The sequence below is a fragment of the Heterocephalus glaber genome, unplaced genomic scaffold (assembly GCF_053883595.1).
Source record: "Heterocephalus glaber isolate CG9 unplaced genomic scaffold, H.glaber_assembly_v1.0 deba00001719, whole genome shotgun sequence".
Taxonomy (NCBI): Eukaryota; Metazoa; Chordata; class Mammalia; order Rodentia; family Bathyergidae; genus Heterocephalus; species Heterocephalus glaber.
Genome location: NW_028258432.1, coordinates 5,870,955 through 6,015,133, shown reverse-complemented (window position 1 = coordinate 6,015,133; position 144,179 = coordinate 5,870,955). Strand labels below are relative to the sequence as shown.

Below are 144,179 nucleotides of genomic sequence, written 5' to 3'. Positions count from 1 at the left end.
GGGACAGACAGTCTACTGGAAGCAAAGTCACAGGGCTAAAGGTTGAATTTTGGGGTAGTCTTGAAACTATAAAAGAGAAAATTTTCTTTAAATATGCTTTTAAAAGGATAAGGAAGCCTTAATTCAAACATATTAGAATAGAGATCAAGACCATTGCAATAGGGGAGAGAGACTGAATTCAACTCCGAATAGAGCAAGAACAAGTGTGGAGTTTAGCCACCTGGCAGGAGGAATGGGAAGCTACTAAGAGAAACTTTGTCGGGAACCAAGGTGGCAGGGAAGAGGAGCTTGATTGGATACCAAGGGTGAGGGATTTTCGATAAGGTCGCTTAGCAAAGCTGGAGGTATATCTTAGTGGTAGAATCTGTGCTTAGTGTACACAAGGGCCTGGGTTCAATCTCCAGCTACAGGGACCCAGGACAAGGGCTCAAAAAAAAAAAGGCCTAGAAGAGCTGACTAAAGTTCGTTCGAGGAGCAAGTCTTTGTCCTTATGTAGCAATAGATAAGCAGAGGGAGGCATGAGGATGGTCAGGATACATGACGGGGGGCCAAATGTGAGCTGTCCCTTAGATTTGCTGTCCCCTGGCTTGGCAATTGCTGCAGAAGTGAAAGAGAGAAAGAGAGACAGAGAGAGAGAGAGAAACGGATAATGTCATGCTCCTATGATTTCAAGGACACACCCTTATGACTCAATCCTTTCAACTAGGTCCCACCTCCTAAGTTTCTATTATGCCCCAGTAGCCTATCAGATTATAAACCTATTGGTGGATTGATCCTTTGATGAAGTCAAAGTGCTCATAATCCAGTTACCTTCCAAAAGTCCCACCTCTGAACATTGCTGCACTGGAGACCAAGCCTTCGGCATGAGTCTTAGGAAAACATTCAAATCCAAACCATAGCACAGGCTGTGGGGACTCCCACCCACCTGTTATCCAGATAAGTGGACAACCACCCAGTGTGGACATGGCTGTGGCTGGGGACCTGTGTGGGGCACTCATGATGCATCCAGGAAGGAAAGAGAACTGTCCAGTACACCAACAGTTGTTTCCACCTGACAGAAAGAAGTGTCTGGTGTCAACATAAAAAAATATAAGTGAAGACAGGAGTAGGCCCAGTTTCCCATGCAGAACACCCCCCTCTGTACATGCAGAGAATGTTCTAGAAGGAAGTGAAGTAAAGCTATGCCGTTTGTGAGTCCAGGTTAAGTCAGCCAGAGTGGTGAGAATCTTATCAGTGTAGAAATTTAAAATGCTTCCTAAAGTCTACAGCCATAAGTTGTTTTTTTTTTTTTTTTTGCTTTCTTAGATTCTGAGGCTAAATTATGTTAAGGCTTTGGCTTGTGCATCAAAAGTTTCTTTGTACTAAGAATGGGCGTGCTGAGGGAAACGTGGGAGAAGAGATTTCACAAACTATTCCAGTGGTTGCCACTGTCTTTGGGCAGTTATAATGTGTAAGCACTCAGGCAGTAGGGGAATGAAAATAGTAACTGAGCAAAGGATAACCCTGAATGTGAAGTCCAATACTGTAAGAAGGAAGAAAAATGATTCTTAGCTAGGGTTAAAAGTACGTGGGGAACACATCTCTCATGTCCAGGTTTGAAGGATTCTGGAGAGCACAGAAATCAATTGTACCTCTGCATGATGCCACTTCCTGAAATAATTCCTTTGAGGGAAGTATAGTGAGCTCAGCATGTAGCAGCCTTTGGTTTTGGCGTCAAATCAACCCTAAAATTAGCTGCTGAAGACCCTTCTTGGCCATTCAAGACAAACCCAGTGAACACTTTGGCTAACTGTCATTACAGGAAAGCAGACGGCAGACCTGCAAGTTCATTTTCCACTCCCTGGAATTAGGCTGCAATGCTGGCCCCCCCAAAGCTCACACAGCTAGATGGCTCATGTGGATGAATCATTGTTGACTCTGTTACAGTCACATGACCTCACACGTTTTCATCAGCTTTCAATTTTAAAAGCCAAACAGCGGCTGTTGTGGAGAGTGCGGGCAGTGACCTGCTTATGCCTCATTAGATGCCACAGGCAGAGCTGGGCTTTCAGTCCGCCTTTGGATGACAGGAACACCCAGGGCCAAGGGGAACACATCAGGGTGCTGGCAGGGAGTTTCAGGTCATCCTTGAGGACAGACTGTGGGCCTGACGAGGATCAAGTGGCATTGAGGATGGTTCTGTCATCTGCCAGAGAGGACACTGTGCGTGGCTCGGTGGTCCCTGCATTGCACTCTGTCCCCAGTGGGCAATGGACCAGCTTTTGTTCCTTTCTCCTTCCTTCCTCCTTTAAGTCAGTGACCATCTTTTTAGTATGTTTCTCCTCATGCTTGCTTTGGTAGAACATATAATGTGTTCTTCCTCAATTCACTGGTCTTGTTTCAGTTCTTCCTTGCTCTCTACTGGATAGAACTGCAACACGATGCCCTCTTGGTCTTCTCTAGCACCTTGTCCCTCGGTACCTGGAGACAAGTGTGGTGACTGAATAAACGTGTGAAGGAATTTATTTTGTCATTTGGGCACATATCCTCCACATTTACCCCCAATCCAGCAACCACACTTTCATGGACTGAGAATAGGGATGTATCTCACCTTTGCAAACATGTTCCTATTGATTCAGGATCAAAATCGAGAAGTGGTAAACTGAAGAAGGTTAAAGAACAGTGAATACCCAGTGATGATCTTAATGAGCTCTTTTAATGCTAAAAACGTTGCTTAGCTGGTTACTTTGAGTAAGAATGGATTCTGAATGGGACTCCTGAAGAAATAAAGACAGAGGAATGCCACATGGCAGGGACTTCAATAGGACTGAATGGAACTGAGTTGCTCCTTCTGAATGCCCAGCAATAACCAGGACAGGACTGGGTTATTCATTGTGGTAGCAGGCAGTGGCTCAGCTTCCTTCTGCTGCCTCAGTGTCCCTGTGACCCCAGCTTCAGTTCCTGGTACCAGGGTTCCATCTCCACTAGAGAATGGCTTCATTTTCCCAGCATCTCTTTGAGCCCTGCTTCTCCCTGGTATTGTTTTCTCAGACTCCTGCTGCCTCCTGGTCTCTGCTGCTTGCCCTCTCTCTCACTTTGCTTCCACTATTTCCTAACTCTTTGTATTCACCTTCAAACTCTTCAGAGGAGGATTTGATTTGTCTACCACAGGCTGAAAATTAGAATAACGTCCAAGCGTAGAGCACAGATATTTAAGGCAATTAAAACCAGTCATACTATAACCTGCTTACATGTTAACTACAACCCAGAATTTAGTAGAAAACAGAAACAGAAGTACACTCAGTAACAGTAAACTTCTGAGCCCAGAGGAAACGATCCTTTCCTTTTCCCTCCCCGTATCCTATCCCTCCTGCTCACTCCATCCGCTCTCACTTCCACCTGGGTTGACATCTCTTCACATGGCCCTGGTGGATGTGGTAGCTACTTTGTGCACTAGGAACTCTAGCACTACTCACATTGCTGCTGGCTGATTTTCACATCTATTTCTACCCTCTTCCCACTTTGGTTCCCCCCCGTATGCATCCTAAACACTGCTGTGCCTCTGCTGTTGCAACACAGCTATGTTAGTCCTTAGCTGGGTTTCCCACTTTGGCTGAGCAAATCCAGTCTCCATATGGGGAAGTAGTGGCAAAAGTCAAACCAGGTTGGCAGTGTTGCTCCTTAGAGGGCCCAGGTGCTCTGGTCTGCAAGGAGGATGAGCCCACTCCACTGATGCTGGCGAACCTGGGAGCACAGGTCTTGGTGTGGTGTCCTGCCGTGGTTCCCACCCTCTGATTCAGCCTGTTCAGGAACCCAAGGGGCATAAGGCAAGACTGAACCTCGTTAAACTGGAAATTCATCACTCATAGGTGTGGCTGCTTTTGAGTAAGGACTGAAGAGTGCTGTCAGGACTTGCCCTGGGCAGAACCCTGAAGCAGAAATAGGTGGTGTTTGTCTGTTCCTGTGGTGACAGTGTGGTAGCCACTGATAGCCAGTGCCCTGTTATTCTTTTTGGCTGATTGAGAGAGGATGGAACCAGCTCTAGAAGATGAATCATGATTAGTCTAAATCGGTCATGATAATCTTAGTCCCCTTTGCTAGAGACTGGGTTGTGGAGAAGGGCAGTGAGAATATGTGGCCACAATTTGGCCAATGAGATTTAAGGGAACGTTACTAGGAGATTTTAGGAAAAGTTTTTAGTTCTGATGAAAACAGACTCATGATGAGGATTTATGTTTTCCTTCTTGTGTTTGTGTATTACTGTGTGATGCTGTGATGTTTGGAACTGTGGTAGCTATCTTTTGACTGAGAGAAGAAAATCAAGAGAAAGCAGGAAAGTTGACCCAGAGTCCTGATACCATCAAGCTATTAGACAAATGTGAAACTTTCTTCTTTTACTTTTTATTGATTAAAAGTAATAATAATCCATCATTGTTAAGCCACTCTTAGTCAGAGATATTCTGTTATTTGTGGCCCAGAAGTTCCCTAACTTGTGTATCAGATACCAACTTTCCTTAAGACTTTCTGGGAGAGGCCCAAATTTGCGGGTTTAGTCTGGAGAAGCTTGCTCCATGCAAGACAGATAGGAAGGATGGATAGGAGAGGCTGGGAGGATTCCTTTGCTGATAACTTTAGCCAAGAAATAACACTACTTCCCAGGTACCACTATTGTCTCCATACCTGCCTCAGATGTTATCTCAATCAGCTGTACTCATTTGAATCTCTAAGGAGAATCTGGGAGAAATGAGGAGACCCTGAAGTCAGTCCTCTTGCTAGGTAGGATGAGGTATGTTCTACATGTGTGACAGTCAGATTTCTGTTACTGTAACAAATGCCTGAGATAATCCACTTATAAAAAGAAAAGGTTTATTTTGGCTCATGGTTTTAGAGGTTTCAGTCAATGGTCAGATGGCCTTGTTGCTTTGAGCCTGTGATGAGGCAGTACACCAGGATGAGAAAGAGAGGAAGAGGAGGGGCTGGGGTCCCAAGATACCCTCTAAGGTCACACCCTCAGTGACTGAACATCGCCCACTGCATCCCACCTCTTAAGGTTTGCAGCTCTTCCCAATAGTGCCTTTCTTAAGACAGAGCATTTAACACTTGTGGTTTGGGAGACATTTAAGATCCAAAGGTAGCTTAAAAGAGACTTCATTTGAGAAGACTTCAGGGAGAGACACGGGGCAGCAACAGTGTGCATGTACGTGTGGGTGCTCTGCTGGAAACTCAGATGCAGAGGACGGGGGGTGAGGCAGACGTAGGGGTGGAGCTGCCAGCTTGGGGAGGCATTGCCTACACTGAGTTTCCTGTGGGTGGGAGAACCCCAACAAGGAACAGTCTCTAAACAATGAAATGGGATTCACCACAACCCAGCAAAAAAATCAGCTTTGGACAGCGGCAGGGTTACAATGTCACAGGTGAGAAAAATCCTGTCTTTTTTCTCTGGAAGGATAGAAGTGGGGGCAGGAGTCATGGTAATTCCTCTTTTCCCTTCACCATCTTCCAACCTAAAGAAGAACCCAGAGGAGGAAGTTTTAACTTTAAAAATATTTTTTAAATTATTGCAAAAGAGTTCACATAGGCACAAAAGTAGAAAGAACAATGAACTTCATTTACTTATTCCCCACTTTCAATGATTTTTGGTATTCTGCTTTAATACTTTATCTGTTCCTCCCAAAGATTATTTTCCTGAGTATTGTAAAGCAAACCCTAGACACTCGCACTTTACTGGTGTGTACTTTAGCATGTCTCTAACGGGTATGGGATGTTTTAAAAAAATAACCACAATGCCATTATCACACCCAGAAAAATGATTACTATTCTCATAATAGCTACTGTCTAATAGGCAGTCTATGTTTGATTTTCCCCCTGTGAGTTAAAAAAGGTTTTTCCAGGGATTTAACTTGGGATACACACAGGACCCTGCATTCCGTTTCTGTCACAGGCCCCTTAACGCTTCCCTTTTCTCCTGATGGTTCTTAACAGCTACTGATAGTTACTGTGGAGCTCCACTGTTTCATCAGGGGTTATAAAAATGTGGTTTTGTAACAATATGATTCTTACTATTAATTGGCAGGATTCTTCTATTAAGAAGAATTTTTCCCCATCCACTGTTGGGTTAGGCTGAAATGCAGTCTTTACAGGAAAGGCGGAATAGGTAGTAAACACTTTCTCTTTATATATCTACTTTCAGAATAATGTGTAGATGTCCTAGCAACCTCCAGGGATACTCAGTAGGTTTGGAGTTTTTGTTTTGTTTTGTTTTGTTTGTTCTTAGGATTGTTGTGAGCCCATATGGTTTCTTTTTAATTAATTAATTAATTTTTATTTTTTATTTTTTTCCCATTAAGTTTATTGGTACATTTTTGGTATAAAATATAGTTACATTCATCATTGGGATATTGTACCTTTACATGAGTATCTTGGTTCTTATTTTTTTCCCCTTCTCTTGCCCTCCCTTCACCCCCTCCACCCTTCCCTGTTTGCAAAGACCTTGTTTCCATTTTTTTCCTCTTCTCATATTTTTTCCTTTCCCTTTTTTCCCTTCTCCTACCCATCCCAATTCCCCTGCTCTTTTAGACCTTTTCTTCCTGTTACACAATATCAGTTATACATTTTTTAAATTACGATATCACGATCTAGGAGACATTACCAGATTTTACAGAATTTAAAAGGATATAGAAAGCATATTACAAAAATCTTTTTTGAAATAAATTTGACAACTTCTAAGAAGTACCTTGGAAGACAAATTGATGAAACTAACTCTGGAGGAAATATAAAATTTGAATAGCACCTATTAAAGAAAGTATATTCCTAGTTTGAAAACCTACCTATATGACAACAGCAGGCTCATAAACATTGTAACTGATAAATTATATCAAACATTTAAAGCAGAAAAAAGAAGGAACACTTCTCCCCTCATTTTAGGAAATCAACATTGTGCTAATCCTAAAACTGGATAAAGATAATAGAAGAAAAAAGTATGAACATAGAAATTTGTTTAACAAAACAAACTCTTAGAAGTCAGATCTGTCAGTATGTAGAAAGTGGTTTTGTTATAGGGATGGCAGTGTTGGTTCAGCATTGGAAGATCCACCCCCAAAAGTCATCATTTAAACAGAGGAAAGGAAAAAGCCATATGATCCTGTCACTAGTTGGAGAAAAAGCACTGAACTAAATTCTACACCTGTTCATGGTAAAAGCTATCAGGAGCCTAGAAGTAGAACAGAAACTTCTCAACAAATTAAAGATATGTACTCCATACTTCCAGCGAGAATGCCTTATATAAATGGAGACCATACAATGCTTTCTCCTTAAGGTGGGGAACAAGGGCAGATATGCTTACTCTTTATCTGTCCATTAAACTTTGAAACCTAGGCCTCACCAAAATAGTCTGGCAATAAAATGACACAACTAGGATAGCATTGGCATGGCAGAAGCAAAATCTTTATATGTAGATGAAATGATCATCTACAGAGAAAATACTAAGAAATCTCTAGGAGCCCCTAGAACTTGTACTTGAATTTAGCAGGATTAGAAAACACAAGGTATTCAGGTCTGTGTATACTTGCTATAAATGAAGAACTGGATATTGAAATTTAAAAGTTAGGTAGGAGTACAGAGGACCCAGAAAAGCCAAAAACAAAAACAAAAACAGTGTTGGAAGACGTTTAGTACCTAATTTTAAGACTTCTTCTAAAGCTATAGTAATCAAGGCAGTGTTGGTGTAAGGAAAGACATACAGATCATTTGCATAAAACAGAGAATCTAGAAATAGAACCACACATATATGGTCCACTGAGTTTTGAAAGATTATTTAACATTAGCATTTTATAGAATATAAATTTGATTCAAGAGCTGAGGAAGAGATAGTGTCTTCAGCAAATAGCACTAGAACACCTGGTATCCGTCTATAAAAAATTAACCACAACCTTTTTTTTCCATACATGAAAATAACTTGAAGGGATCTATGACCCTAAATAAGAAAGCTTAAAAGTATAAAACTTTAAGAAGAAATTATAAGGGAAAATATTTATGAATTCAGGGTAGGCAAGAACTACCTAGGATACAAAAAACATGATGTATAAAAGAGAAAAATTGATAAATGAGATTCCATCAAAATTTAGAACTTTAAATGACATCATTAAAATGAAAAGTAGTCCTTAAACAGACCATATTTACAATGCATATAACCTATGACCAGAATATATAAAGAATTCTTAGAGCTCATTAATAGACAACCCAATTAAAATGTAGACATAAGAAGATGATAAATAGCCAGTATAGCACGAGGAATGGTGTGCAACTCTAGAATCAGAAAAATAGTAATCAGTACAATAACAAGATTGAATTATACACTCATTAGGAAGATGAAGTCAAAAGTTTTAAAAGCCTTGTCATGACTTTTTCTTTTTCTTGGATTCTCCCCCTTTGCGTTTAATTTGTCACGCCCAATGGATTCATTCTGCTGGGTTTCCTGGGGTTATGATCCTCATTGTCTTTTCCTAGGGTATTGTCTAAAATTTTTTGGAGTGCCGGTTTGGTTTTCATGAAGTTCCTGAGGTGCTCTTTGTCATGAAAGTATCTTATTTCTCCATCAATTTTGAAAGATAGTTTTGCAGGGTACATCAATCTGGGTTGGAGGTTGTTTTCCTTTAGGACTTAAAATGCATCACTCTAAGCTCTTGTTGCCTTGAGGGTTTACATTGAGAAGTCTGCTGTGATTCTGATGGGCTTTCCTTTGTATGTGATTTGTTTCTTTTCTCTCACTGCTTGTAGAATTTTGTTCTTCTGTTGGATTTCTGGAATCCTAACTAGTATATGCCTATGTGTAGATTTTTTTTGATTAAGGCTAGCTGGAGTCCTATATGCCTCATTTATCTGTATGTCAAGTTTTTTTCCCCTCCTTGGGAAGTTTTCTGCCATCACTTCTGTAAAGAGTTTTTTTTATGTCATCTGCACTCTCTCCTCTTTCTTCAGTGACTCCAATCAGTCTTATGTTATTCTTCTTTGGATTGTCTAGCAGCTGTTGGATTGATTTCTCATGTTCCCTTACAATTTTAAAGCAATTTTTCTTTTCCTCCTCACTAATTGCAATCTTATCTTCTATATGTGAAATTCTATCCTCACATTGGTTCATTCTGCTGTGCAGACTTTCGATGGAGTTTTTAATCTCTTGGAAATCTGTTTGTATCTGTTTGATGGATTCCATTTATTTCCTGTGTTGGGATTCCATCATGTTCCTCAGATCCTCTATTTTTTTTAATCTGTGTTCTCTCTAGATTTATTAATCATGTCTTGCACCATAAGCAAAATCTTTGCTGTTATCTGAGTAATTATTTCTGATTTCATTTTTCCCAGATCCTCTTTTGTTGCCAGTTCAGAGAGTCCAGGTTGTTGAGTATCAGAGTGTTCCATCTCATTTCCCTTTGGGGTTGCTGTAGGAGATCCAAAAGTCTGTTTTTGAGACTTGTTTATGTATCTTCTCATTTCCATAGGAGGGGGTGCTTCTGGCACCCACGTGGCTCACCTTCTCTGCCCTAGGAGCTTGGGATGGCAGCGGCAGAGCTTCCTTCCCGGTGCTGGGACTGGCTTACCTTCTCTGCCCTAGGAACCTGGGATGGCAGCAGGGGAGCTTCCTTCCAGGGGCTAGGACTGGCTGAGCTTCTCTGCCCTAGGAGCCTGGGATGGAGGCAGGGTGTTTCCTTTGAGCCCATATGTTTTTATATAATTTATTGCCATTAATTTTCTTTTTAAGGTGCTCAAATTGTTCCATCTTTGGTACATCAGTGCAGTTTAAGATTGGGTCCTGTGTCCTTTTGAAAATGCCCTGTGATCTGACAGTTTCTTTGCCTTCGGGTTCCAAGATGTCTTGGCTTTTCTTGTTCGTTTCTTGCCCCAAAACTGACGTGAGTTCTTTTTAGTGGTTTAGTGTTATTTAGAGACCAAATCTATATGGAGAAACCTTTCCCTTTAAATGAATTTGAAGCTTTGAATATTAAATAAAGTTTGACATTTTTAATTACAGAAATGAGACTGTACTGAAATTGATGGAAAAGCTTGTATTTTCTGAGGCTGATGAGAGTCATGGGACCTGCCCTAACTCACATGTAGCTCTAGGCAAGTAAATTACATTTGTAGCCTTAGGTTTTCTCATTCATTAATGAGAACAATAGTACCTACCCTGATGGGCTACATCAAAAATGAAGAGGGTTCGTGTACAAACATCTCCCTCCCATATGCTCACCCAGTGCAGCAGCAGGGGGGAATCACTGTCATCTCTAAGAGACCCATCCTGCTGGGGTGCCAGGAGGCATGGCAGATAGGAAATCACCCACAGCACAAGCGCTTCAAAAAGGATGGCTGGGCAGGGATACACACCATTTTGCAGTTGACCAAGGCTGGTGAGTATAGGTTGATGTATGGACACAGACACACACATGTGCACGTGCAGGCACACACACGCACACACACAGTTCCTCTGCAGCATATGGTGTGGAGGGAGAGACAGTCATAGCGAGATACACACCAGGCATTCTGATGTGTGTACTATCACTGATGGTAACCGGTAATTGCAGGAATCACATACATCAGAGCTGCTGCTATTGTCCTGAGAATTCCGGGGTTGGCAACCAGCCTTTTGGAATAATGAATACATAACATCAGGCAGGGAAAGACAAGGAAGAAACCCATGTGTGCCCTCAGTTAAAGTCTTCATTGTGATTTTGCCCACTGCTCTCTGCTGCACATGGCTGGTCAAATGACCTAAAGCCACACTGAGGAACCACAGGGCTTTGGATAACAAAATGGAGCCAATTTCCTGGCTTTTAAGGAAGGGGTCCACCAGGCAGGCATAGTGGTGATGTCAGGAATATTTTTGCATGAAGAACCACATAAAAAGGAGCATGGCCATGAGGCACAGACGTTTTTCGTTTGGCACACTGAGATCTGGGTTTTTGTTACTAAGTTGTTGCAGCAAAAGCTCACTGATACATGTGGTGTTACAGATGGTGCTTGGCACTTAGTGGTGAATAAGTAAACCACTGGTACTGTTAACCCAAAAACAAGCACAGAAGAGACTCCAGAGACTCTACCTGGGAGTGAACACTGATACCCGGAATCCTGTATCAGAGTGAACTATACACATATTTGAACAGGCAAAAGGAGACCTGTGTTTATAAAGGTAAAATGAAAAAGGGCACATGAGTTTGAGCTACTTACCCTTGGCTACAGGGACCAGTAACAAGGATGGTGTTGGTCCAGGGTTGTAGGGGCCATTGTTGGACAGATCTCCCAAGGAAGTAATTTTTGTGTAAAGCTATAGTGACCTTTGTGCAAGGCCAAGTTCTGGCCAAGTGCCTTGCAGTAGTTCTCATTATCAAAGATATGTGCATAAAAACAGGGTCCCCTCCTGCAGACTTTCTAACTTTTAGGTTATTTTAGGTTGGAGTTTGGCACAAGTGATTCTGTCTTGATTCTGACAACTTTCACATTATTTTGTAAAACAACACAAGCAACAAAAACAACAAAACAAGACATGGATGGTGAACTATGCTTTCTCTAGGCGCGGTTTTTCTTGTTTGACGTAAGTGTCCAAATTCCCTCCCTCCCTCCTTCCTTCCTCCTTTCCTTCCTTCCACCTCCCTCTAGAGAAGACAAGCCTCCTCTGTATAGATCCTCTAAAGCCCTCTGGCTGGGAGGTGGAGGAGACACCTCCGGGCAAGCGTGGGCTGGGCTGCTGAAGTCTGAGCGGGGCTGTGGCCCTCCCTCCTTCCCTCGAGCTCTCAGCTTCTCATCCCGCATGGGCATCCAGGTCCCTACGCATTTCTCTGCATGTGCCGCTCTTTCCCCCGTGGACTGCTTTCACCCTTGCCTGTGGAGGGCTGCAGAGAACAGAAGGAAGACACCTCGAGAGCTGTGGCTTTCACTTAAGCTCTGACAGCTACCTGCTGGCCAGCTCTCCGCCTGTGCTGGCACTGCAAGGCCTGTTAATTAACATTCTCCCAACTAATGGCCTGTTATTCATCTTGGTTCTTCCAAGAAACAGAACCAATAGAATGTATGTTTTTATAAAGAGAGACTTATTTTTAGAAACTAGCTCCCATGACTGTGGGGGCTGGGAAGTCCAAAATGTGCAGATTAAGCAGGCAGGCTAGAGACCTAGGGAAGAACTGATACTGAAGCTCAGGGCCGGTTGCTGGCAAGGTTCCTTCTTCCCCAGGGCACTTGAGTGTTTTCCTTTAAGGCCTTCCCCTGATTGGGTGAGACCCACCCCCATTATAGACAGTCATCTGCTTCACTCAAATGGCACCGATTTAAATGTTACTCTCAGCTAAAATATGCCTTCACAGCAACATCCAGACTCATGTTTGACTAAAAACAATGCCATCCCTTATGCAGGAGGGTTATGTTTTAAGACCCCAGTGGAAGTAAAACTGTGGCTAGTGCTGAGATTTATATATGTTTTCCTATATATACCTATGATAAAGTTTAATTTATAACAGCAATAAAGGACAATAATAATATATTGGAATAAAATTCCAGTATCACTACTCTTCCTTTGGGGTCATTGTTAAGTAAAAAGTGTTACTTGAACAGAAGCATCATGACACTGTGACAGTTAATCTAACAGAGATGGCTACTTAGTGACTAATGGGCAGGTAGCATATGTATAGCATGGCTACACTGGATGAAGGATAACCCACATCCCAAGCAGTTTGGAGCAGATGTTAAAAAATTTCATCAGCTACTTAAAATGGCATGCAGTTTAAAGTTTAAAGTTGCTTATTTCTGGGATTTCTCATTTAACATTCAGGCTGTGGTTGATTGTGGATAACTGAAACTATGGGAAATGAGAACTCAGATAAGGGGAGGAAAACTGTACCTGGGTGCTGGGCCTGGCCAGGATGAAATAGAATTAACCATCTCAAGATCTTCTTCAGAATGAGGAGACAGCCACTAGGCTAAAGGGATGTTCTCCCTAGAAAAGGTTATGGCACTGCCAGCAAGAATCCCTGGAAAAAATACCAAGCCGGTGGTTCACCTGAGCAGGAGGTGAACCTGGTGGATTTGTCAGTCACCTAAGGAAGGAGGTGGGGCTGGCCCAGGGCTGAGGAAGATGTCGAGGAGTTCACTATGACTGTGATGCTTCAGAGTTGGGGTTCGCAAAGACCTGGTCGTTGAACTTCACTCAGGGTCTTTAAAGCTGCCAGTAACCTGAACACAAGTATATGAGGATTCCTGAAGAGAGGCTATTGAAGAAGTACATGATGCTAGATGTCTTTTCCCTCTGTCTTAGAGTAGCTAGTTTGATGACAGGACTGTGAAACACTGTGATGTCATGTAGGAGGGCCATGAATTGTTTGCTGATCTTCTCACTAATAGGTGAAGAAAGTCCTCTACCCCTTGATTGTACAGTGGCCCAGTGACTTGGTTGTATGATAGAATGCAGCAGAAGTACTGCTGTGCCACTCCCTGGGAAATCTAAGAGGCCCAATGTTATGGCTCTTGGAACCCAGCTGCCACACTGTAAGGAAGTCCAAGCCATCTTGCTGGAGAGAGAGGACATGTGTGGTGGCTCTGGAATGAAACACCACAAGGAGAGAGAGAATAACCTCCCAGTGTCAAACAGAGTCACTCCAGTGGATGGTCACTCTGTTGTACAGTGCACTCAGTACACTCCGTTGTACTCCAGTGGATGGTCAGCCTGGCATGCAAAGACCTTAGGAGACCAGAGAACTATGAGAAATAAAGTGTTGTTATTGGCCACTATACTTTGTGGTGATTTGTTATTCATCAAGAGATCTTTGAAACACATACTCAGAGCCAGGAAATGTCCAATGGCCAGATTAAAGACATTTATCTAGGAAAATATTCTGCCCTCATAAGCCAAAGGGGAATAAAGATTTGATGCAAAAAAATATGATGCACTTATGTCTTGATTTGATGTAAATTGTGCATAGAATGGGAAAGAGTCTGATGATTGGAGAAACAAATTGATTTAGTGGCCCAAAAGTGTCTGGATACTGGACAGAATCTCTTCTTTGCTGTAGCTGGCTGCAGACTCCAGGCTATCAATTTTCTCATTTGGAGCTTGGAAAGCACCTCTGGAGTTGTAGTTTTCAGAGCTGCTGTTCGTCATACAAGAGACATACAGAGCTATCAGTTTGTCATACAAGAGGCAGGCAGGAGGAGTGACTTTGGTGGCAACCTGCAGAGATACCTGAAATGAGAACAGAGCCTACTGAGTTCTAAAGACCTGAGTAGTTGTAGGAAAATTGATGAAATAGTGAAAGATGAAAACAAAGATGTTCTGATTGAATTTCATGCTCCTGGTGTGATGACTTTGGGAGTCTGGAGTCCAGGTATAAAGAACTCAGGAGGCAAGTAAACCAAAGCCTGGTTTCTTACTGCTCCATGGGAAACCACAGCCAATGAAATGCCTTTCCCAGAGTAAGCCCAGGCCTTCCTTACTGGCTTCTTCCTTCCTATCAGTAAGAAGTTAAATCCAGAGTGATGAAGGGAGGTAGGAGGCAAGTAGAGCTTTCAGACACCTACAATGAGAACTACACCTGCCTGTGTTATCCAAAAATTAAAAACCCAACAAGCTCAAAACTCCCAAAGCCAAAGGAAGCTTTTTGAAAAAGGTCCTTCTAGCGAGGATGGGAAAATGTGTGGGTAATTCATGCCCTGGTGAGGATGAGCAAGTGCTTTCTTAAGAATTGAGCAGACAGCATGGGTAGAATCTAAATCTTGCTGAGTATCTTAATGGCCCTTTCTGTAGGGGTACAGGGACCAGCTGGTGTTGGTAGTTTGGGGAAAAACTGTATTGGTGCACATGTGGCATTGGAATTGACTACATTGGGACAGTATTAATAATTGGTACATCACAATTTTATTTTTGTTTTTTGTTCTTTTTTGTACTGGGGATTGAACTCAGGTCCTTGTGCTTTCGAGGCAGGTGGCGGAACCACTGAGCTAAATCCCCAGTGGTATATCATAATTTTAATGCTTTGTTCTTTAATGTGTCTTCATTTCATTTCATTTTTGGTAGTAGTACTAAACACAAATTTTACTTTTTTTCCATTAAGTTTATTGGTACATTTTAGGTATACAATACAGTTACATTCATCACTGGGATCTTGTACCTTTCTTTACATGATGTATCTTGGTTCTTATTTTTTCCCCATTCCCCTGCCCTCCCCAGAAATTTTACTTTTTATGTAATTGAGCTTATTAATCTTTTTCTTACTGAATGTTGTTTTAACAGATTTCAGTTTTTATAGTACTTTTTGCTTCACAGCAAAATTCCGCAGAAGTTACAGAGTTCCCATATACCTCATTCCACACATGCACAACCTCCCCCATTATTTATATTTCTCTCCAGAGTAGTACATTATTACAGGCAATGAATCTGCATTGAGACATCATCACCACCCAGAGTCCATAGTGTGCCCCAAGGTTCATGTGTGGTTTTGTACATTCTATGTGTTTAGAAAATATATGACAACACCTATTCTCCTTTATAATATCATACAGAATAGTTTCACTGCCCTAAAAATCCTCTGTGCTCCACCCATTCATCTTTCCCTACCCTCAGCCTCTGACCACTGCTGATCGTTTTTTATTGACTCCATAGTCTTGGTTTTTCCAGAATATCATATGGTTGGAAACAATGCAGTAATGCAGCCTGTTCACATTGGCTCCTTTCACTTAGCAATAAGCATTGAAAGTTCCTCCGTGTCTTTTTGTGCCTTGAGTGCTCATTTCTTCTTATCCTTAGAAACAGTCTGTTGTTAAACCATGCTCCTATTTATTTGCCCATTCACCTACCAAAGGGCATGTTGATTGTCTCCAGGTTTTAATAATTATGAATAAAACCTCTATAAACATTTGCATGAAGGTTTTTGTTCAGACATAATAAGCTTCCAGCCCATCAAGTAAGTGACTAAGGAATAGAATTACTGGACTGATTGTCAAATATTGGTATGATTTTGAAAGAAACCATCAAGCTATCTTCCAAAGTGGCTATACCATTTTACATTTCTGCTAGCAGAGTGAAAGTTGCTGTCACTCCCTCTCTTCACTAGTGGCTGGTGTCATCAGTGTTCTGGATGTTGGCCATTCTAATAAATATGTAGCATCTCAGTGGGGTTTTAAATTTTCCTCCCTCATGACATATGATATGGAACACTTTTTCTTATGCTTATTTACCATCTGTATGTCCTATTTGCTGGGTGTCTGTTACAGTCTTTGAGCCATTTTTAAACTGGATTGTTTTCTTTCTTTCTTTTTTACACTTAACTGTTTTAATCTGTCTCTGGGAGTAAGATGCTGAGCATATTTTTCTTATTTTTTTACTGGTACATTTTTGATATACATAATGATAACATTCATCATAGGGAATTTGTACCTGCACATGATACATCTTGCTTCTTCTTTCCCATTCCCCTTGCCTCCCTTCAACCCTGCTTCCCCTCTTTATTTACAAAAGCATTGTTTCCATTTCCTTTCTCCCTCCCTCCTTCCTTGTTCCCCTTCCCATTTGAACATTTTCTTCCCATTTCCCAACATTTATTATATATTTTAGTCCTTATTTCCACTTTCAGTTTCTCACACCAGAGAAACAATGTGGTATTTACACATGTGTGTCTATTATTTCACATAACAGTATGGTCTCAAGGTCCATCCATTTAGCTATAAATATCTGAAGTTCATCCTTCTTTATGGCTGAGTAGTACTCCATTGTATGAAAAAACACATTTTGTTTATCCATTTGTCGGTTGATGGACATTTGGGCTGTTTCCAAGAGGTAGCTATTACAAACTGTGCCACTATAAAACATGGGAGCACATTTATTGCTGTAGTATAATGCTTTTAATTCATTTGTGAAGATACCAAGAAGGGGAATAGCTGGGTTGAATAGAAACTGTAGTTTTAGTTTTCTGAGGAATCTCCACAATGACTTCCATAGTGGTTTCACCAGTCTACACTCCCACCAACAGTGGAGAAAGGTTCCTTTTCCAGCATTTGTTATTGGTTGATTTCTTGATAGCAGCCATTGTTTCTGAAGTGAGATGGAATTTCAGTGTTGTTTTCATTTGGATCTCTTGAATGACCAGCAATGTTGAACATTTTTTCATATATTTATTGCCTTTCTACTTCTTTACCTGAGAAGTATCTGTTCATTTCAGATGCCCATTTTTGGATTGGGTCTTTAAATTTGGGGGTCTAATTTTTTTGAGTTCTTTATATATTCTAGATATAGTCCTTTGTCTGAGGAACAGCTGGAAAAACACTTTTTTCCCACATTGAGGGTTGTCTCTTCACTATGTTGGTGGTTTCTTTTGCTGTGCAAAAGCTTTTTAATGAGATGAGATCCCAGTTGTTGGCTGTTATATTTCCTGTGTCATGGGGTTTCATTCATAAAGTCTTTGCCTACACCAGTGTCTTCAAGAGTGCTACCTGTTCTACCTTCCAGAAGATTTAGTGTTTCTGTTTTAATATTTAGATCTTTGATCCATTTTGATTTTAGTTTAGTTCAGGGTGAGAGACATGGGTCTAGTTTTAGTCTTTGGCATGTGGAAAGCCAGTTTTTTCAGCACCGTTTATTAAAGAGGCTATCTTTCTTCTAGTGAAGATTGTATGAACTATATCTGTGGTTATATAACAAAATCCAAAACAAACCAGAAAATGTATACAGTAAATATGCCCTCAGTATACTGTCATGGGAGAAAATTTAAAAGAGATTAGGAAGGAAACAGAGAAATAGAAGAAAAGGAAGAGATTAGAATCAAGGCTGGAGGACAAAAGAAGATTATGTGAACTTTGGGAGACTGGTGTCAAATATGAGAGGGAAAGTGAGAAAGAAGAAATAAAATCAAGAACAGAACAGAGCAACAACAAAAACTAGAAACAATGTTCACACTCATATAAAAACAAGAACAATCAAGAAAAAACAAAACAAAAACACAAATATAAATTAAAAAAGTAAAGAAAAGAAAGAGGAAAAGAAAATGTCCACTTCAGAGCATGACTCTGGTAGACAGAATGGTCAGACAGAGCCCAGATCCATGTTGATTAATTCCAGCAAACCAGCCAGTAGATTTACAGCATGGTAATGGATAATCCTAGGAACCCTTCACCTTTAGTTCCACTGATGTTTAGGCTGACTTTAATTTGACCCAATTTGTTCAGCCTGCAACACTCCATGTGCCTCCTGCCAGCTTGAACTCAGCTCCCTGCTGGCTTGAACTCAGCTCCTTGATCTCCTCCTAACTTCAATTTGATTTTGCCTCACCCTGACACTGAAAGCCACTAGATGGAGCCAGCCTGCAGCTTCTCTGAGTTCCAAACTCAGTTTGCCCCTCTTTTACATGACTACCTGCCAATTACCTTCTCCTGGGGACCTCTGAACCCAAATAACTCACCAGCTGCTGTATCCACTCTACTCCACTGGTGCATTTGTCTGTGGAGGGCTCTGGGGTCACCAGTAGTCACTGTGTGTCTGCAGGTTCAACCTGCCCCTCCAGGATCAACCCACCCCATATAGTAGTGAGTCAGGGCTCAGGGAGAAAGCACCACTTGCCACCTCCTTCTTCTGCATTGAGGTCTCTCTGGTATCCCTATGGGTTTCAATTCTCATTTCAGATCCTTGCTGGGCTCTGGGAACCCACTTCCCTTCTTCTTCTCTTCCTCACATTGCTGTATTCCAGCATCTGGACACCAAATCTCCTGGTGGTTTTCTTATTGTTGAGATTTAATGGTTCTTTGTATACTTTGGATAATAGTTCTTTATCAAATATATCTTATGCTCCTCCCCTTTGTATGTGGGTATGTGGTGCTCAGGATCACACCCAGGGCCTTGCATGTGTTAGGAAAGCATTCTACCATGGAGCTACCTCCATCCCTATCTTTTGCAAGTATTCCCTATGGCTTGTCTTTTCACTCTCTTGACAATATCTTTTACACAGTTTTTTTTTTTCATTTTAATGGCATCCAACTTAATAATTCTTTCTTTTGTGGGCCATGGATTATGCCTTTGGTATTGTATTTATTTATTTATTTTATTTAACTTTTTGGGATAGTATCTTGTTATGTAGTTCTGGCTCACTCTGAACTCACTATGTAGCCCAGTCTGGCTTTAAACACATGGTACTCCTCCTGCCTCAGCCTCCCAAGTGCTGGGATTATAGGTGTGTGCCACCACGCCCTGCTGGTATTGTATTTTTAAAGCCATCACCATACCTAAGGTCACCTAGATTTCTCCTGTCTTCTAGGATTTTCATAGTTTTTACATTTTACATTTAAATCTGTGGTTTATTATGGGTTTTTTTTCTTTTTGGTGAAAGACAGAAAGTCTTTGTTGAGATTTTTTTCCCCTTGTGGATGTCCACTTATCTCCATACCAGTTGTTGAAACAATTATCTTTATTTTGATTGTATTGCTTTTCCTCTTTTGTCAAAGATTGGTTGACTATATATTTTTATTCCTCATTAACTTTACTGGTACATTTTAGGTATAAAATACAGTTACATTCATCATTGGGATCTTGTACCATTACATGAGTATCTTGGTTCTTATTTTTTTTCCCCTTCCCTTGCCCTCCCTTCATCCCCTCCACCCTTCCCTATTTGCAAAGACTTTGTTTCCAAATTTTTCCTCTTCTCATATTTTTTCCTTTCCCTTTTTTCCCTTCCACTACCCCTCACAATTCCCCTGCTCTTTTAGACCTTTTCGTCCTGTTACACAATATCAGTTATACATTTTTTAAATTACAATATTAAGATCTAGGAGACATTACCACAGATTTTACAAAATTTAAAAGGATATAGAAAGCATATTACAAAAATCTTTTTTTGAAATAAATTTGACAACTTCTAAGAAGTAACTTAGAAGACAAATTAATGAAACTAACTCTGGAGGAAATATAAAATTTGAATAGCACCTGTTAAAGAAAGTATATTCCTAGCTTGAAAACCTACCTATATGACAACAGCAGGCTCATAAACATTTTAACTGATAAGTTATATCAAACATTTAAAGCAGAAAAAAGAAGGAACACTTCTCCCCTCATTTTAGGAAATCAACATTGTGCTAATCCTAAAACTGGATAAAGATAATAGAAGAAAAAAGTATGAACATAGATAGAAATTTGTCTAACAAAACAAACTATTGGAAGTCAGATCTGTCAGGATGTAGAAAGTGGTTTTATTATAGGGATGGCAGTGTTGGTTCAGCATTGGAAGATCCACCCCCAAAAGTCATCATTTAAACAGAGGAAAGGAAAAAGCCATATGCTCCTGTCACTACTTGGAGAAAAAGTATTGGACTAAATTCTACAGCTGTTCATGGTAAAAGCTATCAGGAGACTAGAAGTAGAACAGAACCTTCTCAACAGATCAAAGACATGTACTCCATGCTTCCAACAAAAACTCCTTCTATGAATGGAGATGATACAATGCTTTCTCCCTAAGGTGGGGAACAAGGGCATATATGCCTACTCTTCATCTGTCCATTAGACTTTGAAACATAGGTCTAAACCAAAATAGTCTGGCAATAAAATGACACAACTAGGATAGGATTGGCATGGCAGAAGCAAAATCTTTATATGTAGATGAAATGATCATCTACAGAGAAAATACTAAGAAATTTCCAGGAGCCCCTAGAACTTGTATTTGAATTTAGCAGGATTAGAAAACAAAAGGTATATATAAAAATTCAGGTCTGTGTATACTTGCTATAAATGAAGAACTGGATATTGAAATTTAAAAGTTATGTAGGAGTACAAAGGACCCAGAAAAGCCAAAAACAAAAACAAAAACAGTGTTGGAAGACGTTTAGCACCCAATTTTAAGACTTCTTCTAAAGCTACAGTAATCAAGGCAGTGTTGGTGTCAGGAAAGACATATACATATAGATCATTTGCATAAAACAGAGAATCTAGAAGTAGAACCACACATATATGGTCCACTGAGTTTTGAAAGATTATTTAACATTAGCATTTTATAGAATGTAAATTCGATTCAAGAGCCGAGGAAGAGATAGTGTCTTCAGCAAACGGCACTAGAACACCTGGTATCCGTCTATAAAAAATTAACCATAACCCTTTTTATCCATACATAAAAATAACTTGAAGGGATCTATGAACCTAAATAAGAAAGCTTAAAAGTATAAAACGTTAAGAAGAAATTATAAGGGAAAATATTTATGAATTCAGGGTAGGCAAGAACTATCTAGGATACAAAAAACATGATGTATAAAAGAAAAAAATTGATAAATGGGATTCCATCAAAATTTAGAACTTTAAATGACATCATTAAAATGAAAAGTAGTCCTTAAACAGACCATATTTACAATGCATATAACCTATGACCAGAATATATAAAGAATTCTTAGAGCTCATTAATAGACAACCCAATTAAAATGTAGACATAAGAAGATGATAAATAGCCAGTATAGCACGAGGAATGGTGTGCAACTATAGAATCAGAAAAATACTAATCAGTACAAAAACAAGATTGAATTATGCACTCATTAGGGAGATGAAGTCAAAAGTTTTAAAAGCCTTGTCATGACTTTTTCTTTTTGTTGGATTCTCCCCCTTTGCGTTTAATTTGTCACGCCCAATGGATTCATTCTGCTGGGTTTCCTGGGGTTGTGATCCTCATTGTCTTTTCCTAGGGTATTGTCTAAAATTTTTTGGAGTGCCGGTTTGGTTTTCATGAAGTTCCTGAGGTGCTCTTTGTTATGAAAGTATCTCATTTCTCCATCAATTTTGAAAGATAGTTTTGCAGGGTACACCAATCTGGGTTGGAGGCTGTTTTCCTTTAGGGCTTGAAATACATCGCTCCAAGCTCTTGTTGCCTTGAGGATTTGCATTGAGAAGTCTGCTGTGATTCTGATGGGCTTTCCTTTGTATGTGATTTGTTTCTTTTCTCTCACTGCTTGTAGAATTTTGTTCTTCTGTTGGATTTCTGGAATCCTAACTAGTATATGCCTATGTGTAGATTTTTTTTGATTAAGGCTAGCTGGAGTCCTATATGCCTCACTTATCTGTATGTCAAGTTTTTTTCCCCTCCTTGGGAAGTTTTCGGCCATCACTTCTGTAAAGAGTTTTTTTTATGTCATCTGCACTCTCTCCTCTTTCTTCAGTGACTCCAATCAGTCTTATGTTATTCTTCTTTGGATTGTCTAGCAGCTGTTGGATTGATTTCTCATGTTCCCTTACAATTTTAAAGCAATTTTTCTTTTCCTCCTCACTAATTGCAATCTTATCTTCTATATGTGAAATTCTATCCTCACATTGGTTCATTCTGCTGTGCAGACTTTCGATGGAGTTTTTAATCTCTTGGAAATCTGTTTGTATCTGTTTGATGGATTCCATTTGTTTCCTGTGTTAAGATTCCATCATGTTCCTCAGATCCTCTATTTTTTTTAATCTGTGTCCTCTCTAGATTTATTAATCATGTCTTGCACCATGAGCAAAATCTTTGCTGTTTTCTGTGTAATTATTTCTGATTTCATTTTTCCCAGATCCTCTTTTGTTGGGAGTTCAGAGAGTCCAGTTGGTTGAGTATCAGAGTGTTCCATCTCATTTCCCTTTGGGGTTGCTGTAGGTGATCTGGAAGTCTGTTTTTGAGGCTTATTTATGTGTCTTCTCATTTCCTCGGGGAGGGGGGGTGCTTCTGGCACCCACGTGGCTCACCTTCTCCTCCCTAGGAGCTTGGGATGGTAGCAGGGGAGCTTCCTTCTGGGTTCTGGGACCAGCTGAGCTTCACTGCCCTAGGACCCTGGGATGGAGGTGGGGAGCTTCCTTCTGGGTGCTGGGACCAGCTGAGCTTCTCTGTCCTAGGAGCCTGGGATGGAGGTGGGGAGCTTCCTTCCGGGTGCTCTGGTTGACTATATTTATGTGGTTCTATCTCTGAGTTCTCTTTTCTGCTTTATTGGTCTATTTATTCTTTAACAGTGGCTGTGAAAGGCCTGAGAGAGGGCAGCCCAGCCACTGCTGAGACCGAGGTCCTGGGAAAAGATGGAGACAGATTGGGGAACCTAGAGGAAGGCAAGCCCCCACCAGGGACATCTCCCTTCTTCTCCAACCTGGCCTTGTTTTATCTAGGGTGCCCTCCACAGTGCCCCTTTCCATGGGGAGAGAAGCTGTGGCAACTGGAAAGAGACTTTCCTTCACCTACCCGAAAATCCTTTAGCCTTTGTGGCCACCTCCAGTGCACTCACCTTCCTTGAGTCTCCCCTCACTACCCACAGTCAAAATGCACCTTATCTGGCTCTCTCCATGAAACAGCTCCTTCCTCTTTCTTATCCAGTACCTTCTCCCTTCCTTGGTTTCTTCTTTCACATGGCACAGTGCAACATGTTATGTCTTCCTTAGTTATTTCCCCCTTGCTTATCTTAGCCAGAATGGAAGCTCTACAGAGGCAGGCAGACTCTGTCTTTTTGTTGCTCTTCCACTCCCAGCACCAACAAGAGTGCTTTCTTTTTAATAGCTCTCAACAAGCACAGTCTGCCCTCTGTACCTGTGTGTGTTCTGCATCTATGGATTCATCTATGGATTCTGCAGATTGGAAATTATTTTTTAAAAATTGTATCTATATTGAACATGTGCAGCCTTTTTTTCTGGTCATTGTTTCAACAATATAGCAGAAAGACTACATAGTATTTGCATCATACTAGGTATTATAACTCACTTAGAAATAATGTAAGGGAGGATGTGCATAGGTTCTATGCAATTACTGTGACATTTTATAGGAGACTTTAGCATCCACTGATTTTGATACCCAAGGAGGGTCCTGGTAACAATTCCTCACAGATGCCAAAGCACAACTGTGTTGACTGAATAAATGAATGGAAGTGGCATTTTCTATTTGTCAATTGATTTAGTCTGTCTTATATGAACATTAAAAAATTATACTTGTCTCCTTTATCAGATTGCACAATTTAAGGGCAGGGACCCTGCCTTCTATGAACTATGCTCATTCATGTTCTTAAATATTCAGTAAATATTTATTGAGGGGATGTTATGCAATTGCTGGCCCTGTGTAAGACATAACGGAAACAGATTCAATTCCTCTTTGGGAATTTACAGTTCAACCCTGAATCCAGACAACTAAGTAGGGAATCAAAATGAAGTGGAAGGCTTGTTTTGCTAGGAAATTCCTGGTAAATTTACTAGGAGATTCCTATGTTAATTCCAAAAGCATAGTGCTTGACATCTAATTTTCCTGTGGAGTCTAAGAGCTCTTCATCCTGAGGTCTAATGTTGATGTCACAGTTCTACTGAAAGACTATGAGGAAATTAAATTCATGTTTGTTTTCATTTCAACCTCAACATTAAAATAGAAGTAAGAAATATTATTCTAGTGACACACTTAAACTAAGCTAATATAAATCCTAAATCAGCTTAAGCATTTAAATGACTCAGCATCTGTTGTCTGCAGAAGACTGGTATGTATTAAGTGCCGGAAAGCAATTACTTATCCCTGGTTCAACCAATGACGCTGACGTAGTAAAGTACTATGTCTCTATTTGAATTCAAACCACTTCATCTACCCAAACACAACTGTTTTTACCTCTTTTCTCCCTTGAATCTGCTCTATTGAGGGTTTCAAGCCTCCAATGAAAAGCCTCCCATCTGGACCATTGTGAAATCGAGGTAAACACCACACATAGCTTTGCATTGTTGCACAGGCTGACGCATCTCCCTGCTCCACTGTGACCCTGCCCAGCCCCCAGCAGCACATCTGTGGTTCACAATGAGCCTCATTTCATATTTGGGCTCTGCCTTAGGCCTCGTCATGGGCACTGAGTACATGACCAAAGGGCCATATACAAGGGACTGTTCAACAACAAATACACAAAAGAAAAACAGAAGAAAAGCTGTTTGTCTTTCCCTGTTCTTTCCAGTTCCTAGGATTCCTCTGTGATTTCTTTTCTGAAGATTGAACATGACCTTGTACTTGCCAGGCAGGAACGGCACCAATAAGCTACAACATCGGCCCTTCTAGGATTCCTTTTCAGGCTTTATGAAAACTTTTCATTTCCTTCCACGTTATTGTCTTCCACCTAAATGTGCAAAGCCTTCTCTGGAGAGAGGCTACAGTGTCTGTCTTGGAAGAAAATGTTCTCCCTCCATCATGTCTGCCCCTGGTGAGCTTTGACCACCTGCTCCAGATGTGGGAGAGTAGGTACAGGGAGGGAGGTGGTCCAAGACTCATCTTAGCACATTGCCGCTTGGGCACCAACAGGAGCCTTCTGAGTGGCCCAAGGGAGATTGGAGACTGACAGAGCTGTGGTTGTTAACACTTGCTGCTGAGTCAAGTGTTAATGGAGAAGACTATGGAATGGCGGGAGGGAGAAAGGGAGAGGAGGAAAATGGTGGTTCCAGGAGTCTCTCCCAGAGCACCATACAGGCAGCTCACCTACAGGCTATCTTTTGCTATCCATGGGGGTTCTGGAAGCTCCTCCTTGGAGACCATCTTCCTCTGAGTTGGCCCTTAGAGTTGGCACCTTGGAGTCCTGAGGGATTCATAAACCTCAAGAGGTTAGTCTTGAGCACATTGCATGGACAGGTACCTCATTCTGCCTCCATGTTCGTGGAATGTGCACTGAAAGGTCAACAAAAGGTGTGTGGTTGTTCAGACCAAGGTCTCACAAACAGGTACGTGTGTATAGATGCTTCTTGACTTACCATTGGTTACATCCTAATAAACCCATCATCACTTGAACATATCTATCATAGTTTGAAAATGTACTCAAGCCACCTAACCTACTGAATACCCAAGCTTAGCAGCACAGCATACATTGGAGAGTATCAGTTCCTTTGTGATCACAAGGTTGACTGGGAGCATTGTAGCTGCCACTGACCAGAATTCCTAGAAAGAATCTGACTGCATAAAGCTTGCTTCAGAAAAGATCTAAATTCCAAATTCCTTGGGGCTGAAGGTATATCTCACTGATAGAGAACTTGCCCAATATATACAAGGCCTTGGTTCCATCCTCAGCACCATAAAACAAAAACTAAATTCCAGGTACCATCCTCTTAAAATTTAAAAAATTTTAAAATATTAACTATTATTATTATCCAACTGGAGTATCTGTAAATGGCCCCTGCATTTTCTAATAATGCTTAGAAAATAAATTATAAAAGGGATGGTGGATGGCTGGGGATTTAGCTCAGTGGTTCCACCGCCTGCCTTGAAAGCACAAGGTCCGGAGTTTGATCCCTGGTACCCAAAAAAAAAAAAAAAAAAGGGAGGTAGAAACAAAGTCCTCTGAAGAGGAGAACAGATAATTCAGTAAATAAGAAAACAAATTCCAGCTGGCGATTTAGCTCAATGGTTTCACCACCTGCTGCGCGAGTGCAAGGACCCGAGTTTGATCCCAGGTACCAAAAAAAAAAAAAAAAAGTTCCAAAAAAACAAATTCCAAAGGGAAGATGTAACTTTTTTTAGTTATTTGAGAAGAAGGCAGAAATATTCCCTAAAGAGCATCTTGATTGGAAGAAAGATGGAAAGGTCAAACATAGTGATTCCTTTAGACTCTGGATTTTACAGGTTTTTTTAATGTTATGAAGATACGTGTATGTCAGAGGGAAATACTTTGGTATGGCTTAAAGGTTAATTAGTGAATTTTCCTAATTTATGGAATTCAAGACCGAATGAAAGAGACAAGACTTGATATGATTTCATCAACCGCAGCCTGTTTCAGGAGACAACTGTGTAGCAGCATTTGTTATTTATAAATGTTCTTTAAAACAAGAGAAATATGAAGATCGAATAGGACCTTCCAGGAATAAGGAAAATTGACTTGTTTATGGCCATCAATTTAGGGTTGTAAAATAGGAGTGTGATTGATTTATTTTAAAAGCATTACAATTTTACTTCATTTCAAACATTGAGTTAGGCTAAAGACAATCAGTTCCTTTCCCAAGTTTTTTAAAAATCATATGAAGATATTGCTTGCTTACATATCACAATAAAAAAGGAGACATATGTCATAAAGTCACAATTATTTATTTACTCTAGGATTATACATAGAGCTAGACCAAGAACAGCTTAAGATGATCTGACTTCATTAGCCTAATTAGGGAGCTCCAAATTCGATTTCTGCAGCTAAATTCTTGGGCCAAGCAGGGTGAGCAGCTGTTGCCCAGACCCAGGCTCAAAGGCAGAGCTGCAGCACTGTGCCCTGTGCCCTGACCCTCCCCAGTCTGGCCTCAGCACAGGACTGTGGGGAGCCCAGGGGGCCACATCCTGCAGTCCCAGCTTGTGTTGACTTATAGAGCCACTTCAAACGTTATTTCCTGGAGGGACCCCGCTGACCTTCCCTGCTATTACTTGGACATGTGTTAAGCTCTGCAGTGGGATTGGCTTCGTACTGTATGGGGTCTAGTGTGAAATAAAAATGCGAGGCCCCTTGTTCAAAGAGTATTAAGAATTTCAAACCATGACAGCAGGACATTAGCCCAGCCCACCAGTCTTTGTCGTCTGAACCATAATGACCAGCTGAACCATGGTTTTGTATATAATACACGCACAAATCAGTTATTTGTTAGATGAGGGCCTTTTAACTTATCTGGATGTATATAAATATTGTATGATATTACCTGTATAAATAGCTACTCATGAAAGGAAATGTTCTATCACCAACCAAAGAACACTGAAAGGTGGATTAGCCTAGGTTTTGAATTTTATTAAATGTCTATTTTATTTTATTTTTTTGGTACCAGGGATTGAACTTGAGTCCTTGTGCTTATGCAGCAGGCGGCAAAACGACTGTGCTAAATCCCTGGCCCTAAATGTCTTTGAGATACTCAGCCAGGAAGATATACTTAGAGTTGTGGAAACCTGTAAGTGAAGAACTATAGTTTGATAAAATACTTGAAGATCAACAAGCTCATAAACCTAATTCTATGTCAGAAATTTTGTCAAAGGACTTTCTCAGAAACAGGAAATTCTGTTACATTATTGTGTCCAATGAACAGAGACAGAATATGCAGACAAGCAAATCAGGAGTGGAATATTCACAAGCCAGCTACAAATATCAGGGTGGCATGGACTTCCAAACAAGTTAAAGGCCAGCAGAGCAGTGGTATCAACCTACTCTCTTGACAATGATCCTACTTCACCTTCTTCCCTAGCCCCTTTGCCGTGGGCTTTCTCCAAGCCCTTTGCTCACTTTCTCTCTTTCATCTCTGGTTCTTTATCATTCTCTTGGCCATTTCATGCTCTCCATTGCTTTGACTGAGATCTCTAAGGAGAAGATATCTCAGCCCCGGCCTCTGATAGTTAGGGGTCTATCTCTACATGCCTTTGGGTAACCCAACTCTCAAGTGCCAGATGCACCAGAAATTCAATTACAAACAAAAAGCAACTCCCAGCTCTCCTAGTCATTAAACCTGAGCAGCCTCCCATTCCCTCCTCTTTCCTCTCACCTTTCATGTTCAACCCAATAATGATAATGTGCCTCTATACCTGTGGAATTTCTCAACTCTAGTTTCTCTTCTTGTCCAGTGCTAAATGGATGCCTTGTCTCTAGTTTTGCCTTGTCCAATCCCTCTAAATAGAGGCAATTGTAATCTGTCTTAAGCACCAAACTTATTCAGAAACCTTCAAAATTTCCCTTCATCCAAAGAATTACCCTGTAATTTAGCATTTAGAACTTTCTCTGCATTAATCTTGATCTACTTTCAAGCTTTCCCTTCCAGAAACTACTCCTTTGTGTGACTCTTGACCTCTAGCTCACCCCCAGCAACTTTGAAGCACACTATATGCTTTCCCGGTCCTGTCATCCTCCTGTCTTGTCCTGCCCCACATGCCACTAGTGGGCCTGAAAGGTCTCCTCCCCACATATTCTCACCAACACCTTGCTCTTCTTTCAAGTGTCAGAGCAGCAGGGCCTGGTCTGTGGAAGCAACCGTAGGCCACCCCAGCCATTGGTCACTTTCTCTCATTGAAGGGGCTGAATCCCTTTGAGATGTATCTCTCAGATGGCACTCATCCTATCTGTCATTGGCAGAACTTGCCATTCTACATAAGCTACTTATAAACCTATCCCTCTCTCTCCCTCCCTCCCTCTCTTTCTTTCTTTCAAGATGGTGTCTTCTTTTGTGCCCTAGGCCAACCTCAAACTCTTGGTCTTCCTGTCTCAGTCACCTGAGTAGCTGGGATTATAGTGCCTGTTTAGAGTGTGTACCTTATTTTGCTTTACTGAGCTCAGAAAACAGCCCTGAATAAACATGGAAGGAGTTGTCACAGTGTCATGTCCAGCTCTAGAAGTGGCTCTGTCAACATTATGTTTGATGCTAACTTGCAAGGGATCATTACTAATGGTGAGGTCTGAGATCTTGGCCCATGTGCACACCACTGCTTCTGTTGCCATCATTGTACTCCAAACCACTACAAGCCCTCCCAAGCCACAAAGCCGATCGTCACATGGCAGCCAGGGGATGTTCTCCGAAGGTAAGTCAGTTCTCATGGCCTGTGGAGAACCTATAGGATCTCTGTAGAGGATGGGCTCAAAGTCATAATCTGGTTGGAAAGTAAATTAGACCTTTTCTTTGACACTGTATTTGCCTACTACCATAAGTACACTGTGTTTTAATTAGAGTGTACAAAAATTGGGATTGCTGATGAAGGAGCTAAAGTATTCCCTAAACCACCCTGCTGCTGGTACCTGGTTCCCACCTGTGGTGTGCTTATGTAGGAACAAATAGAAAGGAGGTGAAGACCATGCATACTGGGTCCTACCCTGATTCTCTCTCTCTTACTTTCTGCCTTTTCTTTTTTTGCATTGCTTGTCTCTGTACTCTCAGAAAGGGCCCTATTTGGCCCTTTTCCCCTCTTCCTCCATGGGGCTGCATGTCTAAGTGAATCTATGGCTCTTTCCTTCATGGGAATTTTTCCTTGATCTCCATAAGGACAAGAAATTCTTGCCTCCTTTCCTTGTGCTTTCTTCTTGCCTGAGAACAAAGTAGGGAGGAACAAAAATATGTGCCAGGAGTCTATCTCCAGCCTTCTGTGAGTGGAATGAGAGGACTGGAGGAGTTGTATTGGTGTAGACACAGTGCCACGTGCATCAATGACGGTAACTCAGTTCATCAGAATGGCAACAACTTCATTTTCACAGGTGCAGGAAGAACTTCACCCCAGTATACACAGAGAACCAACCTCTCATGATGATTTAGAGGAGAAATTTCTTGCACATCATTAATAAGGATTTTTTCTAATGCTTCATATTACTAGAGGGAGGAGGAAAAGGAAGCTTATTCAAGCACAACCCACCTGCAGGCTCTGTCTGCCTTGAGATCTGTGAATAGTTGGTGTGCTTCTGAGACACCCAGTGCACTAACTTATGGATGTGACTCCAAGGCATGTCTAAGAAAGCTGCTTCAGATAGAAAATTAACACTCCTTTTGCATTTTCATGAATTCAAGCTTGTCAGCTGCACACCATCTTGTTTACATCTAGGCTGATGGCTTTGAAATAGTGAGAAGTTAAGTATTTAACAGAGGTAGTAAGTTAAACCAATTTACCCAGTTGATTCCAGTAGCTCTTCTAGCCTGAGAAAAGAAGGGAATCCGTCTAAATTCTAAGCTTCATGTCAAGGTGCAACTTGCTGGAGGTAAGCTGCCAAATGCTCTTAGCATGCCAAACCAGCAGGAGTGCCCTGCATACACCCCCAGCAATACCATTCTGACTCACTGACCAGCCAGGCCTTCCCTACACTTCTAGATAGGCTTTTGGAGTGTTATGGAGGTGGTCTGACAGGAAGACAAGAAATCAGAAAGCTAGATCTATCTGCCTTTTCAAAATAGTTAAACTGCTCCGGCTTCTGGCCAGCAGGAGGGAAGAACACCCAGTGGAAGGACCATGTCTGCACTTCGGGAGGGAAGGAAACTCACATTTACTTTTTCCACACTGGCTGCTGCCCACTTCTTGACTTTTTAATTTTTCTGAATGATAATACCATTCTCCCAGGTATCTGTGCTCCAAATATTTGCATTACCTCTGAAGATTTGAGAAATAGCAATATACATACAGGACAACAAAAATCACCCAGAGACCTATTTGCAGAACTAGTTGCTGCTACTGTTTGATTAAATTTGTTTTGATGCATAATGTTTTACATGGTTGAGACTATATTGGGTATAGTTTTAAGACTGTGTCTTGCTTTTTTTGGGGGGGGGCTTAGCTCATGTTATCATAAGTATTTTCCCATGTTGCAAAAGAATTCTTCAAACAATAATATGAGGGGAAAGTGTATATTATTAGCAACTGATATAGAATTCCTTTTAGGGAAAAACTTGCCTTTTTTGAGGAGAAAAGCTCTGAAGAGAGGCATGGGCAATAATTTGTCAGTTTCTCCAGGGATAAGAGATGGCTCCAAGGTGCATAATCTCAGGCCCTCTGCAGATCCTCATAACCACAATAAACCACCCCAAATCATGAAATACTTGAGGCAAACAGAAGCTTCACTGAGGTAGCCTGCAGCAAGGCATAACCAGAAAGATAAAAGCCCTTGAAAGGAAGCTCTTGATGATCTACAAAATTAATGGGAAAGATTTGCATTTTTCATAAAGTGTGGAAGGGAGAATTAGGGCATGTTAATCAGACAACTGAGAGACCATGGGGAGGGCCCCTCAGGCTCCTCAGTTGGTATCAGGCTGATGTTCAGTCTTTTGATAGTTGCTCAGGGTTCCACTGAACACCAGTACCATTTAAATAACACTTTGAACAAGTTTGAGTTTGGATTATTTCTTTGAACTTTAGTATCGTAAGGTCACATGGCACAAGCACATTTGAAGGAATGTGCTATTCGATCACCTGATTGTCCTCAGGAACATCTGTGAATTTATAGCCCCATAGGCAGCAGTGGGTGACGACCACTTCTCTGTATAGTTGCTAGCATCCACTCCATACACCAGTCTCCATGAAGCCTTTTGTGAGCTGCCCAGTGGAAATAAGCTACTGCACAAGTCCTTCAGTGTCTCACTTTCCCCTTAAGGGTAATGATTGTGTTGTTTCACATAACTGTTGCTAGTATGGACACCTTCTCTTGGAGCTACCGAAAGTGGCTAGAGGAAGATTTATGCTTAGGCTTTCTATGTTATACTCCAGAGGGAGCAGAAGCCTATGCTTGTTGAAAAGTATGGGCAGGGCCCAGGATTCAGCTCAGTGGTTCCGTCTCCTGCCACACAAGTGCAAGGACCTGAGTTTGATCCCCAGTACCAAAAGCAAGAAGAGAAAAGTATGGGCAGGCCCTGCCACTCTGACTTTATTTATCCTGATCCAGAGTAATGAGAGGATCGAGTTCAAAGAGATGTGGTGATTGATGTAGTAGTGTACTGTTGAGCTTGTCTCCAGAGAAGGCTGGAAAGGAGTGAGCAGTGCTGAGGAAGAAGTTGCATGAAGTGGGGTGAGATTCTAGCATAGAGTGCTTAGCGGGATGACTGAGGAGGGAGTTGGCATCATCAGGAGTCAAGAGGGGCTCACTGAGAAACTCTAGATGGATCTCATTCCTTTCTCTGCCACGATTGTGGGTGTGGCACATAGGACAATACAGACAGCAGGAGTTTCTGGCACCTGTTCTTGCTTCTGGCCACAGTTTGCATGATGATCCTGAGACAGGTGTAAATGTGTGGTTTGGTTATACAGACAGGTTGGTGAATCCAACAGTTCCAACAGTTCCAACGGTTTCAGCTCTTTGGATGAGTTTTAATGTTGAGAGAGAGTTTTTCCGTAATGTGCCCCAGAGTTTTGTTCTTGTATCTCTGTGGGGAAATAATTTTACCGGCACTGGAAGAAGCAGTAGAAGGAAGAGGTTGAGTCTTGAGACAAGGCTTGGTCTGACTGAAAGCGAGAAGGGCTATGGATGTAGTGGAGTGTGGAGTTAGTGAACAGTAATGGTTCGAATATGTCCCTCCAAAAGTCATGTGTTGACAACTTAATCCTCAAATTCATATGTTGATGTTTTTAATACGATGGAGCCTTTGGGAGATAAATGGGATATTATGAGGACGTGAGAGAATGGCCCCATGATAGCATTAGTGTCTGTATTAGAAGAAAGGAACCTGAGCTTGCATGCTCATTCTATCTTACCATGCTGTGTCCTCTGCAAAGTTATGATATATCAAGAGGGCCCTCACCAGTAGCCCAGCAGAAGCCAGCACTATGCTTATAGAGTTCTCAGCCTCTGAAAGCACAAAATAAATAAACTTCTGTTCTCTATAAATTACCCAGTCCCTCGGGTATCTTGTTAGAACAACAGAAAATGAAGAAAACTAGATTAAATTTCATAAAATCACGTTTAACTTGGATCCCTTTACAAAGTTACCTAAGTTCAGGGAGAGAGGCACAAATTTCAGGTGATAAAAATTTCTATGTGATGTTATGTGGCAGGGAGGAATTCCTGTTGAGTCACTGTCCATCACTGGAAGACAGGAGTTATTGGGGTCCTTCTGTTCTGCAATAGCCCAGTCATCCCCTGGAGCATGACATTCAGTTATGGGACATGTCAGAGGAGTAGGATACTGTGGTGGTGCATTTCTTAGGGAACAGTGGAAGGAAGAAGAGACTAATGTGAGAAGCAAAAGTCTCAGAGATACTTGAGGAGAGCTAGTTTGAAATATCTGGAGAGGTGTCATTTGGAAATGCGCTGAACTCATTTTCTAGACAGGCAATATGGTGGTATCACAGTAGATGGTGTTTCCACAGATGGCCACAATCATGTTGCCCATTTCATATGCTCTTTTTGCCCATGACTTTGGCATTCTTCAGTAAAGAGGTGGGGTTTAATTGCTTCCCCTTGAATCTGTGCTGGGCCCATGACTTATTTTGAGCTGTAGTATTTGGTAGATGTGATATTATATGACTCCCAAGGTTGGGAGTCTCAACACATACACAATATCTTCCTTTGGTGATTGGAGTGCTTCTTTTGGAGGCCAAGCTGTAATAAAAAGAAGTTTGATCCTTTGGTAAGAGCCACATGGAACAGAGTCCTTGCTGAGAGAGGTTCCAGATATGTAAGTAAAGCTCTGCAGGGTCTCCAGTCATGAGAGACCTCAGCTGATTCCTTGTGGTACAGAAGATCCACACAACTGAGCCTACCAAGGTATCTGACACACAGAACTTTGAATAATATAATAGTTATGTTAAGTCACTAAGTTTTAGAGAGGCATGTAAGTAGCTCAGAATGCATAATCAAAATGGTGATTACAAAGGTAGACTGTAGAGCCAGGCAATTTGATCTTTAGCAAATAAATAAACTTCTTTGTGCCCATTTCCTGATCTGTAAAATGGGTAGGCTTAGCCTCATGTGCTTGCTGTGGGGATTAAAGAATTGTGTTATGGCTTGTGTTCAAATGTCCCCCCAAAAGCCTCAAAGTCATAGGTGGGGTTTTTTCAGAAGTGGCTGAATCTAGAGTATGTGATGCTGGGATTGATTCATGGTGCAATACTAGGCTCAAGAGCACTAGGATTAAGGGTGTGAGTGCTACTCACTCTGAGTAGTCTGGATAAGATTTAAGAGATAGAAGAGCTATGGACAGCCCTCTTACTTGCTTTGCTACCTCCTGCCCACCATGAACTGTTTCTCCTCTGCAATGCCTGTCTATCATGCCAACCTACCTTGGAGCCAGTGGATTATGGGGACATACAAACTGTCAGCTAAATAAACCTTACCCCCTTTAATTTTGGCCGTTGGGTATTTTGTCTCAGCAACAAGAAAAAAATAACTAAGACAGATGGAATGAGCATCATTTGGAACAGTAACTGACCCACAGAAACTGTGAAGTAGGATTAAGAGATAGAAGCTATAAAGATTTTTTTTTTAAATCAGCTCTGTTTTTTAAAAGTTTACAGTGAAATTGTCCAGATATTGCCTCTGAATGTGCCGAAATCCTCTTTTGTGAAAGCATTGCAGTCATAAATGGGTGGCTGCTTGTAGAATTTGGGGATTGTTGACTCAGTTTTGGGATTCTATGTTTCCATGGGGCTGAGGCTATATCTGGGGGAGCCAGCCTTTGTGTGCCCAACGCACTTCTCTCAAATTGGCTTAAGTTAGATATATAACAAAGAAGAACCCATCCAGCTAAAGCATTCTGCTTTTGAGATTACCCAACATATTTTATGTAGCCTAATGTTTTCTCATCCATCATTAATGCTCCTAAAAATCCTTATGAAGTCAGCATTACCACATCTTGAAGATAAAGGACTTGAAGAAGCTGAACCACGTGGCTTATCAATAATTTAATGGACTGCTACAGTATATTTTCACAATTCAAGGCTGGAATTCGAGGACCACACTACTCAGGCTCCCTGCTGAGCACTGTGACACAGCCAGTCCCAACCTCTGAACATGCAGGGGAAAAAATGCACAGAAACACAGACGGCCGCCCCCCCCCCCCTTTAGCTTCTGAGAACACAAAGAAGTAGCTCTGATGTGGTAGAGGCTCAAGAAGGGAGGCCCTCGACAGTTCTTCAAAAGTGTACTAAGAAAATGAGGTTGGGAAATGAAACCTTCCTGTCTATACGGTCTCATAAAGTATCCCCATACCCATTCCCAAGGGCCTTGGGAGAGAAACCCAAAGTCACTTGTAATTCAGCCCAAAGTTTCATTACCATGCCAATCTAGGACAGGGCACAAGATAAGAACAAAGAACCAAGAGGGCAGGACTTTGAGGCCAAATGGGGCGGGCCCTGCCTGCTTCCTGCGCTATTCAGTTTCTCCAGACTTGCATCAAAGACACTGATCTCAGGCCTCTAAATGAGGACAGACTGACCCAAGAAATGGGGACAGGTGGTCACTGCTACTCACTCTGAAGCCCCACATGGGGTGTTTTAATAGTGTTTCCCATCTGTCTGACCTCAGGGGTTAATCCCTTCCTAATCTGAGTGGTAATAATTGGGTAATCAGACAAGACACTCCAAAGAGCTCAGGCCATAGCTTTGCTGTTCTTTTTGGCTAGACTGTCTTTTATTAGAGCAAAGTACTGCTGACCTAGAAACTTCCTGCTCAAGCTTCAGTCTTCTGCTAAGTGAAAGCAAACACTTGTAAGAAATAAGCATGTTTAGAAAGCACAGCCCTCTTTCTTGGGGGTAATTTGAGCCACTGTTTCCCAAACATACAGGAATGAGAGCTGCTAGGAGTAGATCACATGATCTTGCTCCTTCTACAAACTGAAAGAGAGAGAGAGAGAGAGCCCCATAGTTAGCTTGAGCGAATGAGCTCACTGGAGCAAGTCTAGGAAACATCCCAGAAGAAATATATCTGCTAAAATTTCTGTTTTTTGAAAAATGTAACCTTGCTGGGGTGGATGGCAAATGAATCATAAATGAAAGCTGCACGAAGCCAGATCAGGGTCTTAACCTAAAGCCCATGAAGAAAACCCTGTAGGTGGTTAGGATCTGGGACAGAAGTAAACTGGCTATTTGGGGATTAACCCATCATGGAGGAAAACAGATTTATTTTTCCTAAAGGAGAAAAAATAACATCCAACTGGTCTAGCACCTGGGAAAGAACAAAGGCATTTTCTTAAGGAGCTGAAAGGGCTTCCCATGGACGTGTCTCCTGGTCACTGCCAAGGGCAGTCATCATGGTGCATTCATGGCACCATTCAGGACACAGCAGACACTCAGAAATGCTCACTAAACTGAAGAATGGATAAATGGAAGCCCTCCTGAGATACTCTGGAGCTGGAAATACTCATTGTCAGGCATTTAGTCTATTCTATCAGTTACTAAAAGCATTTGCTTTAACCCAAAATATTCTCCTCTAAGGAGAAAGCCAAAGGGTAGAGGAGAGCTGACAGCAGTGTATCCAAAAGGCCTGTTTACCCATTGTGCAGTATGCCCATCATTGAAAGGATGAGTATTGCAGAAAAGAAAGCTTATTCACCCAGAGAATAGGCCTCGAGTCAGCCTTCCCAAAGATAGGATGTATGAATATCTATGGACTGAGGCATGACCAAGCTTGAGCAACTGTTGCCATCATTACGTGCTCATCAGAGGGGTTAGCAAGTGACTACAAACAGATGAAGCTGGTTAAGTCAAGAAAAACAAGTAACTAAGAGCAGGTGAAGAAGTTTAGAGGGCTTATTCTGGAGCTAAGAGCGGGTGTTTCAGGCTTTCCCTAGATTTGGGTGAGAGGTAGACTTTGGAGCATGCGGGTCCTGAGAGTGAATATATTGTCTTGGGAAGAAGGAAGCCCACTGAGGAGATGGGAGGTGCCCCTCCCCAGCACAGCTGCGTGCAGGAACATGGCAGATTCTGCTAGTTGCCTGCTCTAAGCTGTTCTCTCCTTCTGTAGAACTAGGAATGTGACCAGGCACATGGTTAGAACATATTTCCCACTCTCTCTCACAGATGTGACCATGTGAGGCACACTGGTTTATACCATGTCTGAGTCAAAGCTTTTAAGAAATGGGTCTGCTTCTTTCAGCATTTCTTTCTCCTTCCACTGGCTAGACATAGATGGCAACAAGATCCCAAGGGAGACACAAAGGGGTAAAACCTGGAACCCTGAATGACTTCATGACTGCATGGAACCCATCCCTCTGACTTCACTATGTACCTAGGACTGGTAGGTGAGACCTGTGGTCTGAATGTGCCCTCCAGAAGTCCATATGTCAAAATCCTAACCTCTGAGGTAATGGTATTAAGAGGCAGGTGAGAAGGTGATTAGGTTATGAGGGTGCAGCCTTCCTGGGTGGGACTAGTGCTCTTATAAGGTAGGCCCAAGGGAGCATGTACCATGTAAAGACATTTAGAAAATGCCATCTATGAACCATAAGGCCAAACCCTCACCAGAACACAAATTCATAAGTACCTTGATCTTGGACCTTTTGAAAAATTAATTCTATTGGTACACTTTTGACATACATAATGATCACATTCATCATAGGGAGTTTGCACGTGTATATCACATATCTTAATTATTTTCTACCCATTTCCCTCCCTTTCCTTTAATCCTTGTTCCCTTCTCCCTTTACAAAACTTTGTTTATATTGTTTTTCTTCCATTCTTTTTTATTCTTTATCTCTATTCCCTCCCTTCGCTTCCCCCTCTCCCCTCCTTTGTTCCCTTTCCCAACTGAACCTTCCCTTGCCACCCAGCCGACAGTACTGTCATTGCTGTCCAATGGCCTGAAACAGGGAGTAAGAAATAGACTTCTTTTAGTCAACACATCATATCTTAGGGTCTGGCTAGCTCAATCCCAAGTTATACGCTAACTACCAACGAAGATCACCCACCTTGACTCAAAAGATCTGGGGAGATGCAGCCCCAGAAGCTAAGTCATCAGTCTCTGTTGGAGACGATGGAGATACTCAGCAGCCACTCTGCCACTTCGCACATCACAGAGAGGGAGAATCACACATTTCACTCTCTTCACAATCTCTGTTCCCTAAAAGTCAGAGCCAATTAATGGGAAGTGCATTCTGGGGCACAATGATGATTGACACTGTGTAGAAAATGGTCTGAGGATTTCATGTGACATAACATGAAAATCTGAGAGGCACAGAGGATCCGGTGTCCCAGCCTTTACACAGGGCATGCTTAGCAGTTCATTAGTTGCACAGGTGGGACAATAGTATCCCAGGAATAACTGCAGTATATATACAAGCAGGAAGACAGAGACACATTTGGGGAATGTGTTCAGAATTGTTGGAGAATAGACTAGAAGAGCAAGTGCATTTGTATGTTGTGTATAGGCTGTCAGGAACATGTAGGGGGCTAGAGGATAAGGGAATAAGTAGGCAGCAATACAGAAAAAAATGATAAGGCTCAGCTTTTAGAATTCAAAATATACTTTTGAAGCCTGTGGCAATGTCTTTGGGGGAAAAAGTTTTGTTTGCTTGTTTGCAAAATTCACAGTCATTTGAATTTCCAGAGCCAAGAACTTGACTTAAGCAATAAGTTTTAGAGAATGTATCATTGGTCTGGATGCAGTTTTATCTCCTATCCAGATGAATTAAGACCCCAAGACTTTAGGAATTGAAGAAAAGAAAGAAAAAGAAAGTGCAGAACAAGTCCCCAGAGGGCCTTGAAGACCAACTTTCCCCCTCCTTTTCACTAGTTGTTCTCAGAGTAACCATAGAGGGTCCTGGAAACGCACATCTTAAAATAAGTGTAAACTGGTCAGAACGGCCTAGGCTCCATTCTTGCTCCTTCTAAAACAGGATGTCCAGCAACACTTTAGTCCAACAAGTCCATCGCCACTGGATATAGAACACCGGGTGGAGAGGGCTTTCAGGGTCTGTCTGCTTCAGTGCTGTATATAAGACACACACACGGTGAGACTCCACCTGTCCTACGAAGTTTTGCTGAGCCTTAGGGGACTGGCTTTGTCCTAAATTCTAGGCTTCTATTGTTCTTTGCTGCCTATCTGTGAGGAATGAAGTTGCCTCATACAATTTGTTGTGTAAGTTTTCTGTCTTACCACGCACATGCACATGGACTGATACTGGCGTATGGCACTAGAGAGGTAATTAGAGTCCTTTCTGAACTGATTCCTGTGCACAGTGAACCTACTTCCCAGAGAGTGTGAGAATCTGGTCTTTAGGAAGGGGCTCTGCTTGTTGCACTCTGTGCACTCCACCAAGGTTATCTGCGAAGGTCTGGGGAGGAGACCCCCTGCTCACCATGACCTTGGAAACTCGAGAGTAGAGAGTTGCTGCTACTGTCTGGAACTCTTGTGGATGTCCCCAGGGCTATCATGGCAGGGACAGGAGAGGATCTTACGATAAAGGTCAGGGGCCTTCCCAGAGTGGCATGAGAAAATGAGAACTTTCTCCTGTCTCTTAAACAGAAGTGGAAATGGCTAGGAAAAGGGGTGAGTGATTCCACAAGGGTCTCAGGATTGTGATGCTTGCTCAGTGTCTGGGAATGGGGGACAAGGAACATAGGCAGAAAGGGCCACTTCAGCGGGCCCAGGTGATTTGTGCGCATTGCCTGTCTGCTGAGAGGGCTGGACCAAGGCCAGTGTGTGACGATGACTGCATCCAGAAGTGAAGGCAGAGTAGAGTTTCTCTGAGAAAGGTACCTGAGGGGCAGTTGCCAGGGCTCTTGATGGATGTTCCATTGTGATGCAGATGGATTCTGTGGCCCCTTCTAACCCCCATTCCTTGGCCTTGTGTCCTCATTCTCAACTGTGGCCCTCTTCAACTAGATGAAGACCCCCACTCCTAGTCCAGCTGCCCTGTGGTGCTGCTTTTATCCGCACCAGGCCTGGCATCCTTTCTGCACACTCGCTGCTCTCTGACCTCATTCTGCCTGTTCTGGCTTCACTGTATCTGCCTTAGTGGTGACAGCCGAAGAGATCCCATCCTGCTCTCCAGTTTGAGACAGAGTATCTTCTAAGAGTGACTCTAGCAAGATAGCAGAGCAGGAGCAAAGGGAGTGGCTGGGAAAAGAGAATGGTGTGATGCTGTGAGCCAAGGTGTTTCTCAGGCTACTCCGGCTTAGGTGCAGTGGGAGGAGATCAGTCCGAGCCACATACAGAGTTTCTCTTGTTTCGCCTTCTCCATAATGTGAGAACTCTGCTGTCCCTCTTACATTTCTCCCAGACAATCCTGGGGGAAGGACATCGGAGTGTCGCACTGTAGGGCAGCATCTGCTCTTCTTGGCTGATACTGTTTTCTCTCTTGTTTACTCTGGATGACAATGGTACTGTCCCACATTGCTGGCAGCCCCAGCAGGGCCATCGTGATCCTGAGATCTGCCAAGGGCCCACACCTGCTGGCACCATTGAAGCCACCAAAGCCTGAGTCCAAGGCTGGCATCTATGAATAGGACCTTATTTTAAAATACGGTCTTTGCAATTGTAACTAAGACATAAGTTAAGGTAAGATTATACCAGTGTAAGACAGGCTCTTCATCCAGTATTGCTGGTTTCCTTGTGAGAAGAGGAGTAGTGTCACAGACAGATATGAAAGGGATCATCCTATGATGATGGAGGCAGGATCATCTCAGGAATGATGTATCTTGTAGCCAAGGGATACCAAGGATTGTTGGCAGCAACCAGAAGCTAGCAGCCAGTCACGGGACTGATTCTCCCTCTTACCTGCAGAAGTAAAAGGCAATGCTGCCACCTTGATCTGGAACTGCTGGCCAACAGAGCTATGAGGCTAAATTTCTATTGTTTTAAGTGACCTAGTTTGTGATAGTTGTTAGGGCAGCTGCAGTACTGGACACACCACTGTTCTCCAAAGGCTATCAGCTGCTGCCTGGCCTGTAACCCCTTGGACCCACCAGTGTTATGCAGAAGCACTCACTTTGCTGTCATCTGCTCTTGCCTACCTAGAATCCAAGTGCAAACCCATGGGGGCTGGACCTAGGAGACAGGTGATGAACCAGAACTGCTCACTCCCAAGCTTTTGATGGCTCTAGAGCCAGTGTGGGATTCTGCCTCCTCCTGAGATGAGCTCTTTCTGCTCCACAGCCTCAAGTGTGCCCTGAGGTTAATGTGGAAAATTATGAATTGTGCTGGGGTTTTACACTACATATTATAAATTAGAAATGAATTTCTTTCCTGAATAAACCTGGACACAGAGAAGCTATAAACCCACAATGAAAGCTGATATTTGGGAAAAACCAGGAATCAAAATATGCTTAAAGAAAATATAAGAACTTTAGTCCAGCTTAGGACTCCCTGTGCTCAGATGTCTCCAGTCCCCATCCTGCCTGCCCTGGCCAGCAGCCTCGTTTTCTGGGCAAGGAGGGTACGGAAAAGCACCAGGTGCATCGCATCCTGGACTGGGCTCCCTGCGAGGAACACCCAAACATCTCCCTCCTGGCACTGCACACTTCACACTGTGGTTTCAGCTTGTGTGAGAGCAAGGACAGGCTTTGAACACTGGACAGAGTCCACAGCAGGGGGGTGATGAAGGCTGGTGACTCTGAGGCTCTGCTGATGGGCTTGACATTTGCAGGGCCTCGCTGGCATCACTGCTCTGGAGCTCACTGTGGAGGAAAATCACAGGAAGGAATGGACAGGAGCAGGGAGCTGGACACTTCAGACTGGGCCGGGGTTCAGATTGGCAGCATGGTCTTCAGATGGGCGGCACTGGTCTCAACTCAGGTATCATTTCCCAGCCTCTGATTAAACAGTATCCCTTCAAGACTCAAGGTAAATTTAGAGTGAGGCCAGGGATCTTTTTAGTGGGGAATGCTGTGATTTGGAAAGACCCACACAGTAAGCAGACACCACCACTAAGGGCTGCCCTTCACCTAGGCCCTTTCACCTAAGAGAGAAAATTCACTATGCAAGCTTAGGACAGAGACAAGTGCTCAGCGGTGAGAAGACACCCTAAACAGGAAATGACACATTGCTTAGCTCTCAAACATCCCTCTTTGGGTTTCCCTTACCTTTTTTCTTGTTTTACTGTCATCCTCCAGAGAGGCTGGTTGCCCAAAGACAAAAGCCTCCACTCAGCAACAAACATTTTCTTCTGCCCCCCCCCAAAGAGAAAAGCTCATATGTGTCTTCCAGCCAAATGTAGTTGCTGTTTACATTTGTGAAGTACTGTACTGTTTCAGAACAACTTTGGCCCCAAATATTTTCCCCAGCTGCATTCTCTATCCTTCCTACTCTCATTTTCCTTCACTCTAAATTGAAGCTGTGTGGGAGAAAGAATAGAAGATTTTATAAAAACTGGAGTGCCTCTGGCAAAATTATCTTCACTATCTTGTCTGTCTTTCAGAAAAGAGAAATTTCCATTTTGTTCCAGTGTGATCTCTGCCTCCTTTGGCCTTGACTGTGAACAGCAATCTCAGGTCTGGATGAATCTCGTTGGTGGTTCATAGCAAAGCCTTTGACTTTAGTCTTCTCCCCAACAGTCTGACTGTGATGCTAACCATCAAACCATGCTGCTCCTCACCCTCTCTTCTTACTGTCTGGTTCTTCTGGTAAGTTCCTTATTAGCTGACCTCACTCCCTTCTTTCTGGCAGTCCCAGAACGAGCACCTTAGGTGGAGGAGACAGGGTTCTGGGCCCATTGCTGGCTTCCTTCTGCCTCAGGAAAAAGGATTCCCCACAAGGCACCTTCCCTAGACTGAGGGCCACTTTGTCTCTTTCTCTTTGCCTCAGTGTGGTTGTCCCAAAGGGGTGACATCCATCCCAACAGCCTCTGCCAACTTTCTCCCAGGGGGCTCAAGGATTCTTATGTAAATTAGAGTGGTGTTTGGCCTGTCCTGGTAGGTGAGAATTCCCCACTGGGTAAGCAGGCCACCTTCCTCCAATTCTCAGGCTCAGGGATGGAGAAGTAGAGGTTTTTATAGACTAATTTGTTCTCCCCTGATCCCAGCATAAACTGACACACTTACGTAGCAACCCACAGTTTGAAACAACTGGTGTGCATGTTGTGTGTATGTGTGTGTGTGGGGGGGTCTGCTAATTGTTCTCCGAAAATTGTGAAGAAATAAATGAATTTCTCTTTATAGTTCCTCATCCCTGGTCTCTCTGTGGAGCAACTAGGACTCTGATTCATCAAGAGATCGGTTAAAATTGGGAAACGCCTCTTTGTCTCAGCTTTGTGTCCTGTTCAGGGAAGAGATGTATGTTAACATTAGGAAAGAACTGATGGGATTAGAATTCTGGGAATAAAAACCTGACCTAATCCTAAACTCCCTGACTCATTGTTTTATTAACCAGACACACACTCTCTCTCTCTCTCTCTCTCCCCATATATATCTATATATCTATATAGATATATATCATGACTATAGAAATCACAATGGCCAATGACTGTTACCAGCAAAACTCCCACTTAAACGCATGAAGATTGGGATTTCTTAGCATAATGAAAACCACACATAATAAAAATGAAGCTCAAGGCTGGGAGTGTAGCTGAGTAGTAGGGCACTTGCCTAGCATGTGCGAGGCCTGGGTTCCACCCCCAGTACCAGGAATAAAAAACAAGAAATTCACGATGAGTAGGAAAAAGACTATTTGGGTATATACAAATATTTTGTCTAATTAGTCCTTAAGAAATAATGTTAAAGAATATACAACATATAAATCCTATATTGTGTAAGTATGTTCATGCTTCTCCAAGTTTCTTCTATTTTTACCAATAAGCCCTCAGCAGGAACACGAAAACAGACGTCGAGGTATGATAGATAACACCAGCCATCTTCAAATCAGCACAGAAAAGATCCTGCAGATCGGGCTGTTCCCGAGAAAGAGATTTTCCTTTTCTTCACACCAGGTGGATCAGAGTAGCTACAGTCACCCAGGCACTCAAGGACCCCTGCCAGGCTTTTGCTGCCCAGTGGGAGAAGGAAGCTGTCAGCCTTGGGGGAGTCCAAGGTCCGGGCAGCAGCAGGGACTGCACAAAACCAGTACCCCAGTGAAAAAGGAAAAGGCTGACCCTGGGACACCAAGGCCCACCTGTGGAGTGGACCTGAGATTCCCAAGCTATGTTCCCCATCAGCTCATCTACTAGGACCAAGATGGCCTGGGCAGGCACTTCGGGGACTTCAGCCCCTGGTTGCTGGAGTCTGGGGTAAATGCCGGGGTTGCCCCAAAGGACTAGTCAGCTTCCAGCTCACAGGGCTGTGGCACTTGCATAGCTAGAAGTTGCTAATTGGTATTGCTGATCGGCTGATGGCTGATGCTTTTATGAGAAGAATCAGATCGACAATAACAAGAATGCAGCATCAAACTGAAGGTCAGCCCTGGACCGGACACTGATGAAAACAGATATGCTAAGTGCCTTCTGGGCTTAGCACCCACGTGTGGAGGACGGACAAAAAGGACTTGCAGACAGGAAGATGCAGGAAGTCCAGGATAGGTGATAGAAGGAATGAGCATTGTTGTCCTCTCTGTGGGCATTTGGTGATCCACGATTGGGCGTCCAGAAAGCGAGTGGAGAGGAGGAACCTGAAGGTGAGTGAAATGAGGGACTTCGAATTCCATGATTGCGACTTGAATTTCTGCCACTGGCAGGAGGCTGCGCTGCAGTCTTTTGCTACAAGGGGTGGGGGGGATGAAAATTAGAAAACCAAAAGCCCTGTGCAGCGCGGAGTCCGGAGGAATGGAAGTGGGTTAGGGTATTATATAAGCCCTTCGAGGGAGGGGAGATGGTCTTTGATGTGCGTTCTTTTGCAGCAGCAGAGCGCAGCGGCGAGAGCGGCTCAGGTTGATTTAGAGCGCGGATGACAGTGGCCTGGCGCGAGCCCGCGGCTGACGACAGCGCCGATCCGCTCGGTCTCCATGGAGACGGGCAGGAGCAGCGGCGGCAGCGGCGGCGGGGCTGTCAGCGCGCGCTGCTGCGATCGCGCGCCCGCGGGGGTCTGCAGGAGGAAGGAGGAGGCCGGTGCTGGGACCCTCGCGGCAGACATGGACTTGCATTGTGATGGTGCCGCGGAAACGCCGGCCGCCGAGCCGCCGCCGTCGGGGAAGATTAATAAAGCTGCTTTCAAATTATTCAAGAAGAGGAAATCGGGTGGCACCATGCCCAGCATTTTTGGGGTCAAAAACAAAGGGGATGGGAAAAGCTCGGCTCCGACGACGGGGATGGCGAGGAGCAGGACCCACGACGGGCTGGCCGAGGTGGTGGTGCTGGAGGGCGGCAGGAAGGAGGAGCCGCGCGGGGCGGGAGAGGGCGGCGGGGCTCGGCCGAACCCCGGGCCCCCCAGAGCCGCCGCGCCCGGCCTGGGCTCGCTGGCCCCCGGCTCCGTGGCCAAGTCCCACAGCTTCTTCTCCCTGCTGAAAAAGAACGGGAGGCCGGACCCCGGCAAGGGGGACCCAGCGGACGCGAGCAAGGCTGGCGGCAAACAAAAGAGGGGGCTGAAAGGCATCTTCAGCAGCCTGCGCTGGCACAAGAAGGACAAGCGCGGCGGCGCCGGCGGGGGCGAGGGGCCGAGGCCGGCGCGCGCGGCCGCTCCGGGGATCCTGGTCCTGCCCGGCTCGCTCGCCGCCAGCCTGGAGTGCGTCAAGGAGGAGCCGCCCCGCGCCCAGGACGCCCCGCGACACCCAGCAGGTGAGCTCGGAGGGGGACGGCAGGCGCCCGCTGCCGCCGATCGTGCCCCGGAGGGCGAGGCCCCGAGCCCCGGGGACGCCCACGACAGCAGCCCGCGGTCAGAGGACGCGGCGGGGCACTGGGAGCCGGGAGCTGGCGAGGCGCACGCGGTGGTGGCCGAGGACGCTTCCAGGACAGGTGACGTGGCGCGAAAGACCGTCCCCCTGGTCGACTCCGAGGGAGGCAGCGGCCGGGCGTCCGCCGTCCCCGACCCTTCCTCTGTCGATCCACCCTCAGACCCATCGGCCGATCGTATTTGTTTGATGTTTTCTGACGTGACTTCACTGAAAAGCTTTGACTCTCTTACAGGCTGCGGAGATATTATTGCAGACCCCGAGGAAGAGGCAGGTCCCAGCTGTGACAAGCAGGCCCCCGGGCCAGGCAAGCCAGTCCTGTCTAAAAAGACCCCCGGAGGCGTGGTGGCTTACCAAGGAGGAGGGGAGGAGATGGCCAGCCCGGACGGGGTGGACGACACCTATCTCCAGGAATTCTGGGACATGTTGTCCCAGACCGAGGACCACGGGCAAGGACCCCCAGAGGCGGCAGCAAAGGCGGCCATGGCCCCGGAAGCCAAGGTGGTGCCAGAGACCTCCAAAGATGCCCGGTGCGCGGAGGCGGCCAAGGACGCGTCCTCAGTCAAGCGCCGGAGGCTCAACTGGGTCCCCACCGAGCTGCAACCGAAGGAGGAGCACAAGCACTCGGAGAAGGAGCCGCAAGAAGGCGTCCCCAACAGTGATGAGGGCTACTGGGACTCCACGCCTGGCCCAGAGGACGACAGCGGGAAGAAGGCGGGCATCCCCCGGGACAGCGACAGCGGCGACGCGCTCTACGACCTCTACGCGGACCCCGACGCTAGCCCTGCCGTCCCTCCTGCCAGCGAGGAGACGGCCTGCTCGTCCCGACTGAAGCCAGTATCTCCAGGCACCATCACCTGCCCACTGCGAACACCAGGAAGTTTACTGAAGGACTCGAAGATCCCCATTAGCATCAAGCATCTCTCCAACCTCCCAGCCAGCCACCCCATTGTGCATCAGCAACCAGCCAAGAGTGAGTTGCGCAGAACAAAAATCCCAGTCTCCAAGGTGCTGGTCCGCAGGGTCAGTAACCGGGGCTTGGCTGGGACCACCCTCCGGGCAGCAGCGTTGCATGACAGTACCAAAAAGTTGTGAGGTCCCTAGGCCAAGGTGGATGGGTGGCATCTCCAGGAATACAGCTTTTCCTGGAAACCACTAAGGGAAGTTTGCTTCCCCTAAAGAAAGTGATTTAGGACCTTCCCTGCTCCTGAGCATGGGCCACGGAGTCCTTGGGCTGGGAACAGGGGCAGGATACACCAGAGAGGGGGATGCTCTACCTGGAATTCTCCTCTCAAGATAAGTTCCTGAGAATTATTTTTGAGCACTTTTTTTTCTCTTTTTATCTTTTTAAAAATCTTTTTTCTTTCTTTTTTCTTTAACGCACTGAACACTCAGAAGTCACCTTCACTTGCCTTTGCAGAAAACAAGACAACCAAACCTAAGTAAGAGTCATGCCAGGGTACTTGGCTGTGCTAGAGTCAGAGGGCCTGGAGGGATCACTGCAGACTGGAGGAGGGACCCTTCCCTTCCTTCCTTTCTTTCCTTTTTCTTTCCAGGAAAAAAAGAGACGGTTTGTTGTATCACTGTGTGGAAATCACCTACAAAGCTGAAAGAGGCAGGTAACAACCCAATAAGGGCATCGTGGGTTGGCAGAAAAGTTCCCTAATTTCAGTTGCCAGGTATGCAAATAGGTAAAGATTTACCCCTAGGAAAATGAGGGAGGATTTTAGTTTCACTATTTGAGATCCTTTGGGCAGAAATAAAAAGCCTGCAGAATAGGTTTTCTGTTTTCTGTTTTTTGTTTTTGTTTTTGAATCCCCTACCCCCACCTAGTGCAGAAATCAGGATCAGGGAATGATTTCACTAAATGCCAATAGATACAATATTTTAGCATTTATAAACTGTAACCTTCTCATGTGTAGATAATACATATTTTACAGTTTATCCCACTGTTAACATTTTATACTCTGTCAATAACCTAGAATTTAAAATCTGGTCTTATAGCTAGATATGACCATCCCCAAACCATCAAGATTCATTTATATACTGTAACCTGAAGCAATGCTGGTTTTGGTTTTGGTTTATATGAAGTCCCTAGTTCTTTAAAAAAAAAAAGTCTATTGTGTGGCTGTCCCAGAAGAATGCTTTTGCCTTGTTTTGGATAAGAGTCTGTCTCTCACCCCAAACCCTAGTTTTCAGAATCTTGGTTATAAGATTTTGAATCCAACACTTCTTCAGTGGTCCAATATGAGGAGCACATAGTGAAAAACAATAGAAAAATACAGTTTTTCCTGTCATTTGAATTTTGCTTCATGGACTTATGGGTGAGACGTGTGTTCAGAATACATTGACAAGCTTATGTATCATGAATGCACCATGCTAAGGATTTTTAAAGAAATGGTTTCAATTATATGTATCTTTCTAATATTTCAGCTGAAACTTTCATTTCAGAAAGGGTTATTACATGTCTTGCTAGTTTGAATGCCTAAAGTGAAGCAGTTCCTCGAATGCTATTAATCTCTAATGATTAAATTAATATCCTTTTTGAAATGCACTCTAGTGTATCTGATCAAAAGGCCAGAGCTCCTACGTGGAGGTAATTTGTCATAGTAGGAAGATTACACATATTCCAGTGATACCAAACATATACAAATGACATAAACACTTGGGTGTCTCTCGTTTTCAGAGAGATTACTAAATAATGAACTGTTGTTTTGTTTTTAAGCTTATTTTCTGTTTTGTAAAGGAAAGAAGGCAAGTTAAATATATGAAAACCTATTTTAAAAATATAAAGGAAATAACAAAATAAATGGGTATCAAAGGAAAACAAATTTGAGCCAGTAACATAAAGCAGGTTGTTCCTCCTTTTAAGTTTGCAATGATTCAATTAGAACAGGAGGTATAGGTTTGCTGAATTTCTTTAGGAGTCAATTTAATGGTTTTTTATTACATTGTCTCAGTTCTTTAATGTTATTTCAAAGTAACATTTTAATAGTTAATTTCCTGTCTATACAGGAGGCCCTACTGCAGACATAGCCTTAAGCATTCTGAACACACTACTAGAAATTCATTCAAGCATCTCATACGTGCTCATGTTCTCAATTGAGTACAAACTAATAAAAACCATCTACAATTGTTTAAATTTAGAAATATTTTGAAAATTGTTTCTGCCTTTGACAAAGGACTTTACATTTGATTTAATGCTGATTGTACAATTCAGACTCAAACTACAGCAAATTAGAGAGAACATAAATTTTATTTCTAGCTGTAAAACAAAGGATTCTTCTTGTGTATTTTCCTGCATGGATTACATTCTTCATTGCATGACTCCATTGCTGAGTTTTATTTGTTCATTTGTTCAACTGTGCAGCAAAGTGAAGAATACCTGAACAACTGATGATAATATTATCTTAGTAAAGGCAATATATTTCTAAAGCACTAGGAGAAATTATTTTTGATTTCAGAATTTGGGGACTTCTTTCTGCATTTATACTACTTCACGGTCTTCTCTTTGCAAGTAAGGAAAAATATTAGCACAGTTTAATGTCTCCTGTCAATTAATTCCTTGTGAAAGATTTAGAACTTGTTTTATTTCTTTTTTCTATGTTTTAATGACTCCCTATGTCTCTAAGAATTGCACCCATGCCAGTCAAATGAAGGATTCAGGCAGTACTTTAAATGGCCTCCTCCCTTAGTGGGAACTCACTGCAGTGGTGGGAGGTGTGATGGGTGGTCAACTTTTTCTAACCAGAGAAAAAGGTTGTAGTTGCTTTCGTCTTCTAAGAGCTACTTTGTCTTATTTGTGCTTATGGAGATGGCTTTCTAGAATTTTTTTGGATGTACATGCCTATTTTTATTAATGCATCCTCTAATAACCTTAGGAGGATCATATAGGCCTATATTTGCTGATGGTTTAAGGGAAGGGTTACATATGGGCACATACCACATTTCCTGATATGTACGAGCCTGAAATACTTGGTGGATTAATGCCCTTTGGTTAAAGAACTGCTCAAATCAGAGGGGGAAAAGCCAAGTCAGTTGTTGGATGGGAAGTTATTAGTTTACTACTTCTCCACAAAGACAGCCTGACTTTAATATCTGCATTGCATACAATACTACTTGAAACATCTGCTCTAGTTCTGATGACGGTTGCTGCTTTTATTCTTCTATTAGCACCAAGTGGGAGAAATTTTATTATAACATTTTAAATAATCATGAGAGGAAATAAACTTTTGTCATCTCACTTAATAAAAACAATGGAATATTGATCATTAAGGACCTTCTTTAGCTACATTTTCCACAAATTATCTGCCTATTTAAATACGAAGTGTTTAATCTATGAAAGTAATGACTTGCCAGATTTAAAGGCTTCATCCATTCATCTCAATAGTTGTCAGATATCTAAGTAAATGTGAAGATAGCCCTTTGCTGACACAATTATCAAGGAAAAAAGACTAGAGCCGGTGTTAAGGTTTCTTTGAATGGTGTAAAAGATTTTATTATTTACATCATCATCATCAGGTTAAATTTTAAGGCCACTGTTTACTGTGAGCTTTGTGTAGAGATTGACTCCTGCAATTTTTTGCCATTTTATTTTCACCATAGTTGTGTGGTGCCCTCAGACAGCAGGAATGGGACACTTGACATGGAGTTAGCATGTTTGGACCACAGTAGCATGTTGGAATGCATCCCTTGCTTGTTAGTCACTCTGAAGTTCTCTCTTGACGTATGAATACAAGGACTTGTCTTTGCCATGCTTGGTTTCTGCTGAGACATGTCCTAGGGCACCCACATTGACTCTGCTTCCCTTTCTACTGTTAAGAAATTCAAGAATTTTAAACTATTGGACTGAGGATGTAGCTCAGTGGTAGCGTGCTTGCCTAGTGTTTGTGACACCCTGGGTTCAATCCCCAGCACTGAAAAAAAAAACTACTAAGAAAAAAAGCATCTCCATTGCCTTTGCTTTTCACCAAGATGGCCAGTTAAAGAATCAAGATGGAAGAAGAAAAACTCAAATGCTTCCGTTAACCCCCTTCCCTCCTCTAGGAAGACCAAGGAATGAATGTCTTACTCAACCTTAGAAATTTTTGATTCTTTACACAAAAATATTTATAAAACAGTTTGGGATGAAAGGGCTAGTAGGGCAGGCCTGTATCTTAGGCAACCAAGATGGGAAGGCAAAAGTCATACACTGACTTCATAAAAAGAAGGAGACTGCCACTGTCAGCATAGTAAGTCGTGTGGCTCCTCCCCAGACACGGTCATTGATTTTGCACCCTTGTCTTGCTCTGAAGGCTTTGTGATGGCTGTCACGAATGGCTTCTCAGAAGCCTTACCACTGTGATAATGGCTTAAAGGAGACAGTTTGTTTCAACAATAGCCACTTATAAGGAACCTGACTATCTCCCTGCAGATAATGTTTTCAGAGGGTGATTCAGAAGACCAGTTTCATTATTATAGAAAAGAGGTCCTCCTTGAGCTGAAAATAGAAAGATTAAAATAGCTATGAAGCCTCCAGTGCTGAAATGTTTTTGACTGATGTTTACTTGAATTCAGTGCAACACATATTTATGGGACATATGCTGTATCTAATACTTAATAAAAACCCATTCAGCGTGGGGCTCACATATAGCTATGCTGTAACTGGATTTTCTCAATATTCATTAAAATCATTTTTATTTTACCTATGTTAACTTTTTTTTGGTATTTGTTGCTTATAGTTTGTGGAGTGAAACAGAGGGGGTGAATGAAGCTACACCAATTCCTCTACAGATAATAATTTAACAACAATTAAGTTTGTTGAATGCTAACTATGCGTTGGGCACTGCTAGAAGATCTACTGGTATTTATTCAGTACTCTTACCAGCCATAGGGAGGTGCGACATTATTTCCCCAGTGTGATATATTTAATTCATCCTTTGTGTTTCTTTTCTCAAACCTCCTCCTATCTCACCTCTCTGTCATCTCTGACTCTCTGTGTCTCATTCTTTTCTTAGTCTCTGGGAAAAGACTATAAATTCTCTACCATCATATGGTAAGTTAACAGCTCAGAGATGCTGCAGTCATTAGCAGTTTGCTGTCTATACGAAAAGCTAACCCATGTCCATGTAGCTGAAATTAGTTTGATGCATAAGAGGATGGTGCTCACAGACACTCACAGGGAAACTGCTGCCCTTCTAGAGTCAGTAGACTGACAGTTGACCAACTTCTTTTGGGAAGAGCTCCTCCTTCTATAGTCCTCTTTTGGGGGATTAACATGGAAAGTACCGACAGAAATCTCTTCTGTTGTCATGGTGATACATCTTCCCTGACAGGACTTCAGTCATTCCAAGCTCACTTAACTTGTTTTCCGACCTTAAGCCCAGTCTATGCTTATCCTTGGGTGTTCCATGCCTGTTGTTGATTCATTTGTTTTTGTTTTTTAAATAATAGTAAGACTATTTAGTATGAAATCTACACTCTTGATGGGTTTTTAAGTGTACAACAGTGTTGTTAGCTGCAGATGCACTGTTGTACTGCAGATGTCTAGAATTTATTCATCTTGGCATAATTAAAACTTTACCCCCATTCATCAGCAACTCCCCATTCCCCCTCCCTCAGCCCCTGAAAACCACCTCTCTATGCCTCAATGAACCATGCAGTATTTGTCCTTGTGTGGCTGGCTCATTCCACTGAACTTAATGTCCTCCAGGCTCATCCATGTGGTTGTATACTGCAGGACTGACTTCTTTTTAAAGACTGAGTAGTATTCCATTGTAGGCCACATTTCTTCAATCCATCACTCTGTGGGCAGACATATAGATTGTCTCTGTATGTTGGCTATTGTGAATAATGATACAGTGAACAAGGGAGGGGAAATATCTCTTCAAGTTCTTGACTTCAATTCCATTGGATAAATGACCAGAAGTGGGACCACTGGACAGTTTTATTTTTAATATATTTAGGATGCTGAGTCCTGATTTCTACAGCAGCTACACCATTTTACATTCCCACCAACAGTATACAAGGGCTCCAATTTCTCCACACCTTCACCAACATCTGTTACCTGTGTTGTTTGCTTATATGGCAGCCAGTTGGATTTTCCTTTGCCTTAAGATAATTCTGAACTCTAAAAATAAGCACTTCTTTCTTTGAGAAGTGGTGCATACTATATTCCATCTATGGCTATTGAATCCTGGCCTTTGTTTTCTGATTCAGTCATTAATTCAACTAACAATTACTGAACACATTCTTGATCAGCCACCATGAATGTGAGTATTTTATATTTGATTCTAATAATTAGAATAAGCTCTGTGTTTACTGCAGTAGCAGGGATGATGTTTTGTGCTTTATTTTATACTGTTATCTTTATTGTTCATAAGAACCATGTGAGCTATCTATTGGCTCCATCTTCAGAGGAAGAAAATGATACTTAGGAAGGTTAAACATTATCTCGGCCAAAGCTATCAATTTAGTAAGTAACTGGGCAGAAACCAGAAATCTCACTGTATAGCTCATGCTGTACTGCTGTGATGATAAATCTGCTTTAGCCATAAAGTTTAATTTTTGAATTACTTGTTTTAAGTAAGAAACTGATCAAAGTTCTGGACAGCAAGAGTCAAACTAGATTTTTATGTTGTTGGACACTATGAAAATTATGATAACTTTAGTTAAAAGTGAACTTTTTTTTTAAAAAAAGAAGTACTTTATGACCTTTAAATAATCTAACTTACTTACAAGTCTAAAGGTAGATCTTGGAGTCTAGCAGGATTTTTTTTCTCACTTAGGCCTGTCAAAATTTTGAGCCTCATTCATAAATTATTTTAGACCTACACACTACCTGGTCTGTATAGAGATTTCACAATCTAATAACTGTTTTGTCAGTAATATAACCAGTAATGTAATTTTGATGGTGGATTCAATAGATTGCAACTTGTGCTTTTCTGACTCTATTAAGATGCCTCAGTATTTAAAGAAAATCATTTTGAATTTGCATTGCTGTCACAACTAATGAGATTATTTTGTTGACATATAGGCTACCTACACTTGGTCAAATTTTTTTCTGAATTTTAGATCTAATTTTAATGAGAATCAGCAGAGTAATTCAATAGCAGTGTTTATTTTATTGAATTGTAAACTGGGGTGATTTTCAGAAACCATTCAATAATTAAATAGAGCAACTTTCTGTTCTATGTGAGAAGTTACATTTCTAATAACATGTAGCATTGGTTCCTATCATTTGAGATCCATTAAACTTTCTCAGGCACTTTCAGACCTGGATCACTTAATAAACTAAAGAAAAAATAGTAAAAATAGCTGGTCCAATGGCATAGGGACATAGATTAGATACACAACAAATATTTGTTAACATGTCATTGAAATGGTCTCAGGTAGCCTGAAGGAATTAGCAAAACTTCTCAAATATCTTCGTGATAACCATATATTCCTCCACAACACATTTATTTCTAAACAAAGAAGGAGAAACTCTAACAAACAACTATCTAACACTTCATTGCTTCCAAGATAAATGTAACTGAACATAAAGGATCTAATAGTGGTAGATTTATCAAGAATATCAGGGATGGTCTTGGAATTATAGGCAAAGTAAATTCCTGTCCGTTTCACTTGTCACCAGCTACCCGTCAGGCTCATTGTGAACTTCAGGTTTTGCCCAAGTTATTTATATGAAGTATCTCTGTGTAATATAAGGGATTGCAGGTTATTTGAAAATAGCAACAAAGACAACCCAAATGAAAAATTCCATTTCTATAATTAGTTTTCCTGAAAGTCAGGCATGTCATTGAGGACAAGCTTTTGGCTTATTATTTTTGTGCACAGGAGGAAAATTGTTAGTAGGTTTATAGATATTATTTTTGTAATAGAATGTTAAACCCCTGAAAAACATCAAAAATTGTCTCCTAGAATTAATTCTATGTTTTCAAAACTTGTTTCCAAAAGGATTCTAAATAGCAATAGGATCTTTTCTCCTTTCTCCACTCCAATGGTTTAATGGGATAGATGAATCAATGTTTATATTTTTAAACTGTAAATATTTTATTTTGGGTATTTTGTATATTTGTTGATATAATTCCATTTTGTGCATATGTATCATTGTGCATGTTACTGTTTTTGATAGCCACTCTTTTATTGAATGTAAGAAGCTTGGGCTAATAGCACTTTTCTTGTTTCATTTGACCATCTTAACATGAATATACAATGCTGCCATTTTAACTGTTGTGTTTAATCCAGCCAATAAATTTTGTTGCTCCTTTGCATTTAAAGTGAATTCTATTGGTTGCTCTTTCTCCGAGATTAACTTCATTTCTAGCCTTTTCAGTTTTTAGGAATTATACTAGTGATGCCAACAGTGATGTGTGGTGGGCGTGTGTATGTATTTATGTTTGCATGGCTGGTAGAAAGACCAACTAGAGGACAATATTTCTTCTCACACTTTGTAAACAAGTGAAAAATTATTGTTTGATCTGGGCAGCTGCCTTTTGTAAAGCCTATTTGTAATTCTGACTCTGATCTTTTCCCTGAGCCTTTTACTTAGAAAATCTCCAAGCCTTATAATCACTCATAAGGCTGGCTAATCTGCTGTGATTGTTAGGAAATAGCCAAATTAAGGTCACTGGAGTCTTTCTAAAGAGTTATTTTCTATTTTTTGCTTGTTGCATTTTTGGTGGTAAGTTTTCCACTTCCTCTATCTAATAGGTTTGAATCCATAGTGTTTTCAAACTTAATGTACAGAATAATGAAGTTGTGCCATTTTGTATTTGAAAATGAGAATTGAAAGTTACATAAATTGTTCTGCAGTATATACCTTGTTAAACAGGCTTACTCACACCACAGATGCTTACATTTCTCTTAAACACAAAGAGAAATTCTTGTATGTCTGCAGAACATGATGAAGAATATTTCTAAAGGGGGATCTGGTTATCTTGCAAATAATCACAGTAAATCCACATCAGTAGAGTCACAAATAGTAAGATAGAAAGCTCATAATACCTTTACCTCCTTTCTAATCCCACTCCCCTTCCTCCCATCCCCTTTTCTTCTCTTAGAATTAACATGGAAACCATTTTAAGGTAACTTAACCCAATCTCCTTTCAATAAGGCATTGAGGAAGCTAAATTTCAGAGCTACTAAGAGACTTACCCTAAAATCTTTCAAGTAATAAGATATGGCAAAAAGAGTGCAAGTGCGTAAGTCTGTTTTGTGTTGTTATAACAAATTACCTGAGTCTGAGTACTTTATGAAGAAAAGTTTATTTAGCTCACAGTTCTGGCAGTCCAAGAGCATGGTGCCAGCATCTGCTTGCCTCTGGTGAGGGCTTCACAGGGTACAGTAAGCACAAGGCAGCTATGTATGCAAGAGTGTTGAGTAGTGAATGCAGGGCATGCTCACAGAAGGTGCTAGGCTTGCTTATCATAGCCTATTCTTGTGGGAATCAACTCAGTCCCAGGGAACCTGCATTAATCTATTCTGAAGATGGCACCCCTGCTTAACTACCTTCCACTAAGTCCTACGTCTTAAAGATTCCACCAACTCAAACTGCCACACTGGGCTCAGGCCCCCACCATATGAACCTTGGGGCCATAAACCATATCTAAAATGTAATGCCAAGTTTGGGAACCAGACAGAATCTGGGGTTGAATCCTGGTTTAAGCACTCACTAACTCTGAACCAAGGCAAATTTGTTTTGTTCTGTGAGCCAGAGGTCCAAAAGATGAGGATAATGAGATTTCATTTATAGAGAAGTTATACATATGCTAATTGTATCTAATTGTGTTAACTTTCAGAAATGTAGGGACCCAAGACAGAGTACGGTTTATTTATTTATTTATTTTATATGTTGAGCTCTTTGTTATTGAGATCCATTCTATATGATTTTGGAGAAAAATCATTTCATAATTAAATTATGATTAGGATTATCTAAGGCCCAATGTCTCCTTGCCTGCAAGCCAGCTATGGGATGCAGAAACATAACTCTATTTTGCTTCTGGTCACAAGTTAAGACCTTAATGGTCTAGTGATGCTGTGATGCTCAAGGGCATCACAAAATTACATCAGCTGAAGACATCTTGGTTCTTTGAGAAGCAAGTAGTAATAATAAAAAACAAGAAAGATTTCACTTGGAGGAAGGACAGATTCCTTATTAGCTTGCTATCTTCTCCCATATTGTAAAAAGGCTTTGTTCATCTCACTATCTTCATCAACTTCAGATCCTCATCAACCTAAGGTCCTCATCAACATAGGATTGCTGCCACCCCCTGAGTTACCCGATACTCCCTCCAATTAATGTGTGTACCCAATAAATAGTGGCTAGCTTGGAGTGTCTTTGCCTTTGCCTACTCTGAGGCACTGACCTCCCAGCCCCCCATGTACTATGAAATTACACAAGTCTCTGTTGTCTTTCTTTTCTTTAGCCCTTGCCACCCACCTTTCTAGAAAGATCCCTCCAATATCTTTTGTTAAAGATATTTATAAAAATTAAAACTTCATGGACTGGGGATGAAGTATTCTTCAACAGAGAATTTGCTTAGGCATGTGCAGAGATAAACGTGGACTTCTCTGATTGGGATAGAGTTCTTTGGGTGGGTAGAGAAGAACTGTGTTTGTATAAAAGCAGGGAAACAAATGAGACAGAGAAGGTCTTACATGTGCATTGTTTTGGGACACATCTGAAATTAAAATGCTTCATATGTTTAGGAGAGAGTAGAAGGAAAAATCACAGTCTTTCTGGAAGAAATTGAGGGTAGTGATTGAATTAGTTGGGGAGCTGGCAGCTAAGTGAGCAATGGAGATCAAATCAGAACGGGACTTACTGCCTCAGACACTAAAAGATGGTTCAGAAGAGGTAGCAGAATTAAAGAGGTACCATAATTAAAGCCAGATATTTGGGTGGTTTAGTGCAGTAGAGGTGAATCATTTGTGTCTTTAATCTAGAAAAAAGTAACCATATGGACTTGAGAGAAAATAATTTAAGCAAGAAGGCAATTTCTTCTCCTATTTCAAGCAGTGAATGAGCAAGGCCTGTGCTCTGTGTGACTCTATCACCCCCTGACTGGCCTCAATTCCTGAACACAGTCCATAGAATAAGCATCCTTCTGCCTCAGGTGGGATGTAGGAGTTTCTGGAACCTAACAACACTTACACTGCATAGGACCCATACTCAAGGCAACCTCACCTAGTGCTCAGTCAGAAACACTGTCTTCTCTGACACCGATAGAGTGGATGTAGAGGCAGTGCCACCCTCCAGGGTGGACTGCTCAAGGAAATCCTAAAGGTAGACACTTTCTATCTATTAAGGTCTAGAGCCCTGGGGAAGCAACAGGGAATAAAAGAGGCATGAAAACACATTTCCTCAAGGAATAGAATCATGTCACAAATCTAAACTGAATGAACACAGCAGTTAAAAACTACCCTTGGTGTTTTCCAGCCACCGAGGCCTTGTGTTCTCAGATTCCTGCCCACTTTAGCCCACATTAAGTGCTCGTGAGCCAGCAGGGATGTCGGGTGGTAGGTGATGGATGAGGAAAGGGATTGTATGAGTCAGCTATCCATTGGTGTGACAAAATACCCGAGATAATCAATTTATAAGAAGAGAAGATTATTTTGGCTCATGGGTTTAGGAGTTTCAGGCCATTGCTTCTTGGCCTTGTTGCTTTGGGCCTGTGGTGGCACAGAACATCATGGCAGGGGTATATGGTAAAGAGGTCTGTTCACCTCACGGAAGCCAAGAAGCAAAGAGACAGGAAGAGGCTGGGGTCCCAATATTTTCTTCAAGAATATAACCCCAAATATCTAACTTTCTTTCATGAGGTCCACTTCCTGAAGGTTCCACCACCTCCTAATAGTGCCACAAGCTGGTGACCAAGCCTTTAGCACATGAAATCCAAAGATAGCAGGGATATTCTAACAAATAAGAGGAGCAAGGAAAAGAGCTAGAACCTGGGATGGCAGCCAGATCCCTCTCTCCTTGTATGTAATCCTGGGTGGTTGCAGTGAAGTATGTATTTGTTTTCCATCAGGGAGTGCCCAACTAAAGTCAGCCCCTTTGTATTTTTCTGGCTCTTGGTCTGTGTTTTGAGAAGTTGGTTTTCTCTTCATCTCATAAGAGCTATATACCCTCCATTCTGTAAGCAAAAGTGCCCTTTTAGAAGGTCATTAAGAGTCCTTGAAGTCATTCTCCATTCCTGCTATTGTCTTTGTTTCAGCTTTGTTGTTTAGAGGACAAACTGAAACTTTTTAGAGTACTCAAGGGCAGCTCTTACTAGGTGCTCAAGGGTCCACAGAGCTGATGTCATATTCTTGTTGGCATTTACCACTTGACTAAAAGGTCACGTTTATTATATGTGACAGTAGTATCAAAATCTGTATAAGTTAGGGTTTACTATAGGAACATACTTAATATTAAAAGATATATCATTATATAAAGGATTTACTAAGTGGCTTACAATGGCTGCCTGCAGAATCAGGAGTATAAAGATGTAAAATTGCTGTCTGTGCACTGGAGAACTGGAGGATCCAGTCCAAGGTCAAAGGCCTGGAGCTCACTGCAGAGTCTGATGTATGTCTCTCTCAGAAAACAATGAAAAGTCTGTATTGGAAGGCTGAAGAGTCTTCCCTGAAAGCCTGAAGAAACCAAGACAAACATCCAAAGGCAATGGCTAAGACTGGAACTCCTCAGAAGAAGAAAAAAGGAAGACTTCCTTCTCCTTTCCCTCTTTTTATTTGTCCAGGCTACAACCCTATTTGTTGGGTGCTACCCACTTCCAGAGTGGATCTCCCCTCCTCAGTTTGCAGTCTTCATGTCAATTATCCACAGACACACCTAGAGCTTTACTAATCTGCTAGGCAGTTCTCACTCGAGTCAAGCAGAAAAATCACAATTAACTATCACAATCCACCCCTTGTCAACTTCACAGCCAGACACATCTCCTTAAGCCATTCTTAATCTCTGAATTCAACAGCAAGTTTATAATTACACCTAATATGGTACAACTATCCTGCATACAAACAGAAATGTACTAACTAGGCCCTGGGTAGGTGTGGTGACAGGGTGTGAAGCATGTATAGCACAGGTTCCCCTGCCAAGGCCATTTAAAGTTCTCCATTAGCTCCTACATGCACATTTCTGCCTCTGTGTCATTTCTTAGGGAACCCCAGCCCAAGATATGACTTCCTTTTTCTAATGAAAAAGTGAGCCTTAGAGAACTTACATGTTTCTCTCCCAATACAGATGTTTGTATAGAGTTAAAAGTATCTAAACCAGATCTGGCAGTGCATGCCTACAGTCCTACTTACTCAGAAGGCTGAGATGGGAGGATCATTTGAGCCCAAGAGCAACACAGTGAGACTTTGTCTCTAAAAGAAAAATGTTTTAGAATTATTTTTTCTAGTTCTGTGAAAAAAGCTTGATAGTATTTTGATGGGGATTGCATTACATTTATATATCATTTCTGGTAATATGGCCATTTTGATGATATTAGTTCTGCTAATCTAAGAACAGGGAATGCCATTCCATTTTCTTTCCTTTTCTTTCCTTTCCTTTTTTTTTTTGGTGGGGGATACCGGGGATCTAACTTGGGTCCTTGCACTTGTGCAGCAGGCAGTGAAACCACTGAGCTAAATCCCCGGCCCTGTCATTCCATTTTCTAATGTCCTCTTTAATCTCTCTTTTGGGGAAGACAGAAGGAATAAAAAGGAGTAAGATGTGATATGATATATGTATCAACCTTCAAGCCTGAATGTAATCACTATGTATCATAAACATATACAATAAAAAACTTAGAAAAAATATTTTTCTCATACACAACACTTAAAAATGACAGACAAAATTTATTTTTATCTATTTAAATGCAAAGGTGAGTTATGAAGGAAGGGTGCCCATAAACCCCTAGATGTAACTACTATTCCTCAGAGGCCTAGAACTGTGAGATCCCTGGTCCAAGAAGAGTGAGTAGATAAATCCAAAAGCAGACGGAAGGGCTGCTCTGTAGACCTCTGCTGGTGACTGATAGGTCAGATAGGTTAAGTAGGCGCACAGTCATTAAGGAGAAGAAGATTTGAACAGTGCGTTTGGATGCATATATAGTCCTGGACCACATAATTGGAGAATCCATGTTATTTTCAAGTACAAATAAAAACAGTACATCCTAGGCCATAAGTCTTATCACACTTCTAAAAGAAATCAGTTTCATGTAGAACATCACAACTATACTACAAATAGTAATGAAAACATAATTTAAAAAACACTCTACGTATTTGGAAATTTTTCTTTTTTCTTTTTTCTTTTTGTCAACACTGGGGATCAAACCCAGGTGCTCAACATGTTATACTCTACACTGATCTGCATCTCCAGCTCTTGGAAATTTCTCTAAGTGGACCTTTCAAAAGTGGACCTTTAATGGATCAAAGAACAATCAATATGGATATTAGAAAACAACTAGAGGCACATAATTATGAAAATAGCATAGTATTATGAGTAAAAGAGAAGTTAATTGTAGCAGGAATTTGATGACTTCAAATGCTTAGATTGCAAAAGAGGAAAAGCTGAGGATTAATGGGGTCAGAATCCATTTTAATCAAATGTATTTAGTAATGAGTTAGAAAAGGAATAACAGAATAAACCCATAGAAAACGTAAGAATGAAGTTATATGAAAAAAGCAATAGGATAAAACAGTAAGCAAAGATATCCTAAAGTGGATTGACAAAGACAAAAATTAATTCTTTTGAAAAACATCTAATAATACTTATTAAGAAAAAGAAGTACAAGTATTCATATGGAGACAGGCATAATTTTGGTTATAGCAGAGATAAAAATATAATGAAAGAATGTTGAAAATTGTTATGCTGATAAATTTTGAAACATAAAACATATATATACATATATATAATCAAAGTGACTTGAGAAGAAATAGATAATCTAAATAGTCCTAACACATTTGAGACATTGAATTGGTAGTTAAGCTCTCGTACTCTCTTTAAATAAAACAAGATAAAACAAAAAAAAAAGATGGCAGAACCAGTATTTCACCAAATACCTAATGATCAGGCAATTTCTGTCTAACACAATCTCTTTAAAACAATAGAACATGGGAAACATTGTTCAATGCATCGTTTGAGGTTAGCAAGAAAAGAAAATAACAGATCCATCTCTATTATAGAATTTAATATTTCTACAAAAAACTGAAACCAATAGTCTGTAAAACTAACACTACATCATAATCAAGTTGGGCTTATTCCAAGAATGCAAATATGGCTTACCATTTTAAAAATCCAATTAATGGAATTCAACACTTTAAAAAATTGAGAAGAAGCACAAGGTATTTCAAAGTGGCAGGTTCTCATGCCAGTTATTGAAAGATACACCTAATTTTAGAGATGCAGAAGTGTGAAGGTGTGCACCTTAGAATGAATGAGATGTTGATGTATTTACTAAAACTTTTAACAGTAATCCTCTTTTTTTTCTGTATCAGGGAAGTGAAGGTTTTTGTAGAAAGAGATGTATTTACAGATACCAAATGTCCAGTTATTTGAAAGCCATTAATATTTAGTAAAGAGTGAATCAAGCAGATGCAACTATGGTCTCCAATTTAAGAAAATTGTGTATTTCTTTTTGTACAGAACTATACACTTCTCATGAAATGAACATGGAAAAAACTCACATATACATAAGGCTGTTTTACAAGCGTCTCATTTTGAGAAAAATGGCCTGTACCCTTGACATTTTCACCAGTGGTCTTCCTTCCTCCAACAGGTCTTCCAAGTTGGCAGGCAAGAATACAGTGATGATCTTTTTATCTCTCTCTGTTGGCTGCTGGCACCTTCATATTTCCCAGAAGACACCAATTTCTCATAGGTCTCTGTCTCCTATTTCTTTCCAGATGGTAATGCATTTTTTTAACAAGCTCCTTACTCTTCTTGGCCCATGGGACTACATTTCAGAAGACTTGTGTCACATCTTGATTTCTCAGTCTTGCAGACTGAGCACTGGGCCTGATATGTGACTACCCACCAGTGTGTGGCTTCCTGTTGGGTGTCAAGTAGATATCTTCTTTTCTACACCCTGTTCACCAACAAGTCTAAGTTCAACATTTCATTCAAGAGAATGATGGATCAGAAGATAGTGATATCTTTCAAATTATAGATGTTTAAATAGTAATAAAAGATTAATTTTTACTTGGCTCTTTTCAGATGGTTTATAGTGACCCCAGCCCAAGAATTAGCATCTTTTTTTGGATACTGGAATTGAACTTGGGTCCTTGCGCTTGCAGGGCAGGCAGCAGAACCACTGAGCTAAACCCCCAGCCCCGAATTTGCATCTTTTAATTAATCATTTGTTTTATATTACTATTACTACATAATCTTTCCTTCTCCCTACCATCTTTCTTCTTTTTCTTAAGACTTCTTTCATACTGACCTTTAGCCCAAAATTCTCTTCCCAACAATTCATTTATTCTCAATTGGGGGAAAATCCATATGATACTTGCTTTTTCAGGGAGAATTGTCCTGGCAGACTTATATTGGTTAAAAAAAATAAAAAGTATGATTTTTGTTTTTGCTTCCCAAGGGCCTCTGAATCCTTGAAACTCCCTGAGTGGTAGCAATGCCCATGCTGTTCACGATGGGCCCTTGGCCATAACTGAGTTCATGCTGACATAACTCAGGACAGAGCTGATTGTGCCAGAAAGACCAACCACATAATTAGAGGGTTGGGCTTTGAGCAAAGTGTTATCATCTTGACCCCTTGACTTCAAATTTCTAGGGAGGAGAAAGAAGACAGAGATCAAGTTCAACCATAAGATAAGTATTCCCCAGGATCCCATATGTTAAAGGCTGGGTCGCAAGTCTGAGGCGCTCTAGGGAGGTGGTAGAACATTTAAGATGTGGGACATAATGAGAGGAAGTTGGGTCAGTGGGGATGTGCCTTTAAAGGGTATTTTGGGACCCTGGGCCCTTCCTTTGTCTCTTTGCTTCCTGACTTCCATGAGGTGAGTTGTTCCTCCACCACACATTCCCCCATGACCTCTTGCCTCCCCATAGGTGCAAAGAAACAAGGCCAGCTGACTATGGACTGAAACCTACAAAACTGTGAGCCAAATAAACTTTTCTCTTATTAAATTGATTTACCTTAGGTATTTGTTATAGTAATGGAAAGCTGACTAAAATAAAGTATCACATGGTCAATAATTTAATCAACTGTGCTTATGTAATGAAACCCTAATAAAATATCTCAAAACTAAGGCTTCTTAGGTGAACTTTCCTTCTTTGATCACATCAATATGCTGAGGAGGTGATATACCCCAATATCCAGGACAGGACCAGGAACCTCTGTGCCTGGGATCCTCCCAGACCCATCCCTGTAGGTCTCTCTATTTGGCTCTTCTTGATTTGTGTCCTTTATGACAATTATTCTTGATCTCTAAGTTCTCTGAGTCATTCTAGTGAGTTATCAAACCTGAAGGACTCATGGGAATCCCTGAATTTGTAGCCAGTTGGTCAGAAGTGCTGGTGGCCTGTGGGCCCCTCAACCTGCAGCTGGTGTCTGCATAGAGACTTTGTGGACTCTATGCATTCTCTGGGTGGTTAGTATCAGAGATGAAACAGTATTGCAGGATACAGTGAAAAGAAAGGCTTATTTGAATCAGGTCCATTCAGGACAACAAAGACTTTTATTTTCATTATATTGTCTATAAATAAAGAATCAAAAAATTGATACTTATGTTGTTATAGCTTGCATGCCCAATTACAATATCAGCTACACTTGTTTCCTACTAATTCTGTGAGATTCTGTCTCTTTGAACCTTTAAAAAATTACTTTGCTAATGTTTGTTCATGGCTTTAACTGGGTATTCCTTAGGTTGTGCTTTGGGGAAAGATCTCTTCAGCCCTTAGGGAAATGTGTAAGGAGCAGGTCTCCACAGCCAGGGTTAGAGAGGCCTTGGCTTGCCTGGGGAAGCCCAGACAACTAGCTTTGTCTCTGCCTTTTCTTGTACCACACTCCATTTCTTTTTGGCAGGTAAGTGATTGTTCTGATACACATGAGAAACACAAAGGAGAGAGTCCCCATTAGAAAATATTTCATGTCAAAAAGTCTGATTTGGGCTGGGGATTTAGCTCAGGGGTTCTGGCACCTGCCTCAAAAGCGCAAGGTCCTGAGTCTGATCCCTGATCCCTGGTACCAAAAAAAAAAAAGGGCTGGGGATTTAGCTGAGTGGTTCTGGTGCCTGCCTCCGAAGTGCAAGGTCCCGAGTTTGATCCCTGGTACCAAAAACAAAACAAAACAAAACAAAACAACAGCAACAACAAAAGTCTGATTGGGCCGGGGATTTAGCTCAGTGGTTCCTCCGCCTGCTTCACAAGTGCAAGGACCCGAGTTCGACCCCCAGTACCAAAAAAAAAAAAAAAGTCTGATTGGATTTAAAACCATTTGTCCTCATTATAAGAATTTTCTTATAAGGAAGAAAAGGAAGAGCCGTAACCTAATTTCAACTGTTATAAATGTTTGAAAGGTTTGCAAAGTGGTTTTCAATTTTTTATCACCACTTGTGTCAACACATTTTCTCCTTGACAGTTTAACTCTGTACAGAATTCAGAAAACCCAATAGGGACAAGTTACACCCAAGGACAGCAAGTCCAAGTTTCTAGTATGGTTCTCCTAGAGATGTTAATTGGAAAGTTTATAGGAACTCCAAATTAAATACTTTCTCCGATACTTTGTGTCTTTTTCTAGACATAATTATATGATGTACTATGATAAAAATGTAGTGCTGTTTACCAAGCCACATATGCAAGTCATGTGTTGCATAGCAATGTTTCAGTCAACAGTGGACCACATAAGTGACTATGGTTCCATAAGATTGTAATGGAGCTGAACAATTCCTGTCTCTTAGTGACACTGTAGCTATTATAATGTCAGAGTACCATGCATGCCTCATACATTCATGGTGATTCTGTTGTGGGCTCCTTGGGGTCCTGTGCTTTCTATCAGAAGAATAAAACAAAAGTATCTTGGTACAGGAATGAGGCTTTTTGCTTACACTCAAACACAGAGAGAAAACCATGGGGGATAGGAAACCCTGGCTGACCCAAACAAAGAAAAAGGTGTGCAGCTTTTAGGGTATCTAGAGGTAGGCGAGGCCCTGTCTCTTGATGTCTCCAGGTGTAGAGGTGGAGTTTTAGCTGTGCCTGTGCTCTTCTTTACCATGTCTCTTCATGGGACACTTGTCTCTTCATCTGAAGTTTCCACTTCAGGGTGTGATCCTTACTCTACTAATAAAACATAGGTAGCTAAAGATTACTTTAGTGATTTTTCTATGCATGCATTTGTCCCTTGTCATCTGGGAAAGTTCTTAATTGGGTTTCAAAGCAGGGATCACCTCCCTGCCTCAGTGGGTTGGATTTTAATGATCTTTTGTTTTCAGTTCTGGTTTCTCAGCATCTCCACTGACCACAGGGTCTTTGTAGGCTGAGTTGATTTCTTACCCTCCCTTATCCTGATGTGTTATCCTAATTTCATAGCCTTAGAGGCTTGTGTACCTTTTAACTTCCTGTTATGATTTGTGTCTAGATGTCCGCCCAAAGCCTCATGCAGTCATAGGTGGGGCCTTTTCAGAGTTGGCTGGATCTGGAGTGTATGAGGCTAGGATCAAGGGTATGTGATTACTAAATTAGTTCACCGATCTGTTTGGTATATTTCTGGCTAGGATTAAGGATGACCCACTATGGGTGTGAGTGTTATCCATCCTAAGAAAGAGGGTCTTGGGTCCCTTGTCCCTTGCTGCATTCTGCCTGCCATGCCACCCTGCCTTGGAGCCAGCCGACTGCAGACTGGAACCTGTACAAACTGTGAGCCAAATAAACCTTTCCTCCTTTAACTTTGGGTATCAGGTATTTTGTCTCAGCAAGACAAAAAATAACTAAGACACTCTCACTTCCATAGTATGTCTGTTAACCCCAGGAGACTGAGGCTAACATATCAGTCTCAGTTCTGGTATAAACATACCCACTGCATAGCCAGTTGTATAATTGTATACAATTATGCACAGCATGTAATACTTGATAAGTATAGTGATGACTATGTTACTGGTTCATGTGTTTATTATAGTGTACTTTTTATAATTATTTTAGAGTGTACATCTACTTATAAAAGGTTTCCTGTTAATTGTATGCCATCTTCCCCTGGAAGCAGCCTCATCCACCTCTTATTTACTGGTTTTTGGGTTGCACAGAGGCCATGACATGACCAGTGATTGACCTGGGCCATGTAGTCTTTTGTAAGCACACTTTAGGATGCTCACACAATGATGAAATCTGTGTGGTGATACACTTCTTGTCCCCATTGTTAAGTGATGCATGGCAATAGTTGACCCAATTCCCTTTACTGTATTCTGTCATGCTCTAAAGCACTTGGAAATATTATTAATATTTAAAATACTACTCTTAAACTCTGGTCTCTGAATTTGGCTTTGACATGCATGTGGTTATTCACTCTATTGATTATTACAGCCCCTTTTTAGGGTGCAGAAGTTAAAAGGTAGAAAGTACATTCTATGCTTCTTTGAAGCTCAGACTCTGGATGGGATTTAAATTCTGCCAGGTAGACCAGCTCGAGAGAGACTTTGATTAGAAACTAAGTCATCTGAAGGTAGTGAGCCTCAGGAACAGTTGACCAGGATGGAGTTACAAAGAGGACAGCAGGGTACAGGTACCCAGTTCGCTGGCTCAAAGTCTAGCAGAGGCAGATCATTTTTGTGCCAGTAGTTGGATGATGCCTTTTCATTTGGAGGCTCCCTCACTGAATATGATTTGGGATTCCTGAAAGTTCTTCCCAGCCCACTGTAATCTGAGCCATGTGTCCTCTTAGTAAACCCCTTTCTGTTCAAACTAGCTGGAGCATATTCTGCAGTTTGTCACTGAGAACCTTGACCAGTACCATGCAAAGCACATGTTTCTAGGGAAACCAACCTTGGACTTTGCCAACTTGTCGACAGGCTTTGTGATCCAAAAAAGGCTTCACATCTCTGGCTCAAAGGATGGGAAATGGAGGAAGAGCCTGAAAGGGAACAGTAAGATCTATGAGGGAGGCGCTGGCCAGGCCATTCTGAGAAGGTAAATCAGCAGAACAAGCTGTGAAAAAGGAGTGAAATGCTGGGAAGTAGGCTACTGCACTTGGCAGATTCAGGGACATGGAGTGCAGAATCCTAATTGCAGTGGGATGAGGAGAGAGTGAATGATGAGAGAGTACAATGGGTATCGAATATCACAGGCTACAAAGCAGAGGAAAGAAAAGACGATAGATTTTCTAGAAGAAAGAAAGCTGTTCCTTCTTGACTGCCTTCCTACCTTGCTTCTTTTTTCAGTGAGAGGCATCTGTAAATTCACATGATAAAGACAAAGAGGCTATGGAACAGATGTTGAGGTTAGAAGTAAGGGAGAGTCATTGAAGAAAGCAACTCAAAGAAGAGACAGGGATATAGCGTCAAGAGCAGTGGTGGCCAGCCTCTGGACAGCAGTGTGATATCTCAACAGTGGCAATGTTCACAGGGACAAGGAGGCAGTGAGAGGAGCTGGGGCTCTGGGCCTGGCTGCTCCTCTGTTCCCTGTGCCGTGGGAGGCAGGCCATCTGCAGGGTGAGCGGGAGGTTAGGGGCACAGCCCGGGCCGAGCAGAGAGGACGCTGGATGAGGCGGGCTTCTCAACAGCAGGGGCATAAAACTGCTCAGTCTACTTGGACCAAAAGAAAAGTTTTGGGGCGAGGTGGGGTGGGGTGTGTGGAACAGGGCTGGTCTAAGGAGCACCAACAATACTGTCATCAGACAGAATCCGAGGAATGTCCCAAAGCTGAGATGGAAACCAACCTCACCTTACCTGTAGGCCAGGTTTGAAGGTTCACTGACTCCCACGGAGGAAAAAGAATTTTCAGGACTAGTCAGTGAGAGGCATGGGATGGTTTTCATTAGGCAGAAATTAAAAGGTACACACTCAAAGAAACAGCGTGGTCAAGAGAGACAGAGAGAGAGAGAAAAAAATGCTTATTTCTTGGAATATAGAACATTTATCATTTATTCTTCTCTTAGGGGGTGGAAACCCTAGGCAAAGGCACCCCCTCTCAAAGGGTACCAGCCCATATTACTGGTATAAGCTTAGTCTTGTTTTGTTTCTGGATAAATAATTTAAACATTCAATTTAAACAAACATTCTTTGGATTCTTTCAACTAGTTCCTTTATCTTAGGATCAAGTTCCTGCTCTTTACTTTTTCAGTTAAGCCAATTTATGGGTGTGATTGGTCAGGAAGGGAAGGAGCCTGAATTTAACCAAGGAAATTGTGATTGTGGATCACCTTGGGTAACTTTGACTGGGTCCTGGAAATTGCAGTCTGTTTAAAAGTACAATTTTTAGTTATGATTTCTTTGTCTCCTTTCTACTTATCCTTTATTTCTTCTTTCCTACCTCAATACCAGCGGAACTTGCCATTTTTCTCCTTCCCTCTCTGTTTCTCGGGTGCCACAGCCCAGTCCCAGGAATAGATGGACTCTGCCTTTTAGAATGTAGCTCACCGGTGCCCCCTTATCTGTGATTTTTGCCTTCTGAAGTTTCAGTAACAAGGTTAATAAAGGTCCGAAATACTAAATGGAAAATTCCTGAAACAATTCAAAGTTTTAAATACTTTTTATTACAGTGTATTGTTATCATTGTGGTATGTTACTATTACAGTGGATTCGACTTATGAACTCAATTGATTCATGAGTGCTATTGTAAACTCAAGTTGGTTGTAAGTCAACACTATTTTGCCCATAAGAAATAATGGAAATACTCATAATGAGTACCAAACCTCCCAAAGTACCCCTTAAGTAAACTTTTCATAATAAAAAGGGTTGTATAATGTGTGTAATTTACCCAAAACACCAATAATTTTCCTAGTATATTCACCAAAAAGTTATAAAATGTGCTTAGTTTACCAGAAACAGTTTCATACTGTACTCACCATTCAAGTTGACATCTTTGGCTCCCAGGAAGGGGAGGATAAAATTGAAGACGGTTATTGTTTGGAAGGAGAGTCCCCTTCCATAAGAACATCAGGAATCTGACTCTCTTGTCCTTTCTCTCAGTGGGAGAGTCTGTAGTTCACTATGACCTGCTTCTGGCTCACTAGGTCTCAACCTTTTCAGAACTAAAAACTGGTCAAAGGTTGTTTGTTTTTGTCTTGTCTTTAACACTGTTCTGTCATACAGTGTGACAGTGTCATTAAGCAAGTGAATGCAACGATTGGCTTTTTCTCTGGGTGGGTCTTCTCTACAAATGTTTGTAGCTCTGTCCATTTTTTTGAGATTTCCTTTATTTCAGAAGAACTTTACTGCACTGCTTGTTGATTTTCCCTGTCCTCTTCAGAAAGCTCCTCAGCTGCCATTTTATGTTGCTCAGCCAGAAGTTCCTGGAGTTCCTCTGTAGACAGTTCTACTGAGTGTTCTTCCACCACTTTCTCAGTATCACCACTGTCTCCCTGGAAGCCTATGACCTCTACTATGGTGACAGTGTCATTCACCACAGGATCAATTGAAAACTCAGGCACCTCTACACTGCCTTCAAAATCTCTCTCCTGTATAATTTTAGGCCACACTTTCTTCCAGGCAGATCTCAGGGTCCTTAGAGAGATATCAGCCCAGGATTTCTTCACTACACAGAAGAGGATGTTTTAATGTCTCTTCCAGAAACATATAAGTGCTAAATCTGTATCTGAGACCATCTGGAAGTACTTCAGGGACAGTTGCTTGGTGTACAGCTTCTTAAAGTTAGCTATAACCTGCTGGTCCATAGGCTGCAGGAGAGGAGTTGTATTAGGTGGGAGGAACTTAACTGAGATCCATGGGAATTCCTCAGCCAATTCTTCTTCCAAATCTCATGGGTAAGAAGGAGCGTTGTCCATGATGAGGAGAGCCTTGAGTGGTAAACCTTTGTCCTCTAGCTATTTCTTAATAGGAGGACAGAAAGCCTCCCTGACCCACTCAAGAAAAAGCACTCTTGTTATCCAGGCTTTTGCATTAGATGGCCACATGATCCCTAGCCAATTTTTCCTGACTTCATGTTTCCTGAGCACTCTAGGGATCTTGGAGTGATAAACCAAGAATGGCTTAATCTTGAAGTCACCACTCACATTGGCACATAGCTATAAGGTTAGCTTATCCTTCGTGGATCTGTGGTCTGGCAATTTCTTCTCTTCCTGGGTAATGTACGTTCTCCTAGGCATTTTCTTCCAGAAAAGGGCAGTTTCATCACAGTTGAAAACTTGATGAGAGCAAGAGCCATTTCTCTGGCATTGTTTTGAAGTGGTGTATGTAATTTGAACAGCCCTTTTAACAGCACCGGCTGCTTCACCATGCCTAGTTATGTTATGAACCCCAGTTCCTGCTTCAAAATTGTGAAACCACCCCTTACTGGCATGAAATGTTATACCATTATCACTTGTTGATGGATTATCCTTTGTGAGATGTGCATTCATAACACTAGCTTTTTCACAATTTATAGACTCCAATGGACTTGCCATCTGCCATTCATTTATCCACACTAACAGTAGCTTTTCTACCTCATCTAACACTGTTGATTATGACTCACTAATTTGAGTAATACCTTTAGCAATGCTAGCTTCCTATACAAATCTTTTCTCTGTAAGATTGTTGAGATGGTAGATTTCAATATGTTGTGCATATTAGTGAGATCAGTCACACAAATGCCACTCTCATATTTCTCTACAATTTCCTTCTTGTTTTTGACTGTGATTGCTTTCTTTACCTTCTCTTCCTTCCTTAGCTTCTTTTCTAGCTTTTGGGGGGCCATTTTGATAGCAGTAATCTTAGCGATTATGTAAAGCACTGAACAAAATCACACCCACAAACATGTACATCTGGGCTCAGACTGACACACACACTTACATAATGTTTTTCTGACATCACAAGTCTTTGTTTACAACTGCACAAGTGGCCAGAATTCAGGTCATAATGCAAGACTTTTGTCGTAAGGTAAAACTAACATTCAGTTTGTAACTCAAGTTGTTCATATGTGAGGTGTGTCATAACTCAAGGGTCCACTGTATTAAAATTTATTGTAAGGTAAACTTTATTGTAGGTATGTTAGTACAAGAAAAAGCATAGTATATACAGGGTTCAGTGCTATCCACAGTCTCAGGCATCCATGGATGTCTTTGAATGTATCCCCCATGGATAAGGGAGAGCTACTACTACTGTATAGTGGGAAAGAAAGGAGGGTTTCTCCTGGAGGTCAGACCTAAATCTTGGCATTGATTGGACTAGATTGGTTTGGCTTTCAAAGTTCATCCTTAAACCAATCACCTAACCAGGGACTTGAGTTCTCTGACTGGCCAACCCCTGCGATACATGATCAGTCATTGTAGCCAGGTAAAGGGGAATTCGGAGCACTGAAGAGCCAGGCCTGGGTCACATGTTTCATCTCTCCAATCCCAGGTAGAGCCACATTCAAATCAAATTTTCTAGAAGGAAAAAGGAGATGAGGAAATTGATGTAGGGCAGACAAAGGGATAAATGTTAACTACAAGCAAGCATTGCTTCAGGACAAGGTGGATGACTGTGTTCTTAGTCAAGTGTGGGAGGTATTTAAGGTGACTGAAAGCTTAATACAGCCCTGAGTAGGTGGGAGGTAGCTAGAAGGGGAGAAGATAGTTAAATATGAATAGAAGATTGTGCGTTGGGCCCTGAAAGTAAATAGCACAAATATGTCATTGAGTCAATCAACACCATGTTGAGGCTTGTAAAGATCTAAAAAATGTTTTTAAAGCACTTAGTGGCCAACCTGGAGTGTGAAGGAAGGATGCAGAAATGTTAGCAGAAATATAATCACTTCTGGGAGAAGTTCTAGCCAGGACAAAAGGTGCCCGGATTAGCATCAGTGCAGTGGTTGTTAGGAAATTTCTGACTTCTGAAGTCACAGAGCACTTGGCAAGCTACAGCCAAGAAGCAGACATGGTCTCTAGCTTTTTATCCAGGTAAATTTCCTCCTTGGAAAAATGTGACAGCATGCTTTGGATTGATCACCAGAGACAAACATGGTGCTCTATGGGGTGCGTGTGTGTGTGTGTGTGTGCCCACACGCACGCACAGCATTGCTGTGAGGGACTGGGAATTGTGTGCTTTCTTTGATTTGATATGCTCATGTTAATCACATGTAACTGAGCCAGTAGTTAAAATAGATGGCCCGACAGTGAATTGGCATGTGATTTGCACAGAATCTGCTTTCAGTTTTAATTTTGTATTCCTCCCCTTAGGATATTCTTAATAGCACCAATAATGTTTCTTGATTCCTGATCTCTTCCTCATCCCCAGTTCTTTTCCTGTTCATTCTCTAGAGTAACCAAAATCTTCTCTACCATAAATCTAATTGAGTCAGAAGAAACTTTGAGCCTGGTGGTGAGCTGGGCCACTGGGCACTCCAGTAATCCCATGAGATATTTAAGATTATGACCCATGAATACAAAGATGGAGTTAATTCTCCATTCCAAGGATTAAAAAGCAAAAGCTTTGCTTATGTGCCTTAAGTAAAATGTGCGTGTTTCCTAACTAATATAGCAGGTTACTCCATGTTTCTTAGATATTTTACAACAGTGGTGTCCTAGGATAAGTTGTATTCATTGAAAATATAGTATCTTCCTTTCACCATTCAAATATGAAGTATCTGCCAAAGTATCGCCTGTGTATTGAAGGCTTGATCTCCAATGCTGCAGTATTCAGAGGTGGTGAGAGAGACATGATTAGATCATGAGGTGGTAACCTCATCAGTGAATTAATCCATTGATGAATTCCTAAATGAATGAGCTGTTAGGAAGTGGGGCCTAGGAAGAAGAAGTAGGTCACTGGAGGTGTGCTTTTGGAGGGTCTATGATGGTCCCAGCCTCTTTCTTTCTGTCTCTTTCTTGCTGTCTCTAATTTCTGGATGCCATTAAGTGAGCCCTTCTTCACCATTCCCTCTCATCATGTTTCTGCCTTTGAAATAACAAACCATGGACTGAAACCTCTGCAACCATGAGCCAGAATGCTTCCTTTCCTCCTTAAATTGTGTCTGTTAGGGTTTTGTCCCAGGAATGAAACAGTAACTAATAGACATCTGTTTCCATTGTGTGATTAGGAGACTAATCTTTTGGAAGAGTCTATATCTTGTTCTGACAGTCCTACTGCCCAGAGAATAAAGTTTCAATCTTAGACATGGTTTTCTAAATCCCTCAAAATTTGACCTCAAACTTCCTTTTCATTATTTTAATTTTACCTGTTTAAATATTAAATCCTTCAGTACATCAAAAAGTTCAGAGAAGAATATAATGTGGATCTGGTTCCTATAGCCATGATTAGACTGCTACTTGGTTTGCTATATTTTTTTCAAGAAAGTCTTACAGATATAGTGGAAAGTTGCTGCTCTTTTGCCTACCTGTCTGCAGTTCAGTGTCATAGCTTTCATATTCCTGTCTTTTTTGCCCTAGAGAGTATACCTACCCTGAAAGTTTATATCATTCCTATCTATGTTTATATTATTGCTCAATATAAACAAATTTAGCCTGAGAATATCTTGGCCTCAGTATAAAAATTAACTGAAAGCCTAATTCAAGAGTATAGTCTTGTAATAAATAGCCACATCTCAGTCTATCGCAGGAGCTTAGCTTTAGTTGTTTGCACACAACGAATGTTTGCACTCCCTTCAAATAAGGCAAAGTTTCTTAGTTACTTTTCTCACTGCTGAGACAAAATACCCAACATCCAAAGTTGAAGGAGAAATGGTTTATTTGGATTACAGTTCATAGCCATTTCAATCCACAGTCAGTTGGCTCCAAGGCAGGGTGGCATGGCAAAGGGGAATCACAGAGGAGAAGCAACGCACGGCAAGCATGCAGATGAGAGCACTTTAGTGCAGAGGACTGTAATATTGATTATGCCCAAAGCAGGTTGTGAAGAGTTAACCCCACAATTGGCTTGCTTATAGACGTGAGTCTGGCTGAAGCCTATGTTCTGAGGTCAGAGTAACTTGAACCCAAATTCCATTCCCACAACTAAAACCTTCAGACTAGAAGGACAATGTTCCAATTATAATCATATATTTTGTCTGTTCTATTCCTAATTCGAGAATTCTTTGTCATGTCTTTTATGAGCCTTGTTTACATTAATTTCCATAGAAACCACATGTCACCTTTACCACAATTGACTGCCAATAAAAGTCAGTGCCTGGGACTGGCCAGTGCCTTTGTCGGTTGCACTGGCATTGGTCATCCTGGCACCCTACTTTCTCTCTCAGTGTATTTTTGTCTCTGCATCGCACACTGGGCACTGGGTACTGGAACCTGACTACAGGGGTCTCTGGCACATTAGCCCTCTTACTGTCTCTTATATTTTATGAGGCTACCTGCCCTGAGGGGGGGTGTAGCGTTCAGACCATTAATCCTAGTCAGAACTATGCCAAAGCAATCACTGGATTGATTTAGTAACCACACATCCTGGATCTCCGGACCACACACTCTAGATCCAGAGACCCCTGAAAAGCCCCGTGCCCCCTTGACAGCATGAGGCATTGGGAGAACATCTAGACACAAGCCATACACAAAGGTTGAGCTACAACCAACTGGGATTTCTTTATACCCTGTTTCCTTTTTCTGTACCTCATTTCTGTTTTCTGTCCATTATTGCTTTTTGACCATGCAGCAGACTGGAGTTCTCTAAACCTGTTTTGGTTTTGAGAGCTTCTCCATTCTAGAATTGCAAATCAGAGCAATTAAAATCTGCAAAATTAGAATTGTTGTATTTTTTTTAACAGTATGTATCTCTAGACAATATATAGCATTGAGTTTTAAATTTTCATATTAATCAAATCTATGTATCACATTCCAATTTGCCCTTAATGTATTTGAGATTCGTTCATGTTAACAACATAGATCTATTTCATTTGTCTATTTTAATTTGCTGTTTCACTCCAGTGTAGGAATATATAAAAATGTATGTATCCCTTCTTCTACTGGCAAACACTTACTTTTTTCTAATATAATAGGGTTGTGGCAGATACTTTTGTGCATTCTTCTATATGCACTGCTGTGAGTTTTTCTAAGGCAGTGTTTTATCAATACTGTGTTCTGCTAATGTATTTTGAAAACAATACAAATAAGTACAGAAAATAATCAATCAAAAAAACAGATTTTACAATTACTAACTAGTCCTTGAGAATTTGCCATAAAGAGACACAATGGAGAATTTTCTCTTGTCTCACAGTTAAGAAAGGATCTTCTTCTGTACACTTTTTTTTTTCCAGTGACCCTTTAATTATGGAAGTGTGCTTTTTCTTGGGCTGCTAAGAAACTTGGCACTAAAGCTGTAGTTCAATACAGAAAGTACAGTACTGCATGGTTTGTATTTTGTGTACTAATCTCGCCCTGGCTTAATTCCTTTTTCCTTAGCTTTATCCCCTCAACTATTCTGTACGTGTATTTGTAACTGAATGCAATGGGTTTGCCCCTTGTTGAGTGCAAAGCTGATAAGCACATGCAGAAGATAAAGGAGTGAGGAAAGGTTTACTACTTGCATAGGTAAGGAGTGCACTGGAAATAATTCTCAAAGCAGCATTTACTTGAATAAAGCAAGGAAAGGGCTATTGTTGGGAATACTTATACATATTCATGCAGGAAAGACACACCATCATGTACAGAGACAGGTAGGCACATTCCTAAGAATACTAAGCTCAAAGCATACATTGCATGTTCAAAAACATGGCAGAAAGGAAAGCCTCTGGGTAGAGAATTTGATATTATAATAAGTAAAGTTTGCTCTAGATCACCTAAAAGGAGTAACTCTGTGATTTTGGCTGGTTTCTTATAAATTTCTCTGGAGGACTTTATCTGACACAAACAAACACTTTTTGAAGGAGATTTAACAGTCAGTTAAGCACAGTGGGGATGATTTACATATGTAGCATCCTTCTGACCTCTCCATACATAGGTGATTGTCCCTAATAGTACTTGTCTAGTGGCTAACATATTTGTTGTATGTGTGTACATCTTAGAACCATTTGTGGTGTGCGATGTAAATGAATCAATGAATAAACAGGTAGATGTTTACAGCCAGACTAGACAGGGTAGAATGAGCTCATTAAATAAGTTGTATGCATTACAGAAGTCTGCCTTTAATTTATGTCAGGATACATTTCTCGTTAATAAATAATGTAGCTTATAATTTCATAACTTTGACATTCTTTTCAAGGCAACTAACCTCAACCCTACATTGTCTAACCTTTAAAGATTACAGATGAGATTGTTGTGGCTCCTTGATCAGAGTGTTAATATATAAATCAAAAGGACAATTTATAAGCTTGCTAAATATTCAGTGCTAAGATGCAGGAACAAAACAGCTAATATAACTCTGACACATCTGAAAGAAATCCATTAGTCATTGGATTCTTCTCTTTGAAAAAAAAAGATTAGACTTATGAATGCCATAATCTGCCTGAAAAAAGATTATATTTAAATCATATGCAAATTATCCCCACTGTGCTGACAGTGACTAAAAGCATTTATTGTATCTCTTATGTTCAACTAATAGGAAATGTGGAGAGTAACTAGTTCTTTAATCGTATTTTAGGGTCTAAGTCATTCAATGGCCTCGAATGAATGGGACTTTTAAATCCTGTCATCATCTTTGCTGAACCTTTTGTGTTATGTTTCGGAGTCTTTTTTCCACCTCATTTTAATTATGTCTTCTGTTGTTCAGCTACTTCATTTCATTCTAAATGTCAAGTTTTTTCTTTTGTCATTATGGAAGCTACCTGTTTTCTAATGCAGAAAGTATTTTAAGTGCCTTTTTCCCCTCTGCTCTATTGTTCTGCTTAGACTCTATTTATATACACAGATTTGTTTGGCAGTTTTTAAAGACTTTGCAGGTCAAAACAGTTTCCGGCAAAAAAAAAAAAAAAAAAAGAAAGAAAGAAAAGCAAAAACCAGTTAAACCAGACATTTTTTCTCTATTGATCTAAGCACTCATGGCAATCTGACATTTTCTGGTTTTTATGAACAATGAAGTAAAATTAAATGGATATAAAAACCCTACTTAAATTATTTTCACATGGATGGATTTTCTTACTCCTTCTAATGCTGATTTCTCTAGTGTGATTCTATCTCCAAAATTTTCACAGTGCACTGGGCGTGGACAGATTTGGCCCCACTGAGTGAACAGAAAGACTCCAAATGTCATCGAGATCCCCAAGTGCTACTTAGTTTTTTCTTTATTTATTGCCCAAATAACATTATAGAAAGATTTAAAATACAAGAAAAATCATCTGCAATCCTACCATCCTGATAACTATTTTTTTTCAGAGAATTTGTCTATAAGATGCTTTATACCTGATTGCCTCCAACAACTTTTTCCCTTACTTAATTTAAAAAAGAACTATTTTCCATGAGCACATACATTTAGGAGATGGATGAAACCAAATAATCCACTCAGTCCATTTGCTCTAGTTCAGAGTTTTCAACTCCAGCACCATCTACGTTGGGATGGACCGTCTTCCATTGTGGGAGGCTACTGTGTTCACTGAAGGATGTTTAACAGCATCCTTGGCCTTTACCCACTAGATACTGGTAGCATCTCAGTTATAACAGCCTCAGATTCCTCTAGGCATAGCCAAATGTCTCCTGAAAATGGAGACTTGGCAAAATTGTCCCAGTTTGGGCACTTGTTGATGTTTTCTTATTTGAGAAAATACATTTGATGAAATTCCATAGTCCAGACATGAAGGAAGAAGGTGGCTTCAAGTGGCATGGGAACCAGCCTCTGAAGAAGACATGGTGGTCTTCTTGAATCCTCATAATGAAGCACACCTAGCTCTGTCAAAATCAGGACAAAATCATAACTCTCTTGGGGAATGTGCATTTCCCAACACTTATGTGGCTCTGGAACATAACTAAAATCCTATAAGTAAGGAAATACTTTGCATGTTTTACAAATGGGCAAACTAAAGCCCTACTAGTAAGTACCCTGTCTGCTAGTAAAAGGGGGAATTCAATATTCAAACTCTGAGCAATAGGTTGGTAAATCTTATATTCTATCTCTTGCTACTCCACAGAGTTGTTATTTGTGATCCAGGACTCAGGATGGGAGCAGGGTACAGCTGGAGAGGTAAGCTGCCTACCTGCCCATGGTGGTGGGGGAGAGATTGAGGGATGGAATTCTGTTATTCTAGGAGTCTGAGTCTTTTGTTTGATTGCTCAAAGGATGCCAAGAGTTTCACATTCAGATTCACTTTCTATCATTTCTGAAGGATCATGTTGGTCTGGGCATTCATACTAAACCACACCAAGACATGATGGAATAGAAAGATGAGTCTTCTGTGCAAAGCCCAGGAGTGGGAGGATGGAAAGGCTAAGGCCCTGGAGTCAGAAGCCCTGAAACCTGCTCCTGGCTGTATGAATTGGAAGCCCCAGAGAAGCTGGAAATGAGCAAAACCTGTCATTTCTCACTGAGATTGGCTTGTCTTTTTTCTTTCCGAGTGGACAAGGGAGAGAATTCCTGAGAGATGTTATACCAAGTTGAGTCTTCAGAGCCATACAGCTGAGTCCTGCAGGCATCTGCTAACTCCCGTGTTCTGCACTGTGGGTTATGAGGCTGAGGGTGAGGACCAGATTGCTCAGGGCATCCACTGAGATCCTTAGCTTCTGAGTTGCATGGAAGGAAAAGATGGGGTAATAACAGGCACAAAAACTCTGGAAAAAATAACTGAGATATCTAGTAGAAGATTCCATTGTTTCTATAATGTGCTGGTGCTGAGAGTTCTCCCTACTGAATACTCATGAAATTTTGCATAAAAATGTGCATTTTCTACTATTGCATCACGGAGCTGGCTCAGCCACTGGATGTTGGGGCTAGGGCTGAGGTCTGCTCAGGGTGGGCTCAGGAAGCTGGCTCTTGAGGTCCATCAAGGTTGCTATAATGACCATAAGAGCATGGTAGGGACAGAATCGCCAGGATGTTCCTATCACCAGACACTTACCAGCAACTGCCAGCTTATGAGGCAGGTGATTTATTTTGCTATTTTACAGTTCTGGAAAGTGAAGCTCAGGAAAGTGATGCAACTTTCCCAAGACTGACAAGGTAGTACGGAGCAGAGTAGAGCTTGAATCCACCTATGATGGCTGCAAGCCCAGCCTCTTACCTGCTCTATCAGACTTCCTCCTGAGGAAAGATGGCAGACTTGATAAATTTTTGTTTTCAGGTTTCTTCACTGGGCAAAGGGCAATACTCTCTGGAAGCAAAAGAATGAAAGTCTTTACAGGTGTTTGACTTCAACCAAGGACATCAGCCTCACTTTAGGTAGGGTAGGGCAGACCTGGGAGACATGGCTTCCTCCATCAGTCTGGGTCTTGTGCATTCCTTGGGATTCCTCTAGAGACCAGGCAAACACATGACTGTCCTCAGGCCTGTTATTCTTAGGAAGGTATAACTTATATTCTATAAGGAGGGCCTAGTGACAGCTGTATTAGTCCTTTCTGGTGGCATTTGGGAGCCACCACATTAGCAACCCCATCAGTATAGCCTGTCTGGTCTTGCCTTTGCTGCCAAAGTCTGCCTGTGCAAAGGGGCTTAGCCAGCAGCTAACTGGTCTCTGAAAGCTGGCAATTCACATAGAAATGTTCCTTAACTTTCAATGAGATTATGTCCCAGTAAACCCATCTCAAGTTGAAAATATCCTAAATCCAATATGCATTTAATCCACCAAACCTACCATGCATCCTATAGCTGAGCAACACAGCACACTGTAGAGCATTGGCTGTGCCCCTTGTGATTGGTTGGGATGACTGGGGGCTGTGATTAGCACTGTCCAGTGTCACAAGGGAGGATCAGAAGGCATACCCCTAGCCTGGGGAAAAATCCAAATTCATAGTTCCAAGTATGGCTTCTATGGAATGCATGTTGCTTTCCCATCATCATAAAGTAAACAAAAACAAAAACAAAAACAAAAAAAACAAAATCATAAATTAGAACATTGTAAGTCAAATTGCCATAAGTCAGGGGTGATTTGCTGTTGAATATTAACCACTGCACTCATGATGAATGCTGCCATTCTGGAAGAAACCAGAAGTCAGTTACAGCAGTCTTAACTACCATTTGAAGGTTTGAAGAAGTGTGTCAAAGAGAAGCAAAGAAAAATCAAGAACTCTTCCCAAGAGACACAAGATCTGAGTCTGAGGAGAAGCAGGAAGCTAGCCCCAAAACCAGAGCATGAACCCAGCAAGTCAGGCTCAAAAGAAGCCAAGACTGAAACCTGGTGAGCGTTCTCTGATCATCATGGATACTAAGAATGCAGCAGAGTGTAACACACCATTAGCACTTTCCCAGAGAGCTGGTCAGTGTGTAGTTAGGAAAAGGAAATACACAAAAACAATCAGTAAACACTTTTTGAACTCTGGGGAAGGAGTGAGCCTTCCTATTCATTCAAGTGCGTGTGTGTGTGTGTGTGTGTGTGCATACTGTATAGATACTAGAAAATTTCAATTTTTATGTGCTAGTGTTTTTATAGATGCTGAGAATTCAACAATGAACACTAAATAAATCATTGCTTGTACGGAGAGCACATTACATCTATGTCTACACAGTATTTCTATGTGTGAAAATTAGTATGTATGTATTTATCAAGTTGCATCCACTTAAACCCATACTGTAGCTAATAAAATATTGACAAACTGCTATTTTTTTAAAGAACACATGATGAGTGTAAAATTTGGAAAAAACATTTTCATTGGTTTTACAAATTACGTTGCAAAATGCAAAAGCATGCTGTTCTTGTAATTAGATTAGCTATCCCCTACTATTATCTTATTTATACCACTGATTGACTTAATAACCTTCTTATGAAGAAATGGTGCTGCAGGGGTGGGGATTTAGCTTAGTGGTTTTGCCACCTGCTGCACAAGCTCAAGGATTTGAGTTCAATCCCCGGTACTAAAAAAATAAAAGAAATTATGCTGCAGAAGGCAACTTTAGTCTTCAGTGCATCCAAATGATCATGATGTAGAGTGGGAGAGTTCTGAATGGCAGGCTGTATTTTGCTCATTTTTTATAGGATTTGCTGAGATTGGACTAGACTTTTGATGTAGCATGAATTGCCTCAAGGTATCTGCATTCTTTAAACAGAATAAGACGTGCAGAAATGACTCATCACTGCAGTCAAAACTTTCTTCTGGGGATTTAACCTACTTTTCTATTTCAAAACTTGGTAAGTAACCCAGTACAGTTGAAAACAAAAACTGCATATTATTTAATAATGAAACTTTCTTAATTTGTCTTTTGGTAGTGGAGATGGAACCCAGTGCTTCTTCACCCCTGTCTTGTCTCCAAGAAATAACCCGGTGGCACTTTAGTAATATATTACTATACTACGAAGTCGTCTCCAAGACTGTTTGCAAAAGCTGACTGTGCATATAATGAACCAGAACTTGATCATGTAAATATTACCAATCAAACAGAGTCTTGCTCTACCCTTCTGCATGCTATATTACACACTTGTACAGAAGTGTGGATCGGGGCCCTTCAGCTCGCTCCCTGAGGACACACATTCCTTGTTTGCTCTCAGCAAGATTTGCTGGTGTGGCAATGGTTCTTCCCTCTGTTTCTATGCCCTAAAAGCAGCATTATGTAAGTTCAGCCCTATGAACTGCTGGCAGTTTTCACAAATTGTTTACAGTGTTCTAATTTTTTACACTCCCTTTTAAAAGATCTCTGTGTATGCTAATTGCAGAAGGTAATCTTTCTGGCATCAGTAACCATGGTAATGAATCATCCTTCTCTCAGAATTAGTGCCAGCTGCACTAGTGTCTCGCTAGTAGCACCCTGGTGTTTTGCTAATGAGTGACTTTTCATTTGTGGTGGGAGGACATTTTCACTTCTTCACATCTTTGCTTATGTTTTGTTAAAGGCTTTTCCTTGAGAACAACATTTGAAAAGATTAATCCCATTTGGCAAAATCTTGATCCCAAAAGAACAGCATTCCTAGTTGTAGAGAGTACAGTGCACAGAATGAAGTCCATTGAAGGCTCTGTGGGGAGGTCCTTCTACCCTAGCCTGTCCCTCCTCCAATCCTGAGCATCCATCTTGTCTCAGTCCTGTACAGAGTGCTTTGCATCAGCATTCTCCTTTGATTACTGGAGAAAGGAGCTTAAATATTTTAAAGATTTATATTATGAATAATTTAAGAGAAATAAAGAAAGCATCTAAATTCTCTTTGAATTATGTAATGGGATCCTTGAAATATGTTAGCATTCTGCCTTCTCAGATTTAAATATTTTTGGGGGGAAGGGAAATTGTAGTGGAAGTTGAAGCCATTGTTGTTCTTTATCTCATGGCTAAGGATGAGACCAGGAGACACAGCTTCTGGGCGGGCAAGAGATAAGAGATTGCAGAAATGGATTAATGGATGCTTCTCTTATCAGCAAGCTATTTCCACCAGCAATTGGGAGAAAACCCCAAACCAGTGCTGCTTCTAGCCTGAGCAGCATTTTGAAGAAGTTATAGGAAGACTGATACCCAGAATCATCACTGAATTTTCTTCTTTTGTGATAATTTAGATATGGAATGAAATTTTTTTGTTGTTTTTTTTTTTGGTGTAGCCACACAGGTCCCTAATGGCAGCTTGCTGTATCCACAGTAAGGCTATTGCAAGATACTTTTCCTGCTGCTTTGTGTGCTCTATGTACTTCCACTTATTTTATCCTTATGGTGACTCTTTAGTTATTATTACTTTCATTCTGCAGGGGAGAAAACTGAGGCAATGGGAGGTTGAGTAACTGACCCAAGTCAGTATACCTGGGTTATATGCAGAGCCATCTTTCCAATCCAGGGGAATCTGATACAGAAGTCCTTGCTCATAGCCCTGGCACTCTTTCCTGAAGGAAAGCTGATAGGAGGGTCTGTTTTGATCTCAGTTCTGCCACTTGCTATTTGTCCCATCTGAGTTTCTTTATCTTACTGCATCTCTGTGTCCTTTCTAGTGAAATGGAAATCATCACACCTGCTTCCCAGGATGCTTGGGAGGACTGGAAGAGAGGCAGCACTTACAAGCTTTATAGAACTCCAGCATGCCATGCAAGCAGGTGTACCAAAGTTGTGGAGAGTGGTCTCCACTCTTAAATTATCATTCCTACTAAATTAGCTTGTAATTTAAAATATGCAAGAACAAGTAAGAGACATTTTAAAAAGAGTCTTGTACTGAAATTGCTATTGTTTGAAAATACCCATCTTCCTCAGAGGGATGAGCACAATCTTTCACTTAAGAAAATAAGTCATAAATTTCTTTATGAATCCATTTAAACAGCTCAGAGTAAGAATGAAAAGCAACTGGCCAGCAAAGTGAGGCCCTTGATCGACGCAAGCAATAACAAGACGAGGGGCAGTTAAGCCAATGGAATCAGGATGATATTAAAAGCAATTTCCATGCTAGGCATGGTAGCACACACCTGTAATTCCAGCACTCTGGGAGGCTGAGGCAGGAGGCTGGAAAGCTCAAGCCCAACCTGGGCAACTTAGTGACTTAGTGAGACCCTGTCTCAAAATTTACAAAGGGAGAGGGGCTGGCTATCTAGCTCACTGGTAGAGCATCTCTGGGTTCCATCCTTAGCACCAGAAAAAAAGAAAGAAATTACTACAGTATCTCCTCAACAACAAGGAATGTGTTCTAAGACCCCTAGTGGAAAGTTCTAGAAATAAACAATTCAGAAATTTGAAATTGCATGCTGTTATAAATAGTATTTTGAAATCTCATACTGTGCCACTACACCCTGTCTAGGAGGTGAATCGTCATCCCTTTGTCTAGTTTTTCCACACTGTATATGCTACCTGCCTCTTGCTTCATAACCATGTCACTTATCAGAGCCACTGTCATAGTATCACAGGGCTTGTGTTCAAGTCACTCTTATCTTGGTCAACAGCAACACAAAAGCACTAGAGTGGTGAGGCTGGCAATTGCACAGTATATTGTTATAATTGTTCTTTTTTCTTAATCTCTTACTATAGGCACTTTATTAATTTAATTTTATCAGATATATATATATATATACACACACACACACACACACACACACACATAGTATAGGTAAGGACTAGTGGTCTTAGGCATCCACTATGTAGTTCAGCCTGGCCTTGAACTCATTATGTAGCCCAGGCTGGCCTTAAACTCATGGCAATCCGCCTGCCTCAGCATCCTGAGGGCTGGAATTGCAGGCATCTGCCAGGATGCCTGGCCATTCATTTAATATTTTTGGACCATGGTTGCCTCCGGGTAACTGAAACCATGGGTAAAAAACTACAGATAAGGGACACTACTGTAGAGCATAACCACAGAAGAGGAATTTTGTCAAGGATAAAACCAGAGAGCTAAATGGTACAAAATACCAAAAAAAAAATATGTTTGAGAGAGAAAGAAAGGAGGAGATGGAAGGAGAATGGAAGACAGAGACATGATAGAATTTTACTGTTATATTTAATGCTCAACCAATATCTTAGTGTTCAAAACAATTCCTCTTTCTTCATCCTGAAAATGATAACCCGACTCTGATTTTCTTCTTGAATATTTTCCCCATAGATTAAAAAAATTGCATGAATATAAAATACACTTACACAATTTTCTCGGTCTAAAATAATCTCTTGCTTTGAATAGATATTTGTTTTTGAACTTAGCTATTTGTAGCCAAAAATGTTAAATCCTTGTCATAACTGTATTCCAGAATTGACAAGTGAAGAAGTTGGAGACCTTGGTCTTACCAGCAGTGAATCACAATGCCACCAGGTTTACTGGTGTTGTCCTGTGAGAGAGCACAAGTCTTATTTCCTTAGAAAGTTGACATTCATGTTGCAGGGAGGAGTCACAAATGCTTACCCTTCTGAGCAGCAGGGAGCAGGGCAGATGTCTCTATTGGCACCATGGAGGGTAGGGAGCCACACAGTCTTCCTGGCAACAGAACATTTTTGCACATGTCTGTAATACCACATGGGAAACTGTGAATGTCTTGGAAGGGATCCATTAATATATACTCGAAAGGACAGATGGTGAATGAAGGCGAGAGAATGCTACAGTGGAAAGGAAATGAATTAGCTTATTAAGAAATCAGCTCCTTGATATAAAGTGGCAAGTTTCCATGGACTACTACACGGGTTCACTTCACAGAAGAGAGGGATTTCCCAACAGCGTGCTCTGAAGTATGGCTTTGCCTTTAGATCATCATAATTACAGTGGTTGCACAGCTTTTTGAATAGATCCCCTACCCTCACTCCTGTGGTCAGTCCTCTGGACACTGCTTCCACACTACTCTGTGTATCTTGCTTTTACCTGAGAAGGTGTAATGTGGTATGTGTGGATCACCATCAAGCTGATTGTTTCTGGCATGTGCAGGGGTGGAGGTGACAGGGAAAGATGTCACTGTGTGATGGAAGCAGAGTGTGACTAAATCTCAGGAAGTGGTGGGCACCATGGCAAGCTGGAGAGGGTGCATGTGAGAAAGAGCGGTCTGTCATTGTTTTATATACTGGTGATTGAATCCAGGGTCTTTGCACTAATGTACAGCCCCAGCCCTATTTGTTTACTTATTTTAGTTTGAGGTAAGATCTTGCTAAGTTGCTAAGGCTGGGCTTGAACTTGTGATCATCTTAGCCTCCTGGAGTGCTATAGGCATGTGTCAACACACCTGGCTTTTTAAAAAAATATTTGTGAAAAGCAAAACACATTCTGAGCTGAACTCAATCCCTGAGTTTTTCCATTGCAGCGAAAGGTAGGAAGGCAAGGGGTCAGGGTAGACACAGCCCAGGAGACACCTGTCCCTTCCTCCTATTTCTCTTTGGGACTCTGGAATTAGGACCAAACTTTTCACGAAGAATGAAATGTGAATCCCAGCAGCGTAAGATCCCGGGAGGCACATGAGCAGGGAAGAAGAGCCTGGAGTGGGGGACCATGCTGCCTGAGTTTGAATGCTGCTTCTGGCTCTTGCTATCTGCGAGGCTGGGGGAAATCACTTTACATTAGGGCCTCAGTTTTACCATCTGTGGAATGGAGAGAATTTTTAGTAATCACCTTCTGTGTTGTTGTGAGGATTGCTGAGCTGGTAAAGCACTTGGAAGAATGCTGGGCATAGTACAGCTGTCAGCTCTTATTGGCTTTATTAAGACAGATAATTTCAAGCTATGTCTTGGCCCATTTATGTCACTCTAACAGAATACCATAGATTGGGTAAATTATAAACAATCTCAGTTTATTTGACTTATATTTCTATGGGCTGAGCAGCCTAAGAGCATGACATTCACATCTGATGAGGGCCTGGTGTTGGAGGGCATCTCACGGTGACACAGAGCCAGCTGTTATGTTGGGTCTCTTCTTATAAAGCCTTCATGGGTCTCCACCTTCCTGACCTCATCCTCATCTAATTCCAAAGACCCCTCCTGAAAATGCCATCAACATGGGAATTTGGGGCTTAAGTTTTCCGTACACAAAATCTTAGGGAGTACACTCAAGCTGTAGCAAACTGTGAGGAAAGGGAGCAGGTCCTATCTGCGCACACTGTGCTGGCTCTCCAGACAGTGCCCTGTGGCAGCATCTCACAGGCAGCACTTGTCTGCCGGTGCCCACCTCCTCTTTCTACCCACACAGTGTCCACCCTAAATTAGGTCTTCCCAGATTGAGCCCAACACTTCTGAGGCTTCTCAATGCCCAGGACTCACCAGGAGGACTTGCTGAAACACTTTTCTGCAGGTCTGGGTGGGAACCCGAGAGTCCTTTGCACAGGAAGTGAGGTAGGAGAGAAGAAATAAAAAACAGGTAGAAAGGAGACAAGGAAATCATATCTAAAATATTCTACTTTTAAGAAGACTGCAACTTCCAGAAACTGGCTGATGCATAGCAGCATCCTTTGGTTAAATTTAGACTCCCTTCCTACCAGAACTGTCACACCCAAAATTCCTTAGGAACACTAAAAGTCCATAAATTAAGCAACAGGAGCCTGATCTAAGATAAAAGAGCAGGTTGAGGGAACCCAAATAATTTCAAATCCCCCATTAAAAACCCCACTCATACCTGTAGAATGGGCTAATACCCTGGGGGTGTTGGGGGGGCTTTTCCTAGACTTTCCTACCGCTCAAGAGAAAGAGGTATAAACATTCCCAGTACCAAACTGCAATGTGCCTCATTTCTCTGAGTGCCCACACTCCTCTCTTGAGTGTGTCCTAACAACCTCTCTGCCTCTTACTAATGAGACTTGGAAATTCCTTTTCCATGTCTGGAGTCAGCAAACCTGTTACAAGAGTGTGGTTTAAGTTCCTTATTTCAGCTTTGGGGACACTCAGACCCAGCCTGGTGACAGAAGGAGCTGAAGAACATGGTGCCTCCAGATCTTCTTCCAAACCTAGTTCTGTACCCAATCTAAGTCTCTTGTCTACTTTAGCACCAAGTCCATAGGAAGCCCTTTGCTCTTCCCTGCTCACATGCATGGTAGCAAGGGAGGAGAGGTGCTCCAGCTCTGTCTCCGTGCTCAGGAAGACGCCTCCTCCCGTGGGAGTGTTCTAGCAAGTGTCTGTTATGAATAGAATTTTCAAAACTGTTTTCCAATCTCACGACTCCATAGACACTGCTAGGAGAATAATTTTTTCCAATGTAAACACACAAAACAGAACCTTCTGCTGCAGGATATTGTATTTTCCCACTGACTTGTCCGCCTTCTGAGACAATGATCTCCTGAACGCAAGGACGGCTTGTTCACGGTCAGACTCCTACCGCCCTCACTCTGTTAGATCTGCCCCCTGTGTGTAGTTAATCTTTAATAAATGCACAAATAGGAAATGGGTGCACTACCACACCGTATGCATGACTTGGCTTTTGTTCCAGGATGCCCAAGTCACATATATCCTATTAATGTAGGACGATGTCACAACTCTTTTGGCTCAAATAGAACCACCAGGGCCTCTGTAGATTGGCACCAACTAACCCGCCTGCAAGCCTCCTGGACACAAAGTAGCAGGGTGAAGTACAGTTGGCTCTACCTATCTGTGGGTTCCATATTCATGGGATTTTACCAATTGCTGACAAAAGTATTTGGGAAAAAGAATCTACTTCTGTATGTTTTATTTTTGGGGGGTCATTTAGTAAACAATACAGTATAACAACTACTTCTATAGCATTTATATTGTATTAGGTATTGTAAGTCACCTAGAGCTGATTTAAAGTATGTGAGATGTGTGTAGGTTATATACAAATATTATATGGCTTCATATAAAGGACTTGAGCATGTGTGGATTTTGGCATCTGCAGGAGTTCTGGAGCCAGGGATGACTGTATCATTACTTTAAAATATATTTTTATTTTTAATTGATGCATAGCAAGCATACATATTTATGGGTACATGTATACAATGTGCAATGATAAAATCAGGGTAGTCGGCATATTTATCATGTCAGATATATGTCATTTTTTTAACTTTACTATTAAAACAAAATAAACTCTGAATTCACATTTTAAAATGGAAGAATGGCAATAGCTTAAAGCATAGCAGTGTCGACAGTCTTTCACTGTTCCCATGTACGTCGTCCTGGTGTCAGTTATAGGGTTCAGGCACCTTTGGGTACAGGGCTTGCTTCTTGCTGATGCAGGATGTATGTGGGAACTTGCTTTAGTGATATGAGAAATTGAAACAGGAGCAACAGCACAAATCTATTGGCAAAAGCTTTAATTGAGAAGGAAAGAAGAATGGAGAAAGGACTTCAGCTCGAGGGGAAGAAAGCTGAAGGAGGCACAGCTGTGATGATCAGACTGGTCCACGAACAAAAGAAGGGAAACAGCCTTTTCAGATTCACTTGGCTGGGCTGGGGCTGATAGCTTCCCCTTGGGTCGAGAGCATGGCTCCATGTTTTAGGGGATTTCCTCCTTGCCTCCTAGTGTAAGATAAGGATCAGCAGCCATTCTCACCCTTGGGGACATCCTGGTGCCCCCATCCCCTAGCAGTCTAGCTGGCTGTCCTTGCAGCAAGAATGGGGACTAAGGGAAGGGCACATTCCACAGACTGTTAACAAGGGGAGGTAGGGAAAGTCTTCACCTTTAGTGGGTGATGTGTCCTGGATTCGGGCCCGAGTCCCCATCTCCTGCCCCATGAGTGTACCTTTTCTATTTGAATCCCACCCTGGCCCCATGCAACTCAGGAATCAGCTGTCATTTCGATGACTCTCTCCTCCTACTGTGTCCCTTATTTAGTCACTGGTTCATATTATTTCCACCTGTTCAATGGGAGGGAGGTAATTCATAAAGCACAGATGATGTGTGTGCCCTGTGCTGGGAGAAAGCAAAGTCGGGGTAAACCTCAGTCCCCAGCCAGCCCCTTGGGCAGTGCCTCTGAGAAGACCAGCCTGCAGGGGGAGCCTCTTGCCCTGAGCTGAGTGACAGCTAAGGGAGAGTGGCCCAGGAGGGACAGGGAAAGCTGGAGCAGTGAGCCAGGAACTGCAAACTCAGAAAGAAAAGCAGCCACAGCCAAACCTAGAACTAGTTCTCAGGCCCGTGTAAAGTCCTAGAAACTCTTTGCAAGGCTGTGATGTCCCAAATCTGTTGCAGACCTGTGCTACTGATAGCTCTGTGTGTATAAGTGATGATTTCCATGTTGAGACTGACAGTGCAGAACCTTGAAGAGAATCTGTCACCAGTGCAGTGCAACTGGATCCAGACTGACTGATGAACACCACAGGAAACTGGAAATGCAAGGAAGCCTGGGACTTTGGGGAAAAGTGAAGAGAAGAAAATCACTTAAAGAAGATAGTGGAAATTAGGACAAAAAGAGTGACATAGAATTCATAGAGGACTCCCTACCCAAATACTCTATACACTTGCTGAAGAATCTAGATTTAGTGGGAGGTACAAAAAGTTTTATGGGGAGTAATGGTGATTTAGGAGGAATAAAGGTAACTCTCAACTTATTAGATGTCAGATACACCAAGTTTGTGTTCCCCTAAATTGAAGATTGAATTCTAAGAAACAATGGAGGTTAAAAGTAGGAAAACTTTATTGAGAGACATAGCTCCTGAGAGAGGAGGCGGGGTGGGGGACCCGAAAGTGGGTTGCCAATGACCCTATTTCTCAAAGGAAGTTTTATAGAGGAAAATCACAGTGGATATAAAATCACAAAGTGGGTACAACATGGGTCAAAACTATGATCAACCAATAAGGTTGTAAGTATAGCCACTTAGGTAATATTGATCCAGTGGGGAAGCAGTTCACATAGCAAGTGTACATGGAAAGAACAAAGACCTTCTTTAGGAAGGGATAGATCAGGGGTGTCCTTGTTGCCCATCTGGGTGACTGTCTATCTTGACTTTATTGGACCAAATGACACTGATTATCTTATCCCTGGGGGAGATATGTAGTCCTGGTCATTCTGTCTTTTTCTTGAGGCCTAGCCTTCAACAGATGTGCCTCCAGCCACAGTTATAATGTGTTCTCATCCTTTGCATTGATTCCCTTGAAGGCCAAGCCCTGTCTGACTGCCTATAATATTTCTACCTAGCTTAGCTGTCTATAATGATGGGATCTCTGCTCACAGAACGATCTACCAGATCCACCAGTTGTATAGCATCTCCAAGTTGCAAAGTGATTTTATACAGATTGTTGTATTTACTGCCCACCCAGACCCCTAGAGGAACAGAGGGAAGGAGTTATTCTCAGTTAATTCATGAGAAACTTATCATAGCCTTTTAATGTCATGGTTATATTAGTCTTTTTCTCATCACTAAGACAAAATACATAACACCTGAAAATTAAAGGAGGGGAGGTTTATTTGGGCTCATAGTTTCAGAGGGTTTAGTCCATGGTAAACTGGTTCCCAGCATAAACATCATGGTGAAAGGGCAAGGTGGAGAAAAGCTGCTCATCTCATGGCAGGTGAAGCAGTAAGAAAGGAAGGATCCAGGGATGAGAATATACCCCACCAGCTCATTCCTCTAGTGATGCTCTTTCTATCTAGGGCCAACCCCCTAACACACCTTCAGTGGATCAATCCACTGAGGACTATAGCACCCCCATGATCCTATCACCCTCTAAAAGCCCCACCTCTGCACACAGGAGACCTTAGGGAAAGTTTTAGATCTAAACCATCACAGTGGTTCCCAGGTCATCCACATCAGAATCACATGGGAAGCTGTTCCTGAAGCTCAGGTTCCTGATCTTTGCCCTTGACCATGGAATCAGCATCTCTGGGGTGAAGCTTGGAAAGTTGTTTTTTTTTAGTGACTCTTTACTTTTTCATCTTTATTGAGACGTAACTGACAAAGTGTGTTTTCAAGGTGCTGCCTTGGTTTGTTTTCCGTTGCTACCTAGATTCCCAAGACTGGGTGATTTATAAAGAAGAAAGCCTTGGTTTAACTCATGATTCTGGAGCTTGGGAAGTCCAAGATCTTGGTGCTGGCACTGGTTGGCTCATGATGAGGCCCTCCTGCTCCATCATAACATGAAAGAGGAGTAGAATGGCAAAGAAAAACATTCAGAGGGGAGCAATTTATTGCAACCCCTTCTCCAGTCTCGAGAGATGTGCATTAACTCATCTTAAGGCCCTAATCACCTCTTAAAGGCCCCATCACTGTTACATTGGGAATCAAATTTCTACATGTGCTTTGCAGGGGACAGATGATACTCACAACAGGTGTACAACCCAATATTTTTATGTGCATTTACATGGTGAAATAATCTCCACAAAGGAATCTGCATTTTTAACACACACAAATTTGACAACTGTGCGTCCTGAGGTTAAGGAATATACCAGGATCACTCCTCACTGCTACACTTCTCGACCTCCACACATGTGGAGCCCAAACAGGAACTCCGCTCTTCTTGTCTGAAATCCTCCCCACTATACCCCTCTGCCTTTCTCTAAGTCCAGGTCCCATTTCCAACTCACCCAGACTGTAGCGTCTTGACGATGCTTATTAGGAGCTCAAATTCTATCCTCTTCTTTAGGGAACAAGATTCAGGTCATTTCTTAACTCATGTAAAAGATGAGTGTTTCCTAAGAGAAATCCACTCAGTCAGAATGGCCCGTGTGGTCTGTGTCCCTTGACACCTGAGCATGTGCTCCTCTGTCCAGCTCTCACCAGGAAGTAAAAGGACTGATCGATCACTCATGATGCTGTCCTCTTTGTAGAGGAAGCACATTAATAAAAGCCCTAACACCCATTCAGCTTCCATCTTAGTTTGTTTTCTGTTCCTATAACAGAAGACCTGAAACTAAGTAATTTCCAAAGAACAGTTTCATTTTGTCCCATAGATCTGGAGAATGGGAAGTCCAAGATCAGATGGACACATTCAGAGAGGGGCCCATGCTGCCTTAACACGTGGCAGGAAGCAAGAAAGCAAGCCTTGGCCAACTTGCTCTCAGGGTCACCAATCTGGTCCCCCAAGACAGAGAACTCACTCACAGGAGAAAGGCATTAATCCATGCATAAGGGCTCTCTCCCCATCACCCAAAGATTTCTCACCTGCCCTCCCAACACGGCTGCATTAAGGAATTGGTTCTGTGCATGTACTTTTGGGGGACACACTGAAACCGTAGCAGGTCCTAATAAGTGAGTTGGAAGGAAAGGCCAGCTCTCTGTCCTCCCCCATTGATGCCTGGCTCCCTGGTGGAAGAGCACAGGGCTCATCAGAACAGTGCCCAGGAGAACAGCTTTCTGAGGCCAGCTCAGGGTGGCTATAGGGTCAAGCATAAGGAATCTTCCATAAGCATAAGCCACCTTCTCCAGTAATAGGTTCATCTGTGTCAAAGGTAACATTTTAGGGTCCCTTTGGCCTTAGAACCTTTTTTTAAGAGTTTAACTCTAATTGCCTTTATTTAATTGAATTTCTTTTTCTTGCCACTAAAAATTTTCCAGAGCTCAGGTAAGACACATTGAGCTACTTGAAAAGCTCTAAATGTGTATCCACTTTAATGAATATAATTAAACAAGGAACTGCTTGAGTTGAGAAAGACTTGTTCTCTAACATTATTTGCTGTTATTGAAGCAGCAGAATTGTGGCAGCCCTGAGCCTCCCTCCTGTTTGCAAAACATCCAGCAACAAACAGCCCTTGTGCAAAACTAAGCTCAGGAACTCAGGCCAAGATGGCAACCACAGTGTGGACTTTCTTGTAAAGTTCTGTGTGTGTGGTGGTCCTTGTAATTTCTCCTCCCACTTCCTTCCTTTTCTTCTTTGACCTCTTTTACTTGTTCTCAACCTAAAAAGTAATGTAGTCTCCCAATTTTGCTAACAAATTCAGGACATTCGAATATTAATTAGATTACAATATGTAAAGAATGTCAATGAGATCCCCAGAGTTCCAGGCAAGTATTATATCCAGATTTCCTAAGCACTGTGCATCCTTGAATTGGTTTCTTTGCCCGGTGTTTTTCAGACATGCTCAGCTGAAACTCCAGGAGGAGGCTGGAGGTTCTGGGATGCACTGACTGTGTTCAGGGACATGCTATAGGAGAGCCATCTGATTCATCAAACCACCCAGCCCTGTTTGTAGAAAACTTCTAGCGGTGCCTGGTTGTGAAAAGGCCAGGAAAACCATCCAGTTGAATATATTTCTGATCTTATACATGCCAATATGCTAGGTATTGTATAGGTAAATTTAGGTTCTTGTCATAGAATCAGAGTAGTACATAAAGCATTCAGTAACAAAAAGGCAGCACAGATGGTCAGCAAGCAACATGAATCAAATGATTATGATGACAATAAATACTATGAGATTTGCGGGGGAAGGATTCTGTCTTGTGGAGGTTCAGAGAAAGATTTTAAGAAACATCCTCCCTGTAGTCCCAGGGCTCTGGGAGGCAGAGGCAGGCGAACTGCAAATGTGAGCTCACCCTGGGACAACTTACCAAGACTGTTTCAAAATTTAAAAATTTTTTTAAGAGGGTCAGGGCTGTAGTTCAATGTGCTAGCCTTGGGTTCAATTCCTTCCAGTACCAAAAAACAAAAAGAAAAGAAAGGAGGGATGGAAGTATGGAGGGAGAAGAAAGAAAAGGAAAAGGAAAAAGACAGAAAGTTTAGAAAAGGAGAAGAAAAAAAGTTCTTCAAGGCTGAAAAGAAGAGGTACACAGGAAGGAGAAGGCTGCCCTGGCAGGGGAGCTGCAGTGCCCACCGCCTGCTCACCGTCCCCAAAACCGGCCCGAGGAGTAAGTGTCTTTTGGGCTTTCCAGGGGACTGGGTGGGAACTCTGTGGAGAATGCTTGCCTGTCATAACTCTGGATGTGACCACTGAGGACCACGGTCCGTGGCAACAGCAATCTGGCCTGTGAGGATGGGAGCCCTTCCCCGCGCCCGCCTGTCTGCTGCCTGAAAGAGCCGGGCTCCAGGCCTGCCTCCCCGGCTAGGGGCGCCGTGATTTCCTTCTCTCCATTGTCTCTTGGTTCCAAATGGCCCCACGTCTTTGGTCTTCCCCATCTTTTTCTTGATTCTCTAAACTCTAGGGCCAACATCCCTTTCTCGGCCTTGTCCTGCTACTTTATGATATAGGCATGCCTCCTTTTCTGTTTTTATGCTGTCCTTCTGAGCCTCTGATACACAGCAGGCGGGGACAGCACCATCCTATTTTTTTTTTTTTTGGTATGAGGGATTGAACTCAGGACCTTGTGCTTGCAAGGCAGGTGCTGGCACCACTGAGCTAAATCCCAGCCCCAGCACCATGCTATATTGATGACTCCGAGTCAGTGTCTCATACTCAGTGTCTAAGAAGGACACAGTCTCGTTTCTGAGTTTATTCATTCTGGATGGCCCTCAAGTATTTCAAATCCACCAGCTTAATGATGGAACTCAGCTTCTTCTCCCTAAGAAAGGCTTGGATTCCTTTCTTCTTCCTCCTTCTTTTCCAGCTTGTCAGCAGTGCCCAGTGTCTCAGATGTGTTCCTAACACTGACCCCAACTTCTCTTGTGTCATCACCAGCTGCCTCTTGCCAGAGCAACAGCATTTTAACTGGTCTCCTGCCCATCAGAATCTCTGCTCTGGATTTCATCCTACATTGCTACCAGAATAATTTTCCTGAAATAAATTCTAAAGATCGCCATTTGTTTTTTGTGGGTTTGTTGTTGTTGTTGTTTTGGTTTTTGTTACCAGGGCTCGAACTCAGGACCTTAAGCTTGTGAGGCAAGCAGTGGCACCACTGAGCTAAATCCCTGGCCCAAGATGCCCATTTGCTTAGAAACATGTAGTTGGCTTCTGGCTTTTATAGAAAGAAGTCCAAATTTCTTGCTAAAAACCTAACCTCTTCAATGTTACTTGCCGCCTGTCCTCACCTCATATCTTATGTCTTGGTTATGTCAAACTTCTCATGAACATATAACAAGCCCTCTTACCTGTTCATGGCCCTGTCCATGTTGTTCCTGTTACCTGGAGTCCCTCTCCTGCCCTTATTCATCTGGTGAACTCCTATTTATCCTTCAAGACCTCACCTAAATGTTATCTCTCCTTTAGGAAGCCTTCCCAAAATAGGTTGGAAATCATCACTCTTACTTCCAGGATCCCTAGTATTTAAAATAAATCTGCTTTGTCAGTTTGTCATGTTCTTAATCTGACAATGCCCAGTTACTTCTTTACCCATGATATTTATTGAAAAATCTAGAGCACACAAGGGGTGCCTGTCTGTTGATTCCAGTCCCTTCCAGGAAAACCAAACAAACAGGTTTTGCATCCACTCCACAAACACAGAACATGCTCCAGCACCATGGCTCTGCATGCAGTGCTGATTCTGCTGGTCTTCTTCCCCTTCCTCAGCCTTGCCAACCCCTGTCCAACCATCACACCCTGGGACAGGTGACCATGGGCCCAGGGAGCCCTCTCCTGCTCATCATCTTGATGCTCTTGATATGAACTGGGTGGGGATGGCAGCATGTTTAGCAGTCAGGTTTCTCTGCAGGCTTCATGATTCCTTCTTGCCCCACCTTTCCCACATGTCCTGTGCTCCCTCAGGTCAGTGGTGGTGATGTGCTGGGTTCATGGGGTTGTTTCCTTCATCTTCATCTGCCAGGAGTGCTGGGGCAGAGGTTCCAAGCAAAGGGGGATCCAGTGTTCCGTTGGGGCACTCAGATCCCAACTATTCCCTGGGGAGGCACCTGAGGCTCAGGGATCAGACTGGCTCAGGCCTTTGGGTACAGCCCAGTAGGCATCTAGAGTACAGACTGCATGCAGGAGTCTGGCGGGACAGTGGGGCAGTGTCCTCCCAGGGTACTGGACTGTCTTCTCTCTGGTAGTGGCCACATTCTACTGCTCTCTCTAATCTAAAAGCCTGTGTTGAGTAAATGAAAGGCAACGGCATGAGGGTATGGGCAATTTATTACATAAGCTGTGCGTGCGTGTGTGTGTGTGTGTGTGTGTGTGTGTGTGTGTGTGTAGGGGGGTTCTTTCCTTTTTGCATTTTAAAAACACAAGGCACAGACCAGCTAGGTTTTCTGAGAAGTGTTGCAGATCCTTGACTCAGGAATCACCTGTCCTGAGTTCCAGCCCAGCCTCTTGGGCCCTGATTAGGAACCAAGAGGGGGGCTGCATGAAGGGGGAGCAGGTGGCAGTGCTTGTCACAACCAGGTACCACTTGGGCCCCACTGGGCTCATCTCCAGTGATTCCGGGAACAATCCATGCTAATTCCTTTCTGCACAGCTTGTTTGAGAGATACCCCCTTCCCTGGGCCTGTAATTCACTGTTAAGTTTGATTTTAATTATTCTTGAAAATCATCCTTCAAAATCTTCATGAAGAGTTTGAGAAGAGGAAGCACGGGGAAAACAGTTACTCAATTCTCAGAACTGAGGCTACGCCACCACGCCACCATGGAATTTACTGCGTTGCCTTGGGTTAATAAATAAAAATAAAATTCTTACAGCACTAAAGTAAGAGACCACAGGAGTGCATAGAACATCACAATCTTGCAAAAGCTGATAAAGCTGTCTGCAATGCACTTTCTGCTTTGACAGCTCCCTAGAATGCAAGATTATCTGTAAAGATAGTCTGAGGGGAATTGTGTTTCCATTAGTAACATCTAAGCACCAATGGCAAATAGCGGCTTGGGGGTTCTGAATTGCTAAAGCACTTCACATAAGAAAGTAGCAATTTTTTGAAAAATCTCAGTAAGATAGAGCTCAAAAGAACCTAAGGAAAAATCTCATCCAGTCTCCTTGTTTTCAAATGAGGAAGCAAAGGCATGGAGAGGCCCCATAGCCCACTGCAGAGTTTATTGGTTTCAGCATTAGAATCCCATGTCTGAGCCTTTCCACTGTGCAGGTGCTTCTCCTGAATGAGTTGGGTAGTAAAGTACCTAAGGATTTCTAGACAAAGGTGTAACCATGTGTGGCTTTTAAGTTTTGCTACAAGTTGCACTTAATAACATTCTGCTGAAATGAGAGCCCACCACCACCACCACACACACACACAATGTGAAGGACAGGGTCCTTCCTGCAGCAATCCAATTTGGCAGAGAGCTTGTGTCATCGGGAACGCTCAAACCTGAGAATGGAAAACTTTTCTGAGAAGCAAAGTATGGTTGTCGCTTGGTATCCAAGGGGGCTTGGATCCAGGAACCCTGTGGATACCCAAATCCTTGGGTGTTTACAACATTCATACAAAATAATGCAGTATTTGCAGAGAACCTGTGCACATCCTCCCACAGATTTTGATGCTCACATGTTGTACTCTTTTCTTTTTCTTCCCCTCCCTCCTTCCCTCTCTTTCTTCCTTCTCTCCTCCCTCCCCTTCCTTCCTGTTTTCTTTCCTTTCTTCCTCTCTCTCTTCCTTGAGATTCAGGTCCTCATGCTAGGCAAGAGCTCCGGCCACATCTTCTCTCGTCTATATACTTTATGTTATTTTTATCATATCTCTCTCTCTGTCTTTTTTTTTTTTTTTTTTTGGTACCGGGGATCAAACTTGGGATCTTGCGCTTGCAAGTCAGATGCGGGAACCACTGAGCTAAATCCCCGGCCCTTTTATGTCATTTTTAGATGACTTACTATACTTAATACAATGTAACTGTAATGTATATCATTGTTATACTGTGTTGTTTAAGGAGTAACCACAAAGGGAAAACAATCAATATAGATGCAAGCACACCCCCCAATGTTTTTTAATGCAAGTGTGGTTCAACCAGTGAGTGTGGGGGGTGACTTTCTAGTACTGAGCCCAACAGCTATCCTCAGGCAGTGAGGGGATAAATGTCTGTGGATGGTGGCAGGGGTGGGGCTACTCTGGATCCTGCTTTAGAGCCAGTAGGAGTAAGTGCAGTTGCCATGAACAAAGGCAGAGCCTGAGCCTCTCTAGCAAATCTGTTCCTGACTGCAGGGGGACGGGGAGGGGGTCATGGCTCCACTATAACAGCAGGTGGTGTTGCATATGCAGGCACGCCGGGTGCTGTGCCCCTCATGCCGGGACTGCTCAGGCATTCAGCTGGCACTGATTGCAGTGGATGGAAACACGGAGCCCATGAAGCCTGACCCAGTAATGAGTGCAGTGGGCCAGCCTGCAGCGACTGAGAGAGTCAGTGCAGAGCTCTGGCCTTGTGGGGAAAGGGGAGGAACAAAGCTCGGCTGAAAAGCAGCACAGCCTCTCTGTGGGGCTGATGTGGCTCTTAGCTGAGATACCAGCAAAAGAGAGGCATAGACACGAAAAAAAAAATCACCAAAGTCCTCATGACTTTGTGGTAAAAACCTAAGAAAATCTTGTTCTGATTCCAGTGTATGCACACTTTGGACACTTAGCCAAGCACTTGTCCATGTATGTGGCCCCACTGAATTCTCTATATTTAGGGCCTCTACAATAATAATGGAGAAAAGTGAATGCTGTAGGGGTCCCAGAAAGAAGAGACAAAAAGGAAAGCTGCTGCAGCCTTTTGGAATGCTCAGAAGAGCCCTTGAGACTTTGCCCCCTATGTAGGGTTCAGCTGTGAAGATGCCCCAGCTTCAGCTTGAACTCTTTCCTGGCCTTTTTACCTCTTCTACCCCTCCAGGCTCAAACCCTGTGTCCCCAGGATTTCCCTAGCGACAGCCTTTACATGCTGTGCTCCCCCTAATTCACTCCTGACCTCTCCACCTCCCACAGCTTTAATTCACCTTTGTAAAATTAGTTCCTGAGGAAAGTTAGCACCTCTGGTCTGACCTTCCACTCCTGACTCAAACCCAGGCCCCATGTCTCAAGGTCTGCGCGTCTATTACACTGAATCTCCCTGCCATTGTACCATGGGAACCCATCGTCAACCTTCTGAACAAGCTTTGCTGACCTCTAATTCCGTTACAGGTAATGGCTTCATGACACATATATCTGTAGGAGACCAGAACATGCCACCCCCAATTGTGCCTCTTTGGCATAAAGATTATTTAGCACTGTTTGTTTTTTAAAATAGCCACACTGGAGAAGCCCTGAGAAGTTACCCTTATGTAAGAGAAAGCGACACAAATAAGAGAAATCTCTATTTGTGAGAATGGTTCCTCTCTGCTCCAAGAGGAGAAGGAAAGGAGATCACTAGAAACTTTAGGTCAGTTGGGAGGGCACCCACTTAAATCTAACCAGCCTGACCCTTGGCTGACAATTAGGCAGTAACTGCAAACCACACCCTTCCTTCCCTGTTTCAGAGAAACAAAGATAATGTTAACTTTGAAGTTTAATCTTTTTTGTTTGGAACCACTCTAGAGGTTTACTTGTTTGTCTGTTTTCTTTTGGGTAGATGGGGGAATATTTATGTCATAAATCTGTTTGCTTTTTTTCTATGTCTTTTGTTATAAGGGTGGAGGAGAAATGACCTTTTTCTCTCCTACAAGGCACCCTCATCCTCCTAGTTATCTGTACCAATTGTTGTGGCTTAGATCTAGAATGTATTCAGAGGTGGGGCTTTTGGAAACTGACCTGCTCTTAGGAAGTGGGACCTGGTTGGAGGTGGGCCGTGGGGCATGACCTGGGGGAGAATACCTTGCTCCCTAGGCCCTCCCTTCGCTCTGCTTGCCGGCTGCCATGAGGTGAACAGCTTACCTCCGCCAGATCCCTCTGCCATGCCACTTCTGCCTTTACCCAACTGATTATCAACTGAAATCCCTAAAAATCTTGAACCCAAACAAACTTCTCCTCCTCAAGAGTTGTGGGTGTCAAGTATTATGTGCCAGTGGTGGAAAAATGCCTAAGATATCAATGGATACTTTTTCATTCTGTCTTTTCTCACAACTTAACATTTTTGTCATTTCTTGGTGCTTAGTCTGTTTCCTGTTGCTATAATAGAATACATGAGACTGGATCATCTATAAAGTAAAGAGTTTTATTCTGGCTCATAATTCTGGAAGCTGGAAAGTTCAACATCAGGTGGCTGCATCTGGTGAGGACCTCATGCTGCTTTCATTCATGGTGGAAAAGCAGATAGGAAAGTGAGTGTGTGCAAAAGAGATAAGATATGAGAGGTGACCCCACTCTGCAAGCACCCGTTCTCAGGTAACTAACCCAGTCCCACGAGAAAGATCACTCATTGCCAAGAGACGCCTTTAATCCTTTCTTCAGGGTGGGTCCTTCCTGACCAAGATACTTCCTAAAGGTTCCCTCACCCACCCTCAACACCATGGCACTGGAGACCAAGCCTTAACGTGAGTTTTGGTGGGGAAAAACTATATTCAAACCACAGCACATGGTCCCGTAAGTTTTCCCTTATCAATGTTTTCTGAAATTCCTGTGTTCCTTTCTCCATCAAAATTGTCTCAAGAATTCAAGTTCTTAAATTATTTCATGGCTGGAAAGTTATAGTATCAATCACTCAATACTTGTTGGGAAAAATGTTGGAAGAAAGGGTGGCTGGTATGTGAGCATTTATTAAAATATGAGCTACTGGGATGTCTGGATGGTGCCTGCATTATCCTGTGATAACCAAAGCTGCTGGCACAAAACGGACCTCCCAACAGGCGGACTGGACCCTGGTTAGAGGAAAAGGACATGAAAAGACACTTACCTGCTCTTTCTCCCAGGCTCTGCCCCTATTTACCCAGCCTATTTTACTTTCATAAATATTTTCAGAATATTCCCTCATTGAAAAATTTCAGTTTCCTATGAAGTAAGTCCTATGTGTGTCATTCAAGGAAGCATGCCTTTGACTTCAGGCAGAAGCGAGGGTGTGTGTGTGTGTGTGTGTGTGTGTGTGTGTGTAGAGAGAGAGAGAGAGAGAGGGTGAGCCCAGATTTGTGAGGAGACAGGGGAGAAGAGAACAACACTCTGCCTCTCTCACACATGTCCCCATGGGATTCATTTGTGTCACTAGGGTTTTCTGGACCTCGAGACAATGACTTGGTAGATTAAGAAGAATTTCTGGTTCTTTCCAAGTTGTGTTCACACTGCAGGAGGTGACCTCTCCCAGTGGGAACTCAGTGTGGTGGAAAGCCTGCCCTCAGCAACCATCCTGCCACAAATGAAGTGATATGTAGGTATTTAATAGCTATTCTAAGTAACGTAGAGAAGATTTGAAGTATGCTGAATGATTAGCATGGGTCCCATGCAAATGCTGCCCCGTTTTATGAAAGATATTTGAGCATCTGTGAGGAGTCATGGAACCAATCCATCCCCAACAGATACTATGGCTGGCTGTAAATGTGTATGCATCTGCTGTCAACTTCTGATATGTAAACATGGATCACAGGTCTCTCCTAGTAGGAAAGTTCTTTGAGCTTAGTTTCATTTTTTTTATCAAGACTGTAGTTGGAGCAGTATTAGAGTCTGTGCTTAGGCTAAGTGGCTTTTCAAATGCAAGCCAGTCTCATAGTTGGCAAGCTAGGCTGATTCGGGGGTACACAGTGTCTATGTCAGCAGATCATGCCAAGTGAGGGAAATTGCATTTGGGATGAATGCCAGTTCACCCAAATGTACCTGACACTCCTTAGAGGACACAGTGGGACGGATCAGCTCCTTCTCCAGGGGAGGAATATAGCCTTGCGCTCCTGGGCAGGTCCTGAATACCATCACTCTCCCAGTGGTCTGGGTGGCACGCATCACACATCTCCTGGGAATTGGTTTCATCTTGGTTTTGATTCGGGCATAGAGAACCCAAGTCAAGTCCCACCAGTGACAGGTCTCCCGGTGGACAGCATACATAAATGGTGCACAGGACAGAAGGGAAGTCAAAGGACCTAGGTGCTTGACACAAAATCAGTCTGCCTTGGCCTCAGTCTCCTTGTCTGAAAGCAAGGTCTGGAAAACATGTCTTCTAAGGGATTTTTGCTTTTAACAGTTCAGTATTCCTTTTTCTGCAGGTACAAGGAGAGGATTAAGGGTTTATCACCACCTCCTTTATTATTTCTGCCCAACTTTGCTGGAAGGAAGAGGAAACATTATTTTCTTTTTTAGCCCATTCAGACAGGTTGGCTAAAGACACCACACTCAGGGACATGAGACTTCCTTTTATTTTTTTTCCCTTAAATTCTTTTATTGGTACATTTTAGGTATACAATATGTTTACATTTATCATTGGGTGCTTGTACCTGTACATGGTGTATCTTGGTTCTTATTTTTTCCCCATTCCCTGTGTGCCCTTCACCCCCTCCACCCTTCTCTATTTACAAAGACTTTGTTTCCATTTTTTCCTTTTCTCATAATTTTTCCTTTCCCTTCTTTCCTTTCCTCTTCCCTCCCCACTTCCCCTTCCCCTTTGGACCTTTTCTTCCTATTTAAAATTATCAATTATTCGTTTTAATCATTATTTACACTTTCAGTTTCTCACACCGGAGTAACTATTTGGTATTTACACGTGTCCTATTTATTTCACTTAAGAGTATGGCCTCAATGTGCATCCATTTAGCTATAAATATCTTTTGTTTCTCATTCTTTATGGCTGAGTAGTACTCCATTTTATGAACAAACAACATCTTCTTTATCCAATTTCCAGGTGAAAGTCACTTGGGCTGTTTCCAAGGTTTAGCTATTACAAACTGTGCCGCTGTAAACATGGGTGTGCATATATCACTGTGGTATAATTCTTTTAATTCTTTTGGGAAGATACCCGGCAGGGGAATAGCTGGGTCAAATGGGACCTCTAGTCCTAGTTCTTTGAGGTATCTCCATACTGACTTCCACAGTGGTTGCACCAGTCTGCACTCCCACCAACAATGGAGAAGGGTTTCTTTCTCCTCACAACCCCACTAACATTTGTTATTGGTTGATTTCTTGATAGCAGGCATTTTTTTCTGGGGTGAGGTGGAATCTCAGTGTTGTTTTCATCTGCATCTCTCAAATGACCAGTGATGTTGAACATTTTTTCATATGGTTATTTGCTGCTTTTACTTCTTTGTCTGAGAAATGTCTGTTTATTTCAGACATGCATTTTTGAATTGGGTCTTTGAATTTGGGGGGCCTGATTTTTTAAAGTTCTTTGTATATTCTAGATAGTAGTCCTTTGTCTGAGGTACAGCTGCTAAAAATTTCTTTCCACATTGTAGGTTATCTCTTCAGTCTGTTGGTTTCTCTGGCAGTGTAGAAGCTTTTTAGTAAGAGGAGATCCCCGTTGTTGATTCTTTGTGCTACTTCCCATGCTACTGAGGTTTTGTTCAAAAAGTCTTTTCCTATGCCAACGTCTTCAACAGTTTAACCTAACTTATTTTCCAGCAAATTTAGTGTTTCTGTTTTAATATTTAGATCTTTAATCCACTTTGATCTTGGTTTAGTGCATGGTGATAGATATGGGTCTAGTTTTAATCTTTGTCAGGTTGAAATCCAGTTTTTCCAGCACTATTTATTAAATAGGCTATCTTTCCTCCAGTGAGGGTGGCTGGCTCCTTTGTCAAAGATGAGGTGGCTGAGTATGTCTGGAGTTGTTTCTGCATCTTCAAATCTATTCCACTGATCCTCAGGTCTGTTTCTTTGCCAGTACCATGCTGTTTTTATCACAATAGCTTTGTAGTATAGTTTCAAGTTGGGGATTGTGATCTCCCTGCCATGTCTCTGTTGCCTAGAATTGCTTTTGCTATTCTAGGTCTCTTCTGGTTCCAAATGAATTTTTGGACTGTTTTCTCTAGTTCTGTAAAATATTTTGTTGGAATGTTAATCGGCATTGCATTAAATCTATATAACAGCTTTGGAAGTATGGCCATTTTCGCTATATTGGTTCTTCCTACCCAGGAACAAGGGATGTCTTTCCATTTTCTTATATTTTCTTTGATCTCTTTTTTCAGAGTGCTGTAGTTTTCAGTGTAGAGGTCTTTTGCTTCCTTTGTTAGATTGATTCCTAGATATTTCATTTTTTTTTGGATGCTATTGTAAAAGGAATTGTTACCCTAATTTCTCTCAATGAGTCTGTTATTTGTGTATAAGAAGGCTATTGTTTTTTGAGTGTTGACCTTGTAACCAGCTACTCTACTGAATCTGTCAATTAAGTCTAGAAGTCTTTTGATGGAGTTTTTTGGGTCTTCTATGTCAGCAAATATGACAGTTTAACTTCTTCCTTTCCTATCTTTATTCTTTTTCTTTCTTTCTCTTTTCTAATTGCTGTTCCACAGACTTTCTAAAACTCAAATTCTTGTTTTTACCACACAGCTTTCACTACTAGCTAGATTCCTAAATATCTACTCCCTACAAAGATCAATATTGTATTTTCTGTGACTACATTCAGAAAAAAATTCTCTGAATCTGTGTGTTTTGCTGCTGCAAGGAAACTAATATCAGCTCATTCCTGTGTAATTGATATGTGACATCTTATATTCAAGGCTTAACCAAAGTACTTACTAATAGATTTCAGATGACAGATATAGAATTCCCCCCCATCCTTCAGTGGGAAAATTAGAGGGGCACAACTGTGATGGATGGGGTGGGAGATTTGATGGCTTAATGATCATTTTTTAAATGGAAGCTCAAAACAATTCAAAGAAATAATATTGGAAAGTATGTACAAATAATGTTTTACTTGTCTGTTTAATGAATATAAATTTATTGAGTTGACTTGGAAGGTAAAGGGATTTTGAAAAACTAGTTAACTTTAAAATATTTGTTGTTATTAAATATCATTAAACAGAATCGGTTTAATGAAACACTGAATGATTTTAAAAAATAATTATCTCATAAAATTTCATTAAACTGAAGATCATGTATGAAAGCATCAGGACAATGCCAGGGGCACAGTCACTCAACAAATGTTAATACTACATTTTATAACCTGTGCTTGAAGGGTGAGTATTTGTAATCATCTTGAGAGCATCTAGATTGCTTCCATGATAGCAGCTCTTAGCAAAATAAAGGATAAGCAGGGTATCTGAAATAAATGTTGGCTAGTTTCACCCAGACTTTTCTTGGACTACAGTCTGATGAGAGACTTAATCGCCTGGAAGTTGTACACTTTCATCTGTGAGAATCTGAACTTGGCCTATGGGCCCATTTTCTCTTTTCAGATCTATTTTTCTTTAATTTCAGGTAGGAAAGCTCTAAAATCACTGCTTCAGCAGGTATTGGTCTGGCAGATGTCCTTGAAAATCTAGACGTCATCGGAAACCTGGGGCAGATCCTGAATATATGTACAATAGATTCACTCCTGTCACTGATTTTGTGGAAGCAGTTGGATTTTTCCTCTGGCAAGGGATGAGTCTGCCTATCATGTTGAGGTAGTTAGGAAAACTTGCCAGCAGTTGCTATATTTTCTACTAAGAGAGCCTTACCCTGCTGCTATATAGCTGAGACTTCTCTTGATATTTCTGAGCAGTGGCCTCAGGCTTAGGATGTGGCTGGACAGACACGGAGTGTCATATAGTAGAATATTCATGCTCAGGGGCCTCCGGAAGTGAGCAAAAAAGAGAGAAAGGACGAGCCTGAGCACTGGGTGTTCGTTGATCACAACAGATGCACATTCAATAAGCAGTTGACAAAGATGCAGTATTTTTTAAGAAAGGGGAACGAATGCCTTTTTATTTGCCAGATTGCTTCCACAAAGTCAATGTTAGTATGGTGTAAATGACAGCCTCTGTTATTCTCCATCACCATAGTGACTGATTGAGTTGTCTTAACTTATCGGAATATCAACCCTGAGTAGCTTTATTTTTCCATTCAAAGCCATTAACTGTGCTCAGATGACGACCACCTAGACTTCTGGTCTGAGCTGGACCTTGATTAATGACACGTCAGTCCAATTATATAAGCCTTTAGTATTTTCCACTGGTACAGTAGTCATATTCTAAAAATAACTAGCCCTGTTCAGTTTTTTTAAACCATGTATTAAAATTTTTTATGAAGGCAAACTTTGTATGTAGTGAAATGTATCTTAAGTGTAATATTCAATGCATTTCAACAAATATATATACCTATGTAGGGTACAAAAAGGGCATAAGAAAATCAATGGTACTTCTATATACTAGCAACTAAAATCCTGCAAATGAAATTAAGGAAGGAATTCCATTCACAGTAACATAAAAAGAAATGAAATATTTATAAATAAATTTTTAAAACTATAAGGTATATACTAAGAACTGTAAATTGTTGTTGAAAGAATTTTAAAAAGACATAAATAAAAGGAAAGATATCCATGTTCATGGATTGGAAATCTTGTTAAGGTAGCAATACTTCTCAATTTGATGTACAGATTTAATTTTTTTTTTTTTTTTTTTTTTTGGTACCGGGAATTGAACTCTGGACCTTGTGCTTGTGAGGCAGGCAGCAGAACCACTGAGCTAAATCCCTGGCCCTGATCTACAGATTTAACATGACTCTTATCAAAATACCAGCTGCCTTTATGATAGAAATGGACAAACTAATCCTAAAATTCCTGTGGATTTCACAGGACTTGGAATAATCAAAACAATCTTGAACAAAAATAAAGTTTGAAGATTCCCAACTCATGATTGCAAAATTTATTTTAAACCTCTAGTTATGAAGACCATATAGGACTCTCATAAAGACAAGTGTGTAGGTCAAGGGAATTGAATTAAGGGTCCAGCACAAAAGCCTTATATTTATCATCAATGAATTTTTCACAAGTGTGCCAAATGACTTAGTGGATGAAAAAGAATCTTTAAAAAAAAAAAAACAACACATGGTGGTATAAAAACTGAATAGCCACACACACACAAATAAAAATTTGACTTCTACATCACATCGTATGTAAACATTAACTCAAAATGGACCATAAAGTGACATGTAAGAACTGAAACTCTACAAAGAACTCAGGAATAAGTTGTTGTTATGTTGTATTGGACATTGTTTCTTAGATATGACACAAAAAGTACAAGCAACACACACAAAAAAGTACTTCATCAAAAACAAAAACTTTTGCATCTGCAAGAACACCATGCATAAAAGCAAAAAGACAATCCATAGAATGGAAGAAAATATTTACATATCATATTTGCTAGGGGACTTATGTCCAAAAATGGGTAAAAATAATTCTTTAGTGAGGTGTGGTGGTCCACACCTCTAATGCCAGCACTCAAAAGGCTGACTGGGGGGATGGCAAATGCAATACCAGCCTGGGAAACTTAGCAATGCCCTGGCTCAAACCCCTGACCTACTGGGTAAAAAACGGAATTCTTACAACTCAATAATTAAGATTTGAATGATATTTTTCTAAAGAATATTCCATGCAAATAACCAGAAGATGCACAAAAAAGATGCACAATTAGTTAAATCATTGAGGAAATGCAAATCATAATGAAACCTTACTTCTGACACATTAAGGTAACTAAAATAAAAAGACAGACAAGAAAAAGTGTTCAAAATATGGAAAATACTAATCCTCATACACTACTAGTGGGAATTTTAGAGGCCGGGGATTTAGCTCAGTGGTTCCACCAGCTGCCTCGAGAGCACAAGGTCCTGAGTTCAATCCCTGGAACCAAAAACAAAACAAAACAAAAAAATCTAGTGGGAATTTCAAATGGTATAGCCATTTTAAGACATTTTGGCAGAACCTCAAAAAACTAAAAATATAGTTACCTTGTGACCTGGCAATGACACTCCTAGAGTGCTGAAAATCTATATCCATCTGGGCATGCCTATCACCCTTACATTTTGGAAGGCTGAGGCAGGAGAATCCCAAGTGTGAGCCAAGCCTGGACAATTTGTCAACTTAGCGAGACACTGTCTGAAAAATTTTTTAACAATTAAAAATGGCTGGAAGTGTAATTCAGTGTGAAGACCCTACATTCAACCCCCAGTACAAAAAATAAATAAATAAAGCTCTCTCTCTCTCTCTCTCTCTCTCTCTCTCTCTCTCTCTCTCTCCTCTCTCTCTCTCTCTCTCTATATATATATGTTAGCCTGGAGATAAATGTTCATTGTAGCATTATTCACAATAGCCACAAGTGGGAACAAGCAAAATATTTATCCACTGCTGTGTGGATAAAAAATGTACTCTACCAATACAATAGAATATTTATTAGCATTACAGAGGACTGAAGTATTGATTCATGCTACTGTGTGGATGAACCTCAACAATCTTATGCTAAAAAAACCACTTATAAGTGGTCACATGTTGTATGACTCCATTTTCATGAAATATTCCCAATAGATGAAGTCATACAAATAGAAAGAAGATAAGTGGATGCCAGGGACTGAGTGGAGTGGGGAATAGGGGTTAGTTTCTAATGAGTGTGTGATTTTTTTTGGAGTCATAAAAACAATCTGGAATTAGATAGTGGGGATGGTTGTACAACTCTTGGGATAGACTAAAATTATTGAGCTGTATACATGAACAAGATGAAGTTTATGATGAGGGCACTGCTTTGGGCTAAGCCCCTGCACGAGGACCCAACAAAGCAGACAAAAATTCAAAATTGAGCTCCTCGCCCTAAAGTTCCACATCACCAAGCTGAAACTAAGCTGTTTATCAACCTTGTGGAGAAATCAGGATTAGAGAGATGACAGCCAAATTTCCTAAAATGGCCAGTTTCAGTTGGCATGACACTGAAGTTCTCTCTGCCTTTAGCCTTACCCAAAAAAAGGCCTGAAGTGGCCCATTGTTACCTTATCAGGTCCCTCTCACCACAACTTACAAGGACAATAACTCTGAAAGGACCAATTTGTTGTTTGTCATTGTTTCTGCCTTTTTCAAGGCCTTTTCTGTCTATAAAACCTCTTCTGTTAATCAGAACACTTAATCTATTTTATAGAATGAAGTTCTTACTAATTTTAGAATCAAAAATAAAGCTAATAAATATTGTTGGACTAAATTTTTGCAATTTTATCCTTGGACATAAGTTACAAACAATAGAGTGCACGTATCTTTGGTCTGTAGGTTGGTAGGCTCTTACACATGCATAGACTCTTACCAACTGCCCACAGGAAGATACAGAAAGCTATCAGCTCCCAGAAGTTTCCCTACCTTTCCTGCCACCTCCTTACCCCCTGCAGGGCTGAGTGCCTGCTCTTCTATCACCACCAGGAGTGTTGCCTGGCTGTGGTCTTCATATTGAATGGATCATTCCACATGCACTCTGTCAGGTCTGATTTCTTTCATTTATCATGTGTGCAAGAGTCGTCCATGTGGCTGCACTATGCAGTAGTTCTCTGTCATTGTAGTGTAGAGTTCCGTTCCTTGATATCCTGTTATTTATATATTTATTTGTTCTGCAGTAAATGGACATTTGGACTTTCCAATTTCAGGGTATTATAAATAAAGCTGCTATGACCATTCCCCTAAGTATCTTTTTGTGGATCTAGAAATGCATTTTTGTTGATATACAACCTTTGAGTGGAAGTGATACAGTGTGTGTACATTCTGCTTTTTGAGGAATGTCAGTTTCCAGAGGAACCATCTACATCCCAGTAGCAACATAAGTGTGCTTCAGTTGTTTCACATTGTCTCCATCATTTGTTGTTGTGCGTTGTTTACTTTTAGCCATTCTGGTGGAAGTTTAGTGATATCTCACTGTGATTTTACTTTGTGCTGTGCTGGTAACTAATGATGGTCAATATATTTTAAATACTTGACTGAGTCTCGTCATTTATTAACTGTATGTATAATTTTTTTCCTATTTAGTAAAACAACAAAAATAAATCAAATTGGTTGAATTTTATTGTTTTTTGATTTGTAGGAGTTCTTTGAATATTTGGAATGAATCCTTTGCCAGATACATGGATCACAAATATCTCCTACCAGTCTGTAACCTGCCTTTTTACTTTCAATGTTGCCTTTTGTGTGGACAAAAGTTTTTAATTTTTATGAAGATCAATTCATCAGTCTTTCCTATTATGGCTACTATGATTGTAGCCCATTTAAAAAGTCTTGGTAGCCAAAGATGGTGGGAGACTTTTAGAGACTGAAGCAGGAAGCTAGCACATTCAAGTCCAGTCTGTTTGAGACAGCAACTTATCAAGATCTTGTCTCAAGATTAAAAAAATAAAAATAAAAAGGGGCTAGGGATATAAATCAGTGGAAAAATTTGTCGCCTACTCATTATCTTGAAACTATTCTATATTTTTTCTAGAACTTTATGTGTTATCTTTCAATTTTAGGTCAATTATCTTTTATCATTTTTATAGTATGCTGGGTATGGAATCCAGCTCCTTTGGACTGACCTACATCCCTAGCCTACTCCACTGTCTTAGTTACTTTCTCATCGCTGAGACACATACCTAACACCCACAAATTAAAGAAAGACAGGTTTATTTTGGATCACAGTTTGTAGAGGTTTCAGTCCATAATTTGCTGGTTCCAAGGCAGGATGGCATGGCAAAGGAAAAGGCAGAGAAGAAACAGTCCATGGCAGGGTAGCAGGGCTGAGAGCAATTGATGGAGGAGAGATGAAGATATAACCTTTTATGATAGTCAACTGATTATATCAGTTTGAGTAAGAAATGCCCAACTAAATTGGATCAGCTATAGTTTACTGGAGAGCCTTGCAATTAGATTTCAGTATCCTGCCCAGTACATAGTGCAGACCTGAGAAATAAAACTAAAATACAGAACTAGGAGAGGAAGAGGGGTGCCAGGATGACCAATGCAAGTGCAACTGACAAAGGCCCTGGCCAGTCCTAAGCACTGACTTTTATTGGCAATCAATCGGGGTAAAGGCGAGCTACATGTAAGGGCAGGGCCATATGTGGTTTTTATGGAAATTAGTGTAAACAAGGCTCATAACAGACAAGACAAAGCATTCTCAAATTAGGAACAATAGGCAAAATATATGATTGTAATTAGAATATCATCCTTCTAGTAGGAAGGTTTTAGTTTTGGGAATGGAATTTGGGTGTGAGTTACTCTGACCTCAGCACACAGGCTTTGGTCAGACTCACTTCTATAAACTAGCCAATTGTGGGGTTAACTCTTCACAGCCTGCTTAGGGCATAATCAATACTACAGTCTCCCACACATAGTTCTGGGTGTGGCTGAAGGGATTTGCTGAATACAGAAGACTCACCCTGGTTGTGAGTGGCACCAAACAGTAGGCTTGTAGCCTAAATAGAATAAAAGAGAAATGAAGAAAGAAGGTTCAGCCCTGTTTCTTTTGAGAAGCTCCAGTCTTCACTTTCATCTTTGATGTCATCTCCTGGTTTCTAGCACAGACTTTTCAGCCTCCCACTGCAGACTCTTTGGCCTCTTGATATGGACTTGAAGGGAACACTCCAGAGAGCTCCAGAACTCTGATCTTTGGATGCCTCAGATCTCCAGCGTGCAGACAGACCTTTTGTACTCTTCCACATCTGGCTCTGCGGGCAGCCATTGTAAGCCAGTCTTGTAAAGCCTTATATATTTATATACCTTGCATTAAATCTGCTTCTCTAGTAGCACTGACTGATACACACTCCAGGCCATGTGTCCAGTGACCCACCTCCTCCCACCAAGCTTCACATACCAACATCATATTTAGCTATAAGCTCACCAGCAGACTAATCGACTGATGAGTATCAGGACTTCATGATCCAATCATCTCCCAAAAGCTCCACTCATGAGCCCCAAAAGCCCCCCATGAGGCTTCAAGAAGACATCTAGATACAAACCATAACCTCCTCTTGAACCCCTTGTTTTCTGAGGTGTGTGGTTTCTTTTAAATGTCACTAAATTGCCTAGGTTGTGCTTAAACTTGTAATCCTCCTGCCTGAGCCTCCCAGGGTGTTGGAATAGGGATGTGCCACCATGCCCAGCTCAATGATCTATTTTAAATTACCTTTTTGTGTGTGCTATGAGGTAGAGGTTGTTATGGTTTATATCTAGATGTACTCCTAAAGCCTCATGCATTCATAGGTGGGGCTTTTCAGAAGTGGCTGGATCTAGGGTATGTGAATAGGGGTTAAGAGTGTTTGCTAACTAAATTAGTTCATTGATCAGTTTACCATAGTTCTGGGTGTGGACACTGGGAAGATTCACCCTGATTGTAGGTGGCACCAAACAATAGGCTTATAGCCTGGATAGAATAAAAAGGGAAAGAAGGAAGACATCTCACTGCCTCCTGCCTGCCACACCATGAACTGTTTCTGCTCAGTAAGGCCCCTCTACCATGCTGTCCTGACTTGGAGCCAGCTGACTATGGACTGAATCCTCTACAAACTCTGAGCTAAAATAAACCTTCTTCCTTTAACTTGTGGGTATCAGGTATTTTGTTCCAGCAATGAGAAATAAGATAGAGGTCAAGCTTTGTTTACGTAATATACGTCTCCGAAAGGCCTATGTACTTTATTTAAAAGCCCATTTGCTCCTCTTATTGTAAATCAGAGGGCTTGATGTGTGTGTGTGTGTGTGTGTGTGTGTGTGTGTGTGTCTGCCCTGGTTACTCTACTGTGGAGAGTGGTGTTAGCCATAGAGGCTCCATGTTAAATCTTACCCTCTATTGTATAGAGCAAGGAGACTATGTTACAAGGAACCGCGTCCTTGCCAAATTAGATGTTTACCTTCAGAAATTGGCCTGGAACATGATGAACGTTTTGTAAACCCGAGAAACAAGAAAGCCCATGAGGGTGGGGAATTTGCAAAGAACTAGAGAACAAGGAAGCAGGTGTCTTTGGATAAGGGTCATGATTAATAACCAAACTCACCTGTGATAAAAAGGGGAGGAGACTAAAAAAGCGCGGCGGCAGTCTCTCTGGGAGGCTCCCGACTCTATCTCTGCGTCTTTCTTTTTCTTCATCCTCACTCCCCCATTCAGGTGCTGTTCGACAAGTGACGGCTGGCTCCGTCGCGGGTGGCGCCCGAACAGGGACCTGAATACGGGGGACCATAGTGAAGGACACCGCGGATCGTGAGCTTGGATAAGTAAATTAAGGGCGGTGAATGCACTCGGGAGTAGCAAGATGGGTAATGGTAATAGCCGAATGTTTTTTGAACATATGCTTAAAAATACGCTTCGCGCTCGTGGAGCAAAGGTAGGGCGTCAACAATTATGTAATTTTTTAGAATTTGTAGAGAAAGTTTGTCCTTGGTCCTCTGAAGAAGGCACAGTAGATTTAGAAGTATGGAATAAGGTGGGAAGGCAACTTCAGGACTATTACGATGGTCATGGACCCACTAAAGTCCCTATAGATGCTTTTAGTTTATGGGCTTTAATTAGAGATAGTTTGGATCCTCAGCATGAGGGAGAGAGGGTTGAAGGACCCTCAAGTCCTTCCTCGGAGGAGCCCGACAAGGCTGGTGTTCCCGAGGTTGTCCCTCCGCCTCCTATAGAAAGTGGAACTAAGCCATCTGCTCCGCCAGTGTATGCTGATGCGGAGTCTGCACTAAGGAAGGGTTTTTTTCCGGATGAGGGAGCCCTAAACCCGGGAGATGCTGATGATTTGGAAGAAGAGGCTGCTAGGTATAACAGTGAGGATTGCCCCCCCCCCACATCATAGCCGTGGCCAGGAAAACTGAAAAATCCAGACAGCCAGAGAATGAGGACGTGACTGAAAGGATTACTAGGTTGGAAAAGAGATTGGAGTCTCTTTGTCAGCAGTGGCAGACAGGCTTAACGGTGGAAGAAGAAGACCAGAAGGCTCAGGCCGAGGGAGGCATAGTTCCTAGTATAATCGCTGGTCTTGATCCCCCGCCGGTTGCAGGTCCAAGATTAATGAAAGAAACTGACCCTCTTATAGCCATGATTAAACATCCCCCAGGACCCAGGCCTTTGTCAATTCTCGGTCTCTGTCGCCATTACAAGCTACCCTGCAACATGTGGTTGACAGAGGGGAAGATACCCAGGGCTTTCATTTAGCTTGTCCAGTATTTGAGGAAGCTGACGCTCAAGGGAATATGGTCAGAATCCATCAGCTGATGTCTTTTAAGCAACTCAATGAGTTAAAAATGGCCTGTGCGCAATATGGCCCTACCGCACCTTTTACTCAGGCTATGTTAGAATCGTTGAGCACGGAGGCGCTGCCTCCCGGAGATTGGAAACAGCTTGCTAAGGCATGCCTGTCTGGGGGAGATTACCTCCTTTGGAAAACAGAATTTTCCGAGCCATGTCAAAGAACAGCTGAATTAAATCAGGTTAATAGAAATGATATTGATTATGACATGCTGGCAGGAGAAGGGCAATATGCGGACCTCGATCAATTATTGTTTCCTGCAGGAGTATATGCACAGGTCAATACCGCTGCCAAGCGGGCATGGCAGAAGCTGCCTTCTACAGGTAGGCAGACAGAAGATTTATCCAAAATTAGGCAGGGACCTGATGAACCTTTTCAAGACTTTGTAGCCAGGTTAATGCAGACTGCCAGTAGATTGCTGGGAGATTCTGATGCGGGATTGTTACTGGTCAAACAACTGGCTTATGAAAATGCCAATACCGCCTGTCAGGCAGCCCTAAGACCATTTAGAAAGGCACCATTTCAGACTATATTAGAATGTGTGCTGACATTGGGCCTGCTTATACTCAGGGCCTTGCCATGGCAGCAGCTTTGCAAGGAAAAACAGTTAAAGAAGTGTTGTTCCAACAACAAAAGAGAAATCCCAAAGGTAGGGTTCCGGGTCCGCCAGGGAGTTGTTTTAGATGCGGTCAAATAGGCCATCAGGTGCGGCAATGTCCCAATAAGACTCCTCCAGCCAATTCAAACAATGCAGGGAAAGAAAATGGGCCTAGATTGTGTCCCAGATGCAAAAGAGGCAATCATTGGGCTAATGAGTGTAAATCTAAAAAGGATGCCATGGGAAATATTCTCCCGCAGGGAAACGGGAGGAGGGGCCCGCCCCAGGCCCCGTGACAATGTTATGGGGCACTTCAAACATTCGTTCCCCAGCAAGGAAATCTGTTCAGGACCTTTTCAGAGCAACCGCAGGCAGCACAGGACTGGACCTCGGTCCCTCCGCCTTCACAGTATTAACCCCAGAAATGGGGATGCAGGCCCTACCTACCGGAGTTTATGGGCCCTTATCATCAGGGATGATGGGATTGCTTTTAGGTCGAAGTAGCGCTACTATGAATGGTATTTTGGTTGTTCCTGGGGTCAGAGATGGGGATTTCACTGGAGAAATTAAAATCATGACTCATTCACCTACTGGGATTTCTGTGATACAAGCGGAACAACGTATAGCGCAGCTGCTGTTGCTCCCTCAAATACTAACAAATAAAGCAGCAAAAAGAGAAAAAAGAGATGTTGGATTCGACTCTTTAGATGTTTATTGGGTACGGTCTACAGGAGCCCAACGACCTGTGCTTACCCTGACCATTGATGGAAGAAATTTTCAGAGTCTACTGGACACTGGGGCTGACATCTCAGTTCTAACTGCAGACCAATGGCCTACGGCATGGCCTAAACAATCAACAATGACACAATTAGAAGGAATAGGTCAAAGCCAAAGCACTGAACAGAGTAGTGATGTGTTACTTTGGAGAGATGCCGAGGGTCATCAGGGTAGATTCCAGCCATATATTGTGCCGGGGCTGCCGGTTAATTTATGGGGCAGAGATATTATGAAAAAAATGGTGTATTTATATAGTCCTAGTGAACAGGTCACCCGCTGAATGTTTGAACAAGGGCTTTTACCGAATCAGGGCTTGGGAACTAAAGGTCAGGGGATACAGGAGCCTTTAATGCTGATCCAACAATCTCCAAAAATAGGCTTAGGGTGTTTTTAAAGGAGGCCACTGGTCAGCCTGTACTCCCCATGGATCCCATTACTTGGAAAAGTGAGGAACCCGTGTGGGTGGATCAGTGGCCTCTCACCAAGGAAAAAATTACAGCTGCTGAGCAGTTAGTACAGGAACAGCGGACATGTAGCTCCTTCTAATTCTCCTTGGAACTCTCCTATCTTTGTCATTAAGAAAAAATCAGGGAAATGGAGATTATTACAAGATCTTAGAAAAGTCAATCAGACTATGGAAGTAATGGGAGCCTTGCAACCAGGATTGCCTATGCCACCAGCTTTGCCTAGAAATACTTATAAGATCATTGTATATTTAAAGGATTGTTTTTATACTATTCCACTTGCTCCTGAAGATTGTAAGAGATTTGCTTTTAGTGTACCCTTGACAAATTTTAAGGAGCCTATGAAGAGATATCATTGGAAAGTATTGCCTCAGGGTGTGGCTAATAGTCCTACTTTGTGTCAGAAATTTGTAGCTCAGGCAGTAAATAAAATTAGGCAAATATATCCCCAAATCTATATTGTTCATTATATGGATGATATACTTTTAGCTCATGGACAAGAAGGCCCTTATTAACAGCCTATGCTCATTTACAACAAGGTTTGAGGGATCAAGGATTAGTGATTGCACCAGAAAAGGTTCAGACTGAACTGCCATATTCCTATTTAGGACATAAGTTATATCCCAAATCTATATTACCTCAGAAGGTTCAAATTAGGAAAGACAATTTACACACTTTGAGTGATTTTCAGAAATTGTTAGGAGATATTAATTGGCTTAGACCATATTTAAAAATCTCCACTGGAGAACTGAAACCTTTATTCAATATCCTCTGGGGAGATTCTGATCCTACATCTCTTAGAAAATTAACTGAAGAAGGTCGGATGGCCTTGTGTGAGGTAGAACAAGCTATAGAACAACAGCAAGTTCAATATATAGATTATGCTCGAGGATGGGCTGCCTATGTTCTGGCAACAGCACATGCTCCCACTGCTGTTTTATGGCAAGAGGGTCCCTTGGTTTGGTTGCATTTGCCTGTTTCTCCAGCCAGAGTGTTAACTCCCTATTATGAATCTGTGGTGTGCCTAGTTCATATGGTGTGGGAGGAATCTCGAAAATATTTTGGAGCAGAGCCTTCCTTAATTGGAGTCCCGTTTACCAAACAACAGTTAGATTGGTTATTCCAAAAATGTGGACATGTGGGCCACTGCTTTTGCACATTACTCTGGATGTATAGATAACCATATCCCCAAGGATAAATTATTGCAATTTGTTAATATTCATGCTTTGGTGTTTCCCAAGATTATGAAACAGGAACCCATAAAAAATGCTCAAGTGGTTTTCTCTGATGGGTCTTCCAATGGTACTGCGGCATATGGTATTCAGGGAAAGCCACAGATTGTTCATACAGCCCGCGCCTCTGCTCAGATTGTTGAGCTTTGCACCGTCGCTGCGGTATTTGAACTTTTGGCCCATTATTCTTTTAATTTGTATACAGATAGTCATTGTATTGTTAAAGCTTTACAGGTGCTTGAAACAGTTGCTTATATTGATGCTGCCAATAATCAAATACAGGAGCTCTTTGCTCAGATACAATGGTGCATACCTGCCCGGACCTGTCCTTGTTATGTGGGTCACATTAGGGCTCATTCTGGGCTTCCCGGACCCCTGGCAAAGGGAAATGATCTTGTGGATCAGGCTACACGGCTAGTAGCTTTCAGTCAATTGGAATTAGCTCAGCAGTCTCATGCTCTACATCATCAAAATAGCCACAGCTTAAGGAAGCAATTCCATATAACTCGAGAAGCTGCTCAACAAATAGTTAAGCAATGTTCTGCCTGTCCTACACATCATTCTGTCCCTCATTATGGGGTAAATCCCCGCGGCCTTAAACCTAGTCAGTTATGGCAAATGGATGTTACCCATATTGCCGAATATGGAAAACAGAAATATATACATGTAAGTATCGATACCTTTTCGGGATTTATTATGGCCACCACACAAACTGGAGAAGCTACAAAACATGTGATAGCCCATGGTTTAACATGCTTTGCCACAACTGGGGTCCCTATCATTCTTAAAACTGATAATGGCACAGGATATACTAGTAAAGCTTTTCAAATCTTTTGTAAACAGATGGGTATCGCCCATAAGACAGGTATCCCTTATAATCCACAAGGCCAAGGGATTGTGGAAAGAGCCCATGGTGCTCTAAAAAATCAATTGCAAAAAATAAAAAAGGGGGAGTTATACCCTTTATCCCCACAGAATTATTTACATCATGCTCTCTTCATCCTGAACTTTTTGATTGTGGATGCTCATGGATTGACTGCAGCAGAACGGCCGTGGCATCCTAAAACTAAATCATCATATGCTCAAGTGAGGTGGAAGGATCCCCTCATGGGTGTATGGAGTGGCTCCGACCCAGTATTGATATGGGGACGAGGGCATGTTTGTGTTTTCCCGCAGGACGCTGAAGGTGCCAGGTGGCTGCCTGAAGGATTGGTCCGTTTCACGGGAAATTCTCCTGCCCCTCAGGATGATCCCGACAACTGTCCTGCTGGTAAATCTGATGATGACGCTTAATGAGAAGGTTTATTGGACTTATGAACCTGATCCACCTGTTGTACATCCAACAAGCTGAAAAAATGGAGAAGTAATGGTATGGGTGAACAATACCAGGCTGTTGGATGAGCCGGCGGCACCTGACAAGAACGAGGTCCGATTGTTCAACTATACAGGATCGGAAACCGGAACCCCATATGTTTCTCCAAAATCAACAGAACTGATGGGATAAGACTGAGCGCTCGCACCCTGGCAGGAAGGCAGGTAGATCAATGCAAAGGCGGGATCACTGGAGTGCATCTACATCTACCTGTGGGTATAGAGGCCACTGGTGTAGTGCCTCCGACTTTTAATGCTCCAATAAGACTATTCCATGGAAGAGATGTGTGGCGGATGCCCCTGTGAGATATAATATTACTGGATTTGCTACTTATGTTTTGGACTGGTCTGAAAATTCTTGTCATCCCAAAAGAAATGTCACTGCATATGTCATGCTCTCTTAGGTATTGCTTGTAGGAAATATTAGTGTTCAGAAAGATTATGATTATTATAATGTAATTTACTTCAATTGTCAAATAAGCAATTGTGTCACCCGAACAGAAAATCAGATAAGGGCTTTGCGAATGTGTTCTTAGATTTGGATATTATAGATCTCCAAAATGCAGAACCCCTAAAATTTGATGCAGCCCAGGCTGCACAGGATTTTATCGAACAAATTAGAAAAGGTCTGCCATCTACATCTGCATTTACGTGGTAACTCATTTCCATAGTAATTATTGGAGGAGGGCTGCCTCTTAGATGCATGATCCTTCCGGCGCTACTACAGATGTTTATGCATTCTTTAATGAGGATGGCTGGAAGTACTCACAGTCTACAATTACATACTACACCACCTAAACCCATGGTGTAATTCCCTGCAGAGGCTGGTAGTCAATGACGGGTAAGAGGAATACAGGAAATCACCAACCTAAGACAGAGCAAGAGTACTGTGATGCTCTTGACTCCATGACAGGTAAGGGATTTCTTTATATTCCTCACCTAAGACAGGCACAGCCTATCTGTGTGATCAAGGGACCTTGATCATAATATATAAAATAGGGGGAGATGTGAAGAGCAGTGTTAGCCATAGAGGCTCCATGTTAAATCTTACCCTCCACTGTATAGAGCAAGGAGACTATGTTATGAGGAACCGTGTCCTTGCCAAATTAGATGTTTACCTTCAGAAATTGTCCTGGAACATGATGAACGTTTTGTAAACCCGAGAAACAAGAAAGCCCATGAGGGTGGGGAATTTCCAAAGAACTAGAGAACAAGGAAGCAGGTGTCTTTGGATAAGGGTCATGATTAATAACCAAACTCACCTGTGATAAAAAGGGGGAGGAGACTAAAAAAGCACAGCGGCAGTCTCTCTGGGAGGCTCCCGACTCTCTCTGCGTCTTTCTTTTTCTTCATCCTCACTCCCCCATTCAGGTGCTGTTTGACAAGTGACAGCTGGCTCCGTCACTCTGTTTACTGTTGTATTAATCTATCCTTGCACAAATTCATAATCCTTTAAAAATTTTTTTTGATATTTGGGATTGAATCTCTAGCCTCATGAACTCTAGGCAAGCACTCTGCCACTGAGCTACATCCCTAGCCCAATACCATAATCTTAATTACTACTGTAATTTTCATATCTAGCAATATGTTTTTCAACACCATTATTTTTTTAAGATTGTTTGGGTTCTTTTAAGTTGTATGCATTTTCATGTAAACTTATTATTCAGTTTGTTAATTTAAAAAATCTTTCTGAGATTTTATTTGGGATTTCATTGAGTCTATAGAAAAATTCAAAAAGAACTGAAATTTTGCCACAAGTAAGGTTTCCAGTCCACAAGCCTGGCACAATTCTCTGTTTATTTGCATCTCTTAAGATTTCCCATGATAGTGCATAGCTCTCAGTGGAGTAGGCTTACATGTCTTTTGTTAGGTTTATTCCTAGATACTTGATGAAGGTTTTCAATGCTAATGGAAATAGCATTTCCTTTCATAGCTCATTAATATTTTTAGTTTAAAAAAATTAAAGAGTTTTTGGAATTCACCAACTTATAGTCAAGAAAATGAGGGGAAACCAACAAGATGTACTGAGATGGACATACAGGAAATTAAGAGAATGTGGTATCCACAAACCAAGTGAAGAAAGTATTTCTAGAAGGAAAAGACAGTGAAATCTAAATGATATTATTATGGCTTAGATCTAAAATGTCTCCTAAAGTCTTGTATGTTTAGAGGTGGGGCTTTGTGAAGGTGATTGGATCACGGGGGCAATATAGTCATCAGTGAATTATCCATTCATGAGTTCATAGCCAAGGGTACTGTTTAAGGCAGGGCCTGTGTGGAGCCGGTCACTTCAGGTGTGACCTGGAAGGGTATATACCTGTCCCCAGATCCTTCTTTCCCTCTTTGCTTTCTGGCTGCCACAAGTTGAGCAGCTTTTAACATCCATGCCGCTCCACCATGCCATTTCCACCTTGGAGTCACCCAACTATGGAATGAACCAAGTAGAAACTGAGCCAAGTAAACCTCTCCTCAAGTTGTAGGTGTCAGGTATTTTTTCCCAGTGACAGGAAAGCTGACTAAACAGATATTAACTGAAAAACGAATAGGAGTTTTGATAACGTGATGCTATCTTTACTATGTCTTTCCCAGCTAGAATATGAGATTTGTGAGGTTGGGGTTTTTGTTTAATGCAATCATTGCTATGGTTCTGGAACCTAGAAGGTAGCTGGCATGTAGTATGTGCTCAAAAAATTGTTGAATTAGATTGTATATTCCAATTTTTTGAGGGTTTTTATTATGAATGTGTGCTGGATTTTGTCCAACACTTTTTCTGCATCTATTGAGATGATCATATGGTTTTTGTCCTTGGCTCTATTGATATAGTGTATTACATTGATTGATTTGTGTATGTTGAACCATCCCTGCATCTCTGGGATGAATCCACCTTGGTCAGGGTGTATGATCTTCTTGATGATCTTCTGCATTCTATTTGCCAGTATCTTATTAAGGATTTTTGCATCTGTGTTCATTAGGGAGATTGGCCTGTGGTTCTCTTTTTCGGTTGGGTCTTTCTCTGTTTTGGGGATCAAGGTGATGCTTGCTTCCAGGAATGAATTTGGGAGTATTGCTTCCCTTTCAATTTCACTGAAGAGTTTAAACAGTAGTGGCGGTAGTTCCTCTCCAAATGTCTTGTACAACTCAGCAATGAAGCCATCAGGGCCCAGGCTTTTCTTAGTTGATAAGTTTTTAATTACATTTTCAATTTCATTGATTGATATTGGGTTGTTTAGAATTTTTAGGCCATCTTTGTTCAACTTTGGTAATTCATATGTATCTAGGAATCTGTCCATTTCTTCTGTGTTGTCCATCTTATTGGCGTATAGGTTCTGGAAGTAGGTATTGATGATCCTCTGGATTTCTGCTGGGTCTGTTGTAGTTTCACCCTTTTCATTCCTAATTGCATGGATTTGGGCCTTTTCTTTCCTTTTTCTGATAAGGTTGGTTAAGGGTTTGTCAATTTTGTTTATTCTTTCAAAAAACCAACTCTTTCCTTCATTAATCTTTTTGTATCTTTCTCTTAGCCTCCATTGCATTGATTTCTCCTCTGATCTTTATAATTTCCTCCCTTGTATGAGCTTTGGGTTTGTCCTGCTCTTCTTTTTCAGAAGCTTGAGGTTCAGCATCAGGTTACTTAATTGGGCTGGCTCTGTTTTCCTAATGAGTATTCACTGCTATGAATTTCCCTCATAAGACTGCTTTCATTGTGTCCCATAGATTCTGATATGTTGTATTGTCATTGTCATTTAATTGAAGGAACTGTCTGATTTCTTCTTTAATTTCCTCTGTGACCCATTGGTTGTTCAGAAGTGTGTTCAATTTCCATGTGTTTATGAAATTCTTGTGGTTTCTTTTGCTGTTAATCTCCAATTTCATCACACTATGGTCTGACAATATACAGGGAATAACTTCAATTCCTTTGCACTTATTTAAATATGTTTTATGAGTGAGTATGTGGTCTATTTTGGAGAATGACCTGTGTGCAGTTGAAAAGAATGTGTATTCTGATTTTCTGTAAACATCTGTTAAGTTCATTTGTTCAATAGTTTAATTGAGTTGTATTTCATTGTTTATTTTTTGTCTTGTTGATCTATCAATTTGTGACAGTGGGGTGTTGAGGTCCCCCACTACTATTGTATTAGTGCTTATTTCATTTTTCATGTCTGTTAGTACTTGTTTTATATAGCTGGGCCCACTAGTGTTTGGTGGATATATATTTATGATTGTTATCTCTTCCTCTTGGATTATTCCCATTACAAGGATATAGTGTGCTTCTTTGTCTCTCTTAATCAGTGTTGATTTGAAATTCACTTGATCTGCAAAGAGGATAGCTACTCCTGTTTTTTTTTGGGTCCCTGTCACATGGAATATTGTTTTCCACCCTTTAACTTTCAGTCTATGTGTTTCTTTTTGAATTATGTGTTCCTTGCATGTAGCATATTGTTGGATCTTCTTGACCCATTCTGCCAGTCTATTTCTTTTGATTGGTGAACTGAGACTATTAACATTGATGGTTATAACTGATACATATTGACTTATCATTTTCATTCCTTTTTCTTTTTGTTGGATTCTCCCCCTTTGTGTTTAGTTTCTTGTCATGCTTGATGGATTCATTTTGCTGGGCTTCCTGAGGTTGTGATTCTCATTTTCTTTTCCAAGGATATTGTTTAAAATTCTTTGGAGTGCTATTTTGCTATTCATGAAGTTCCTTCCTCAGGCGCTCATTGCCATGAAAGTATCTTATTTCTCCATCAATTTTGAAAGATAGTTTTGGAGGGTACAATAATCTGAGTTGGAGGTTGTTTTCTCTTAGGGCTTTAAATATATCACTTCAAGCTCTTCTTGACTTGAAGTTTTGTGTTGAGAAGTCTGCTGTGATTCTGATGGGCTTTGCTTTGTATATGTGATTTGTTTCTTTAACTGCTAGTAGAATTTTGTTTTTCTGTTGGGTTTCTGGAATTTTAACTATTACATGCCCATGTGTAGATATTTTTTGATCATGGCTAGTTGGAGTCCTGTATGCCTCATTTATCTGTATGTGAAGCTCTCCTTCCCTACTTGGGAAGTTTTCTGCCATTAGTTCTTTGAACAGGTTTTTTTTTAATGTCATCTGCACTCTCTTCTGTTTCTTCATTGACTCTGATCAGTCTTACGTTATTCTTCTTTGTATCATCTAGCAGCTGCTGGATTGATTTCACATGGTCCCTTATTATTTTTGAGAAATTTTTCTTTTCCTGGTCATTAATTGCAATCCTATTTTCTATATCTGAAATTCTATCCTCACACTTGCTCATTCTGCTGCATAAACTTTCAATGGAGTTTTAAATCTCCTGGAAATCTGTTTGCATCTCTTTTACAGATTCCATTTGTTTCCTATTTTGGGATTCTATCATGTTCCTCAGCTCCTCTATTTTTTTTGTGTCTGCTCTAGATTTATTAATCATGTCTTGCACTATGGGCACAATCTCTGTTGTTATCTTAGAAATTATTTCTAAATTCATTTTTTGAGATCCTCTTTCTTTGTCAGTTCAGGGAGTCCTGGTGGTTGAGTATCAGAAGGTTCCATCTCATTTCCCTTTGGGGTTTCCTTAGGTGATCTGGAAGTCTGGTTTTGAGACTTATTTACATGTCTTCTCATTTCAACAGATGCAGCCTGCTGTGCCTTTGTTGAGGCAACTTTTTGCTTGCCCAGTGGTCTTCAATTCTCAGCAAGCCACTGAGCAACCTTTTCTCTGCTGCTCACCAGTGTACCAATTACTGGGTTCAGAATGGTTGACTTCTGGGTATCTGAGCTGACCTGTTGTCTGGGCGGGCTTCTAGCTGGGGCCTGGGCACAGATGGGATGATATCTAGATGTGCCTTTGGCTAGGGCCTGCCCCCCTATGTAGCTGTTGTCTGGGAAGGTCTTTGGCTGGGAGCTGTGCACCCCAGACCCTGGTATCTGAGCAGGCTTCTGGCTAGGGTTACCACACACTTACTGATGGTATGAGTCAGGTCTCTGGCTGATGCTTGTGGGCCTGTGCAGCTCTTTTCTGGGCAGCCTTTTGGCTTGGGCTTGTATGCCCAAGCCACTGGTGTCTGGGTGGGGCCCTGGCTAGGATCTGCCTGCAGCCATGTGGCTCTGGCCCACACTGCTGCTTGCCAGGATCTGCCTATTTTGTGATTTTTATATAAATTAAGACATATCAATATTTTATATGTAATATAATTTTAAAATTATAGTTTGTACATTCAATTAATAAATTCAGTATATAAATTAATAAACATACTAATAAGTTATAAGGGTTAGACACATCTTTGATATACCCTTATCACAAAATTAAACTATCTCCTGGTCTGGTTCTTTATAAGCTTGTTTCCCTTTATACTTTGCCTTACCTATATATCCTGATAAATTCTCCAACTTGACCCCTCACTAAATTCTATTGAACACCATATAGCAAATTTATTTTAGTCACCAGAAACACAACATTGAAAACATCCCTCAAGGAGTTTCTTCTAATTTGTTGGCTCACATCTAGGTGATTTCCTGCACTGTTCTCTCCCCTCAGAGCCTCTGATGATGTCTGGATGTGTTTATGGTTTTCACCAGTGGGGGTGTGTCCCTTTGGCATCAGGTGGGTGGATATTACAGATGGATGCCACCAAACATCCTACAGTGGATCTAACTGCCCCCACAGAAAACAGTGATTTTGCCTCAAATAGCAATAGTGTACACTTTAAAAAATCCTGCTCTTAGTAGATCAAGAGCACAAAAATATATAACACAAGAGGGTAAATATACCTTAAAGAAAAGTATAATATAGATAAAAAATATAATAGAGTACTGCAGGGATATTTTTGAAGGCATATTCTTTCCTCTATAACTACATTAAAACATGTATTTATCATGGAAAAATGTAAATATACAAGGGAAAAGAGTATTTTTAAAGCCCCTGAATGAGCTTCAACCATTATCAATGTCTAGTCAATTTTATTTCCCATCTACAATGCTTCTTTCCACTTTGGTAGATGATTCTAAAACATACCCACACAGCTCATACTTTGATTTGTAACCATTTCACTATGTACTTCAAAGAGATAAGGTGTTCATTTTTCAAATGTAACTCTTTGTTTTTAAGGACAGCTAAACAAATCTCAGTGAATAAATACATTTTTTACAAAAAACATAATTGATAGTTTTTTGTTTAGTTATTAATAGATTTTGCTTCCCTGCCCTCCCCTGTATCTTCTAAGCTTGAGGTGAATGGGAAGAAGGTTGAGCTCTTGCTTGTTTGTAACTTGTTCATTTGTACATTCTTTCAGAATACTCCATGCTGAGTGATGTTAGCTGGGCAAAGACCTAACCTGCACAGTTGGCCCAGTTGTTTTGCCTTGGCACAACTCAAAGACCCAATTAAGGTGCAGTTGAACATCCAAACTGTCTGGTCAAGAGAAGATTAACAACTAGCCATGCCTCTAGTCCAAGTTCATTCTTCATACATCAGAACAGGATGTAATTTCTCAATCTGTGTGATGTCTTCAGGAGAAACAAAATCATCCTGACATAGAATTTCACTTGTTTCTGCATGTAGGTAGCAGGAGGGGGGATACCATTTGTATTTGGTGGGAGAAGCCAACCACAGAAAAAGCAAAAAGCAACTCATAAAAATGAGTCAAGAGAGGGGAAAGGCATTAAAATGAACTTTTGCCTCCTGACTTCCTTCTTGTGAGGTGTGTCTGGGTTATAGGTACAATAGAAAGCTCTGAGGGTACCCTTGAGATGACTCACCATGGCTTTGGGGGGAAGGTATCTGGGTTGAGATGTCATACTCCCTTGGTTAGGTAATCTCCACTTTCTTAATTGTTTTCTTAACTCTAAATTATTAAAGGAATGAACCTGGAGTCAAACCAGCTGCAAGGATTGGTATAAAATGGTTCTTATGGTGAATGGAAAAGTAAATGCTTAATAAATAGCCACCACTATCTGCTGAAAGATATTTGTGTTCCTCCATTCTGCTAAAATGGGTGAGAAATCCAATATGGTGGCCACCACCCATGAATGACCATGGAGCACTTGAAATATGGCTGGTCAGCATTGGGATGTGCTTTGGGTATAAAATTCCCACCCTATTTCCAAGGCTTAGTTTGAAAAAGAATGTAAAGTATTTCATCAATAATTTTATGTTGATTACATGTTAAGATAATGTCATTTTGGATATATTGGCTTAAAGAAAAATTCATTAAAATTCTTAGGTAAATGTACTTCTTTCTTTTTAAAAATGTGCTATTAGAAAATTTAAAACAGAAATGTTACAGGCATTGTCTTTTCATGGATAGCTCTGGTTTATGTGATACCACCTTGGACTTGGGGAAGAGGAGCCCTGGCACATCACACAATTGCACACAAAATGAATGTATTATGAGAAAACAAGCTTCTTTGACTCAGGGTCAGCACGCAGCTCTACCACTGCAAGACTGTTAGCCTAAATATGTGCTTCTGTGGCCAGCATTGCTCATGCCCTGGGAAATCCATTTTTCATAGCCCAGTGCTACAAAGATTTGTGGATTATGCCACTTTGGGAATGGACATTGCTCCAAAGTATAGGTAGGACTAGAGTGGGGAAAGTATTTTGATGAAAGACAAATCAGTTACTATATAAGGGCCTCCATAGGTACAGTCATTCTTTTGTAACAAAATATCATTCTCCAGTAACCCTGGCCCTCCAAGTTCCAATTCTCTTCTGTAGATCTGAACTGCTTAGGAATTTGTGGTGATGCATGTATGTTGGAGGAACTGTAGGTAACGTGTGGGTTCCCGTTAGGATTACCCTTTCCTCCTCACATATCCTTCCCCCTTTCTGTGGTTGCTGCACTGAGATGGTCTCCAAACACCTGCTCTTGGAGATGCGAGGCAACTGACATGGCAGAAGGCTAGACTTGACTAGAGACAATCTGGATGCTGAGCTCCTGCACTGTTCTCCCCTCTTCCCTGGCTCCCCTACAGATGTGTTTTACAGAGAGCCCACCCTCCATAGATCACCTGCTTTAGATCCACCTGTTGGGGAACCCACTTAAAGCAACAACAATTCGCAATATTAATTGATATATGTTCATATTTTATATATTATATTATTATGTATATAAAATATAAATCATTATTATTTACATGCATTTGTTCTTCAGTATCCATGGGGGTATTAGTTCTAGGACTTCCCACCTTCACCAAAATCCAGGGATACTCAAGTCCCTCACATTCAATGGCATAGAATTTACACATAATCTATCTTCATCCTCCTGTATACTCAAAATCATCTGTAGATGACTCACAATACCTAATACAGTGTGAATGGTGTGTGAATAGTTGTTATTCTGCGGATTTGGAAATGACAAGAAAATGTCTCTATGTGTTTGGTACTAATACAGTTTTGTTTTTGAATATTTTTATTGTGTTTGATTGGCTGCAGACATAGCCAACTGCACATAGTATGTGTGTGTGTGTGTGTGTGTGTGCTGTACATAACATGTGAAGCATTTATCAACTTTTATTTTTCCTTTTCTTTTTATTTGTATATATTTGTAATACATAATAATTACATTCATCCTTGGGGATTGGTACATATATCTTGATCATTTTTAATCACCCTTCCCCTCCAACCCTCTCCATTTCTCTCATTGATAGGTTCCCTTCCCCATCTTCAAAAAAAATCTACTTTTCTATTTCCTGCCACTTCTCCTTTAATTTTCTCTTTAAATTATTCATATAAAAGAAACCATGCAATATTTAACCTGTGTCTGATTTATTTCACTTAGCATTATGGTCTCAAGATCCATCTATTTTCCTACAAATGACTCGTTATTCTTTATAGCTGAGTAGTACTCCATTATGTATGTATCCTTCATTTTCTTTATTCATTCATCTGACCATTTCCATGATTTAGTTATTCTGAATTGTGCTACCATACACACTATTTTGGGGTGAGGAGGAATAGCTAGGTCAAATGGGATTTCTATTTTTTTTTGAGGAATCTCCATACTGATACACGAAAACATAAAGCTTTTATATGTTAATAGGGTACCATGTAATATTTGGCACATGTAAACACTGTATGATGTTAAAATCAGGCTAAACATTTATGTCCTCAAACATTTATCAGTTCTTTGTAGTGAAAATTTTCAATGTCCATTCATTCAGCTTTTTAAAATGCAAAGTACATCCTTGTTATCTATAATCACCATAGTGTAATAGTACCTCAGATAACTTTTTACATTAATAATTAAGCGGACACTAGACACCAAATTTATGGTGATTTTAATTCAGTAATTATGGGATATATTTACATCTTTTATAACAATATCTCATTTAATTTTGGAAAGATAATTTTTTATTTTAACTAATTTTGGATTTAAAATTTTAATATCAACTATAATTTTTATTTTTACATTCATATTATCATAGGAAAATTTAATATATTAAAGTAAAAGTAACTTTTTAAAAACACTGAAAAGTTTAATTTTTCATTTGCTTTGTTTATATTTTAATAGCATATTTAAATTTTGCACATTTTGAATACAATTGCATTTTTTCCCCCACAGTACTAGGGGTTGAGCCCAAAGCCTTCACACTGAGCTATATATGCCCGGCCCTTTTTATTTTTTACTTCAAGACAGGTTCTTGCTAACTTGTGCAGGCCTGGCTCAAATCTACAATCCTCTCTTGCCTCAGCCCCCCTGAGTGCTAGGATTGCAGGGATGCACCATCACATCCAGGTGCATTTTATTTTTAATCCCTTAGATTATTGTGGTCAAAGAATACAAATTACATAAATATCTCACTGATTAAAAATAGTGAGTTTTGGACTTGTACATACATAAAAATCATAGCTCTGCTCATATTTTTCTATACCTCTGTCATGAAGCTATTTGTGATAAGATCACATTGTACTTAACCACTTCTTAGCTTCATTTATAACTTTCAATATCTATAAATTAAATATTGGACATGTAGCTTCAGGTCTTTGTTCTCTTGACCACAGATTTGCAAATAGCAGGGCTATTGCCAGTTGGGTGGGCTATATAGACTTTTGGTTTCCTACTGCTTTCTTAGAATTTCTACCCAAACTATTTTCTAAACTGCACAGAAGGACATACCTCCTTTTAAAATGGTGTGAAATATTCTTGAATGAAGGTGCTGCTGTGCTCCACCCCAGCCCCAAACTCCATGGGCACATGTGCCTGAGTGCTGCAGTCAGCTTCCTGATGCATGTTCTGATGTATATCCTGTGTCACATTAGAAATGTCAAGGTGTAGTTCAAGGTGTGTGCAGTGCCATTCTCCATATCTATGTTATTTTTATTATTTTTTGAAACTATTTAATGGTTTCCCTTGCCCTTTGACAGCAGTTCTATCCCTCCACTCAAATCCTATTGGGTCCAGCATTAGGTCACCTGCCCAGGTTACCTGTACTGGTGTCTTTAAAGTACTGTCTTACTTTGGTCTAAGTGCATTACTGTTGGCTTGGTTGACCTACTTGGGCAGGTAGATCCTGGGGAGTCACAGCTGTATTTCCTAAATAGCCTTTGTTTGAGGGCCCAGATTTCCAGCACTTTGGCCCATGAAAATCTCATCACCTTTATGATACACGTACACAACCCCTTTATGAGCACACACAGTTCCTCCTTACCTTTTACAAGAAAATGCTAGCCTCAAAAGCTTTGCAGCCTTTTAAAAATGTTATCCATCATATATATTTTTTAAAAGTAAAGGTAATGGTTCAGGAAAGTGATTTGTCTCATAGAAAATCATGATTAAAGCATAAATACAGACAGTGCCTTGGCCAAGTATATCTGGGTCTGTTTCCCAGTGGTTCTTTAGTTCAGATTCATAGTTGGATGGTATTGGTTAAGATTTTCCTTAGATTGGAAGTAAGAATCAAGGGACAAAAGGCTTACTATTTAAAAAAATTATTTATATTTAAAACTTGTGGTAAAATACATATCACATAAAATTTGCCATTTTCACTGTTGTTAAGTACATAATTCAGAGGCATGAAGTTCACTCATGTTTTTGGACAACTGTCATTACCATCCATCCACAAAAGTCTTCATCTTCCCAAACAGAAACTATACCCCCTAAACAACTCTTCACTTCTCTTCCTTCCAGCCCCTGGCAGCCACCATTCTACTCTCTATCTTTATGAGTTTGTCTATTCCAGGTACCTCATTTGATTGGAATGATACAATATTACTTTTTAAAAAATCTAAAGGATCTACCAATATGGCTCCTCACAAGCCATTACCATAAAAATTATTCATTACTGTAGCTATTAGCCCAGGTAGTGAATCTTAACGCAATTTCTTATATCCCCAGGGGCTTTATATCCACATACACATTCATACAGGCTTGAGAATCAAGGGTGATTATAGAGATTTGTGTGTAAGTCTTCATTTGGGAGAGGAGTCATCACTATTTTCTTGGAAGCTGATTCTCTTTAAATGTTTTAGAGTTGACTTAACTTGACAGCTAATGGGAAAATGTTAACTGGCCAGTTTAAATGGAGTCCTGTGATTGTAATCAGAGTTGACATTTATTTTCTGATTGAATTGTGAGCCTGTCTTCCAGAAGGCAGTCTTGTCATCTGCCTGGACCTCAGTCTCTCTGGGGCACATCATGACTTCCCATCACCCAACAGTTGGATTGCCTGGAAAGCCTCATGGCTGCTGCACTCAGCACTGAGGGGTAACAGGCGCTGCCTATTAGGAGCAATGATCCAGAAGCTTCCCCAGGTTTGCCGACAAAAAGTGTGATAAACTATGGGAGGTCGTGGGCAAGGGTAAAGAAAACATAGCCTTATCTGTCATATCTTAAATTGTAAGACTGATAAACCAGGAGGTAACTACATAATTATTATTAGAGAAAACCAACTACCAGAAACATGGAAAATAAATAGTGAAAAGTGATTCCCTTCACGATCAGGACCAGGTATAACCTCTCTTCAAGTAGATTTGTAAAACTATGTGTGTAATTAGTTTCAATTTTAAAAACTCATAAATTTAAAATTAATCATTTTATGATTTTTAAAATGTTACTGAATATATACTAGCTATTTTGTCATATATTTCCTCTAGTTATGAATATTAAAAATGAACTATCCAGGGATGGTGGTCCACACCTGTAATCCCAGCACTCTGGGAAGCTGAAGCAGGAAGATCACAAATTCAAGCCCAGCCTAGGAAACTTAATAATTTAGCAAGAGCCTGTATTAAAATGAAAAAAAAAAACCCTTTTAAAGTGACTTGGGGGGGGAGGGGTTGAAGGGAGGGCAGGGGAAGGGGAAAAAATAAAAACCAAGAGAGATTATGTAAAGGTGCAAATTTCCAATGATGAATGTCATTATATTGTATACCTAAAATGTACCAATAAAATAAAATTTAAAAAACAATGACTGAGGATGTAGCTCAGTGTGAAGCCTGAGTTCAATCTCCCAATACTTTAATAAATAAATAAACTAATCCTGTTCTGTAAAGGTCTAAAATTTTTGGTGAAAAAAATGATTTTCACATTTAAAATATATGCTCTGTGTATGTCTTTGTAAATCATATTTTCTACATATATATTATCAATATTTAGAATATCTGTTTACATTATATGTTATAGTCACATTTTAATATAAATATATGACAATGTAAAGTATAATATACAATGTTAATAATAAACTATTACATATGATATATTCTCATGAAGCCAGATTTAAACTTATACACATAAATTCTCATAAGTACATAGTCTTAATCTTGTGATCTAATGTAGCTATGGGTCTAAGTAATTATAACCTGAAATAATTCTGATAACAACAACAAAAAAACCATTTATAAAGTGCAATTCTACAAACAAGACTAATTGGAAGGGTCTATGCATATTATGATGAATTGGTATAGAGCTTTCTTAAATAGTGGTCTTCACTAATATAAATTGATAAAAATTTTAAAATTAAATCAGTACACAGCTTTTTAGGAACACATCAATTATGTCAAGAATCTGGGCTTGTAAAAAGCAAGTGCTAGGAAGAGTGTGATTACTTCAAAATGTGTGATGAATTTTCTGCCTCATTAACATGCAAAATGCTCTTTCAAAGAAAAGCAGCAGAAATTTTTTCAATGCACAGCTGGATAGGAGAGCAGATTTACAAAGATGTGAATGTACAGTAGCTTCCATTCCCTACAGATGTTGCCCTTGGAGTATACATTGGGTGGAATGAAATTGGGATGGTGTTACCAAGATTCTACATTTGTTGGAGACCTGTGATTTTAATTTGTAACTTCTTTACTGGAAGTTTTGAGGATATAATCCTGTTCCAGGGCCATCCAGGCACTGGAAACAAGGCCAGACTGCACATTGGGCAAGCTGTCCATGATATTAAGGCTTATAGAAAACTTCTATTGCAGTTGGCAAACAAATTGATTTGTGTGGGAAATTTAGCCTGGTAGGGAAAGGGACTGAACAGAACAAAGGGGTTTATTTCTTTTCAGATACTTCTGTGTCTATATTGTCATAATATGGGACAGTTATAGCTCTCAGGCATCATGGTTTATAAGAGGAAAGTAAATTCACAGGTCTGATTCCTGTCCTTTCCTCCTTCCCTGTTGCAGGTTTTCCTTTTCATTTCATGATTTTCACCAGTTTTAAGTTTAGGATCCTTTTTTTTTTTTTTTTCTCGGTACCAGGGATTGAACTTGGGACCTTGTGCTTGCAAGGCAGGTGACAGGACCACTGAGCTAAACCCCTGGCCCACCACCAGTTTTAAGTTTGAATGCTCTTCTGCTGGAAAGCAAATAATCTGTAGAAAACATCTAGTCTTAGGTGTGTTGGCAGGTAAAATTTAAGGTAGTCTAACGTACAAATAAGACAAAAATAATGTGGGTTCTGTTGAAGGAAAAAATTCAGACTAACAAGGTTACTTGATAAAGAGAAAAGGATTCTAGAACCAGACACACTCAAGGCTAAAGATGGTTCCAATTGTCCCTATTTATAAAGTGGTGAGCTACCTTTGTGTGTGTGATGGGGGTTGGGGGAGGTTGGAGACAGACTCTAGTTATGTAGTCAGTTGTCCTTGAACTTGCTATATCATTCAGGCTAGCTTCTACCTTTCCATCCACCTGCATTAGCCTCTGGAGAGCTAGGATTACAGACAGAAATGACACACAGAGATTTCCTGATCACTGCAGTTAGTTTGGAAGTTGCTATATATGGGCATAATTCCTTATCTTTATTTTGGGATTATCTGAGCAGTCAATTGCTCTGATTGACTGAGTTTGGGATTAGCTGAAGCTCAGTTTTGTGTTATAAAGTTATGTTCTTGGGTTAGAACCTATCTTGCTTCCACTTCAAGATAGGTTATAGTTTACTATATATGGAGGCCACTTTGGGTCAAACTTCTTATTCAAGTACAGAGAGTAGTGTAGACCAAATTTTCTTCAGTTCAGCAGTACTTATGTGGAAGAAAAGAAGGAAGGAAGGAAGGAAAGAAGGAAGGAAGGAGGAGAGGGGGAAAGGAAGAAAAGGGAAGGAGAGAGAGGGAGGGGAGAGGGAGGGAGGGAGAGAGAGAGAATTTAAAATGAAACCATTAAACATGAGCTATCAGGCTAACCTGATGGTATGCTGTTATTTGCAATGGTGCTGAATTGTGTGCCAGTTGTTGTTATTACAATTGCATGTATTAAATTGTCCAAATGGAAAAATACAAAAGCACACACTCTGCAGGCTATAAGTATCAGCATATTTGAGGACTCAAAGACAAAAGAGGGAGAACCATACTTAGGGCAATTTCCTTTGGTCAGAATCCATGAATCTGGCCAGGAGCTCATGAAGCAGTATGTATAATCACATCTCATTAGCTAGGCTGGGAAACAAAGGCACAAGACCAGCTCTGCGTCCTTCTGGCTGGATGAGGATGGAAATGATAAGTGTATACTAGGTGACATGAATATTCATTCTGGGGCTTTTCCTTTAAGATGTACTTTTATTTGGTTTTAATGTATTTTTATACTTCTGAATGTGGGATGTCATCACAGGTTCAACATCCGCCCAAATATATGCAAGTAAATGATGTTGGCCTGGTCTCCTGCCTCATCCGTACAGCTGTTACAGTTTCCTGCTGGCACCTTGAGAGTATTCTCACTTACACATGAGCAACTACAAACATACATTATTACTTTCTCTCTTTTGTTTATCCTAACAGTAGTGTACAGTACACTCTCTTCACAACCCTGCTTTCTTTCAATTAATCACATATCCAATTAGCATTATGGCACATCAGTACACAGCATGCACCTTCAGCATTTGTTTAGGCTGAAAAGTATTCTGCTGCATAGTTATTCCTTAATTTACTCCATCAGCTCTTATTGTTGGATATTTGAATTGTTTGCAGGGTTTTTTTTGTTTTGTGTTTTTGGTTCCTGCTACAATAACCATGCTACAATGGAGATTTTGTATATAATCTTGCAACTGTGCAAATATACTCGCATAGTAAATATCCAGGAAGAGAAAAGCTTGGTTAAAAAGTAAATGCATTTGGAATTCTGATAAATGTCAATAACCCACCCTAGATCGGATCCCAATTTATACTCCTGTCAGCCTTGTATGGTAGAATCTGATTTTCCACAACCATCACCAGGAAAACATTATCATATCTTTTTTATTTTTCCTAATTGACAAGTGGATAGTGATACATCAGTGTTATCTTAATTTTCTTTTCTTTTATTGTGATAGATATTTAAAAATTCTTAGTATTTCTTTGTCTGTGATCTGTCTATTCTTCTAATTTTTCTATGTGATCCTTTTTCTTATAAACTTGAAGGAGCACATTGTTTCCTACCTCATATTTTGACATTATTTTAGTGTTTTTATATAGGATTTTAAATTTTTTTCATGACCAGTTATAATTTGAAACCCTTTTACCACACTAAACTTAAAATGAATTCTCTCTTATTTACTTCTGCTAATACTACTATGTTAGTTACTTTTCTCATTGTGGAGACAAAATATCTGACACCCAAAGTTAATGGAAAGGCTTATTTGGCTCACAGTTTGTAAAGGTTTTCATTCATGGTGGGCTGGCTCAAAGGCAGGGTACCATGGAAGAGGTGCATTGCAGAGGAGAAACAGTTCATGGCAGGCAGATGGCAGCAAGGCAGCAAGCAGCAAGCTACAATCAACAAACAGATTCTTTCTGTCCCTTTATGTTGTATCCAGGCTATCCACCATTAGGGATGGTAGCACTCACATCCAGGGTGGGGCACCTTTAATCCTACCCAGAACTATGCCAAACCAATCAATGAACTAATTTAGTAATTACACACCCTGAATCCCAGCAGCAAACATTAGATCCTGCCACTTTGAAAAGCCCTACCTATGACCACATGAGGCTTTGGGGGGAACATCTAGACACAAGCCATAACATTCCAACCCTGGCTCCCAAAAGACTCAACCACATCCTTCTATGCAAAAGGCATTTAGTCCATCTCCAAGAGTTGCCAAAGTCCTAACAGTTTCAGTGTTGCTAAAAAGTCCAAGTCTAAAGTCTCCTCTGATATTTAAGGCCAACTCTTAACTACAAGCTTCTATACAAATGAAAAGAAAGTTGCAACACTTCCAACAATGAGACAAGATATACATTTCCATTCCAAAAGGAACAAAGAGAGGGGCACAAAGGAATGGGAACAAACCAAGACTAAAATCCAGCAGGGCAAACATTAAATCCTGTAGTTCCACATCCAACATCTCCAACAATCTGTGGCAAGTTATGAACTCCAAAGGCTTGGGTGCCTCCTCCATCCTTATGGCACTGCAGATAGTTGTAGCTCTCACAGCTTCTCTCATGGGCCTGCTTTGCTCCCTCTTGCAGCTTTCCTCGGACAATCCATGTTCCTGGCTTCTCCAAACTTTTGGGGCTTCCATTGCACCTTTGCCTTCACACTCACAGCTTCACACACTGCCCTCTCAGGGGCACACTGCCTGGCCTCCCAGGCCTTCTTCTGAAATCTGGATGGAAGCCTTCTTGACCCCACAACCCTTGCATTCTGCATGCACCTGAAACCAGCATCACATGGATGATGCCAAGGTCTGCTGCCAGCTGGACTGGTAGCCAGGCTTCCCTCTCTCTTGGCCGTTGGGGCAGATTGCTTGTATTGCTGAGCACTAGGAACCAAATCCTGAGAAAAAACTTTCCTAGGCTGCTGCCATTCTGGAACATGGTGCTCTGGGGCTTTCTTCTCAGTATAAATTCTTTCATTTTTGCAATTTTTAGGCTGGAAAAGTTAGAGTCTTACTAGTTCTTGTGATGTCCTTAGACTATTGTTTCTATTGTCCTTTTCTGAAAAATTTGACTTTTACTTGGTAGTTTTTTCAGTGACCAATTTCTCCTCTGTTATGTCTTTGTAGGATGCAACTTTACTGGAGCATTCTTTCTGGCCAAACTCAAAACATTTTAAATCATTGTGCTGGGCTCTTTGCTCTTGATTCTCAATGTAAATCTGGCTAAAACCCCCCAACGGTAGTCATGCCTCAATATTGAACTGCCTTGGAATTTCTTCTGCCAGATTAATTAGTCTGCTGTTTTTAATCTCCATCTCAGACAAAGTCTCTGGACATGAGCAAAATGCACACAAATTTTCTGCCAAGGGATAATACACATCATCTGGAGTCCAACAGCCAATGCAGTCCTTCTTCCAGAAGAAACCTCCTCAGCTTGGTCTTTACCAGCAGCATTTCTAACAGCATTCTGGTTTTCTGACCTTTGGCTAGACTCCTATCAAGTAGAGAGTAAGGCATTCCAGGGCTGCTTCTTCAGCTGGCCTCTCCCAAACTTTCCAAAGCCTTCCCACAAGTCAGTTTCAAAGGCTTCTGAACCACATGGTCAGGTACAATCACAGCAATGATCCCACTTCTCTGGTGCTTCTAATATTTACTTCTGCTAATACTACTTACTTCTAACAGTTTTGTGGGGGGAGGCTGTGCTAGGAATCAAACCCAGGGCTTTGTGCATGTTAGGTAAGAACTCTTCGAGGAGCTACATCTTCAGATGCTAACACAATACTTTCATGATTTCATTTTTGATATTTGAATTATTTATCCATTTTAAACTTATCTTGCAGTATATCACAGGTTATATCACAGGGTATGGTTTCACCTGCATATTTATTTCTAGAATGTTCCTTTTATACACACACCATGTAGCAAATAATCTATCTCTTCATCCACTGATTTTAGATATAATTTTTAATTATAAATTCTTTTATTTAGGTATATTTCTGAGCTGTTTGTTTTATCACACAGGTTTCTCCTATTCTTAATTATAGCGACTTTGCATTTTAACATATGCTTTTCTTTTTCAGTTTTTCTAACTACTCTTACTTGTTTTCTAACATGAATGTTAAAATTTAGTTGTTTAGCTAAAAGTGAAACAACATAATACATAGTACACAAAGCAAAAGAAATACCTATTGGCACATAGTTTATAAATTAAGAAGAATTGCCAGGCATAGTGGTGCATGCCTGTAATCCAAGTACTTGGGAGACTGAGGCAAGAGGATTGCTATGAGTTTGAGGCCAGCCTAGGCTACATAGTGAGTTCAAGTCCAGCCTAAACTAAATACTGAGAGTCTGTCTCAAACAAAACAAAACACCTAAATTAAGCAGAACTGCCATTATGGAAGCTTCTTGTCCAAGTACATGTATGCCTTTCCACTTAAGTCATAAGCTGGTTTTGACAGTTCTTTATTTAGCTTCTGCGATTTCTTGTTCATTAATTCCAAGGGACTTTTCATTGTTACTATTGTGTATGGACCATCAGTATGCATACAGGTTCCCTTAGCAAGCAAATGATTCAATTTAAGTTGGATAACTTATGGAAGTAATGAGAATGTCTACAGAAATGTGAAAAAGGTATAGAAAATCTAGTGCATTGGGCCAGTAACAGCCATCCTGAGTTCCTCATTCCTACACCAAACATGAGTGATTGAAGAGTAGGAGAAGCTGCTGTAATCCACACACAGAATTCCAGTTGGAGAGGCTATCTAGTAAGAGGTATAACTTTGGTCCAGGGACATAGCTTATTGTAATTCCAGAAAGAACAGGGGCGGCGGAGGAAATGAACATGCTGCTCCCTCTTCTCCCTTCCTTAGCTCTTCTGTTGGCAGCTTCCATTGGCTAAACCCAACCAGAGACAGCTTTTCTTCTTCCTTTACAAACTTTAATCTTTTATTTCATTTTTTCTTGCCTTATTGAACTGCAGGACCTCCAATATTATATTGAATAAAAGTTGTAAGAATAGACATCTTTTGTCTTGTTCTAAGGTATAAAGCATTTAGTTTTTGCAATTCAGTATGATGTTAGCTCTAAGTTTTTATAGACCTCTTTCCCAGGTTGGGACAATTTATTCTATTCTGAATTTGCCAACATTCTTACCATGAATGGATGCTGAACTTTGTCACACACTTTTTTCTGTATCTGTTGAGATGGTAACACTGTTTTTCAGTTCCATTTTATTAATAAGATGAAGCACATTAATTGATTTTCATATATTCAATCAATATTGTATTCCTTAGATGAACTCCATTTGATCATGACTCATTTAATCTTTTAATATATTGCTAGATTTAATTCCTTAGTATTTTCTTAAAGATTTTTGTATTTGTGTCCATGAAGGATATTAGCTTATAGTTTTCTTATCTCACCTTTTCAGGTATTAAATCAGGATAATTCATAACCTCATAAAAAGATTGGTATTATTTGTTTCTTTGACATTTGATAGAATTCATCATGAATCCATCTGGGACTAGTTTTCTCCTGGAAAATTAATTAAAAATTGATCTGAAGGGGTTGGATATATAATCCAGTGGTAGATTGCATGACTAGCATGCATGAGGCATGAGGTTTAGTTTCTCAGTAGTAAAAAAATAAAGTAGTTGGAGATAGTGGTATTTATCAAAGAGTATCCTCATAAAAATAGCACTATGTGATATGGTTTACCAGTGATGTTAAATTACTCTTAAATATTGAGGAACCCTATGCTATTTGGGCCATTCAAAATTATTAAAGAATAAAGATTCCAAATATTTTACCAAATTTTACAAATATTGTCACATATATAGTTGACTAATCTTTTATATTTTATATATATCAGTATTCAAAATTGTTGAATACAGTATTAGCAAATATTGGCAACTCTAAAAGATTATAGCAGGATAAGTGAATATTACATCAAGACTAAAATAGTTATATCACTGTTATGAAATGTGTCAATATAATTAACAATTTTATAAAGTGAAATATTAATCTTTTAAGATAGTTCAGGTCTGTTTTTCTTGAGTCTTTTTTTTTGGTCTATTGAATTGATTTCATCTAAATCACTAAATTCTTTGGGCTTATTGTAGTTCATAAAATTCCTTTAATTTTTTTTAATGATTATAGTATAATACTCTTTCATTTTGTATATTGGCAATTTATGCACTTTAATTGGTCAGTTTAGCAAGAGGTTTATCAATTTTATTGATATTTTCAACACAAACTTTTGATTTCATTGATTTTCACCTCTAGTTTGTCCATTTTCTGTTTCATTGATTTCTACTGTTGTGATCCTTATTTCTTTTTGCAGTGATTTAGATATGGTTTGTCACCAAAGGTTCATGTGTTGGAGGCCGGATTCCCAGTGTGGTGGTGGAAACTTCAGGAGGGGGGGCTGTCTTAGTTACTTTCCTCATTGCTGAGACAAAGTACCTGATGCTCAAAGTTAAAGGAGGAAGTGTTTATTTAGCTCACAGTTTGTAGAGGTTTCAGTTCATAGTTGACTGGCTCCAAGGCAAGGTGGCAAGGCAGAGGGTCATCACAGAGGAGAAACAGCCTATGGCAGGCAGAAGGCAGCAAAGAAGCAAGCTGCAAGTGACAAGCAGCAGCCCTCCTTCTGTCCCCTTAGGTTGTATCCAGGCTACCTACTCTTAGGGAGGGTTACACTCATGCCCAGGGTGGGAGAGCCTTAATCCTAGCATTGCATCATGAATCAATCCCAGCATCACACACCCTAGATCCAGCCACCTCCTAAAAGCTCCACCTATGAGCACATGAGGTTTTGGAGGAACCTCTAGACACCAGCCACACTAGGGGTCTAGTGAGAGTTGTTTAGGTTAAGGTAGCACCAGCTCCATGACTGGGTTAATCTGTCTCACAGGAGTGCTAGCTCTTGTGGGACTAAGTTAGTACCAAGAAAGCAGGTGAGCTGATAGGCAGCAAGGGGACCTCATATCCCTGGCCCCTCTGCTACGAACACTTTCCTTTCTAATCTCTCACCAAGGGTGCCCATGCTAGGATGCTAGTGCCATCTGTTTGGACCCTCCAGTCAGTAGAATTGTGAGATAAGTGCATCTCCTTTCTTTATATAGTCAGGCATTTTACTATAGCAACATAAAATGGTCTGAGACACTTCTACTTACTTTCAATGTATATCACTATGAAATTCTCCTTTATCTGTAGTATTACTTCCTTAAAATCTATGTATCATATATAGTAATATAGATACACTGGCTTTGTTGTGTTTTCTGTTTTCATCATGGTTTTTTTTCCATTTTTTAGCTTTCAGTTTATTTTTACCTTTGCATTTAAACAGTATCTTTGCAGACAGCGTTTGAATTTGTAAGGATTTGCCATTCTCTTTATTTTATTTTATCTTAGTTTTTGAAACAAGGTCACACTAGATAGCCCAGGCTGGCCTCAAACTTACACAGATCCTGCTGCCTCCGTCTCCCAAGTGTTGGGACTACAGGCATGTGGTACCATGGCAGTCTCTGTCATTACATTGGAGAGTTTTGTCCATCTACATTTAATTATTAAAATAATTGCATTAAATTCTGACATGTTAGCTGGGTATGGTGAAGCATGCTTGGAATCCTAGCTACTCATGAGGCTGAGGCAGGAGGATCACAAGTTTGAGACCAGCCTAGACAACTTAATGAAATGCTGTGTCAAAATAAATGATAAAAAGGCTGAGGATATAGTTCAGTGGTAGAGTACCCTGGAACTCAAAAGTAGTGACACAAAAACTAAAAGTAAAAGTCTAACATTTTACTACTCGCTAATCATTTATCACATCCCCCTTTAATAAAAAACTTCAAGTCCTTTTTTCCTGTCTTTTATGTGTTAAACAAATTTGTAATAGATTGTTTAATTTACATATTGGCTTTTTAGTTCATTTCCTTTTATTAGTTTTTTAGTGTTGTTCTAGAATTAAAATGTGTATCCTTAACTTACCAAACTCCACTTAAAGCTAAGTAGAATTACTTCTGGTAAATACAGGAATCTTGCAACAGTATAGTTCTAGTTATTCTCAATCTTTTTTGCAATTGTTGTATATATTAATTGCTTCCATACATTTTATAAATCTAACAGTATAGCATTCTAATTCAGGCTTTGAACAGTCATAGGTCTTTAAATAAATTAAGAGAGGAAAAAAGTTTATGATCCCTATTTCTTTTTGTTTGGATTTGCCTGGAATGTCTATGCCAATTCTTTTGTTTTTAACCTTCCTGACCCATACTTTTAAGGTAGGTCTATTGAATATAAGATGAATTAGGGATTTACTTTTTCATCTAATCAAAACATCTTTTAAAAAATATGTTAATGCCTTTACATTTACTGATGTGGCAAATATGTTGCATCTTAGACTGACTGTATCATTTTGATTCATTTTCTATTTTTATAATTTAAAAAAAACTCTCAAGAAATAATTTGTTTTATTTTATACTTTCTATGAGGTTCTAATAAATGAAATTCAAAGAGTTCATATTTCTGTTCTGAAAAATATCATTGTATGTCACTTTCAGTAATACTCTTTATTTAAATGGTACTTATTAGTTCACTACTGTGAGAATTTTTTTCACTAATAATATTACCAACCAATCAGCTTTCTAGTCAATAGTATTGTCTTTCTTGGTTTTTATCTTTATACCATTAATTATTTGCTAGAAATAAGACCCATTTATATGACCTTACTAATTGTGTGACTTTTCTAAAGCTGTGACAATTTTCTTCTTAAGTTTTCTGAATTCCTGATAATGTTTGGCCACATTTTTTATTTGTACCATACAATGTTTGAATAGTAGCTAAATTTACAATTCTCATTTGTTGGTAAGTTTTGAAGCTCTTTCACTTGGCTTCAATTGTTTCCTTTTTTTGAAACTGGGTCAGTCTTTTCATTGTTCCCCTTTACAGCCTCACTCATTGAATGCACAAGATTTTCCTAGGTGAGACACTGAAAGATCAGGTGATTTCAGGAGGTCCCTAGGAAGGTGAATGGCAGAAGATGGGGAAGGATTCTCCCAGGCTCACCATTTAGCCTCTTCTTCTGTTACCATAGAGACAGACTGTCCTTCCTGCAACTGTGGCTCATCTGTGAGATTCTTTCAGACACTTGCCTACTCTACTCT

At 41.0% G+C, this 144,179-nt stretch overlaps 1 protein-coding gene, 2 long non-coding RNA genes and 1 pseudogene across 8 annotated transcripts; 3 read left to right on the top strand and 1 right to left on the bottom strand.

The window, feature by feature from the left end:
- The first annotated feature begins 40,107 nt into the window (after positions 1-40,107).
- Positions 40,108-43,713, top strand: LOC110343939 (uncharacterized). Of its 2 annotated transcripts, none has more exons than XR_015446614.1 (4): positions 40,108-40,830; positions 41,918-42,066; positions 42,689-42,893; positions 43,428-43,713. It is a non-coding gene; the product is annotated as an uncharacterized LOC110343939 (long non-coding RNA). The 2 variants fall into 2 exon arrangements; XR_002386201.2 differs by lacking the exon at positions 40,108-40,830 and adding an exon at positions 40,840-41,330.
- Positions 43,714-44,041: 328 nt separating this feature from the next.
- Amer2 (APC membrane recruitment protein 2) lies at positions 44,042-55,343 on the top strand. 4 transcript variants are annotated; one of them, XM_087199448.1, is made up of 3 exons: positions 44,043-44,874; positions 45,097-46,147; positions 46,319-55,343. In XM_087199448.1, the coding sequence occupies exons 2-3, from the start codon at positions 45,202-45,204 to the stop codon at positions 47,176-47,178; spliced, it is 1,806 nt and encodes a 601-aa protein (XP_087055574.1). In that variant the 5' UTR covers positions 44,043-44,874; positions 45,097-45,201; the 3' UTR covers positions 47,179-55,343. The 4 variants fall into 4 exon arrangements, with proteins under 4 accessions (XP_004854890.1, XP_004854889.1, XP_087055574.1 ...); XM_087199449.1 differs by having other exon boundaries at positions 44,048-44,874; positions 45,097-45,970; XM_004854833.3 differs by having other exon boundaries at positions 44,042-44,874; positions 45,100-55,343.
- A 10,862-nt stretch (positions 55,344-66,205) lies between these two features.
- On the bottom strand, positions 66,206-70,454 carry LOC110343944 (uncharacterized). The gene is made up of 3 exons (XR_002386206.2): positions 70,059-70,454; positions 68,039-68,126; positions 66,206-66,343 (listed from the first exon to the last, which is right to left on the bottom strand). It is a non-coding gene; the product is annotated as an uncharacterized LOC110343944 (long non-coding RNA).
- LOC110343938 (endogenous retrovirus group K member 10 Gag polyprotein-like) lies at positions 66,339-129,115 on the top strand (annotated as a pseudogene). The gene is made up of 4 exons (XR_015446613.1): positions 66,339-68,182; positions 79,187-79,239; positions 82,181-82,333; positions 114,154-129,115. The product of XR_015446613.1 is annotated as an endogenous retrovirus group K member 10 Gag polyprotein-like (transcript).
- The last annotated feature ends 15,064 nt before the right edge of the window (positions 129,116-144,179 follow it).

What these genes read in the sequence shown, in the direction of transcription:
- Amer2 (XM_004854833.3), top strand. Translation starts at nt 45,202, where the DNA reads ATGGAGACGGGCAGGAGCAGCGGCGGCAGCGGCGGCGGGGCTGTCAGC.